At 42.6% G+C, this 114,008-nt stretch overlaps 4 protein-coding genes and 1 pseudogene across 10 annotated transcripts; 3 read left to right on the top strand and 2 right to left on the bottom strand.

Moving 5' to 3' along the window:
- Window positions 1-27,186: 27,186 nt before the first annotated feature.
- kif20bb (kinesin family member 20Bb) lies at window positions 27,187-52,119 on the bottom strand. 3 transcript variants are annotated; one of them, XM_029764491.1, is made up of 27 exons: window positions 52,031-52,119; window positions 51,702-51,816; window positions 51,424-51,510; window positions 51,004-51,141; window positions 50,753-50,891; window positions 50,329-50,513; window positions 50,165-50,219; window positions 49,822-50,031; window positions 49,541-49,724; window positions 49,303-49,449; window positions 49,033-49,195; window positions 48,661-48,936; window positions 43,890-44,029; window positions 43,665-43,794; window positions 41,857-42,061; window positions 40,185-40,246; window positions 39,965-40,084; window positions 39,682-39,832; window positions 38,422-39,579; window positions 38,200-38,324; window positions 37,893-38,057; window positions 37,367-37,513; window positions 36,344-36,526; window positions 31,593-31,658; window positions 31,378-31,513; window positions 31,057-31,190; window positions 27,187-27,808 (listed from the first exon to the last, which is right to left on the bottom strand). In XM_029764491.1, exons 2-27 carry the CDS (start codon window positions 51,810-51,812, stop codon window positions 27,725-27,727), a joined length of 4,701 nt encoding a protein of 1,566 aa, XP_029620351.1. In that variant the 5' UTR covers window positions 51,813-51,816; window positions 52,031-52,119; the 3' UTR covers window positions 27,187-27,724. The 3 variants fall into 3 exon arrangements, with proteins under 3 accessions (XP_029620351.1, XP_029620352.1, XP_029620353.1); XM_029764492.1 differs by having other exon boundaries at window positions 52,023-52,116; XM_029764493.1 differs by lacking the exon at window positions 52,031-52,119 and adding an exon at window positions 51,916-51,996.
- Window positions 52,120-52,186: 67 nt separating this feature from the next.
- On the top strand, window positions 52,187-54,813 carry rpp30 (ribonuclease P/MRP 30 subunit). Of its 2 annotated transcripts, none has more exons than XM_029764497.1 (11): window positions 52,187-52,328; window positions 52,626-52,681; window positions 52,773-52,829; window positions 52,951-53,016; window positions 53,107-53,175; window positions 53,291-53,380; window positions 53,519-53,635; window positions 53,730-53,759; window positions 53,863-53,900; window positions 54,021-54,100; window positions 54,532-54,813. In XM_029764497.1, exons 1-11 carry the CDS (start codon window positions 52,247-52,249, stop codon window positions 54,654-54,656), a joined length of 810 nt encoding a protein of 269 aa, XP_029620357.1. In that variant the 5' UTR covers window positions 52,187-52,246; the 3' UTR covers window positions 54,657-54,813. The 2 variants fall into 2 exon arrangements, with proteins under 2 accessions (XP_029620357.1, XP_029620358.1); XM_029764498.1 differs by lacking the exon at window positions 52,187-52,328 and adding an exon at window positions 52,371-52,436.
- Window positions 54,814-54,960: 147 nt separating this feature from the next.
- On the top strand, window positions 54,961-58,972 carry LOC115201154 (ribonuclease P protein subunit p30-like; annotated as a pseudogene).
- LOC115201152 (ankyrin repeat domain-containing protein 1) lies at window positions 58,764-64,578 on the bottom strand. Of its 2 annotated transcripts, none has more exons than XM_029764496.1 (9): window positions 64,474-64,578; window positions 61,708-61,857; window positions 61,285-61,413; window positions 61,026-61,133; window positions 60,814-60,912; window positions 60,556-60,654; window positions 60,364-60,462; window positions 60,077-60,175; window positions 58,764-59,516 (listed from the first exon to the last, which is right to left on the bottom strand). In XM_029764496.1, exons 1-9 carry the CDS (start codon window positions 64,495-64,497, stop codon window positions 59,418-59,420), a joined length of 906 nt encoding a protein of 301 aa, XP_029620356.1. In that variant the 5' UTR covers window positions 64,498-64,578; the 3' UTR covers window positions 58,764-59,417. The 2 variants fall into 2 exon arrangements, with proteins under 2 accessions (XP_029620356.1, XP_029620354.1); XM_029764494.1 differs by lacking the exon at window positions 64,474-64,578 and adding an exon at window positions 62,400-62,662.
- Window positions 64,579-74,530: 9,952 nt separating this feature from the next.
- Window positions 74,531-92,277, top strand: pcgf5b (polycomb group ring finger 5b). Of its 3 annotated transcripts, none has more exons than XM_029764490.1 (9): window positions 74,531-74,739; window positions 75,892-76,219; window positions 80,052-80,148; window positions 80,641-80,696; window positions 82,074-82,133; window positions 82,767-82,909; window positions 84,128-84,226; window positions 86,330-86,419; window positions 91,475-92,277. In XM_029764490.1, exons 2-9 carry the CDS (start codon window positions 76,108-76,110, stop codon window positions 91,520-91,522), a joined length of 705 nt encoding a protein of 234 aa, XP_029620350.1. In that variant the 5' UTR covers window positions 74,531-74,739; window positions 75,892-76,107; the 3' UTR covers window positions 91,523-92,277. The 3 variants fall into 3 exon arrangements, with proteins under 3 accessions (XP_029620350.1, XP_029620348.1, XP_029620349.1); XM_029764488.1 differs by having other exon boundaries at window positions 74,533-74,739; window positions 82,764-82,909; XM_029764489.1 differs by having other exon boundaries at window positions 74,533-74,790; window positions 82,764-82,909.
- Window positions 92,278-114,008: the final 21,731 nt, after the last annotated feature.

Here is a 114,008-nt window from a genome sequence, read left to right as displayed (position 1 = left end):
AAGGAAAACAAACCATCTGGAGTGACAAAAGCAGACAACGTTTTGGCACGCTCACATTAGAGGGGCCTGCCAATATCCCTTCAGCAGTTCAAACTTGCTAAGGTACTTAGCAGCGCCAACACGGTCCACACAATCGTTGACGCTGGGCAAAGGGTATGTGTCCGACTTAGTTACGGCATTGAGTTCCAAAAATCAGCAAAAATCAGAACAAAACCACAGAGACCAACTCGCTTTAGGCATTAATATACCGGACGAACTCCACGGATTGTTACCATGTTGTGCTCAAGAATGAAATCTACCTCCCTGCGGAGATTCTCTCTCTTTTCAGGGTTCATGCGATAGGCATGATGTTGTTTGATTGGGGTTGAGTCCCCAACGTCAATGCTTTTGTATGCTCTTGTACATTTGTCTGGGTTGGCACATCTGAGAATAAACCCTGATATAATTTTTTAAAATAATTATTATTTTACCCCCTTTTTCTCCCCAATTTCGTGATATTACGATCTTGTCTCATCGCTGCAAGTCCCCAACAGGCTCGGGAGAGGCGAAGGTCGAGTCATGCGTCCTCCAAAACATGGCCCGCCAAACTGCGCTTCACACCCGCTCGCTTAACCCGGAAGCCAGACGCACCAATGTGTTGGAGGAAACACCATTCAACTGAGGACCGAAGACAGCCTGTAGGTGCCCGGCCCGCCCAAGGAGTCGCTAGAGCGCAATGAGCCAAGTAAAGCCCCCCCCGGCCAAACCCTCCTCTAACTCGGATGACGCTGGGCCAATTGTGCTCCGCCCTATCGGACTCCCAGTCACGGCCGGTTGTGACACAGCCTGGGATCGAACCCCAGGCTGTAGTGACGCCGCAACACTGCGATGTAGTGCCGTAGACCGCTGCACCATCGGTCTGGACCTAAACCCTGATATTCTAAAAGCAGAGCAACAATGTCGCTTTTTCCCTCCAGAGACAACTGTGCTAAAAATACATCAAGGGTTTTCCAGAATCTCTGAGTAACTCAACCGTCCAACCAGCACAGCACATCTCGTCCAAGATGGCGTAGCAGTGGGATGTCTGTTTTGATTGTCTTGTCAAATCAAATCAAATCAAATCTATTTATATAGCCCTTCGTACATCAACTGAAATCTCAAAGTGCTGTACAGAAACCCAGCCTAAAACCCCAAACAGCAAGCAATGCATGTGAAAGAAGCACGGTGGCTAGGAAAAACTCCCTAGGAAAAACTCCCTAGAAAGGCCAAAAACCTAGGAAGAAACCTAGAGAGGAACCAGGCTATGAGGGGTGGCCAGTCCTCTTCTGGCTGTGCCGGGTGGATATTATAACAGAACATGGTCAAGATGTTAAAATGTTCATAAATGACCAGCATGGTCAAATAATAATAATCATAGTAGTTGTCGAGGGTGCAACAAGCACGTCCGGTGAACAGGTCAGGGTTCCGTAGCCGCAGGCAGAACAGTTGAAACTGGAGCAGCAGCACGGCCAGGTGGACTGGGGACAGCAAGGAGTCATCATGCCAGGTAGTCCTGAGGCATGGTCCTAGGGCTCAGGTCCTCCGAGAGAAAGAAAGAAAGAGAGAAAGAGAGAATTAGAGCGAGCATATTTAAATTCACACAGGACACTGGATAAGACAAGAGAATACTCCAGATGTAACAGACTGACCCTAGCCCCCCGACACATAAACTACTGCAGCATAAATACTGGAGGCTGAGACAGGAGGGATCAGAAGACACTGTGGCCCCATCCGATGATACCCCCGGACAGAGCCAAACAGGCAGGATATAACCCCACCCACTTTGCCAAAGCACAGCCCCCACACCACTAGAGGGATGTCTACAACCACCAACTGTCCCGTCCCTTATATATATATCGTTTTTTTCATTGTATATATTTAGTATATATTTTTTATCTAATTTTCCATCTACGGACTGAACATAGTCTACTGCAACCCGCCTCACCCAATGTGGTATGGATCTGCTATTTTTATACTTTAGAACCGGAACCCCCATCAGGAGCTAGCCAGCTAACTAGCTACTAGTCAGTTAGCCACTGCTAGCAGTCATCACCGTTAACTCGGACATCTGCCAGCCTCAGCCAGGTCAACTCCTGCCAGCCTGCACAGAGCGATATCAACCCAGAGCATATCGGACTGCTTTTCTCTACCACATCTCCGGATTCCTACCGCAAGCTCTGAACCTTTACTCCGGATCATCGCAGCTAGCTAGCTGCTATCCGTGTGGTTACTCCTGGCTAACGTCTCTGTCCCGAAGCAAGCACCAGTTAGCCTGGAGCTAGCCTCGAACTAGGCCAATCTCCCGGCTAGCCGAAGAGATCCATCAAGCAATTCCTGGGCTTCAATTACCTCTTTTGCCAATTGGCCTGGACCCTTTGCTGCCGACACGGAGCCCCGCTGATCCATCACGATTGGTCTGCCGACGTAACTGTCCGAGGGGGTTTCAACAGGCTCTCCCATTGCGACATCCCCGTGAGGCCCATCTGCTAGCCCCAGCCTGCTAGCTGTCTGAATTGCCGTGCCTCCAGCTCGCCTAGCTACTCACTGGACCCTATGATCACTCGGATACAAATGGCTCTCCCTAATGTCAATATGCCTTGTCTACTGCTGTTTTGGTTAGCAATTTTTGTCTTATTTCACTGTAGAGCCTCCAGCCCTGCTCAACATGCCATAGCTAGCCCTTATGTTCCACACCCCACACATGCGGTGACTGCACCCAGAGACAAAACCTCTCTCATTGTCACTCAATGCCTAGGTTTACCTCCACTGTACTCACATCCTACCATACCCTTGTCTGGTCATTATGTCTTGAATCTATTCTTCCGCGCCCAGAAACCTGCTCCTTTTACTCTCTGTTCCGAACGCACTAGACGACCCGTTCTTTTAGCCTTTAGCCGTACTCTTATCCTACGCCTCCTTTGTTCCTCTGGTAATGTAGAGGTTAACCCTGCAGCCCCCAGTATCATTCCCATTCCCCAGGTGCTCAATTGTTAACTTCTGTAACCGTAAAATCATTGGTTTCATGCATATTAACATTAGAAGCCTCCTCCCTAAGTTTGTTTTATTCACTGCTTTAGCACACTCCACCAACCCGGATGTCCTAGCCGGGTCTGAATCCTGGTTTAGGAAGGCCACCAAAAATCCTGAAATTTCCATCCCTAACTTCAACATTTTCTGACAAGATAGAACTGCCAAAGGGGGCGGAGTTTCAATCTACTGCAGAGATGGCCTGCAGAGTTCTGTCATACTATCCAGGTCTGTGCCCAAACAATTTGATCTTCTACTTTTAAAAATCCACCTTTCCAGAAACAAGTCTCTCACCGTTGCCACTTGTTATAGACCCCCTTCAGCCCCCAACTGTGCCCTGGACACCATATGTGAATTGATCGCCCCCCATCTATCTTCAGAGTTCGCATTGTTAGGTGACCTAAACTGGGACATGCTAAACACCCCGGCCATCCTACAATCTAAGCTAGATACCCTCAATCTCACACAAATTATCAAGGAACCTACCAGGTACAACCCTAAATACACCTCTGCTGTCTTCAACCAGAATCTCAGTGATCACTGCCTCATTGCCTGCATGCGTAATGGGTCCGTGGTCAAACAACCACCCCTCATCACTGTCAAATACTCCCTAAAACACTTCAGCAAGCAGGCCTTTCAATTCGACCTGGCCCAGGTATCCTGGAAGGATATTGACCTCATCCTGTCAGTAGAGGATGCCTGGTTGCTCTTCAAAAGGTCTTTCTTCTCAATCTTAAATAAGCATGCCCCATTCAAAAAATTTAGAACTAAGAACAGATGGTTCACCCCAGACTTGACTGCCCTTGACCAGCACAAAAACATCCTGTGGCGTTCTGTATTAGCATCGAATAGCCTCCGCGATATGCAACTTTTCAGGGAAGTCAGGAACCAATATACAAGGTCAGCAAGGACAGCTAAGGCTAGCTTTTTCAAACAGAAATTTGCTTCCTGTAGCACTAATTCCAAAAGGTTTTGGACACTGTAAAGTTCATGGAGAATAAGAGCACCTCCTCTCAGCTGCCCACTGCACTGAGGATAGGAAACACTGTCACCACTGATAAATCTACAATAATTGATCATTTCAATAAGCATTTTTCCACAACTGGCCATGCTTTCTACCTGGCTACCCCTACCCCGGCCAACATCTCAGCACCCCCTGCAGCAACTTGCCCAACCCCCCCCCCCCCCCCCCCCCACTTCTCCTCCTCCCAAATCCAGACAGCTGGTGTTCTGAAAGAACTGCAAAATCTTGATCCCTACAAATCATCAGGGCCTGACAATCTGGACCCTCTCTTTCTAAAATGATCTGCCGAAATTGTTGCAACCCCAATTACTAGCCTATTCAACCTCTCTTTCTATTTCGTCTGAGATCCCCAAAGATTGGAAATCTGCTGCAGTCATCCTCCTCTTCAAAGGTGGAGACACTCTAGAAACAAACTGTTATGGACCGATATCCATCGTAGCCCTGCCTTTCTAAAATCTTCGAAAGCCAAGTTAATAAACAGATTACTGACCATTTCGAATCCCAACGAATCTCAACTATGGAATCTGGTTTCCGAACTGGTCATGGGTGCACCTCATGGGTGCACCTCAGCCACGCTCAAGGTCCTAAACGATATCATAACCGCCATCGATAGAAGACAGTACTGTGCAGCCGTCTTCATCGACCTGGCCAAGGCTTTCGACTCTGTCAATCACTGCATTCTTATCGGCAGACTCAATAGCCTCAGCTTCTGAAATGACTGCCTCGCCTGGTTCACCAACTACTTCTCAGATAGAGTTCAGTGTGTCAAATCGGAGGGCCTGTTGTACGGACCTCTGGCAGTCTCTATGGGGGTGCCACAGGGTTCCATTCTCGGGCCGACTCTTTTCTCTGTATATATCAATGATGTTGCTCTTGCTGCTGGTGATTCTCTGATCCACCTCTACGCAGACGACACCATTCTGTATACATCTGGCCCTTCTTTGGACACAGTGCTAACTAACCTCCAAATGAGCTTCAATGCCATACAACACTCCTTCCGTGGCCTCCAACTGCTTTTAAATGCTAGTAAAACATAGTGCATGCTCTTCAACTGATTGTTGCCCGCACCCTCCCGCCCGACTACATCACTACTCTGGACGGTTCTGACCTAGAATATGTGGACAACTACAAATACCATAGTGTCTGGTTAGACTGTAAACTCTTCTTCTAGACTCACATTAAGCATTTCCAATCCAAAATGTAATCTAGAATTGGCTTCCTATTTCGCAACAAAGCCTCCTTCACTCATGCCGCCAAACATACCCTCGGAAAACTGACTATCCTACCGATCCTTGACTTCGGCGATACAAAATAGCCCCCAACACTCTACTCAGCAAACTGGATGTAGTCTATCACAGTGCCATCAGTTTTATCACCAAAGCCCCATATACAACCCACCACTGCAACCTGTATGCTCTCGTTGGCTGGCCCTCACTACATATCCGTCGCCAAACCCACTGGCTCCAGTTCGTCTATAAGTCTTTGCTAGGTAAGGCCCCACCTTATCTCAGCTCACTGGTCATCATAGCAACATCCACCCGTAGCACGCGCTCCAGTGGGTATATTGAACTGGTCATCCCCAAAGACAACACTTCCTTTGGCCACCTTTTCTTCCAGTTCTCTGCTGCCAATGACTGGAACGAATTTCAAAAATCTCTGAAGCTGGAGTCTTATATCTCCCTCTCTATCTTTAAGCATCAGCTGTCAGAGCAGCTTACCAATCACTGTACCTGTACACAGCCAATCTGTACATAGCACACCCGACTACCTCATCCCATTATTTTTACTTACCCTCTTGCTCTTTTGTACCCCAGTATCTCTATTTGCACATCATCATCTGCACATCTAATAACTCCAGTATTATTGCTAAATTGTAATTATTTTCACGTCAATGGCCTATTTAATGCCTACCTCCCTGCTCTTCTACATTTGCACACACTGTACATAGATTTTTCTATTTTTCTTTTCTTTTGTGTTAATGACTGTACGTTTGTTTATGTGTAGCTCTGGGTTGTTGTTTTTGTCGCACTGCTTTGCTTTATCTTGGCCAGGTCGCAGTTGTAAATGAGAACTTGTTCTCAACTGGCCTACCTTGTTAAATAAAGGTGAAATAAAAAATGAAAAAACATTAAATTTAGCTTTCCTCATAGTCTCGAGGAAGACCATAGTCAACGGTGAGAGCAGCGGCCACAGGCAGAACATCACTACCAGTTTACACTGACTTCTCCGCCCAATCATAGCGGGTTAAGTATGGTTTCAACATGTTGACATGACACAGGCTGGTTTTCTTCCTGCGCTCCGGTGTGGCAATGATGTAATCCAGGTTACCAATTTTTTATACTATGGGGTAAGGGCCTGAAAAGCGAGCCTGCAGTGGTGACCCCAGAACAGACAAAGAAACCAGGACTTGGTCACCCACATCGAAATTGTCTCGGGGTCTCGGGCCTTTCGATCGTACCAAACTTACATTTTCAGTTGCGTCTTCTCCAGCTTATCACTGGCAAACTCACAGGCGTGGTGTAATCTGTATCGAAAAGGGCTAATGTTCTCCAACGGATTAGTTTTTGTGTTTAAGGTGTCATTCTGCAACAAGCTCTCTCTCAGCAAACTCAAAGGACCTCTGACATGATGTCCAGACACGAGTTCATTTGGACAAACACCGAGAGATTCCTGAATAACCTCCTGCGCTGTAAACAACACAAGAGGAACCTCTTCATCCCAATCTTTCTCACTCAAAGCAGTAAACTCTCAACATAGACTTCAAAGTCTGATGAAATCTCTCAAGAGCACCTTGAGAGTCAAGGTGGTAGGCAATCGAGGGTCAATAGGTTACATTCAACTGTTGTAGCACTTGCTGGAAGACCTTTGACATTAAATTATATCCTTGGTCTGACTGCACTAGCTGCAGAAGTCCAAATGTTGAAAATTATTTCACCATGGCCTTACCAATACTGGGAGCCGTGATTTTCCTCTGTGGAATGGCCTCAGGAAAACAAGCGGGAGCACACATTATGGTTAAGAGAAACTGGTTACCACTCTTGGCTTTGGACAAAGGACCAATACAATCCACCAGAACCCTGCTGAAAGGTTAGTCAAAAGCAGGAATAGGCTGCAAAGGTGCAACTGGTTCAGCTTGGTTTGGTTTACTCATCCACTGACAAACGTGACACGATTTACAGTAAGCCACAACATCCTGTTTCAGACCAGGCCAGAAGAAGTTATGCAACATACGGTCATACGTTTTGTTAACCCCAAGATGGCCTGCCATACTACCATCGTGAGCCAACCTCAGTATCTCTTGTCAAAGTGTAACTGGAAAGACAATTTGAGATACACTTGGCCAAATGTCTTGCCCAGAAGTAGCGCGAGAACGCAATTTCCTCATTCGAACCCCATCTCTGTCAAAGTAACCCTCACAAACTTCATCAAACTCCTCCTCCGGACACATTTCAGCAAAAAGAGGGTAGAGGGAAAAATCTTTACTCTGTTCCACAATCAGCTGCTTCCTAGAGATCGAAGTGTCAACTGTAGGGACCCTCTCTTCCTTTGTGGTTTTCAAAGGAGAAGTCAACTCAGGAGGTTTAGCAAAATCAGGATCACCCATAAACATGTCGGACAGATCCACCATGGTGGAATCGCTGACATCCTCCAGAACATTAGACCTTCTTGGACATACCGCGTATAACAGCACATGCTGTCAACAATCTAGGGTACTTTTCTGATAACCCATCAGGTTTCTCTACTCTTGGTTCCTTACAAATGGCAGGATTTGGCACAACCTTCCCTCCAGCCAAATCATTTCCCAAAAAGAATGATACTCACTTCACTGGTAGGCTAGGCCTCACTCCAACAACAACGGAAACAAGAATTAAGATCAGACTTGAGTTCCACATTATACAAAGGAACTTCCATGCAACCCATCCCCACACCTTGTACCAAGACACTATAAACAGTTGCTGAAGTGTCAGACAAAGGCAAAACACCCCCCACCCCCCTCTGCCAGATCAGAAGCAGTAGGGATGACCAAGGATGTTCTCTTGATAAGTGTGTGAATTAGACCATTTTCCTGTCCTGCTAAGCACTTAAAATGTAACTAGTACTTTTGGGTGTTATGGAAAATTTAAGGAGTAAAAAGTACATTATTTTCTTTAGGAATGTAGTGAAGTAAAAGTAGTCAAAAATATAAATAGTAAAGTACAGATACCTAAGTAGTACCTCAAAGTATTTTTACTTAAGTACTTTACATCACTGGTTAAAAGGTCCCCTAACAACCGTCTGAAATGCCATAGAGGCACCAATTCTGATCATTCTATATGTAAGGTGAAAGGAAATGAAAGGCCGATTTTCCTAACTCTCTAGACACCAAAAGAGTCTCCAGAGTTAACCAACCCTGTGAACGGGTTTGATAACTTGTAATTTTTAATCTTAACAGTGATGTTAGGTAAGTCGGAAGTTTGTGGAGCAGGGCTTTGTAAACAAAAAGAGCACAATGATGTGGGTTTGTGCCGTGGCGGAGATCTTCGTGGGTGTAACGCCTGTCGTTAGAATTAGACCAAGGTGCAGCGGAGGATGTGTATTCATTATTAAAGATTTTAATGACGGGCGGCTCTGGCGGCTCCGGCGGGCGACTCTGGCGGCTCCGGGCCGGCGGGCGACTCTGGCGGCTCTGGGCCGGCGGGCGACCCTGGCGGCTCCGGGCTGGTGGGCGGCTCCGGGCTGGCGGGCGGATCTGGCCCAGGATTCACCAGGCTGGGGAGACATGAAGGAGGCCTGGCCCTGGGCGCAGGCACAGGACTCACCAGGCTGGGGAGACATGAAGGAGGCCTGGCCCTAGGCGCAGGCACAGGACTCACCAGGCCGGTGGGCGGCTCTGGCGGCTCCGGGCCGGCGGGCGGCTCTGGCGGCTCCGGGCCGGCGGGCGACCCTGGCGGCTCCGGGCTGGTGGGCGGCTCCGGGCTGGCGGGCGGATCTGGCCCAGGATTCACCAGGCTGGGGAGACATGAAGGAGGCCTGGCCCTGGGCGCAGGCACAGGACTCACCAGGCTGGGGAGACATGAAGGAGGCCTGGCCCTAGGCGCAGGCACAGGACTCACCAGGCCGGTGGGCGGCTCTGGCGGCTCCGGGCCGGCGGGCGGCTCCGGGCCGGCGGGCGGCTCCGGGCCGGCGGGCGGCTCTGGCGGCTCCGGGCCGGCGGGTGACTCTGGCGGCTCCGGACAGGCGGGCGGCTCTGGCGGCTCCGGACAGGCGGGCGGCTCTGGCGGCTCCGGACAGGCGGGCGGCTCTGGCGGCTCCGGACAGGCGGGCGGCTCTGGCGGCTCCGAACAGGCGGGCGGCTCTGGCGGCTCCGGACTGGCGGGCGGCTCTGGCGGCTCTGGCCCAGGATTCACCAGGCTGGGGAGACATGAAGGAGGCCTGGCTCTGGGCACGGGCACAGGACTCACCAGACTGGGGAGACCCACTGGAGGCCTGGTCCGAGGAGGAGGCACAGGATAAACTGGGCTGTGGGGGAGCACTGGAGTTCTGGTCCGTAGCCTAGCCACTCATACTCCAGGCTGAATACCCACTTTGGCCCGGCACGGGCGGAGCGCAGGCATTGGGCGAACTGAGCCCTCCCAGCGCCCTGGAGACACAGTGCACAGAGCTGGCGCAGGATAGCCTGGACCGAAACGGCGCACTGGAGACCAGACACGCTGAGCTGGCACAATCCGTCCTGGCTCGATGCCCGCTCTCGCATGGCACTTGCGGGGGGCTGGCATGTAGCGCTCCGGGCTATCAACGCGTACTGGGGACACCGTGCGCTTTACCGCATAACACGGTACCTGACCAGTACTGCGCTGTCTCCTGTAAGCACGGGGAGTTGGCCCAGAATTAAATCCTGGCTCTGCCACACTCCCCGTGTGCCCCCCCCCAAAACAATTTTTTGGGCTGCCTCTCGTGTCCGTCGCGCTCCCTTGCCTCATACCAGCGCCTCTCCGCTCTCGCAGCCTCGATCTCCCACTGCGGGCGGCGATACTCCCCCGCTTGAGCCCATGGTCCTTTACCGTCCAATATCTCCTCCCATGTCCACGACTCCCGATAGCTCTTCTCCTGGTTCCTCTCCTTCCTCCGCTGCTTGGTCCGTTTTTTGGTGGGTGATTCTGTAACGCCTGTCATTAGAATTAGACCAAGGTGCAGCGGAGGATGTGTATTCATTATTAAAGATTTTAATGAACATAAACACTCTATACAAAACACGAAAAGAAACGACAGCAAACAGTCCTGTCTGGTCCCAAATAAACACAACAGAAAACAATCACCCACAAAACCCAAAGGAAAAACAGGCTACTTATGTGTGACTCCCAATCAGCAACAACGAACTACAGCTGTGCCTGATTGGGAGCCACACACGGCCAAACCAACGAAACCAGCCAACATAGAAAAATGAACATAGAACGCCCACCCAATGTAACACCCTGGCCTAACCAAAATAAAGAACAAAAAAAAACTCTCTATGGCCAGGGCGTTACAGTGGGCTATACTCAGGATAGTAAGTTGGTGTTTGAGGATATCCCTTTAGTGGTGTGGGGGCTGTGCTTTGGTAAAGTGGGTGGGGTTATATCCTGCCTGTTTGGCCCTGTCCAGGGGTATCGTCGGACGGGGCCACAGTGTCTCCCGGCCCCTCCTGTGTCAGCCTCCAGTATTTATGCTGCAATAGTTTGTGTCGGGGGACTAGGGCCAGTCTGTTATATCTGGAGTATTTCTCCTGTCTTATCTGGTGTCCTGTGTAAATTTAAGTATGCTGTCTCTAATTCGCTCTCTCAACTGTTCTGCCTGCAGCTATGGAACCCTGACCTGTTCACCGGACGCGCTACCTTGTCCCGCACCTGCTGTTTTCAACTCTCTAGAGACAGCAAGAGAGGAGATACTCTGAATGATCGGCTATGACAAGCCAACTGACATTTACTCCTGAGGTGCTGACCTGCTGCACCCTCTACAACCACTGTGATTATTATTATGAACATTTGAACATCTTGGTCATGTTCTGTTATAATCTCCACCCGGCACAGCCAGAAGAGGACTGGCCACCCCTCAAAGCCTGGTTCCTCTCTAGGTGCCGGCCTTTCTATGGAGTTTTTCCTAGCCACCGTGCTTCTACACCCGCATTGCTTGCTGTATGGGGTTTTAGGCTGGGTTTCTATAAAGCACTTTGTGACATCAGCTGATGTAAGAAGGGCTTTATAAATAAATTTGATTGATCTGGCCAGGTCACAGTTGTAAATGAGAACTTGTTCTCAACTGGCCTACCTGGTTAAATAAAGGTGAAATAAAATAAATGTAAAAAATCTACATGAGTTAAAAGATGTCTAGCCAACCTTTAGGTAAATAATACAGTGATGAGTCTTCTGTTATAAAGCGAAGGGCGCTATGAAAAATGGCATCCAAGGGTTAAAGAGTAGAGGCATCTGCATTTTGATAAATAGTGTTGTGGAATTTCTTATAATGGACACTCAAAGTCAATATTAAATTAATTACTCTTTATTGTCAGCAAGCTGGAGCGGTCAGAGTCAAACTTAGATGTATAAAGTACCAGTCTGAAGTGAGATCTAAAAGGGCGTTCCTTAAATAGAGCTTTTATACGGCTACATAAAAACACACATAAACATGATTCATTGGATTGGTTCCTACATGTGACTGGCTCAGTCTCCTACCTTAACTTAAAGAACATATTCTGGGTGTTCTGCCAGATGATCCTACGGAGGGAAGTCATGACGGCCCTCCCTCGTATCTTTACCAGACACAGGCAGGAACCAAGAATTGTTTATTACACCAAAGATAAGATGCACAAAGTAACATTTTCTTCCCAATAGTATCACCATAATCAAGAACAGGTAGAAAGGTTGACTGCACAATCTGCTTCCTGCTGACTAGAGAGAGACAAGATCTGTTTCTGTAAAAAAAAATCCACGTGCCATTGGAACACAGGAGTGATGGTTGCTGATAATGGGCCTCTGTACGCCTATGTAGATATTCCATAAAAAATCAGCCGTTTCCAGCTACAATAGTAATTTACAACATTAACAATGTCTATACTGTATTGCTGATCAATTTGATGTTATTTTAATGGACAAAAAAAATGCGTTTCTTTCAAAAACAAGGACATTTCTAGGTGACCCCAAACTTTTGAACAGTAGTGTACAGTACAAGAAAACTTTTATAAAGTCTTCCAAGTGACTTTAAATCAAGGTCAATTGGGAAATGGAATTAGGGTGAAGTAATTCAGTCTCAGATGGCCATCATGTTAATGACAAGGTCAGCACATCCTTAATGCCATAAGCAATCTTAATGTTTCAATTTAGCTGTCCATAAACTAAAACTTGTCTCCAAAGCTTCCTCAACCCAACTTCAAATGCATCAGCAAACATTTCCTCTGTATGTTGAAATAAGCAAAGTCATTTTTTTTCAAGTGTCAGGGAGTTACATGGTAATAGAAATCAGAAACATTTTCAATTACAAAATGGAATGACTGGGCAAATAAGATGAGAGAATCAAACTGCATCCCAGAACTCAGGATGAGGATATGACTCAACTCCAAATGCATGCTTTCCCTGGATGAATGTGAAAGGCCAATTTAATACCTTATTTATTTATTGGATGGAAGACAGAATATACTGTTTGCAGCTATTGCAATCCAATATTCAGAGTAAACCAGGCCTTCTACACTACCAGTCAAAAGTTTTTAGAACACCTACTCCTACAAGGGTTTTTCTTTATTTTTACTATTTTCTACATTGTAGAATAATAGTGAAGACATCACAACTATGAAATAACACATATAGAATCATGAAGTAACCAAAAAAAGTGTTAAACTAATCAAAATATATTTTATATTTGAGATTCTTCAAATAGCCTTGATGACAGGTTTGCACACTCTTGGCATTCTCTCAACCAGCTTCACCTGGAATGCTTTTCCAGCAGTCTTGAAGGAGTTCCCACATATGCTGAGCATTTGTTGGCTGCTTTTCCTTCACTCTGCGGTCCGACTCATCCCAAACCATCTCAATTTGGTTGAGGTCGGGGGATTGTGGAGGCCAGGTCATCTGATGCAGCACTCCATCACTCGCCTTCATGGTAAAATAGTCCATACACCACCACACCATAACTCCTCCTCCTCCATGCTTTACAGTGGAAATACACATGCGGCGATAACCCGTTCACCCACACCGCGTCTCACAAAGACACGGTGGTTGGAACCAAAAATGTCTAATTTGGACTCCAGACCAAAGGACAAATTTCCACCGGTCTAATGTCCATTGCTCGTGATTCTTGGCCCAAGCAAATCTCTTCTTCTTATTGGTGTCCTTTAGTAGTGGTTTCTTTGCAGCAATTAGACCATGAAGGCCTGATTCACACAGTCTCCTCTGAACAGTTGATATTGTGATATGCTGTTACTTGAACTCTGTGAAGCATTTATTTGGGCTGCGATTTCTGAGGCTGGTAATTCTAATGAACTTATCCTCTGCCACAGAGGTAACTCTGGTTCTTCCATTCCTGTGGCAGTCCTCATGAGAGCCAGTTTCATCATAGCACTTGATGGTTTTTGCGACTGCACTTGAAGAAACTTTCAAAGTTCTTGACATTTTTCAGATTGACTGACCTTCATGTCATAAAGTAATGATGGACTGTCATTTCTCTTTGCTTATTTGAGCTGTTCTTGCCATAATATGGACTTGGTCTTTTACCAAATAGGGCTATCATCTGTATACCCCCCCTACCTTGTCACAACACAACTGATTGGCTAAAAACGCATTAAGAAGGAAAGAAATTCCACAAATGATCTTTTAAGAAGGCACACGTGCTAATTTAAATGTATTCCAGGTGACTACCTCGTTAAGCTGGTTGAGAGAATGCCAAGAATGTGCAAAGCTGTCATCAAGGCAAAGGGTGGCTATTTGAAGAATCTCAAATATAAAATATATTTTGATTTGTTTAACAGTATTTTGGTTACTACATGATTCAATGTGTTATTTCATAGTTTTTATACCTTCACTATTATTCTACAATGTAGAAAATAGTAAAAATAAAGAAAAAACCTTCAATGAGTAGGTGTTCTAAAACTTTTGACCGGTAGTGTATGTATTTACCCTGGGATGCTCATCAAGGGACTGAAATTGTGACTGAAATTTCACTCATGTTTGAAGTTCCCTCAAATTTCAGATTGTCAGGGAATAAAAAAATACATATACCCACAGTCCAAAAGTATTCACACCCCTTGGATTTCTTCACATTTTATTGTGTTACAGTGGGATTAAAATGTGCCATTTTTTTTGTTGACAATCTACACTAAATACTCTGTCAAAGTGGAAGAATAATTATTTTAATATATATACAAAATGAATACCTAAAATAGTATTTGCATAAGTATTCAGCCCCTTTGTTTAGGCAAGCCTAAATTAGTTCAAGAGTAAAATTTGGCTGTATCAATCACATGGACTCACTCTGTGTAAAATAATAGGGGTTGACATGATTTTTGAATGACTAACCCTTCCTCTGTCCCCCATACATACAACATCTGTTTGGTCCTACAGTCAAGTACTGAATTGCAAGCACATATTCAACTACAAAGACCTGGGAGCTTTTCGATAGCCTCAAAGAAGGGCAGTGATTGGTAGATGGGTAACAATAACAAATCAGATATTGAATATCTCTTTAAGCATGGTCAAGTTAATAGTTATGCTGTGGATGATGTATTAAACCACCCTGACACATCAAAGATAGTGTTCCTTCTGAACTGAGCTGCAGGACAGGAATGAAACTGCTCAAGGATGTTACCATGAGGCCACTGGTGATTTTAAAACAGCTACAGAGCTCAATGGCTGTGATGGGAGAAAACTGAGGATGGATCAACAGCATTGTAGTGACTCCACAATAATGACCTAAATGACAGAGTGAAATGAAGAATATAAGTATATACAATACAAATATTCCAAATTATACAACAGGTGGGTCTAATCCTGAATGCTGATTGGTTAAAACCGCATTCCAGCCGGTGTCTATTCCACAAGTTACCCCTGGCTAAGTCGATGACGTTAAAATGCCGATTTACTCTGTCCCATCTGACTGCGCATTCCACTGTCTCATCAGCCCAGCCAGGCAATTTATAAACTTGATCTCCACTATAAAAAGCAGCTAGACATTACGAATCCCTGAGGTGACAAGGTAAAAATCTGTCGTTCTGCCCTTGAACAAGGCAGTTAACCCACTGTTCCCCGGGAGGCCGTCATTGTAAATAAGAATTTGTTCTTAACTGACTTGACTAGATAAATAAAGGTTAAATAAATTAAAAAAAGAAATACATACTTTAATTTAGTTTTCAACAGCGGAGATTTGTATAAACCTTACAGTCTGTCTCTCTGACATTTGCAACATTGTTTCAATATTCAAATTCGATCCCCAGCTGTCACATAGTAATGAACGTGTCGGGAGTCGGGATGAGACAAACAGGCAGGCAGTTTTTCTCAGCCAGACAAAATCACGAATCAGTCAAATTTTTATGGATATGTATACTAAGAAATATCAATACAAAACAGGTCAAACGAAACAAAGTGCATCTAGTTTGCAGTCTTTCCATATTCAGTTTGAAGTGATTGTGTTAGCTGTGTTATTGGCTAGCTCCTCTGAACAACAATGTCTTGACGAGAGACCACATTTTCTATGCCAGGTAAAATCTCGCCTCATTAGCTCATTGTTATGGATTTATAAATGTCACTGGAAATCAGCTTAAACAAATGCAAATGCAGCTACTATGAGGTTGGATTAATACTGGGAAATTATGATAATGCCCTTTAAGTGTAAGAGCTTTTTGAAAAGACTGAAATTCAGCCTGTTTTGGTGGGATTGGGTTTTGGCCTGTCACTATGCGATTAACTAGTTAATGGACCAATAAGAAAGCGAGTTCAAAACCTCTCTGCCAATAACAGCTAGTTTTCAGTTTGCCCCTCCCCACTCAGACCACTCCCAGAAAGTCAGAGCAAAATTCTTGCTGGAGAAATGGCTCTTGCACCATAGTCTCCTTCAAGCTCAGGACCCTGGTACTGAACACCTCCCTCTGCAACTGGATCCTGGACTTCCTGACAGGCAGTCCCCAGACGGTGAAGAATGTAAGAATGCTGTTCATTGACTACAGCTCATCATTCAACACCATAGTACCCTCCAAGCTCATCATCAAGCTGGAGGCCCTGGGACTCAACCCCGCCCTGTGCAATTGGCTCCTGGACTTTCTGACGGGCCGCCCCCAGGTGGTGAAGGTAGGAAACAACATCTCCACTTCGCTGACCCTCAACACTGGGGCCCCACAAGGGTGCGTTCTCAGCCCCCTCCTGTACTCCCTGTTCACCCACGACTGCGTGGCCATGCACGCCTCCAACTCAATCATCAAGTTTGCAGATGACAACAGTAGTGAGCTTGATTACCAACTATGACGAGACAGCCTACAGGGAGGAGGTGAGGGCACTCGGAGTGTGGTGTCAGGAAAACAACCTCTCACTCAACGTCAACAAAACAAAGGAGATGATCGTGGACTTCAGGAAAGAGCACCCCCCTATCCACATCAAAGGGACAGCAGTGGAGAAGGGCTCTCAAGAGGGTGATGCGGTCTGCACATCGCATCACTGGGGGCAAACTACCTACTCTCCAGGACACCTACAGCACCCAATGTCACAGGAAGGCCAAAAAGATAACCAAGGACAACAACCACCCGAGCCACTGCCTGTTCACCCCGCTACCATCCAGAAGGCGAGGTCAGTACAGGTGCATCAAAGCTGGGACCGAGAGACTGAAAAATAGCTTCTATCTCAAGGCCATCAGACTGTTAAACAGCCTAACTCAGAGGCTGCTGCCTACATACAGACTTTAAATCATTGGCCATTTTAATAAATGGATCACTGGTCACTTTAATAATGCCACTTTAATAATAATGTTTACATATCTTGCATTACTCATCCCATATGTAATATACTATATTTTATACCATCTATTGCATCTTGCCTATGCCGCTCGGTCATTGCTCATCCATATATTTATATGTACATATTCTTATTCCATCCCTTTACTTAGATTTGTGTGTATTAGGTAGTTGTTGTGGAATTGTTAGATTACTTGTTAGATATTGCTGCACTGTTGGAACTAGAAGCACAAGCAGTAACATCTGCTAACCATGTGTTTGTGACCAATAAAATGTATTTGATTTATTATAGAAGATCTAGAGTTGACTTTACCTTTTGAGCATACCCTCTTCTATTTTTGTACATACACTGAACAAAAAGTTAGAAGGAAATCAGTCAATTGAAATAAATTAATTAGCCCGTAATATATTGATTTCACATGACTGGGAATACAGATATGCATCTATTGGTCACAGGTACCTTAAATAAAAGCTAGAGGAGTTGATCAGAAAGCCAGTCAGTATCAGGTGTGACCACCATTTGCCTCATATAGCACGACACATCTCCTTTACATAGAGTTGATCATGCTGTTGATAGTGGCCTGTGGAATGTTGTCCCACTCCTCTTCAATGGCTGTGCGAAGTTGCTGAATATTGGCGGGAACTGGAACATGCTGTCGTACACATCGATCCAGAGCATCCAAAACATGCTCAATGGGTGACATCTCTGGTGAGTATGCAGGTCATGGAAAAACTGAGACATTGTCAGCTTCCAGGAATTGTGTACAGTTCTTTGCGACATGGGGCCGTGCATCATCATGCTGAAACATGATGTGATGGCAGCAGATGAATGGCACAACAAAGGACCTCAGGATCTTGTCACAATATCTATGTGCATTCAAATTGCCATTGATTTTACAGTAATTGTGTTCGTTGTCCGTAGCTTATTCCTGCCCATACCATAACCCCACCTCCACCATAGGGCACTCTGTTCACAATGTTGACATCAGAAAACCGCTAGCCCACATGACGCCATCCCAGGCAGATGCTGTCTGCCATCTGCCTGGTACAGTTGAATCTGGGATTCCTCTGTGAAGAGCATATTTTTAGAGCGAGCCAGAAGCCATCGAAAGAGAGCATTTGCCGACTGAAGAAGGTTACGATACTGAACTGCAGTCAGGTCAAGGCTCTGCTGAGGATGACAAGCACGCAGATGAGCTTCCCTGAGATGGTTTCTGACAGTTTGTTCAGCAGTTCTTAGGTTGTGCAAACCCACAGTTTCATCAGCTGTCTTAGTGGCTGGTCTCAGACGATCCCGTAGGGGAAAAAGCCAGATGTGGAGGTCCTGGGCTTGCGTGGTTACACGTGGTCTGCGGTTGTAAGGCCGGTTGGACACACTGCCAAATTCACTCAAATTACGTTGGAGGTGGCTTATGGTAGAGAAATTAACATTACATTATATGCCAACAGCTCTGGTGGATAGTCCCGCAGTCAGCATGCCAACTGCACACTCCCTCAAAACTTGAGACATCTGTGGCATTGTGTTGTGTGACAAAACTGCACATTTTAGAGTGGCCTTTAATTGTCCCCAGCACAAGGTGCACCTGTGTAATGATCATGCTGTTTAATCAGCTTCTTGATATGCCACACCTGTCAGGTGGAGGGATTATCATGGCAAAGGAAAAATGCTCACTAACAGGGATGTAAACAAATTTGTGCACAAAATTGGAGAATCTTTTATTTCAGCTCATGAAATATGGGACCAACACTGTGTTTACATTTTTGTTCAGTGTAAATTAATTGGAATGACTGGAAATCTGACAGACCTTGGTTTTTAATGTAAATATATATCCTAATCATATTATTATCTGTAGTAGATAACAATGGGTTAGAATAAACCCATAAAGTAAAATGCAACATCCATTTATAGCCAGCTACGTAAACTCTAATATTGATTTACCCTACAATAGAGGTTGTTTAATTGGTAATTTTCATTTTGTCTTCCAATGCCTCTTAAGGTGAAAGTAACGTAAAAGTAAATTAAAGTAATCAGATTACGATACAGAGTTTGGTTAATCCAAAAGTTACGTTGATGAGTACAATTTTGTACATGTAACTAACATTACATTTAGAAAGTAACCTACCCAACCCTGTCTACCTACACTAAGTGTACAAAACATTAGGAACACCTATTGAGTTGCACCCTCTTTTGCCCTCAGAACAGCCTCAATTTGTCAGGGCATGGCCTCTTTAAGGTGTCAAAAGCGGTCCACAGGGATGCTGGCCCAGAGTTAGGGTTAGGGTAACCCTGACCCAGTTGTGTCAATTTGGCTGGATGTCCTTTGGGTGGTGGACCATTCTTGATACACATGGGAAACCCAGCAGCGTTGCAGTTCATGACACACTCAAACTGGTGCGCCTGGCACATACTACCATACCCCATTCAAAGGAATTTAAATCTTTTGACTTTCCCATTCACCCTCTGGATGGCGCACATACACAATCCGTCTCAAGGCTTACAAATCCTTCTTTAACATGTCTCCTCCCGTTCATCTACACTGATTGAAGTGGATTTAATAGGTGGCATTAATAAGGGATCATAGCTTTCACCTGGATTCACTGTCATGGAAAGAGCAGGTGTTACTAATGTTTTGTACACTCAGTGTATATGTGCACAGCTAACTCAATTACATCATACCCCTGCACATCGACTCAGTACTGGTACTCCCTGTGTATAGCCATGTTATTTTTACTAATTATTTTTATTACTTATTCACCGTGAATTTATTCCTCGTGTTACTGTTTCTATTTTTTAACTCTGCATTGTTGGAAAATAAACTGTAAGTAAGCATTTCACTGTTAGAATACACCTGCTGTTAACGAAGCATGTGACAAATAACATGTATAAGGTATTTGTTTTCAATCAAAATGGTAAAAAATTAACAATCACAGTAAGGTACTTAATTGTTACCCAGAAATGATTGAAAAATGGCTGCTTTGGGCCTTTAAAACTGGAAACAAAAGATATCCAATAACAAATCACATCCTCTGCCAAGGCTCCATACCAATGACACCTCTCTGTAGGTCATTTCTCACACCTATTGGCCAGAGTGGAAACACTCAGGACTTTAATCAGAAACAATAGGCTGCTGTAGCTGGAAGAGGTAAAAATCAATGTTGAGACAGATTGGGGGGGTGTATGTTCCCCTGCTTGGTTAGATCTGATTATTGATTTCAATTGAGAGCCATACAGTAGTCATGAAGCAATGCGGGACATTTACATCAAGAGCACTCAACAGAGAAACTGGTCCTTGATAAGAATCCACATACCATCACTAATCACCATGGTGAGCTACAGAGCTTTTCCATTATCTCCCTTGTCCTCAGAGCTGACCACTGATTGGCCACAAGCACTAGCTGTCTTCAACGTGGTGACTGTTGAAAAGATTTTCTTCTGGGTGACTGCCTACACGCATGAAAGTGATGATCAGTCATTCCCAACACAGTGCCGATGTGCTGTGCTGTGACCGCTTCAAACCCCCCCAGGACTGCTAACTTAAGTACATATATTCAAGTAATGATTTTATACTGGGGAGTGTTGCAGTCCATATTTTCAGATTTTGCACAATGCAGCCAAGACATTGACAGTTCAAGTTGAGCTATGTTCATGAATAAATGATGTGGCAGAGTGTGTGGGACTTGCCATCGTAAGGAAACCATTATCTTGTCTACTGTTAGGCTGGTAAGCCAAATCCTTCTCTGCCTGTATGTTAAGTTCAGTGAAGAGTTATCGGTGAGCAGTAGCACATTGGGAAGATGGATTTAGACAAAATGCCTGATAAGGATGAAGTGACAGATTGCCAAAAGGAGAAAACCTCAGCACACTCCCAGACTATATGAATAAATGTGTCAGGCATACCCTGGGGGCAGAGCATACAGACAGGGATTGAGTTTATGTTTATCCCTTTTTTTGGAGTCGCATCTCATATGGGCAAAATTGTAGTGGGTCATTTGGTGATTTAGGTTTCTTGATGAGAATGTGATATTGGACCAGACAGTACTCCAGTTAATTCAGTATCTACTGCTGGTATATCTCTGTTCCATTTTGAATAGATTGGTAGTACTGTATGTTGATTTGAGTAGCAGTATACAGTATATAATTTGGAGACTATGCCCTTACCCTTGCTGTCATTATTTTATGGATAGGATGAGACACTAGATCTGAACCCCAGTGTACTCCATAAGCACATAGAGCAGAACGAAGCTGCAAATAAAAGAAAAATTAAGAACCAGGTTGATTGTGTTGCTTTTTCCAAGTCTTGGAACTACAACTGTCCACAATGTCAGCGAGATTATGAATTCCCCTCCAAGCTGGAAAATATATTGTCTGGCCATCCAAGAGGAGACTAAATATTAAACAATTGCATATGGGGGTGATGATTCATAATATATTTGCAACGCCTCCTCATTGAACGCCATATTATAAGCATTTGCGTGATGATAGGGCCAAAGGTGAGTTTGCCTTTTTGATAGAGATGTTGGAATATGCCAGATTGTGGACCCTGTAAGGTTTTGCTAAATTCTCCTTCAGGGTGCACCAGGCCACTGGGACATTGGGGTTCAGCCACATGTAGTGGGCCTAGAATAAAGGCCAATAAAGATAATTTAAATTCAGGGAGGTCTTGGTCTCCAGAACACTTTTTGATCCGAGGGCGCTTTCCCCTCCATATAAAGTTGGAAATCAAAGTGTGCTGTTTCTTCCAATATACCAGCAGCGGAGAAAGGGGAATCATAGAGCTGTAAAAGTTTATCAGAGGAAGTATTGTCATCTTAATGATTGAAATACATGTCTGAAAAGAGTTTGAATTTGTGCATTGAGACCAACTTTGTAGATCTGACTCTTCTTAATTATAAACACTAGTTAAATTGGTGGTGATGATCACCAATTTAACCCTCGCATGGCTGCTGGGCCAAATGGTATCCCAAGCCGCGTCCGCCCTGTGCAATTGGCTCCTAGACTTTGACGGGCTGCCCCCAGGTGGTGAAGGTAGGAAACAACATCTCCACTTCGCTGACCCTCAACACAGGGGCCCCACAAGGGTGCGTTCTCAGCCCCCTCTTGTACTCCATGTTCACCCATGACTGCGTGGCCATGCACGCCTCCAACTCAATCATCAAGTTTGCAGATGACAACAGTAGTGGGCTTGATTACCAACTATGATGAGACAGCCTACAGGGAGGAGGTGAGGGCACTCGGAGTGTGGTGTCAGGAAAACAACCTCTCACTCAACGTAAAAAAAACAAAGGAGATGATCGTAGACTTCAGGAAAGAGCAGAGGGAGCACCCCCCTATCCACATCAAAGGGACAGCAGTGGAGAAGGTGGAAAGTTAAGTCCCTCGGCGTACACATCACAGACAAACTGAAATAGTCCACCCACACAGACAGTGTGGTGAAGAAGGCGCAACAGCAGGAGGCTGAAGAAATTTGGCTTGTCACCTAAAACCCTGACAAACGTTTTCAGGTGCACAATCGAGAGCATCCTGTCGGGCTGTATCACAGCCTGGTACGGCAACTGCACCGCCCTCAACCACAAGGCTCTCCAAAGGGTGGTGCGATCTGCACAATGCATCACCGGGGGCAAACTACCTGCCCTCCATGACACCTACAGCACCCGATGTCACAGGAAGGCCAAAAAGATCATCAAGGAGAACAACCACTTGAGCCACTGCCTGTTTACACAGCTACCACCCAGAAGGCGAGGTCAGTACAGGTGCATCAAAGCTGGGACCAAAAGACTGAAAAAGCTTCTATCTCAAGGCCATCAGACTCCTAAACAGCAATCACTAACTCAGAGAGGCTGCTGCCTACAGTGAGACCCAGTCACTGCCCACTTTAATAAATGGATCACTAGTCACTTTAAACAATGGCACTTTAAATAATGCCACTTTAATAATGTTTACATATCTTACATTACTCATATCATATGTATATAAAGTACTTTATACCATCTATTGCACCTTGCCTATGCCGCTCGGCCATCGCTCATCCATATATTTACAGTTGAAGTTGGAAGTTGACATAAACTAGTTTTAATGACTCCAACCTAAGTGTTTCAACCACTCCATAAATTTCTTGTCAACAAACTATAGTTTTGGCATGTCGGTTAGGACATCTACTTTGTGCATGACACAAGTAATTTTTCCAACAATTGTTTAGACAGATTATTTCACTTATAGTTCACTGTATCACAATTCCAGTGGTTCAGAAGTTTACATACACTAAGTTGACTGCCTTTAAACAGCTTGGAAAATTCCAGAAACTCCAGATCGTATTTTTTGGAGAAATGTCCTCTGTTCTGTTGAAACAAAAAAAGAACTGTTTGGCCATAATGACGGGGGAAGGGGGACGCTTGCAAGCCGAAGAACACCATCCCAACCGTGCACGGTGGTGGCAGAATCATGTTGTGGGGGTGCTTTGCTGCAGGAGGAACTGGTGCACTTCACAAAATAGATGGCATCATGAGGCTAGAAAATAATGGGAATATATTGAAGCAACATCTCAAGACATCAGTCAGGAAGTTAAAGCTTGGTCGCAAATGGGTCTTCCAAACGGACAATGACCCCAATCATACTTCCAAAGTTGTGCCAAAATGGTTTAAGGACAACAAAGTCAAGGTATTGGAGTGGCCATCACAAAGCCCTGACCTCAATCCCATAGAAAAATTGTGGGCAGAACTGAAAAGCATGTGTGAGCAAGGAGGCCTACAAACCTGACTCAGTTACAGTGGGGGAAAAAAGTATTTGATCCCCTGATGATTTTGTACGTTTGCCCACTTACAAAGAAATTATCAGTCTATAATTTTAATAGGTTTATTTGAACAGTGAGAGACAGAATAACAAAAAAAAATCCAGAACGCATGTCAAAAATGTTAGAAAATGATTTGCATTTTAATGAGAGAAATAAGTATTTTGACCCCTCTGCAAAACATGACTTAGTACTTGGTGGCAAAACCCTTGTTGGCAATCACAGAGATCAGACGTTTCTTGTAGTTGGCCACCAGGTTTGAACACATCTCAGGAGGGATTTTGTCCCACTCCTCTTTGCAGATCTTCTCCAAGTCATTAAGGTTTTGAGGCTGACGTTTGGCAACTCGAACCTTCAGCTCCCTCCACAGATTTTCTATGGGATTAAGGTCTGGAGACTGGCTAGGCCACTCCAGGACCTTAATGTGCTTCTTCTTGAGCCACTCCTTTGTTGCCTTGGCCGTGTGTTTTGGGTCATTGTCATGCTGGAATACCCATCCACGACCCATTTTCAATGACCTGGCTGAGGGAAGGAGGTTCTCACCCAAGATTTGACGGTCCCCGTCCATCGTCCCTTTGATGCGGTGAAGTTGTCCTATCCCCTTAGCAGAAAAACACCCCCAAAGCATAATGTTTCCACCTCCATGTTTGACAGTAGGGATGGTGTTCTTGGGGTCATATGCAGCATTCCTGCACCTCCAAACACGGCGAGTTGAGTTAATGTCAAAGTACTCCATTTTGGTCTCATCTGACCACAACACTTTCACCAGTTGTCCTCTAAATCATTCAGATGTTCATTGGCAGACTTCAGACGGGCCTGTATATGTATTCTTGAGCAGGGGGACCTTGCGGGCGCTGCAGGATTTCAGTCCTTCACGGCGTAGTGTGTTACCAATTGTTTTCTTGTTGACTATGGTCCCAGCTGCCTTGAGATCATTGAGAAGATCCTCCCGTGTAGTCCTGGGCTGATTCCTCACCGTTCTCATGATCATTGCAACTCCACAAGCTGAGATCTTGGATGGAGCCCCAGGCCGAGGGATATTGACAGTTCTTTTGTGTTTCTTCCATTTGCGAATAATCGCACCAAATGTTGTCACCAAGCTGCTTGGCGATGGTCTTGTAGCCCATTCCAGCCTTGTGTATGTTTACAATCTTGTCCCTGACATCCTTGGAGAGATCTTTGGTCTTGGCCATGGTGGAGAGTTTGGAATCTGATTGATTGCTTCTGTGGACAGGTGTCTTTTTTACAGGTAACAAGCTGCGGTTTGGAGCACTCCCTTTAAGAGTGCGCTCCTAATCTCAGCTCGTTACCTATATAAAAGACACCTGGGAGCCAGAAGTCTTTCTGATTGAGAGGGGGTCAAATACTTATTTCCCTCATTAAAATGCAAATCAATTTATAACATTTTTGACATGTTTTTTTCTGGATATTGTTGTTATTCTGTCTCTCACTGTTCAAATAAACCTACTATTAAAATTATAGACCGATCCTTTCTTTGTCAGTGGGCAAACGTACAAAATCAGCAGGGGATCAAATACTTTTTCCCCCCACTGTACACCAGCTCTGTCAGGAGGAATGGGCCAAAATTCACACAACTTTTTGTACAAAGCTTGTGGAAGGCTACCTGAAACGTTTAACCCAAGTTAAACAATTTAAAGACAATGCTACTAAATACTAATTGAGTGTATGTAAACTTCTGACCCACTGGGGATGTGATGAAATAAAAAAAAGCTGAAATAAATCACTCTATTATTCTGGCATTTCACATTCTTAAAATAAAGTGGTGATCCTAACTGACCTAAGACAGGAAATGTTTTCTAGGATTAAAATGTCAGGAATTGTGAAAAACTGAGTTTAAATGTATTTGGCTAAGGTGTATGTAAACTTCCGACTTCAACTGTATATGTACATATTCTCACTCACCCCTTTAGATGTGTGTATTAGGTAGTTGTTGGGGAATTGTTAGATTACTTGTTAGATATTACTGTACTGTCGGAACTAGAAACACAAGCATTTCGCTACACTCGCATTAACATCTGCTAACCATGTGTATGTGACCAATAACATCTGATTTGATTAGGACAGGACAACAACCTGTCCAGCAATATTGGCAAGACAAAGGAGACGAGCGCATCGAGAGATTCAAGTTCCTCGGAGTCCACTTCACTAAGGACTTATCATGGTCCAAACACAAACATAGTCGGGCACTACATCACCTCTTCCCCCTCAGTAGACTGAAAAGATTTGGCATGGACTCTCAGATCCTCAAAAGGTTCTACAGCTGCACCATTGAAAGCATCTTGACAGGCTGCATCACCGCTTGGTATGGCAACTGCTGGGCATTCAACCGCAAGGCGCTACAGAGGGTAGTGCATATGGCCAAGTTCATCACTGGGGCCAAGCTTCCTCACATCCAGGACATATATGCTAGGCGGTGTCAGAGGAAGGCCCTAAAAATTGTCAAAGACCCCAGCCAGACTGTTCCCTCTGCTACCGCATGGCAAGTGGTAGCGGAGCGCCAAGTCTAGGACCAAAAAGCTTCTCAACAGCTTTTACCCCCATGCCATAAGACTCCTGAACAGGTAATCAAATGGCTACCCAGACTATTTGCATTTCACTGTAAGGTCTAAACCTGTTGTATTCGGTGCACATGACAAAGAAACTTTGATTTGATTGTTGTTATCCAACTGTTTCTAAAGTACTGATAGTAGTAAACTAGATAAATCAATGGCCTTGCTAACGTTTACTGCTGAGCAGTTGGGGAACACTAAAGGAACACTGTCTTAAGGTTCACATCCTTTTTGCCTATCAGACTTAGTGGGGTCTGTTTCTTCTTTGTGGTCTCCCTTTACATTGACAACTGTCAGGAGCTGTTGACATGGGACAAGATAAAGTAAAAGTTTAACAAGCAAAGTTCAGAGATTAGATGCATCAATTTGTAGCATAGTGAAATAGTTGAGTAGATTCCATATTATCTTCTCACCTGCACATTTACCGTCTCTCCCCACGGGATCCTGAGACACAGATTGCTATCCAACTGTTTTTTTAAAAAAAGTGTTGACGGGAGTAAACAAGATAAATCAACGGTCTCTTGATACCCTGCTAAACAGATGGTCCAAATCTTATTGGTCGCTTACACATATTTAGCAGATGTTATTGCGGGTATAGGGAAACACTTGTGTTCCTAGCGCCAACAGTGCAGTAATATGTGAGAAATAAAAAAATAAAATACTGCAAAGTTGCTTAGGAGCCAGAAACAGAGAGGACATGTTGATCTGCACCATCTTGCCCCCCATTTTCTATTAAAGTGGCTCTAACCAGACTTCAATTCCTGTAGGCTATTATGAATTCAATGCATTGTCTATTGTTTACCAAAAAAAACAGCCAGGCAATGCAGAAAACAAAATGCATTTAATCAGAGACATGTTATCAATGACGTAGACAAACACGGGCAATTGTTCCATTAATTGCCCACTTGAGACTGAACCTGACTGGCTGTGAGAGTGGGACCTGTCAGGGGCCCATCACAGAGAGAAGGGGTGAGAAATGAGCTGTATTATTTACTCTCTTCAGATGACAACCACCCCTGACGGCTGCCACTAAAATAAATGACCATGACATTCTACACTTTTGGCCCCATTCGAGCAGGACAAAACAATACTCTATTCTCCAATGTGCCCCTTGTCTACTGCTCTCCAATCACAGGCTGCGTCTCCAATGTACATTTACAAAACTGTTTGGTACTTGCCACGTTCCCTATAAATGTGTATACTATTTTCAATTTAAAAAAAAAATATGAAAAATAATCTGAGAAAGTTTAAAACATAATGTAAAAGAATGAGAAACAAAATACAAAAATATTCACATATGTACATGGCTAGTTTTTTAACAATAGGTTTTTAAATCAAGTAAGCAATATCAATGACTAAGTCATTTCCTTGCTGTTCTTGATCTAAGCTGCCTCCTGATAATGAGATGGTCGCTTTCTTTCTCATCTTGATCAAGACCAATGATCTGCAACATAAGAACAAAACAATATTAGCTTGCACCAGTTGTTTGTTAATACCACCTAAATAGACAGATTGTGTCATCTTTGTCTCTTTTTAAAGAGAGAAATCATCAAAGTCCCACCACCTGATGAGACGTCGGGCCATCCTTCCAAATCTTGTTAATGCAAGTATGGAAAACTTCAGTATTGGATTTTTTGGTTTGTTTCATTGGAAACGCTCACTGGCTGTTAACGCTCATATTTGATTAGCTCTAATTAGAAATGACATTTCTCCCCAGGAGGGAGAATATCGTTATTTTGTGTTAAATTTGCAGTAACTACAAAGTAAAAAGCAAGGCAAACCCTTTGGCTTTGGTCCACCGTGTTCTGAATGCAGCTACCAGCTCTGCCATACAAAGGCAAAGAACAGTAACTACACAGTGAAACTATGAAAAATGGCTTTACACTTCATTTGCTGTCCAGACAAATACAGGTGAAGTCGGAAGATTACATACACTTAGGTTGGAGTGATTAAAACACATTTTTCAACCACTCCACAAATTTCTTGTTAACAAACTATTGTTTTGGCTAGTCGGTTAAGACATCTACTTTGTGCATGACACGTAATTTTACCAACAATTGTTTACAGACATTACTTCACTGTATCACAATTCCAGTGGTTCAGAAGTTTACATACACTAAGTTGACTGCCTTTAAACAGCTTGGAAAATTCCAGAAAATTATGTCACATTTTAGAAGTTTCTGACAGGCTAATTGACCTCATTTGAGTCAATTGGAGGTGTACCTGTGGATGTATTTCAAGGCCTACCTTTAAACTCAGTGCCTCTTTGCTTGACATCATGTGGAAAAAGTCAAAAGAAAAATCAGCCAAGAACTCAAGTCTGGTTCATCCTTGGGAGCAATTTCCAAATGCCTGAAGGTACCACGTTAATCTGTACAAACAATAGTACTGTGGCAGACCCAGGGGTTTGGGCAAGACTTTTACCCATATCAGACACGGACAGAGAAGGATTAGCTCAGTTACAAGGGTGTTTATTTAAATAATAGATCAAAAAGAAAAGGATAGGTCTCCCCTATGAAACCCTCTCCGGGATGCCGTCTTCAGGTATTCCGGGTCTGGCTGTATCCCGTCCGGCACAAAACTGAACTCCCTTCTTTACCTCTGCAACCGTCAACAATACCACGGGAGTCCTTTCTTCCCCCGTTCCCTCCTGTGTGCTGGGCCTTGCGCAGCTGGTGAGCAATCCACCCTTGATTACTCACCAGCTCCCAATCAGCCCCAATTAGTCCTGGCTGGAGAGCCCGTCGAGACCTGGCACGTCCAGTAGATGGAGCCATTGACTCGATGTATACGCCATCTGTTACCTGGCCTCGACGAGTCTCCCCTAGTGGCTGACCTGCTGTACGCCACAGTACACAAGCATAAACACCATGGGACCACGCAGCCGTCATACCGCTCAGGAAGGAGACGCGTTCTGTCTCCTAGAGATGAACATACTGTGGTACGAAAAGTGCAAATCAATCCCAGAACAACAGCAAAGGACCTTGTGAAGATGCTGGAGGAAACAGGTACAAAAGTATCTATATCCACAGTAAAACGAGTCCTATATCAACATAACCTGAAAGGCCGCTCAGCAAGGAAGAAGCCACTGCTCCAAAACCACCATGAAAAAGCCAGACTACGGATTGCAACTGCACATGGGGACAAAGATTGTAATTTTTGGAGAAATGTCCTCTGGTCTGATGAAACAAAAATAGAACTGTTTGGCCATAATGACCATCGTTATGTTTGGAGGAAAAAGGGGGACGCTTGCAAGCCGAAGAACACCATCCCAACTGTGAAGCACGGGGGTGGCAGCATCATGTTGCGGGGGTGCTTTGCTGCAGGAGGGACTGGTGCACTTCACAAAATAGATGGCATGAGGCAGGAAAACGATGTGGCTATATTGAAGCAACATCTCGACATCAGTCAGGAAGTTAAAGCTTGGTCGCAAATGGGTCTTCCAAATGGACAATGACCCCAAGCATACTTCCAAAGTTGTGGCAAAATGGCTTAAGGACAACAAAGTCAAGGTATTGGAGTGGCCATCACAAAGCCCTGACCTCAATCCTATAGAAAATGTGTGGGCAGAACTGAAAAAGCGTGTGCGAGCAAGGAGGCATACAAATCTGACTCAGTTACACCAGCTCTGTCAGGAGAAATGGGCCAAAATTCACCCAACTTATTGTGGGAAGCTTGTGGAAGGCTACCCGAAACATTTGACCCAAGTTAAACAATTTAAAAAGGCAAGGCTACCAAATACTAATTGAGTGTATGTAAACTTCTGACCCACTGGGAATGTGATGAAAGAAATAAAAGCTGAAATAAATAACTATTATTCTGATATTTCACATTCTTAAAATAAAAGTGGTGATCCTAACTGACCAAAGACAGGGAGTTTTTTTTACAGGGATTAATAAATGTCAGGAATTGTGAAAAAGTGAGTTTAAATGTATTTGGGTAAAGTCTATGTAAACTTCCGACTTCAACTGTATGTTGTAGGTAGACAAGTGATAAAGCACTGATGCATTATGAAGTAATTTTTTATGCATATCAACCATGACCACTAAGTCAAATAAATGACCATACAAGTCAAAACAAAAAAAACAATTAAGTCAGATGAACACATTTAGATTGTAGATACTGCAGTCAAATATATATATTTTTTAAGTATAAACATTCTGCGTGATGAAATAGTCCTTACCTTATGGCGGAAAAATGTTGAGGGTTACTAGAATACAACATTCAAAACATGAAGACATAACTACATTAAACCATTAAATGCAGTTGGAACTCAAAATGGTTTCCATCTAACAGAAACATTTCCACGAAAGTTGGATAAACACATTTAGAGATTGTTGATAGCTCACTTTGCCTTACCCATATAGTCGTTTAAGGTCATACAAAGGCAGAGTGCAGTGTCTGCATTTTAGGGGTCATACGTTAAAATCTGTGGTCATGGTTGATATGCATAAAATATTACTTCATAATAAGATACATCACTTATCAACCTACAACATAATAGCTGGCAAAAAAATAAAAATTTAAACTGAGAAATGGCTTTACTGTTGGAACAGTTACTGCTTTTGCCATTATAGGGCAGCAAACTCTACCCCTTTTTATTGGCTTCCTGGGGAGAATTTTCCCAGGCTTTCAAACAGAACATAAGAAGCCTGGGCTTCTGAGGCCAAGTTCCACCCAGTTGCCACTCACCGGATGAGATGGGATGTCCAGAGGAGAGGAGATCTCTGTCTTGTACAGTTTCCTCTTGGTCCTCTTCGGTTTCACTGATGTGGCTTTCTCTCGCTTGGTTGATCTTCCATTTACAATCCCCATAATTGTCTTAGCTATGGATAGAGACAGACATGTAGTATATATATATATATATATATATATATATATATATATATATATATATATATATATATATATATATATATATATATATATATATATATAAATAAAAAGACTGAATGTCTGATGTGTGTGCAGAACATTGACATCAGTAAAGGACAACAGCCAAGTCTTGCTAACCTTCACCCCCGAGCAGAGTTGGGGAACTCTGGATGAAGTCTCCAATCTTCTGGAGGGTTCCATCCTTTTTGGCTTTCAGACTTGCTGGTGTCTGTTGCTTGTTCTGGTCTGTTTTTACACCGAGCACTGTCGGCGACTGTTGACATGACATGTATACAGGATAAGCTTTACTAGTGACAGTCAAATAGGATTATAACGCTAGATTCTCTTCTCACCTGCATGTTCACTCTGTTGTTCACCCTCAACTTGATATTCTTTTTGTTCTCACTTTCCACAGGGTCCTAAGGGACAGAGAACATTTTAGGATTAGTCACACACACACACACACACCAAATTGTATTGATCACAAACACATATTTAGCAGATATTACTGCGGGTGTAGCGAAATGCTTGTGTTCCTTGCGCCAACAATGCAGTCATATCTAAAAACGATTCACAACAATACACAAATCTAAAAGTAAAAGAATGGAATTAAGAAATATTAGATTGAGCAATGTCAGAGCGGCATACTAAAATACAGTAGAATAGAGCACAGTATATACACATTTGAGATGAGAAAAGCAGAATCTAAACATTAAAGTGACTCGAGATTCCAAGTCTATGTATATAGGGCAGCAGCCTCTAAGGTGCAGGTTTGAGTAACTGGCTGGTAGCCTGCTAGTGATGGCTATTTAACAGTCCGATGGCCTTGAGATAACTGTTTTTTTAGTCTCTCGGTCCCAGCTTTGATGCACCTGTACTGACCTCCCCTTCTAGACGATTACGGGGTGAACAGGCTGTGGCTCGGGAGGTTGAGGTCCTTGATGATCTGTTTGGCCTTCCTGTGACAACGAGTGATGTAGGTGTCCTGGAGGGCAGGTAGTTTGCCTCTGGTGATGCGTTGGGCAGACCACACCACCACCTGGAGAGCCTTGCGGTTGCGGACGAAGTTGCTGTACCAGTCGGTGATACAGCCCGACAGGATGCTCTCAATTGTGTATCTGTAAACATTTCAGTGTTTTAAGGGACAAAGTCAAATTTCTTCAGCCTGCTGAGGTTGAAGAGGTGCAGTTGCACCTTCTTCACCACACTGTCTGTGTGGTTGGACCATTTCAGATCGTCAGTGATGTGTACACCGAGGAACTTGAAGCTTTCCACCTTCTCCACCGCAGTTCCGTCTGTGTGGATAGGGGCGTGCTCCCGCTGCGGTTTCCTGAAGTCCACGATCAGCACCTTTGTTTTGTTGACATGGAGTGGGAGGTTATTTTCCGGGCACCACTCTCCCAGGGCCCTCACCTCCTCCCAGTAGGCTGTGTCGCAATGTGGGTAATCAGGCCTACTACTGTTGTGTCGTCTGCAAACTTGATGATTGAGTTAGAGGCGTCCGTGGCCAGTCATGTTTGAACAGGGAGTACAGGAGGGGGCTGAGCACACACCCCTGTGGGGCCCCTGTTGAGGATCAGCGAAGTGGAGGTGTTGTTTCCTACCTTCACCACCTAGGGGCGGCCCGTCAGGAAGTCCAGGACCCAGTTGCACAGGGCGGGGTTCAGACCCAGGGTCCCAAGCTTAATGATGAGCTTGGAGGGTACTATGGTGTTGAATGCTGAGCTATAATTATCGAACAGCATTCTTACATAGGTATTCCTCTTGTCCAGATGGGATAGGGCAGTGTGCAATGCGATGGCAATTGCATAGCCTGGATCTATTGGGGCGGTAAGCAAATTGAAGTGGCTAGGGTGTCAGGTAAGTTAGGGGTGATATGATCCTTAACTAGCCTCTCAACGCACTTCATGATGACAGAAGTGAGTGCTACAGAGCGATAGTCATTTAGTTCAGTTACCTTTGCTTACTTGGGTACAGGAACAATGATGGACATCTTGAAGCAGGTGGGAACCTCTGCGCATGCTCCGAGGACACGGCTAAGGATGCCGTCTGGGCCGGCAATGCTGTAAGGGTTAACACTCTTAAAATGTCTTACGTCGGCCACGGAGGAGGAGCCCACAGTCCTTGGTAATTGTGCCGCCAGCGCGGCCCACGTTATCATCAGTGGGCGAAGAAGGTGTTTAGCTTGTCCGGGAGCAAGACGTCAGTGTCCGCGACATGGCTGGTTTTCCCTTTGTAGTTGGTGATTGTCTATAGACCCTGCCACATACGTCTCGTGTCTGAGCCATTGAATTGAGACTCCACTTTGTTCTGATGTTTTGCCTGTTTGATTGCCGCGGAGGGAATAACTACACTGTTTGAATTCGGCCATATTCCCAGTCACCTTGCCATGGTTAAATGCGGTGGTTCGCGCTTTCAGTTTTGCGAACGCTGCCACCTATCCACGGTTTGGGTAGGTTTTTATAGTCGGTAATCTCCTATACACTTTTTGATGAACTCAGTCACCGTATCCGTGGATGTCATTCTCAGAGGCTACCCGGAACATATCCCTGTCCATGTGATCAAAACAATCTTGAAACATTGATTCGGATTGGTCAGACCAGCGTTGAATAAACCTTAGGCAGAAACTCAAACAGGAAGTACCCGTGCTATAGGAAGGGAGGAGCAAAATGGAGGCGTGATCAGATTTACTGAAGGGAGGGAGGGGGAGGGCCTTGTATGCATTTCGAAAAGTTGAGTAGCAGTGGTCCAATGCTTTACCAGAGCGAGTACTACAGTCAATGTGATGATAGAACTTCGGAAGCGTTTCCCTCAAAATCCCCATCTACAATAAATGCGGTCTTAAGCTATGTGGTTTCCAGTTTGCATAAAGTCCAGTGTAGTTCTTTGAGGACCGACATGGTATCGACTTGAGGGGGAATATACATGGCTGTGACTATAACCGAGAGACTTATCTTGGGAGGTAATACGGTCGGCCTTTGATTGTGAGGTATTCTAGGTTGGGTGAACCAAAGGACCTGAGTTTCTGTATGTTATCACAATCACACCATGAGTAGTTAATCATGAAACATACACCACAGCCTTTCTTCTTCCCGGAGAGTTCTTTATTCCTGTCGGCACGATGTACTGAGAGCTCAGATGGATGGGGACAGTATATCTCGAAAGACCCATGATTCCGTGAAACAGAGTATGTCTCTTTGGAAGGAGTCCTCGCCCCGAGCTAGTCTACTTTATTATCCAGAGACTGAACATTAGCGAGTAATATATACTCAGAAGCGGTGGATGGCGTGTACGCCTCCAGAGTCGAATACCTCTTCTCCGCCGGTGGTGTTTTGGAGCAGCCTCTGGAATAAGTTCAATTTCCCTTGGGGGGTACGAACAAAGCATCCAATTCGGGAAAGTTGTATTTCTTAATGCTGGGGAGTTACCGCTGCTCTGATATCCAAAAAGTTATTTCCGGCTGGATGTAATAACACAAAAAATTTGGGATCTAATTTCAAAAGGGATCTGGTTAAATCTGTTATCACTTTTTCCAAAGTAACTAATAAGAGGAAAAGCAACCAGGACCTTTACTGTCCAATCTGGCCTGAGACTGAAATGTGAAGGGACTGAAGGGATTGTGCTTGTAGTTCCAGGTTCCCACAACTGTTTATAAGCCTCATCTGTTGACGTTGCTCTTGTTCCTTTGGCATAGATCTGTTAGTGAAAGCCATACGGGGGGGGGATAATTTAGCAGGATAATAAAATAAGAATGTTTGGAATTGTCCTCTGGACTGAACGTTAACTCAAAGGGGTAATACCCAGTCTGTTTGTTAAGATGTTCTTATCCTCTCCACCTCTTACTCAAATCTCTCACACAAGCACAAACAAAATCAAATGCAAGGCAACCCAGTGTGACAGAACCGGCTCTCCATGTCTACATTTTGGAGGAAGTGTAATGAGATTGAATAGATATGTAGTTATATTTCATGGTAAAGTCCACACCTGTTGTATTCGCCGCATGTGACAAATACATTTGATATGCCATGTTAGCCTAGTGGTTAGAGCGTTGGACCAGTAACCAAAGAGTCGCTGGTTCAAATACCCAAGCCGACAAGGTGAATAATCTGTTGATGTGCCCTTGAGCAAGACACTTAAACCTAATTTGCTCCAGGGGCGCCATATTACTATGGCTGACCCAGTAAAACACCACATTTCACTGCACCTATTAGTGTTGCACGGTATACCAAAACTTCTGTACTTTTTCTTAATAGAACCTGAAAAACAGTTCGGTACTAGAATTTGTTCCTACCGGCAGTTCTGTCAAAAGTGTTTCACGTTGTCTACTGATTGAGAGAGGATCAAGTCTCTCCATCAGCGCAGCCGATGTCCCCTTATAGTGCTAGAGCACAGTGCCTGCTCCACTTACTCATTGCCAGCTCAAGCCGGTCCCAAGGAACCACTGCCCTCACTGAGTCTTGGCTGCATCACCGCTCATGCAGCAGAGGAGTTAACATACTTGAACAAGGCAACACGGCATGTAGAAATGTTGAAAACGTTAATTACTGTTCGCAAAACAATGTCCATTACAGGCTAGAACACTTCACATTGCAAGAAAATACCGGTAGCTTCCAGCGTTGTAGGCCAACTTTCCTTGCTAGCTTACAGCTGAAGGTAACATTTCACTACCCTAGTACCTTGTTTGTGATATGCAAAATATTGCTCATTTCAAAGCTGATTGTCACCAAAAACGTTATTAATTCACATCATCTCCCCCCACCTGCTTTACGTCTCTCCCAGTCAAGACTATCTTTGCTCGAGCCTCAAACTAAGTGCTTGTGTGAGAGAATGAAGGAATGGGTCTTACAGAGCGCACACTTTTATAAAAGAAGATTGTTTCTTCTGTGCAAATGTTGATCAGTACAATAGAAAAAAGCCCAAATGGAAGGGAAATATATTTTTCATCGGTTGCCACATGAAATCAGCCAAAACAAGCTCAATAACTCAATGCATGCATGTGACAATAAAACATTTAAAAAATGTTATGGTTCTCAGTCAAATGTCTTCTGGACCTTCTTTCCGAGACATATCCGTTATCCTATCACACACACACTTTGAAATGTACCTTCTCCATCTCTTTGCTTTCCCTCTTCCTGGCTGAGCGGGTGATTTTGATGTTCACAGACTTGTTCTCTCCCTGCCTCCGGACGTTCAGCTTGTTGGGGTAGAGAGGGGTGAACTGGCTCTCCAGCTTGGGGAAGCAAAGCTCTCGCCTGCCATCTGTGGACACCTGCGGGGAGTCCAGTACCTGCCCAGACAGACAGGCCAACATCACACACACACACCACTATTTATTATCTGATTAATCAAATATGAATGTTTCTTTACACCCCTACTGGGATGAGTTCATCCCTGATTTAGTGGCTGAAATTGCAAAAAATTACAAGAAAATAGTCAAACATGAGAAGCCGCTATACTGAACAAAAATATAAAACGCAACATGTAAAGTGTTGGTCCCATGTTTCATGAGAGGAAATAAAAGAGCTCCGAAATTTTCCATACACGTATTTCTCTCAAATGTTGCTAATTTGCTAACATTCCTGTTAGTAAGTATTTCTCCTTTGCCAAGATAATTCAAGTTGAGGGAGCGTGCAATTGGCATGCTGACTGCAGGAATGTCCACCAGAGCTGTTGCCAGAGAATTTAATGTTCCTTTCTCTACCATAAGCCGCTTCGCCTCCAATGTCGTTTCAGAGAATAAGTAAGTCCAACCGGCCTCAACCGCAGACCAAGTGTAACCACGCCAGCCCAAGACCTCCACATCCTGCTTCTTTACCTGCAGGATCGTCTGAGACCAGCCACCCGGACAGCTGATGAAACTGAGAAGTATTTCGGTCTGTAATAAAGCCCTTTTGTGAGGAAAAACTCATTCTGACTGGCTGGGCCTGGCTCCCTAGTGGGTGGCCCTCCCAGGCCCAACCATGGCTGCGCCCCTACCCAGTCATGTGAAATCCATAGATTAGGGCCTAATGAATTTATTTCAATTGAATGATTTCCTTATATGAACTGTAACTCAGTAAAATCGTTTAAAAATGTTGCATGTTGCTTTTATACTTTCAGTATAAATTATTCTCTGATGTATACTGACCTCTTGTGTTTGGAAATTGGAGTGGTCTTGGAGCTCCCTGAGCTTGCGCTCTTTCTCTGCGTTTCTCTCCTGCATCTCTAATTTGAGGGCCTCAACTACAGAGCCACTCTCCTCTTCTTTCTCTGAAGGTTGTTTTGACAATTTCACCTGGAAAACAGACAATAGCTTAAGGCAGACAATACTTATGGTGAGAAATACTGTCAATTGCTGTGTGAAGTGCACCCGCTTTCCCTGCAACTACATACATAATTTAGAGGGAAAGAAGTGATAAGACACAGGCCGGTAACTTCTCGTCAATGATATGTGGAGCAACGTTAATGCTATTAGAATTTATATGATCCTCAGAGATTAGAAGGGTAAAAAGTTAGCAATGTCCCACTAAATTATGCAGAAATTAGGTCACAGAAACCCCTATTCTGAACGTCATTCATCAACTTCCTACACACTCTGAAACTCCATTGAGTACTTCCTCTCGCTCAGCAGTTCTAATGTGTTTATTAAATCAGAGTCAGGATGATCCCATTACCTCTTTAGTCTGCAGCGTGCTACAGCAGAGCTCCTTTTGACACTCCCTCATCAAATCTGGAGCCGGGCACTGACTCTCCTGCTCTGGCCCGTCGGCTCCCTCCATCAGAATGGCCCTCTCTTCAAGGCACTTCTGGTTCTCCGCTGCATGCTGCTCATTAACCAGCTAGGAGGACATCAAAAGGAATGATTACTTCCCTCACCACGTATGCATACAGGGTCCAGCTTCAAACAGAAACGTAAATTGCTAGAACTTCAGAGAGACTGAGAATGAGTGTGAGCATCTGTGATCAAATGACAGCTCTTACCTTCAAGCGCTCTTCAGTCCGCTGACGTTCCTGCTTCACGTTCTCGCCAGGACAGTTGATCACATGAGAAAACTTGGCACTGTTCACGTTTTTTGGAAGGCAGCTGTCCTTCAAACTCATCAGCTCTGAAATGCAAAATTTAGACATTGGTCCAAATTCCCCATGAAGACATGCTTAAATAAGTTTTTTTTTTTTTTTCTTTTTAATCCTGTGACCACTCACCTTGACTTAAAGCCTCAATCTCTTTCACCTTAGCCTCCAGAATCTGCTCTTGTTCTGTTTGTGTCCTCTCCTGCTCTGTCAGTGCAAGACGCATGTCTTCAATCAACTTCTCCTTGGACTTATTTATACGACTTTCCTCCACCTGGGCCAGATTCCGTTGAGCCTCCTCTTGTCTCGCTTGCAGAGCTCCGCACTGGGCCTCCCTCTCAGCCAGCTGCTTCTCCAACTCCACAACCCTCTCAGAGCTGCCTCCAGAGGCCTGCACCTGAACCTCCAGGCCCACGATTCGCTCCTTCAGGTGGCCTGCCATTTGTTCGAGATCAGAGTAACTCTTCGTAATTTCATTGTAAGCCCCCTTCTCTAATTCGTAGTCCTGCAGGTTGAATTGTGCCTCTGACCGCAGTGTCTCTAGCTCATGTCTCAGCTGGCTGCAGAGTTCTTCCTGTCCAGAGAGCTGCTCTCTGACCTGGTTGAGCTCCTGCTCCAGGTCAGCTATCCACTGGCTCTTCTGGAGCAACTGTTCCACCATGCTCTCACACTCCCTTTTCATGGCATCTATGGTATCATGGAACTTGGAGTTGTTCCTCTGCACAGAAGAGACCTTCAGTTCCTCCACTTCCTTCCGGAGTCGTTCAGTTTCCAAAGTCAAGGATTCAATGGTTTGGGATTTTTCGTTGGATTTGTCTTCGAGCACCTTCAAGAGTGCTCTGGCTGTTTCTAGCTCCTCTAAAAGATTGGCGGACCTCTCAGTCTGTTCGATAAGTTCTGTTTGGAGAGTTTTCACTGAAGACTCCGCTTTCTGTGATGTCTGCTGGAGTTGGAAGATGCCATTGACCAGTGCTTTGTTGTCTTTAGAGAGCCTGGCCGTCTCTTTCCTCTCCTTCTCCAGCGAAGCCATCACAGCTTCACAGTCACCCGTCTGCTCCTCCAAATCATCAGTGAGCTTCTGTAAGGTCTGTTCGAACGAAACCTTCTCGCGTTTGAGCTCATCGGAATCTTCGTTCTTTCTTTCCATCTCTCCTTTGACCGTCTCCAAATTCTGAACCGTCGCCTCATGTTCTTCTTTTAACTGTGAAATGGTCATGTCTTTTTGACGACATTCCGCCTGGAGTTTCTCCAACTCGCCTGCTAGAATAACACGCTCATCCTCAAGACTCCCTGGAGAGAGAGGGGCTGGTCAGACAGATATAGAACTCTAAAAGTAAATAAGGAGCATTAGCCCCGATACAAGATGTAACTCCTTTCATCTTTTATGACTACCTTTCTTCAGGGCAGGCTGATCATCAAGGTTTTCCAGGACATCAGCATGGCGGTTCCTGCCCTCCTCAGCACTGGAACCGTCCCGGCTCATACACTTACAATTCCGTTTCAAGCTCAGAATCTCCTCCTTGATGGAGTCAACCAAGGCCGTCTGTGGACAAAAACAGTAAAAGGGAATGCATATTAACATATAGATGTTCTGTGATTCACATATTACAAAGCACCCCCATATCACCATTAATGTAAGTATGAAATCATTAGTTCAAGTAAGTAATTTACTTACATCCCTAGTTGCAGCCTCACTATTCTGGTCTATTGCTTCCTGCAGCTTGGTTATCACGTCATCTTTCTCATGGCAGATTTCCATTAAGGCCTCAAACGTCCGTGTCTTCGATTCCAAATTCTGCATAAAACCAAAATATGGAGAACCATTAACTTTAACCCAACCTTTCATTCAGTATTCACATGGAACAAAACACATCTCAATATCAAGCCAGGCTTACCTCCTTCACATCCTCTAGCTGCCCACACAATTGTTTCAATTCCATGCTCATTTTGTCCATTTCTGTAAACAGAGAGAAAACACACTGAAAGGGATACTTGGGAATTTTGGCAATAAGGCCCTTTATCTACAGAGCATCCACATTTTGTTACATTACAACCTTATTCTAAAATGTATTAACATGTTTTCCCCTTTATCTAAATCATATTTACATAAGTATTCAGACCATTTACTCAGTACTTTGTTGAAGCACCTTTGGCAGCGATTACAGCCTCGAGTCTTCTTGGGTATGACGCTACAAGCGTGACACATCTGTATTTGGGGAGTCGCTCTCATTCCTCTCTGCAGATTCTCTCAACTGTCAGGTTGGATGGGGAGATTCGCTGCACAGCTATTTTCAGGTCTCTCCAGAGCTGTTTGATCGGGTTAAAGTCCGGAATCTGTCTGGGCCACTCAAGGACATTCAGAGACTTGTCCCAAACCCACTCCCGCGTTGTCTTGGCTGTGCACATAGGGTCGTTGTCCTGAGCGCTCTGGAGCAAGTTTTCATCAAGGACCTCTGTATTTTGCGCCGTTAATCTTTGCCTCGATCCTGACTTGTCTCCTAGTCCCTGAAAAACATACCCACAGCATGATGCTGCCACCACCACGCTTCACCATATGGATGTACCTGGTTTCCTCCAGGAGTGACACTTTACATTCAGGCCAAAGAGTTCAATCTTGGTTTCATAAGACTAGAGTCTTAAGGTTCCTTTTGGCAAACTCCAAGCGGTCTGACATGTGCCTTTTACTGAGGAGTGGCTTCCGTCTGGCCACTCTACCATAAAGGCCTGATTGGTGGAGTGCTGCAGAGATGGTTATCCATCTGGAAGGTTCTCCCATCTCCACAGAGGAACTCCGGAGCTTTGTCAGAGTGACCATCAGGTTCTTGGTCACCTCCCTGAACAAGGCCCTTCTCCCCCGATAGCTCAGTTTGGCCGGGCAGCCAGCGCTAGGAAGAGTCTTGGTGGTTCCAAACTACTTCCATTGAAGAATGATGGAGGCCACTGTGTTCTTGGGGACCTTCAATACGGCAAAAAAATGTTGGTACCCTTCCCCAGATCTGTGCCTCGACACAATCCTGTCTCAGAGATCTACGGACAATTCCTTCGACCTCATGGCTTGGTTTTTGCTCTAACAACTGTGGGACCTTCTATAGACAGGTGTGTGCCCTTCCAAATCATGTCCAAACAATTGAATTTACCACAGGTGGACTCCAATCAAGTTGCAGAAACATCTCAAGGATGATCAATGGAAACAGGATGCACCTGATCTCAATTTCAAGTCTAATAGCAAAGGGTCTGAATACTAATGTAAATAAGGTATCTATTTTTAATACATTTGCAAAGATTTCTAAAAACCTGATTTCAGTTTGTCATTATGGGGCATGTGTGGGTCTGAATACTTTCCGAAGGCACTCTACTTCCCCAGAGTCAGAGCTGTCCAGTATGAAAGAAGCATGCTTGCAGATACCCATAGACTTCCAGTCATTGCACTAACGCTAGTTAGTTTTGCAAGTTTTGCAAGAAGTAGATAAAGGGCCTCATTGCCAAAATCCCAAAGCACCCCTTTAAGCTAAATCCTGAATATTTATCAGACATGGACAAATCACAGTTGAAACATACTATACACACCATTTGTTTTGAGGTTGAGTTGCTGCTGGGTCTTGAGGAGCTCCTCTGATAAGTCATCCACTTGCTTCCTCAGGCTGGCTACAGTGCCAGGAGACTCAGGCAGGTCCACCAGACAGGTCTGTGCAGCCTCCGCATCCCTCCTGATTCTAGCCAGGTCATCTCGCATTGCATCAATGATCCCCTCCAAGAGCTCTACCTTATCTTCCTGCGACGGAAAAGTCAACTCATTAAACAAGGACAGGTAAAGATGTTAGTGGTGAAGTTGTATTTTCTGCATGATCTGATATTATAACCTGTGTCATGACGCTAGCCATTTCAGTCAATTGGCTAGCCGAGAAGTGAACAACCCCCCCGTCTCTTGTTAGGGGGCAGTTATGACTATACAATCACGTTGAACATTTCTTGCAGAGAATCTTGTCTCCCTGACCATGCCATAAAGGAGAGAGAGGGTCACAGTAGAACAAATTCTACTACATCCCAGAATTTGAGAATTGACCAATATTCCTATTTTGGAGAACGTGTAAACGGTCAGTGGAGAAGCCAGCTATGACCCGGTCCGGTTTGTTTCATGATTGTGACCTCATGAATGACAATACAGCCACATTAATCTAACTCTGTTATACAGGTTCCTCAGTTGAGGCTTGCATCTAATTCTTGTATAAAATGAATGAGTAAAGATGAAACTATATGCAAAATTATGTAATGTCATGTTAACCTTTAAAATTAGAGAATTGGCTTCCCATGTAAAGTTAAACTAAGTCAGTAGCCACTCCCAAGCGAATAGACATTGGTTGGAAATGAACCAACCCCTTTTCCACTCTTGAATAAAAGCCTCCGTGACGAAAAGTCAACTCGGTTCCAAATACCGTGAGGACTTGTCCTCACGTTTAAAAGGTCTTATTATAATTTCAACTCCACAGACCAGGAAATGAGAGAGCTTGCTCCACACGTGAAATGGTATGAGCTCTGAACTATTGATTCCTTAAAGAAGAAGTGCATACTAATCTAGCATATCAGACTGCAGCTGAACATATGCGCAAATTTAGTATGAGAACACTGACCGACGTAGAAGCATCTCCAGAGTGAGATGAACCTCTTAGACCACGTGAACCTCTCACACGATGACCCGGAAGACTCTACAAAGGACAATGGCAACATCGACTGGGCAAACCAGAGCCTCACATCACCAGCTCAACTATCGAAGCAAGCTTCACATAAATACACTGCATTGCTTTTCCGAATGAGCTATCGTTAGTGGCATATGCATTTGTGAGAATAGCTTCCCAGGTCCGATAGACCCATGTTCCTTAGTCTCTTTCTTCCAAAACCCTTTTCTCTTCTCTCTGAATCTATCGTGTTATAATCAAACTGTTTCTGTTTAGTCCACTAGGGACGGTATTAACTGTATAATGTTATTATGGATTGTATATTCTGTAATTGTTTAATTAGTTAGTAAATAAATTGAGCCAATTTGTGCATGGATGATTCATAAGTAAAGGCTGGGTTCGTGCAGATAACCAAGAATTTTACGAGGTTCAGATGACACTGACGGAAGGTAATAATAATACCAATAATTCATTAATAGAAGACTAATTGATCAGATATTAAAATATCTGAAGTGTTAGTCGGCAAATTATGACTCTGTAAACCAACATTTTCCATGGTACCCTGACTTCCTAGTTAATTAAATTAACATGATTAGTTTAATCACGTAATAATAATTACAGAGAATGGATTTGATAAAATAACAGTCTTCACATTTAATGATAAGTCAGAGACATGACACCTGTGATGTGAATATGACTTACCTTTGTCATTTCCTCGTCACCAGTGACACTTGCGCACTTGCTGACACTTTTGCTGACTAAATTCTTCAGGATCTCCAACCTCTTGTCCGCTCTGTCCTCGATGATCTCCCTCTCTTTGGCAAGACGCTCACTGCATGACAAAAACATTGTTCAGTCAATGCATCTACAGACAATGGCCAAGATTGACAGATCTTTCAAAGAGAGGGAAATACGACGACTACTTACTTGTAATCACTTTCCATTTTGGAGAATAGCTCCATGAACTCGATGGTGACCTCTTCACGGATATGAGACTCCAAAGCCAATTTCTCAGCTTCCTCCTTCAGAAGTTTCTCCCTCAGTTCCTCCACCAGAGCAAACTGGCCCTAAAATACACAATCAAATCCATCTTTTGTATTTGTACTTAAGGATCCCCATTAGCTGCTGCCAAGGCAGCTACTCTTCCAGGGGTCAAACAACATTAGGGCAGTTATGTAATATTTTAATTTGGGAATGTAACTAAAACTTTTCACAACATATTAAGTGTGTTCCCTCAGGCCACTAAACTACCACCACATCTCTACAATACAAAATCTCTGTGTGTCTCGTCACAGTCCCTGCCATTCCATAAAGGTGTATTTTAATATTTTATCTGATTCTACTGCTTGCATCAGTTACCTGATGTGGAATAGAGTTCCATGTTGCCATGGATCTATGTAGTACTGTGCACCTCCCATAGTCTGGAGATTGTGACGAGACCTCTGATGGCATGGCTTGTGGGGTATGCATGGGTGTCAGAGCTGTGTGCTAGTCGTTTAAACAGACAGCTCGGTGCATTCAACATGTCAACACTTCTTACAAATAATGAAGTCAATCTCTCCTCCACTTTGAACCGTGAGAGACTTACATGCATATTAATGTTAGCTCTCCGTGTACATTTAAGTGCCAGCCACGCTGCTCTATTCTGAGCCAATTATAATTTTCAGAGGCCCCTCTTTGTGGCACCTGACCACATGACTGAACAGTAGTCCAGGTGCGACAAAACTAGGCCATGTAGGACCCGTCTAGTTGATAGGGTTTTTAAAAAGGCAGAGGAGCGCTTTATTATTGACAGACTTCTGCCCGTATTCGCTACTGTTGTATCAACATGTTTTGACCATGACAGTTTACAATCCAAGGTAACTCCAAGCAGTTGTCACCTCAACTTGCACATTATTTATTACAATATTTAGTTGAGGTTTAGGGTTTAGTGAATGATTTGTCCCAAATACCATGCTTTTACTTTTTGAAATATTTAGGACTAACTTATTCTTTGCCACCCATTCTGAAACTGCAGCTCTTTGTTAAGTGTTGCAGTGATTTCACTCGCTGTAGTAGGTGACGTGTATAGTGTTGGGTCATACGCATACATAGACACACTGGCTTTACTCAAAGCAAGTAAAGATTGAAAAATGTAAGGGGCCTAAACAGCTGCCCTGGGGAATTCCTGATTCTACCTGGATTATGTTGGAGAGGCTTCCATTAAAGAACACCCTCTGTGTTCTGTTAGACAGGTAGCTCTTTATCCACAATATAACAGGGGGTGTAAAGCCATAACACATACGTTTTTCCAGCAGCAGACTATGATCGATAATGTCAAAAGCCGCACTGAAGTCTAACAAAACAGCTCCCAAAATCTTTGTCTATTTCTCTCAGCCAGTCAGTCCTGTAAATGCAGTGCATGTTGAATGTCCTTCCCTATAAGCGTGCTGAAAGTCTTGTCAATTTGTTTTCAGTAAAATAGGATTATTTTTTTAAATATTTTTTTTAACTAGGCAAGCCAATTAAGAACAAATTCTTATTTACAATAACGGCCTACCCAGGCCAATTGGGCGTTGCCCTATGGGACTCCCAATCACGGTCAGATGTGATACAGCCTAGATTCAAACCAGGGACTGTAGTGACGCCTCTTGCACTGAGATGCTGTGCCTTAGACCGCTGCGCCACTCGGGAGCATCTGGTCAAACACAATTTTCTCAAAAAATGTACTAAGGGTTGGTAAAAGGCTGATTGGTTGACTATTTGAGCCAGTAAAGGGCTTTACTATTCTTAGGTAATGGAATTACTTTTGCTTCCCTCCAGGTCTGAGGGCACACACTTTCTAGTAGGCTTAGATTGAGTTCTACTTGGATGTGTAGGGTCAGTGTTTGTTGCTGGCATGTCATGTAAGTTTGCTAATCTTGCCAATAAAAAAATAATCAACAAGTTATGTGATGAATGAGTCATCTGATTCAATGAATGATGGAGCTGAGTTTGCCTTTTTACCCTACATTTAAGGTGCTCCAAAACTTTATTATCCTTCATCTTTGTTTCATAGTATAGTTTCTTCTTTTTATTCAGTTTAATCATATGATTTCTCAATTTGCAGTACTTTGCCAATCAGTTGTGCAGCCAGACTCATTTGCCATTACTTTTGCCTTATCCCTCTCAACCACACACATTTTCAATTCCTCTTCAATCTACAGGGATTTAACAGTTAACAAATGTTTTCTTAATGGGTGCATGTGTATTAGTAACTGGAATAAGCTATTTCATAAATGTGTCAAGTGCAGCATCTGGTTGCTCCTCATTACACACCACAGACCCCAAAAATATTCTTTACATCAACAACATAGGACTCACTACAAAACGTATTGCATGACCTCATACTCTATTAGGCCCAGCCTTTGGAATTTTGGTTTTCCTATATATGGCTACTATATTGTGATCACTACTGTACATCCGATGGATTTGGATGCTGCTTTAAAGCACATTTTTGCAGCATTAGTAAAGATGTGATAATTCCTGTGCTGTTTGTAACCACCCTGGTAGGTTGACTGATAATCTGAATCAGGTTGCAGGCACTGGTTCGATTTTGAAGCTGGGCAGCTTGAAAGCCAGTCAATATTTAGGTCACCCAGAAAATCTCTGTTGATATCACATATTTCATACGTTATCCAGATTAGAGGTCGACCGATTAATCGGAATGGCCGATTAATTATGGCCGATTTCACGTTTTCATAACAATCGGTAATCGGAATTTTTGGACACTGATTATGGCCAATTACATTGTACTCCACGAGGAGACTGCGTGGCAGGCTGACTACCTGTTACACCAGTGCAGCAAGGAGCCAAGGTAAGTTGCTAGCTAGCATTAAACTTATCTTATAAAAAAGCAATCAATCTTAACATAATCACTAGTTAACTACACATGGTTGATGATATTACTAGTTTATGTAGCTTGTCCTGCGTTGCATATAATTGATGCGGTGCCTGTTAAGTTATCGAATCACAGCCTACTTCGCCAAACGGGTGATGATTTAACAAGCACAAGCGCGAAAAAAAGCACTGTCGTTTCACCAATGTGTACCTAACCATAAACATCAATGCCTTTCTTAAAATCAATACACAAGCATATATTTTTAAACCTGCATATTTAGTTAAAATTACCTGCTAACATGAATTTCTTTTAACTAGGGAAATTGTGTCACTTCCCTTGCGTTCTGTGCAAGCAGAGTCAGGGTATATGCAGCAATTTGGGCCGCCTGGCTCGTTGTGAACTGTGTGAAGACCATTTCTTCCTAACAAAGACCGTAATTAATTTGCCAGAATTGTACATAATTATGACATAACATTGAAGGTTGTGCAATGTAACAGCAATATTTAGACTTAGGGATGCCATCCGTTAGATAAAATACGGAATGGTTCCGTATTTTTACTGAAAGAATAAACGTTTTGTTTTCGAAATTATATTTCCGGCTTTGACCATATTAATTACCTAAAGCTCATATTTCTGTGTTATTATATTATAATTAAGTCTATGATTTGATATTTGATAGAGCAGTCTGACTGAGCGGTGGTAGGCAGCAGCAGGCTCGTAAGCATTCATTCAAACAGCACTTTCCTGCATTTGCCAGCAGCTCTTCGCTGTGCTTCAAGCATTGCGCTGTTTATGACTTCAAGCCTATCAACTCCAGAGATTAGGCTGTCAATACTATAGTGCCTATAAGAACATCCAATAGTCAAAGGTATATGAAATACAAATGGTATAGAGAGAAATAGTCCTATAATAACTACAACCTAAAACTTCTTACCTGGGAATATTGAAGACTCATGTTAAAAGGAACCACCAGCTTTCATATGTTCTCATGTTCTGGGCAAGGAACTTAAACATTAGCTTTTTTACATGGCAAATATTGCACTTTTACTTTCTTCTCCAACACGTTTTAAACCAAATTGAACGTTTCATTATTTATTTGAGACTAAATTGATTTTATTGATGTATTATATTAAGTTAAAAAATAAAATAAAAAAAGTGTTCATTCAGTATTGTTGTAATTGTCATTATTACAAATATCTATATAAAAAGAATTCGGCCGAATAATCGGTATCGTCTTTTTTGGTCATCCAATAATCGGTATCGGCATTGAAAAATCATAATCAGTCGACCTCTAATCCAGATACTAACTGTTAGCACTAGGTGGTCTATAGCAGCTTCCCGCAAGAATAGGCTTCAGGTGAGGCAGATAAACCTGTAGCCATATTACTTGAACAGTATTTAACATGAGATCTTCTAAGCTACAGGAATGTGGTTCTGAAAATAAAACAGCAACACCTCCAACATTGGCATTTCTGTATTGTCTGTAGATGTTATAACCATGAACTGCTACCAAAATCAAAAGGTATCATCTAAGTGAGTTTCAGAGAATCAGAATATTAATGTCATGTTACTAGCAAGTTATTGATTTCATGAACCTTGTTTCTTAAGCTACATAAATTAGGTTACTTACATTGTGTCTACCAAAGCCCCTGGGATAATGTAGATTTGCTAAAGCAGTACGACAACTCAGCGACACAATGGTAGGGATTAATTGAGCTGGGCCATTGATTGTCTGAATGCAGCTTATAACGCTGTGAAAGGATCCAGATTTTTCAAAGTCATGTGAAGTCAGTGAAAAAGAACCAGCATATCAACATACTGAATATGAACCAAACCTACATTGAAGTCCTCAAGCACCGTCTTGTCCTCTTCTCCCGCCTCCAGAATGGTCTCCTCTGCCATGCTCTCATCGCAACTTTCCTCTTCTTCATAATCATCCTCCTCTTCATCCCCATCTTCCTGCACATCTTCTAGAGTTGTTTCCCAAGCCACCATGGAGCTCTCCCTCCTACTCCACAGGTTCTTGCGGCCAGCATTGTTGATGATGAGGGACACGTCTCTGGCAGATCTCTTTGGAGCAATGGCAGGGACTGGTTTGATGTTGAGGACCACCACCTGAGAAGTCATGAAGAAATTAAACAAATGAGCAATTTGGCCACCTATATTACCAACCACAAGCTTACTTTTCCTTATAAAGCTCCACTGACTGACCTTTTGGGCGATGGCGGAGAATTTGAGGACGTTGTGCGTCTCGTCGTACATGGAGGCACACTGGTTGATGTTGACGATCATGCAGGCTTTCCCTCTACCACAGAAAAAGCCCTGGAGGTAGTGTGTGAGCTTGCTCTCTCTGAAGGGCACATGTTGTTGGAACCTGGACAATATTTACATAGGATAAAAGGAGCATTATATTGGTTTATTAGAAACAAACATGCAGTTAGTGTTTGTAAAAGACAATTTGTATACAGGTCAAATACTCACTTTGCTTGTTGGTTGAGCCTCAGAGCATTGATGCATTTGCCCAGAGTGAGCAATGAGGTGTTGATATTGCCCGCTTCTTTTAGCTGCACTCCTTTATTCTGAGTCTTTGCACATCTCTCAGATCCAGCCAGATCACACAACGACAACCTTAGACATAACACGCAACTATGAATTAAAACAAGACAATCTTGAGAAAAGCAGGAGAGGGAAAAAAAATGTGAATAACTTGGTCACTTACTCGCTAATTGTGTGCACTCTGGGTATGCCAACATCTTCAATCCGCAAAATACGAATGGAAAATATGCTATGGCTTCTGCTTGAGACGTTGTTGAGCTTTGTGCAGGAGAAACTCTGGTTCTTCTTTCCAATCTTCAGGACTTTGTAAGCCTCCTCTGAATTATTTACTTGAACCCACTTTAAATCTACAAGAGAAACCATGTGTATGTGAATGTTCTGTATCAACTGAAATCCCATAGCTTCTAGGCTAATTCATCACATATTCAATCAAATTGACACTACCTTTCACAAAGGTGTTTCCCTTGATGTCTTGGGACAGCCGAAGGACGGTTCTCCTATGTGAGCCATTAGGAATGGGCTCCAGTAGGTCATAGATATTCTCGTTGTAGATTTCACAAAAGGAAACCCACACAGAGTATTTAGTGTGAGAGTCCACATCCAGACAGAAACTGTCTTCTTCCCCCTGATCACTGATGTCGCTCAAGGAGGAACCTGTCAATCAAACAACAAATCTTACTTTTTTTTAGTGTAACAAAGAAAAATGTGCCACATATGGTATCATGAAACTCAAAAAATACATAGCTACTGTACTTTGCATACTCTAGGCCAGCAACAAGTTTCTTACCCTCCAGTATTGTTGACCTGCAACTGGAGCTCATTGTGCTTTTCAGAAAATCACTCTGAAGAAAAGAAACAGTGGGAAAGAAAGTAGGATGAGACTAATTTACATTTCATTAAGAAAGCAAAGCAGGGGGAAATTGTGCGAGAGGTTTTACTGTTAAACCTCACCTCCTTTGACAGTCTCATGAGGTTTCGCTTATTAGTAGAATCTTCATCCTGCTGGTCCTTTGTGAGCCTAGTGAAGTCTCTGCATCGATGTGGTTTGATGTTGTTCTGTGCATAGACCCTACCCTCGATGCTGTTGAAGATCACGTTCAAAGACCTTGGAAGAATTCCACCATCACTCTCAGGGCCTGGAAGTAAAAATAGACAATGGGTTAAAAAGGCATGAAGCCAAAAGTTTATCATGAACCCGTAGCAGTCACTTTTTTTATTTTTTATTGTGGTGAGCATCTGTTATGAAACCGAGAGGTCAAAGGGCAAATTTGTCTGCATATAAAACGTAAGACAGTTTATGAAAAATTACTTCATAACCCAACAATAAAATGTCAAATGTTAAATGCAAATTATAACATGCTAAAAGAATTCTGACCAAGGAATGTGAATGTCTTCCCGGCATTGGTGACTCCATATGTGAAGACAATAGAATTCCCTCCTTCTAGAACATCTCTGACCAGACGTTTCACTGTGCCATCAAATATTTGCCTCTGTGTAGTGTCAGGGCCATATACCTGGAGGGGGGGGTTAAACAGTTTAGGAAAAATGGCCACACTCCACACACATTTTTTTGAAAAGCCAATATTTACAGATAGCTACTAATTAAACAGCTGGAAAAGGCCTTACCTGAGAAAACTGAAATCTTTGGGTGGTCTGAGTGACTGGTTTGTCACCATCTGAGTGACTGGTTTGTCGTCTGGTTGATAAAGAGCTCCTAGGAGCCCTGAGTAAAACAGTGTCTGGTGGCTCCATGGACACACATTCCTGGATTTAAATCGTGGAAAAGGAGCTTGTCAACAAATGCACTCTGATCAGCAAAGGACCACTGACTGACCATCCTGCCCCTTGCTACTGCAGGAAGTGTCTGGACACAGGTGCAATCCAATTGAGGATTTTCTAAGTCATATTCATCCAATCCAAGGGTACCTTTCATTGGTTGTAATAACTGGAAATAAAGAATGTGACTTTACAGTATATCAAGGTCCTTTTGCGGCAGATCAATCATGATCCTCATCTCAGTGTACTGTATGTGTCATGGGACAATACCTGAGATTCCCCACTTTCATTCTCCACTGTGGTAAAGGGACGTATCCTGAGGTAGACCCGCAGATGCTCTTTCTCAAATACAGAATCCTGTAAGGAGAGATTAATATACCAAGAATTTCTTGGGGATTGTGTTTTTTTTAATGAAAGTAATTACCAAAAATGTTGCTAGCTATATAGATAACATTAAAACATCTGATAACATAAGCCCCTAGTTAGCTAACGTTAGCTTGTCACATCAACACAAATCCCAATACAGTACACGGTTCACAAAATCAAACCTGTGGCAGAGCAGATGCAATTGCAGAAAAATCAGCAAACAAGTCCTTTCTCAAATCCTCAACAACTATAGGCCCCACTCTCTCTGGTTTCTTGTCCAAACACGTATCCATCGTTCTATAAAAGACAGACATTTCACATTGTTTATGATGATGTCCTTTACTGTTTAGCTAGCCTACAATAAATTAGCCAAGAAAAGGCTAGCCGTTATGTTACCGTTGTGTCTTGCTGGGAAGAGAGAAGAGCAAACACGTTGGCACAGACAGAGTAAAACAAGTTATGTATCTATCTTTCGTAATCTGATAAAAAAAATCTTAACCTACTGTAATACCTCACGTCTGTGTGTTTTTATTCATCGACACATTGATGTAGCTAGCTTCAGTACTCTCCAATCGTTTTTGAACAAGCTGGCCGCGGTCTAATTTTCAAACTGGACCAATCAGAGAACTTGTAGTCCGCATACGGTTGTTGACTACAACATGTCCCATAAGGCATTCTGTTAACGCACACCGTCCACATGCAAGTTTAACATTTTACACATGGAAACATGGCTGTGTTCATGGACTTGAATATTAGCTACACAACCGACAAGAAACGACTTCGGAGTGTTATTGAGACAGCAGCACACCGTAACTATGTTTATCTTGTTCACATTCGCAAAACTGTTTAGCTAGCTTCCACTAACCTCATAAAGAGGACCATGGCTCTCAACTTGGCTAACTGGCTAGCAGCTCAACGTAAATAGCTGTTTAATCTGGTTTATATTTGCAAACTGTTTAGCTACTGTAGCACTAACTTCAGATTCGCTGAATCGTCTTTGCTAACTTGTAGCCTAGGCAGCCATATATGTAGCAGGACCAGAGCAAGCTACAATATACCTTGATTGATTTGCTTATCGAGTAATAGCTAATGTTTTCATGTTTCAGTTGGATACTCTACAATTGCCATCAATTATGTGGTTGATTTGCAACAAAAGAAACAGGTAGGCTCCTCAGTGTTCCCAGTTTATGACCCATGGAGTCAAGAGAACTATTCCTCACCCTTGTTTAACGTTTGTTTGCATATGTTTACAGGAAATTGGCAAACCAAAATGTGTCTTAGAGCTGTTTGATACATTTCCCATAGTGCAGGTAACGTGGCATAAAAATAATGTTGATGCATAATGTAATACTTTTTCATGATGCTACCTATCCCATTTCTCCATGCATTGGGAATCGGAATAATAGGTCATATCCCCTTCCTTTTGCACAGGGTAAATCCAGACCAATCAAGGTGTTGAACCGTTTGACAGTTGTGGCCTCTGACCCATCACACTTTGTGAGTCCGATATACTGTAGAAGTTTGAGCATTTGCTGACAGTGTTCATATTGCATAATTTCTCAAATAACTACATCTATCCCTTTCCAGAGACCAAATGCAGAGTACAAAGCCTATGACCTTGTGGCTGTCTATCCTAAAACAGAGAAGTTGTTTCATGTAAGTACTTTTGTTCAGGATCAGTATCACTGTGTTATTACCATCCGCTACTGACAATGTATGTTGAGAATAGGATGACCTTCTGCTAATTTTGGCCTTCTACATGTTTCAATAGGCAGCCTGCATGACATTTGATGTTGACATCATCTGTGTAGCAGTGACAGAAAAACAACCCTTCTTTTTCAAGCGATCTCCAGTAAATGGGGTAAGTGTCAATACTTCTCAGTATTTGAATGAACAACTTACGTTGTAGTGATTTGGAGACTTGCCTACGACCTGTTTCTTTTGGTTGGACTGAATGCTTTTTATGTAGTAAAAGTGATATTACTTGTGCTTGTGTCAGGCAATTGAAAGGGGTGTGTTCTTTGAGATAAGTTACACACCTGCTATTCGAGACTCCACCATGAGAAGATACACCATCGCAAATGCCATCAGTCTCACGGAGACGTGCAAAGGGAAGGTATATCAACTCCTCGTGGTTTATTGTTCACCTGTTAATCCACCTACCATTTTCAAACAGTGCGTGTAACAGCAGTTAATTTTTTTTCAAACAGAATCTAATTGTGACCAGTGGGGCAGAAAAGGTAAGCTAGAAATGAGATATTGTCTTACCCTCTTAGATACCAATCATGTTAATATCTTTCTGCAATGAACCTTACCAATGTAAATGTTTTTTCTCTCATTCAGCCCCTTGAGTTGAGAGGACCCTACGACATTGCCAACTTGTATCCTTTCATAAAACATTACCTACCTACTTGATGTAGACTGCTAGAATATGGTACATACTATACACAGGTGTGATGAGGCCAACCTGTGTCACTGCTATTATCCTGAATGGTGTCCAGAGGCCTACTGTTTGGCCTGTCAGAAGAAGATGGCAAAGCTGCGATCTCAACCAACTGCCGAGCCGTCCACTTACATGGAGGTAAATAGGCCGCGTTTTTTTACGCATTTGTCGATCAATTGAATACATTGTGTTATGCCAAGTATCTTTTTTATTTAACTAGGCAAGTCAGTTAAGAACAAATTCTTATTTACAATGACTGCCTACCTGGGAAACAATGGGTTAACTGCCTTGTTCAGTGGCAGAACTACAGATTTTTACCTTATCAGCTCGGGGAGTCGATCCAGCAACCTTTCGGTTACTGGCCCACCGCTCTAACCACTAGGCTACCTGCCGCCCTATCTTCACTTGGTTTAAAGGGCAAGATAGTAGCCCATCCATGGAATGTGAATGTTGTGATTATAACACAATTGTAACACAATGTGTCATTTAACTACATTTGTTACTTGGGTATCAGTCTCAAATCAATATTTTGTGGGCGGCACAAGAGTAATGTAATGTTGTCATTACAGAAACAAGAAAGACTGCCTTGGGTATCGTACACACTATGAAGAAAGACCAGCCGTTGACTGAGAGACAGGAGGAAGAGCAAGTTCCAGCGTCAAAGAGGGCTAAGATTGCGACTGTAGATTCGTAATACTGTGTAAAGTGGTGGCTTGTTTTGATTTTGAAACTGTTTATTTATGGGAAGAGAATGTGTTTATGTAATTAGCCTTTTGTGGATACATACTCCTTATTTGTAGACGATTGTTTTGTGACATTTTATTTTATATTAAAGAGAATGTTGAAATGTGTTGGATTCAAAGTCAATTTGTTCATGTTAATTTAAACTATAATCTGATACATAACTGAGCCAATCAGAGAGCTTGCCTTGTTGTATCCAGATGCGAGAGAGAAACTTGTTGGTCCATAAGGTATTTCGGGTCAACTCACATGGAAACATGGCTGTGTTCATGGACTTCAATATTAGCTACACAACCGACAAGAAACGACTTCAGAGTGTTATTGAAACAGCAGCTCATCGTAGCTATGTTTTTATCTTGTTACATTTGCAAAACTTTTTAGCTAGCACAAACTTCAAAAGATATTTAAATCGTATTTCGTTGCTAACTTCGAGGGCGGGTCAATGGAATTAGTGACGAGCTGTTGCGCGATGGACAGGAGTTAGCTGAACTACGTCTCGATTGATTTGTACTAATCCATTGATATTTTCATGTCTCAGTTGGGTACTTCACAGTTGCCATCACTTATGTGGTTGATTTGGAACAAAATAAGCAGGTAGGCTACTGATTGTAGCCTGTTATGGGCTCATCATGAAGTTGAGGGCTTTCCTTGTCCATATCCCATTGAGTGAAATGTCACCCTGTTTGTTTGCGTATGTTTACAGGAAATTGGCAAACCGAAGTGTGTTTCCGAGCTGTTTGATACATTTCCCATAGTGCAGGTTATGTGTAGTAATAATGTTGCTACATTATGTAATATTCTTGAAGCTAGCTATCCCATTTCTCCATGCCTTGGGATAATTGCAGTGCGTTCAGAAAGTATTCACACCCGTTGACTTTTTACACATTTTGTTGTTTTGCTGCTTGAATTTAAAATGGATTAAAAAGAGATGTATGTCACTGGCCTACACACAATACCCCATAATGTCAAAGTGAATTTGTTTTTCAAAATGTGTACAAAAAGAACATGAAAAGTGGAAATGCCTTGAGTATTCAACCCTTTTGTTATGGCAAGCCTAAATAAGTTCAGGAGTAAACATTTGCTTAACAATTCACAAGTTGCAATAATATCGTTTAACATGATTTTTGAATGACTACCCCATCTCTGTACCCCACACATGTATCTGTAAAGTTCCTCAGTCGAGCAGGCAATTTAAAACACAGATTCAAGCACAAAGATGAGGGAGGCTTTTCGAATGCCTTGCAAAGAAAGGCACCTATTGGTAGAATGGTCAAAAAAAAAGATATTTAATATCCTGTTGAGCACGGTGAAGTTACTATTACATTTTGGCTGGTGTATCAATCACCCAGTCACTACAAAGATACAGGCGTCCTTCCTAACTCAGTTGTCGGAGAGGAAGCAACCTCTCAGAGATTTCACCATGAGGCTAATGGTGACTTTAACACTGTTTGAGTTTAATGGCTGTGATCGGAGAAAGCTGAGGATGGATCAACATTGTAGTGACTCCACAATACTAACCTAAATGACAGAGTGAAAAGAAGGAATACAAATATTACAAACAAGCATCCTATTTGCAATAAGGCACTAAAGTAAAACGGCAAGAAATGTACTTTATGTCTTGAATACAATGCGTTATGTTTGGTGCAAACAACACACCACTGAGTACCACTCTTCATATTTTCAAGCATGACGGTGGCTGCATCATGGTATGGGTATGCTTGTCATCGGCAAGGACTAGGGAGTGTTTCGCGATTAAAAATAAATGGAATATAGCTAAGCACATGCAAAATCTTAAAGGATAACCTAATTGTCTGCTTTCCAACAGACTCTGGGAGACAAATTCACCTTTCAGCAGGACAATAACCTGAAACACAAGGCCAAATACACTGGAGTTGCTTATCAAGACGACTTTGAATGTTCCTGAGTGGCCTAGTTGCAGTTTTGACCTAGATCGTCTTGAAAATCTATGACAAGACTTGAAAATGGCTATCTAGCAATGATCAACAACCAACTTGACAGAGCTTGAAGAATTTTTAAAAGAATAATGTGCAAATATTGTACAATCCAGGTGTGCAAAGCTCTCAGACTTACGCAGAAAGACTCACAGCTGTAATCGCTGCCAAATGAGCGTCTACAAAGTTTTGAGGGGGGGTGTGAATACTTTTTGTAAATGAGATATTTCATTTTCAATACGTTTGCACAAATTTCGATAGACATGTTTTCACCTTGTCATTGTGGGCTGCTATTGTGTGTAGATGGAAGAGAGAAAAAAAATATATTTAATCAATTATGATTTCAGGCTATAACACACTGGAATAAGTCAAGGGGTATGAGTACTTTCCTGAAGGCACTGATGTCCCCCTGATTTTGTACAGGGTAAATCCAGACCAATCAAGGTGTTGAACCGACTGACAGTTGTGGCCTCAAGGGCAGCACACTTTGTAAGTTCAATATACAGTAGAAGTTTGAACATTTGCTGACAGTATTCATATTGCATAATTTGTCAAATGGGACTAATGTAATTTATCCTTTCCCAGAAACCATTAAGAGAGTACAAAGCCTATGACTTAGTGGCTGCCTATCCTAAAACGGATAAGTTGTTTCATGTAAGTACTTTTGTTCACCACCGTCAACAATATGTACTGTATTATTGTTGACTACACTGGCAATGTATGGATGACATTCTGCTAGTGTTGGTCTTCTCTTTGTTTCAATAGGCAGCCTGCATGGAATTTACTATTGACATCATCTGTGTAGCAGCGACAGAAAAACAGCCCTTTTTTTCAAAAGATCTTCAGTCAATGGGGTGAGACCATTGCTCTCTGTGTATTTCAATGAAGAGATTGCTTGGTTATTTCCAAGTAATATACAGATGGTAATGCAAGTTGTGCTTGTTTCAGGCAATTGAAAGGGGTGTGTTTTTTGAGGTAAGTTACACACCTGCAATCCGAGACTCCACCATGAGAAGACACACCATCGCAAATGCTCTAAATCTCATGGAGGCGTGCAAAGGCAAGGTAAATAGACCCAACATGGTTCAACTTCACTTCACCTTTCAATCAACCTGCCATTTTCACTCAGTCCGTGTAACAGCAATGTTTTTTTTAAAAACAGAACGTAATTGTGACCAGTGGGGCAGAAAAGGTATATTACCCACTTAGATACCATTCATACGATGAGCATTGAACATACTGGTATTAACATCTTGCTGAAATTAACCATACCACTGTAAATGTGTGTTTTGTTCAGTCAGCCCCTTGAGTTGAGAGGAATTTGTATCCTTTCTTAAAACATTACCTACCTAGTACAGTACTTGATGTATGCAACTAGAATATGGTACAGTATTACAGACAGACTATATGCAGGTGTGATGAGGCCAACCTGTGTCACTGCTATTATCCTGAATGGTGTCCAGAGGCCTACTGTTTGGCCTGTCAGAAGAAGATGGCAAAGCTGCTATCTCAACCAACTGTCGAGCCGTCCACTTACATGGAGGTAAATAAGCTGCTGTTTACACATTGCTCGAGCAATTGAATACATTGTTTAAAATGTTATATGCCAGGCAGGTATGTACACTTGGTTAAAAGGCCAAGTGAGAGTAGCCCATCAATGGAATGTGAGTGTTAATATCATGTAACGCAATGTGTCATTGAACTACATTTATTACTTGTCTATCATTCTCAAAGCAGTGTTTGTGGCACAAGAAAATCAATTAATATACAGTGTTGTCATTACAGAAATGAGAAAGACTGCATTGGGGATAGTACACTCTGTGAAGAATGAGCAGCCGTTGACTGAGAGACAGGAGAAAGAGGATGTTCCAGCATCAAAGAGGGCTAAGATTGAGATGGCGCAGTAGAAAGTAATCACTTGTTTCAATTGTAATACTTTTTCTTTATGGATAGATGAATGTGTTTATGTAAATGCACTTTTATGAATGTCCTTATTTGTGGAAATGTGACTGTTTTCTAATAACTGGTCAGTGGTCGTATAGTTTGTCATGTATTAGCAACAATGATGATGCTTGTTCCTTTTAGACAAAGCAAACAAATTCGGATGACAACGGCAATACTGTTTATTTCATAACGTAATGTAAAATAACGAGCAAAATGTTAAAGGTAAACATGTAGCAGAACAATTAAAATTACTTCAGGAAGTGTATTAGAATCACACAAGCATTTTAAAATCCTGTGTTCTCACTGACTAGCACAAAATCAGTTTGAAGCCACCAGCTCACTGTCATTTTATATTAAAGAGAAATTAAGAATGTATTGATTCAAAATATTTTTTCCAACAATTACACTACAATTTAGTACTTAACTGAATGCATATTATAGTCATGCTGAAGTCAAGTCACATCTACAATTTCCAAACTTTCAACTTTCTCTTTCCCCATATAGTTATTTGTCAACCTTTTCAACCTTCTTGAGCATCTTAGACCTCCAATAAGCTCCCTATAAAGAAACAAACATCCTTAGAAGCAAATGCAAAGTTACTTCAATTTTTCAGCCCAAAACTTCTGCTAGTTCGCAAGAAATGACTTTCGGTCTTGAAGTCAGCCTCCGGTTAATGAAACCTTGGAAGCTGTATCGCAATAATCAACAGAGTGGTTGTAAAAGTTAGTCTCTCCACAAAGGAACTGGATAGCATTTGCTTTTATCTACTTATTCTGAGTTTGAGACCTGTGTAAAATGCAATTGAACTGAACTGGACTTTACTTGACTGGAGTTTTTGCATCATCCTTGAAGTTGCTGAGAATGGATTTAGCCCCACTCTGCCACTCCAGAGTGCTATCCAATGGTGACTTCCCCTCCTGTGTTAGAGAAAAACAAAGATATATTAAATATTTCAATAGTATGTTTTCCTAAATTGCTCTAGGTATGGGCTTCTGCTAGATGACTAAAATGTGAAGGGCCTTATTTCTTCTGCTCCCGAGTGGCACAGCGGTCTAAGGCACTGCATCTCAGTGCGAGAGGCGTCACTGCAGTCCCTGGTTTGAATCCAGGCTGCATCACATCCGGCCGTGATTGGGAGTCCCGTAGGGCTGCGCACAATTGGCCCAGCGTTGGCTGGGATAGGCCTTCATTGTAAATAAGAATTTGTACCTAACTGACTTGCATAGATAAATAAAGGTTAAATCAAATCTGAACTCAGATGCAATCTTATGTATCACCACAAGATGGCACTGTGGTTATGTATCAATCCTGTCACCTTTGCTATCACTAGTTTGATTCTCTGAATACATGATACATGTAAACCTTACGAGCAAATAAGTCGTTTTTAAATCATTGTGTTATTCAAACAAAATACCACATTCTATACTATGATAGATTGAGGTAACAAGGTTGCTGGCCATGTTAGTCAAGAACTTACGCAATTCTTGAGTTTTGGATTGGCTCCATGAAGCAGAAGTAGTTGGATGATTTTGAATCTGTTTAGTCTTACTGCATCGTGCATGGGGGTATCTCCTTCCTGTGTGAAAATAAAACCTCTCATAGTTAAAGACCCATTGGTGTTTCATATTTCTGATTCGATTTTAAGGTGTTTATACTGTATTTCAGAGCAAAGGTTTAAAATAAAAATGTGTTCTTAACTGAATTGCCTAGTTAAATAAAGGTAAAATATAAAATTAATTCCTATGCTGAATGAGAATAGCTCACTCTGTCTTTGGCATTGATGTCCGCTCCACAGTGGACGAGATGTTCAGCGCATTCATAGTGTCCGGTTCTCACTGCAACATGAAGGGGAGTGCTGCGTAGCTTAGGGACACAGAAACATTTTAAGGATAAATCACATTGAACATATTCTCAGATCCGAGTCCGGATTGCTAGCTGAGTGTTCTGTAGGCTTACCTTATCCCTGGCAGAGAAGCTGCCATCGTGGTTGAGCAGCAGTTCTAACACAATCATGCTTCCTCCTCGGCAGGCACAGTGGACAGCAGTGGTATCCAGCTAAAGATAGACAAGCAATCCCCCTTGTTTTCATCTGTTCCTTTCTCATCAACACTCCAAATGATTTTACAGTGAAGGATCAAAGACTGTGCAATATATTGCCAAGATCTTGGCTCCCGTGGACCTGCAGTTTTTTTTGGAGTTCTTCTATTCAAGTACCTTATCTTTGTTCTCAATTAAAGCTCCAGCCTCCAGTAGCCTCTTCACAACATCCACATGTCCCTGTGTGCAAGCTCTGTGCAGGCCTGTACGTCTGAACTGTAAAGGCATAGGAAGCAGGACACATTGCATTACAACACACACTACACGTGATGACACGGCTGAGGTGCATTGGCAAACTTCAGGTCGGTTGGTATTATCTAAACACTCACGCTGTCACAAGCATTGACATCTCCTGATTTTTCCAGATACCTCTCGATCAATGGCAGTTTGTTCTCTTCGCAGGCCTTGAAAAAGTCCACCTCGTCCACATAGTAAGGCTGGAAAGAGAGACGGTGATTTAGCTGAACGTAGCAGTTACTTAGTAATTATTTGCCTTATGAAGGGTCAAATCTTGAAATAAATTGCCTCTATTCCTATGTCTCAAATTAGATACCTTATCACCCTACTCAGCTAGTAGGCCTGTCTTACCACAGTCTCGGGCGCGGGTGGCGGCTTGCGAACTTGTACTCTTTTCGCTCTCTTTCTCGACTTCCTCAGTTGCAGCATAATCTGGAGGTCATCAATTGTCTCTAACCGCAGATGGCCAGATTTGTCTACCTGCCAACCAAACATTTCAAATAGAGAGATATTATACATCTTGCACTTCTATAAAGCGGCTTCCCAATTGAGGATTCAACACTTGGTGCCATGATCTCTGTGATTACACTTTTTGATTTCAGATTTATTTGAAGTTAGTGTCATAGCTACTACAGCAAATTCAGACAGTTGCCCAACCAAGATTCAAACTGCAAAACCTTATGTCTGTCTATTCAGCACCTAATCATTAGGTCTGAACCGCTTAACAGGGTTGCTGCCATTGTACTAACGACGCTAAGAGAGTATTTGACTTACATTTAAATTCATGGGGGCATCGGTGTCAGCCAGGCTGTCCTTGTGAGATCTCAGGTCCTCTTGTTTCTCCTGGTTGATGGATGTCTCGTATTCTCCCTCTGAAGACTGCACATCTTCGGATTCTTTGCCCTCACATTTCATGCCGGAAACCTGGAATAAGAAAAACAAGACTATTAGGAATATGTGAGCAACCGAGACAATTCTGTTTGTCCTGTGCCCCCATGCCCATTGGCGTCTGTGATAGAAGGGCGGCAGGTAGCCTAGTGGTTAGAGCGTTGGGCCAGTAACCGAAAGGTTGCTAGAAAAATCAGTAATTCCAAAGTCAGTAATTCTGAACAAGGCAGTTAACCCACTGTTCCTAGGCCGTCATTGTAAATAAGAATTTGTTCTTAACTGACTTGCCTAGTGAAATAAATTAATAAAAAGAGGAGTAAGTGGAAGACAAGCAGCAGCGGGTGTAAGAAGAACTTCAGTCTTAGTGTGATAATCATTCTCAAACGGTTGCTGTAGAAATTCATATTCATCTCAAAGGTTTGTTGAGGTTGCAGCTAAGCATCATGAAAGCTGTGAACATAGTCCAACACCTGAAATCCTCATTTCAACCCTATATTCTTTGCATCTGTGGTTATTCTGTGGAGTCCACAATGAAAGCCTCTGGATTTTGAAAAAGAGATAAAGACATAAAGACCTACCAGCTCTTGTACTCGTAGAATACCCATCATCATTTGTCAAGTATATGTGGTAGCTCAAATCTCCAGTCAATGACCAGTGTCAACTGTCTGTGCTCTACGGTTGCAGGCCTCAGTTCAACATTTTATATGTGTTTGGAGCCGGCAAGGAATGAGGTCATGTTCTAGCCTGGGTGGCTCGCCTGCCCCCGCCACAGGGCAAGGTTTCCTGTCACGGCCCGGCTGGCAAGATTGGGAGAAGGAAGGGGTGAGCTGAGAAATCCATGGGAGCGAGTGACATGCATTTGGCTGCCATCGCCTCCAGTCAGTCAGTAGGTGAAATCTGAGTGGCACTAACTCTATGACTCCATGCCGCCATGCACGATGACCAAAGGCTCCAGCCATCTAATGGCCCTCCACTCCCCTCTCCTACACTTCTCACCAACAGCTGGCCCCGGGCCCTGTAGCCTCTGCCACATAGAACAAAACTACATTCCTCAACTGCGACACAGACAGGACAGGACAGGAAGAGATGACTTAGTAGGCTTACAGCATCCAAATGTCTATTTATACAAATCATTGACTTGTGTTCTGTATTCTACTACCCGTGACAAATGATGTACCGTCTGATATAAGTGGTTGTTTGTTCCTCGGTGGGGGTACTGACTGATTGCATTTTCTTGTTTTTCTTGTCTTGTTTTCATCTTCTTCGGTTTCTGTCTCAGCATTACTTACGTTGGGCAATAAAACCATTACGATCTGACACTATTTTTAATGGAGCCGGTGATAAATAATCTTTCTAACGATTCACATGTTTGACAGCTGTTGTTTTTTTATAGAGTACACACTAAGCTGTAGAGCTCAAAATGAACAAACGAAACCGCACATTTTTTATAGTTACAAAGGACAAATCACCTTATTTCCATGTCCAATTGGTAAATAACACCATAAATGCTATCTTTAGCAATGTGGGTGGCGCAGTATTCGGGCATGTCTTGATTATTATAAGTAATATTTCAATGACACAGGACATTAAGATGTAACCATTACACCTATATTGATATGTTGTCTCTCACCCTGACATCGAAGAGCTTACTTTATTAGGACCTTGACGATGTCTGGAAAAGCCATACAATTCCACTTACGTATCACATTCATTTAAAAGGACGGACAGATCTTTATCACTTTTTTATTTTTATTTGCCTGCTCCCAAAAATACACTACATTTTATTCCCTTAAACTTGGTGCAGTAGGCGTATAATTATTTCACTTTTCACAGAAGTGAGATTCCATGATTGGGAACATTTTTATTATAAAAATCATAGTGAATCATAATCATAGTGAAAATGACGAGGGGGAAAAAAATGGCTGTTGATTCACATTGATTGGAAATTGAGTAGCCTATCCTGTTGATATAATAGCATTATTTAACTACATGTGTTTACACAGTATCCATGGTTGCACCTCAAATGGTCTCTGATCATTAAACATACCATACTTCCCAATGCAAAAATGTAATATACTGTAGAAGACGAACCAATTGGATTACTATTATAATAATCATGATAATGGTTTCAATGAATAAATAAAACATTAATTCCATAAATGTTCAGAGAGTGGAAATATAGATTTTTTTCAAACTCCTCCTTGTTTCACAAAGCACATTATTTCAAAACAAATGGAACTTGAGAAATATCTGCACTATTTTTTGTAGTTTAATTGCACACATGATGATGAAAAACTAGCCTGGTGGAACCAGCCTGATTGCTGCTTTTACCATAATATTTCACCAAGCTAGAAAAAAACAAAGACCAACAAACACTAAAAAGCAAATATTAAAACATCCAAAAGGTTCAATTTCAACATGCTTTCAATGAGTACCATGGATATTATCAGTGTCAATCTTTGATTACAGTTGGAATACAGTAGATGTTCTTAAGTGGCCAAATACATGTGCATACCAAACCCTGCATAGCCACTGTTGAGCACCTTTACATAATTTATCATTGCATCATCACCGACATTGCACATCATTATTGTCAAAGTTGTTTGATTATTCAACAGCGTATATGAAGATATATGAATACAGTATATTTACATTGTCTGCAGTGGCAGGATCCATAGCCTCCAGTCGTCCCTACCAGGGTCTCTACCTGATGGTAGTTTCTCAGTTCATCCCAATATTGACAGGTGAGGGGGGTATGATCTCTTGTGCTCAGGTCAATAGCTTACTCCTGCAGGGAGGTTGGCCCTCTTTAAAACACTGCTTTACAACTTGTCTGCTACCTCCACCCAATCACATCCCTCCCTCATCACTGTATCTCTAACGCTAGAACAACCGTGATATACGTCACTCCTGTTTACCTCCATCCTCAGCTTAGTTCATACCGTGGTCCATCATAGGGTAACATTTTATGAGGCATGTTGTTCTATATTTAGCATTTCTCACACTACCTTCAGTCTTTTTTATTTTTAATTTTTTTATTCACTTTTTAAATACGGTGACATACTGTTTTTGTTACAGCAAAAAAGGACTTGAAGAAACGTATTTTTGAGGAATTGAATCTGAAGGTAGCTGAAGAAATTAACAGGGCGGGAGTGAGCTATCAACATAAAAGGACGACAGGACATCTATGTACACAAGGACTGAGATACAGTTTCAGAACAACATACAAGGGAATAACATATTTTCATGTTGTCAAGTTGTAATATTCATGAGCCACAGCATGAATAGAATACAAGCAAGCAGCCGAACAGAAACAAAACCCCCGATCCAGCCTCTCATGATGACATAAAGGTAAGAAAGCTGTAAAAAAAAAAAAAGTTCTTTATTCAACTTTTATTTATCCAGGTTAGTTAGATCTCTTGCTCTGAGACTGCAGCAAAAATAATTTATAGTAAATTTAATCATTCTAAAGGTTTCGTTGTTTTTAAATAAAAGATAACAGTGCTCTGTCTTCCAGCTTAAATGGGTACATCATAGTGATAGAAAAATGTGTAAGTCGCTCTGGATAAGAGCGTCTGCTAAATGACTTAAATGTAAATGTAAATAATGGGATTTAGAATGTACAGGCCTTGTTTCCTAGACCTAGATGAAGCCTACTCGACGTGGACTAACAAGCACTTTAAATAGAGAATCTCCATTGAAAAAGATTTTTAGTAAGTTTAATCTGGTTTTCAGAAATGAAAAGTCCAGACATTGTCCAGACATTTATCATGAGGTAACGTTCTTTCAAATCTAGGTGAAGTGGCAATCCTATCTCTGGCATGGTTGGCATACTTTTGGATCAGGAGTGTTGTATAGTACAATAGAACCATAAATAAAACAGTGGACATAAAAAGTCAAAGGTCAGAGACCAGTACTACTGAATGATGTGCTGGTCAGGGGTCAAGTTCTACCTCCTTGCACATCTTTCCTCCTCTCAGACTATCACGAGGACTCATGAAAAAATGATTTTTAAAACAAAATCTGTAGGTGGTAGGCCTGATTACCGACAACGATGAGACAGGCAGTAGGGAGGAGGTCAGAGACCTGACCGTGTGGTGCAAGGACAACAACCTCTCCCTCAACGTAATCAAGACAAATGAGATGATTGTGGACTATTTATTTTATTTATTTTTTATTTCACCTTTATTTAACCAGGTAGGCAAGTTGAGAACAAGTTTTCATTTACAATTGCGACCTGGCCAAGATAAAGCAAAGCAGTTCGACACATACAACAACACAGAGTTACACATGGAGTAAAACAAACATAGTCAATAATACAGTAGAAAAAATAAGTCTATATACAATGTGAGCAAATGAGGTGAGATAAGGGAAGTAAAGGCAAAAAAGGCCATGGTGGCAAAGTAAATACAATATAGCAAGTAAAACACTGGAATGGAAGATTTGTAGTGGAAGAAAGTGCAAAGTAGAAATAGAAATAATGGGGTGCAAAGGAGCAAAATAAATAAATACAGTAGGGGAGGAGGTAGTTGTTTGGGCTAAATTATAGATGGGCTATGTACAGGTGCAGTGATCTGTGAGCTGCTCTGACAGCTGGTGCTTAAAGCTAGTGAGGGAGATAAGTGTTTCCTGTTTCAGAGATTTTTGTAGTTCGTTCCAGTCATTGGCAGCAGAGAACTGGAAGGAGAGACGGGAAAAGGAGGACCGAGCACGTCCCCATTCTCATCGATGGGGCTGTAGTGGAGCAGGTTGAAAGCTTCAAGTTCCTTGGGGTCCACATCACCAACAAACTAACATGGTCCAAGCACACCAAGACAGTCGTGAAGAGGGCACGACAAAACCTATTCCCCCTCAGGAGACTGAAAAGATTTGGCATAGGTCCTCAGATCCTCAAAAGGTTCTACAGCTGCACCATCAAGAGCATCATGGTGGGTTGCATCACTGCCTGGTTTGGCAACTGCTTGGCCTCCGACCGCAAGGCACTAGAGAGGGTAGTGCGTACGGCCCAGTACATCACCGGCGCCAAGCTTCCTGCCATCCAGGACCAGCTTCTACCCCCAAGCCATAAGACTCCTGAACAGCTAATCAAACGACTTCCCAGACTACTTGCATTGCTCCCCCCCACCCCCACCCCCAACGCTGCTGCTACTCTCTGTTATTATCTATGTCACTTTAATAACTCTACCTACAGTTGAAGTTGGAAGTTTACATACAGTTGAAGTCAGAAGTTTACATACACCTTTGCCAAATACATTTCAACTCAGTTTTTCACAATTCCTGACATTTAATCCTAATAAACATTCCCTATCTTAGGTCAGTTAGTATTACCACTTCATTTTAAGAATGTGAAATGTCAGAATAATAGTAGAGAGAATGATATATTTCAGCTTGTATTTCTTTCATCACATTCCCAGTGGGTCAGAAGTTTACATACACTCAATTAGTATTTGGTAGCATTGCCTTTAAATTGTTTAACTTGGGTCAAACGTTTCGGGTAGCCTTCCACAAGCTTCCCACAATAAGTTGGGTGAATTTTGGCCCATTCCTCCTGGCAGAACTGGTGTAACTGAGTCAGGTTTGTAGGCCTCCTTGGTCGCACACACTTTTTCAGTTCTGCCAACAAATTTTCGAAAGGATTGAAGTCAGGGCTTTGTGATGGCCACTCCAATACCTTGACTTTGTTGTCCTTAAGCCATTTTGCCACAACTTTGGAAGTATGCTTGGGGTCATTGTCCATTTGGAAGATCCATTTGCGACCAAGCTTTAAATTCCTGACTGATGTCTTGAGATGTTGCTTCAATATATCCACATCATTTTCCTACCTCATGATGCCATCTATTTTGTGAAGTGCACCAGTTCCTCCTGCAGCAAAGCACCCCCACAACATGATACATAATCTCTAGGAGACAGAACGCGTCTCCTTCCTGAGCGGTATGACGGCTGCGTGGTCCCATGGTGTTTATACGTGCGTACTATTGTTTGTACAGATGAATGTGGTACCTTCAGGCGTTTGGAAATTGCTCCCAAGGATGAACCAGACTTGTGGAGGTCTACAATGTTTTTTCTGAGGTCTTGGCTGATTTCTTTTGATTTTCCCATGATGTCAAGCAAAGAGGCACTGAGTTTGAAGGTAGACCTTGAAATACATCCACAGGTACACCTCCAAATGACTCAAATGATGCCAATTAGCCAGGAGTAATGGGCCAAAATTCACCCAACTTATTGTGGGAAGCTTGTGGAAGGCTACCCGAAACGTTTGACCCAAGTTAAAAAATGTAAAGGCAATGCTACCAAATTCTAATTGAGCGTATGTAAACTTCTGACCCACTGGGAATGTGATGAAAGAAATAAAAGCTGAAAGAAATAATTCTCTCTACTATTATTTAGACATTTCACATTCTTAAAATAAAGTGGTGATCCTAACTGACCTAAGACAGGGAATTTTTACTAGGATTAAATGTCAGGAATTGTGAAAAACTGAGTTTAAATGTATTTGGCTAAGGTGTATGTAAACTTCCGACTTCAACTGTACATGTACATAATTACCTCAATTACCTCGACACCGGTGCCACCCACATTGACACATTGACTCTTTACCGGTACCCCCTGTATATAGCCCCGCTTTTGTTATTTACTGCTGCTCTTTAATTATTTGTTAATCTTATCTCTTACTTTTTGGTGGATTTTCATAAAACTGCATTGTTGGTTAAGGGCTTGTAAGTAAGCATTTCACTGTAAGGTGAACACCTGTTGTATTTGGCGAATGTGACAAATAACATTTGATTTGATTGTATTTGATTTGACAGTGCCCTTCACACTAAAGCAAGATTTTGATAAAACTCAATCAGCTAGATTGTTTCTTACCTTTGTCAGAAGAGCCACATTTAGCCGTGTCCTTTAAAACAGCCTATAACTAATTACAAAAACACTATTCCTTGTGTTTTGATCTGTAGCGTATGCACAACTTCATAGCCTATTGTTTTATTGGTTTTTACTTTCCTAAAACAATAATTGTCCACCTCACGGTTCAGCTGTCAGAGATTTGAGCACTAAATGCATCAGGGCATTTCATGCTTAGGCTGGCTTAAGCTTCTACTGTATTAATATGTTGTTTAATAAAATAAAGGAAGAGAAGTTAAGGCCTTGCCGCAGAGAGAGAGAGATAGAGATATGCCGGCGGCATGCTACGACACCAACATTAATTTATTTATACTTGTCAGAGAGGCTACTGCGTCTGCCTTCTGTAGCTCAGTTGGTAGAGCATGGTGTTTGCAACGCCAGGGTTGTGGGTTCGATTCCCACGGGGTTCGATTCCCACGGGGGGCCAGCACAGAAAAAAAAATGTATGAAATGAATGTATGCATTCACTACTGTAAGTCGCTCTGGATAAGAGCGTCTGCTAAATGACTAAAATTTAAAAATGTCTGCTATACAGATATAGGCGTACAGAAAGAGGCTAATTTGTTAATTTTCTATTAGAATAATTTTTACAAAGATAAGCATTATATTATTAGATTATAGGAGTAACTCTGGTAGGCCTAAAACATTCTTCCACACCTCAAGTTCAACTGTCAGAGTCATTTGGAGGGTGCACTGCCTTCATACCATAGGCCTGAAGTATAATAGGCTACTAACCACACCACACCAAACCTTCACAAAAGTTTCTAAACTTTATTAAGGAAAATACGGGTAGGATATTATATTGCAACAAACACAACATTACAGTTGGAACATAATTTGGCCAACGAAAATGTCTCAACTGAATGAAACAAGGTATGCCTACAGAAAGCTACTTATAACCTATCTTAAACTAAATACAGAGCACACAATTGAAAAGACAGATCAAACTTAATTTAGCCAATGAAAATGTCTCACAGAATGAAACAAGGTATACCTACAGAAAGCTGAGAACATCTTCTCTCCATCTGTGACAACAGGATAGCTGTGTTTTCCCAGCAATTGGATTATAAAATGTTATACAATCAGAACACTTTTATTTCTCCCCCCGGGAAAGGAGAGAGAGAGTGGCTCGCTGGACACAGCAGCAGGCCCCAGCGAAACCACCCAATGAAAGGATCAGAGTACTGAAATCATAAGCTATAGCTAGCTAGCACTGCAGTGTATAACATTTGGTGAGTAATTGACTCAAAGAGAGATAAAGACAATAGTTGATCAGTTTTGAACAAATTAATTTCTTCCAAAATGAAAGAGAAGCAAGAGAGTGATAGAGAGATTTCCAACATTTTTTCACTTTCAATTTCACTTACTTAGCTAGCAAATGCAGCTAGCTAGTTTAGCCTACTCAAACACCCTGCTCAAACAGAGGGATGATTTGTTAGCTAGCTGGCTATGACTATCCAACACAACACTGGAACTCTTCCAAGTCAAGGTAAGCTTTTGGTTTTACAAATGTATTGCCACTTGGGCTTGCCGGTGTAAGTGCTAAACTGCTTATTGAATGTACACTGTAACGTTACTACATGATTCTAGTGGGTTTTCTAACGAGTTAGTTATATTAGCTATGTTGACTATGATGTTACTTTAGCTAATATGGTGACAACGATGTAGGCTGTGTGTAGCGGTTATGATATGGTTTGGCTTGGAAAGGTTGTTTCGACCTGGTCATATACAGCTGATGTGTTGTGCATTGCAGTCCACATGCGAAGGGAAAAGTTGAGAGGAGAGCGCATAAATGCGAGAAGGAATACAATGTGGCTGCTATGAAAGTGAACTGTGTTTACGTGTGATCATGGCTGTATTTATTCCGCCGATTTTGTTGAAAAACGTAAGCAAACTGAACGAAACGGGGATAAACATGCCTGAATTTGTCCAATAGAAACTCTTGTTTGCAACTGTTGGACTAATGATTACACTCTAGATCAGCTAGATGCATGCAAGAGTGTGCAAGGTGGTATGGAAAGTGTCACTGTCTGTCCATGTGTCACTGACTGTCACCTCAAATTTTTCTCTTCGACCTGTGTTGTAAACTTCCGATCATAGCCTAGGTTGTAGCAACCTCATGATGGGTAAAGGGAAAATTAGAGTATCATGTAGTAGCCTAAACCTATCTCTGTTATATTGAGCTGGGGGAATGGAATATGAATGCCAGTCATCCAATATGCTGTAATAGAAATAAGGCCATGCTCATGAAAAAAAGTAATCATCCTCCCTCTTAAACGGCACCGGCCGCCACTGCCTTACACACCCGCAGCGCCCCAGTGGCTTTCCATAGACACCCTACACATTAAAATGTCAGTCACTTAGCAGACACTCTTATCCAGAGTGACTTACAGGAGCAAATAGGGTTAAGTACTCAAGGGCACATCGACAGATTTTTCACCTAGTCGGCTCTGGGATTCGAACCAGAAACTTTTCCGATAACACGTTTATAAATTGCATGTCTGGGCAGTGGATCTGTGAAAGTAGTTGCCTAGTAGTAGTAGGGCGTTGCAAGTTAACGGTGTAAATAATGCCGCTTTCTATGAATGTACTGGCCATATGTAGGCCTATGTTGTCTAGTATAATATTGGTAGGATAGGCTATAACAATGGGAATTCCAAACCACCTGTTGTATAATTTATAGCATTTTACTTATTTCAACAATATTAGAAAAATTACTTTAGGTCTTCTTCAATGGCTTTTACAGGTTAGCATTGTTAAATGAGGACTAATGTCAAACGTTAACAAATGAATGGTAATATTCAATTAAATTGAAACTAATGCATTTTCAGGTGGTGTATAGTGCGATGTCCCTCAAAATGGTTTTCTTACATTTCAAATGATCCAAGTTCTTCCACCACTACATGTTCAGACTACATTCTGAGATAATGTACTGCTCAAAAAAATAAAGGGAACACTTAAACAACACAATGTAACTCCAAGTCAATCACACTTCTGTGAAATCAAACTGTCCACTTAGGAAGCAACACTGATTGACAATAAATTTCACATGCTGTTGTGCAAATGGAAATTATAGGCAATAAGCAAGACACCCCCAATAAAGGAGTGGTACTGCAGGTGGAGACCACAGACCACTTCTCAGTTCCTATGCTTCCTGGCTGATGTTTTGGTCACTTTTGAATGCTGGCGGTGCTTTCACTCTAGTGGTAGCATGAGACGGAGTCTACAACCCACACAAGTGGCTCAGGTAGTGCAGCTCATCCAGGATGGCACATCAATGCGAGCTGTGGCAAGAAGGTTTGCTGTGTCTGTCAGCGTAGTGTCCAGAGCATGGAGGCGCTACCAGAAGACAGGCCAGTACATCAGGAGACATGCAGGAGGCCGTAGGAAGGAAACAACCCAGCAGCAGTACCGCTACCTCCACCTTTGTGCAAGGAGAAGCAGGAGGAGCACTGCCAGAGCCCTGCAAAATAACCTCCAGCAGGCCACAAATGTGCATGTGTCTGCTCAAACGGTCAGAAACAGACTCCATGAGGGTGGTATGGGGGCCGACGTCCACAGGTGGGGGTTGTGCTTACAGCCCAACACCGTGCAGGACGTTTGGCATTTGCCAGAGAACACCAAGATTGCCAAATTCGCCACTGGCGCCCTGTGCTCTTCACAGATGAAAGCAGGTTCACACTGAGCACGTGACAGACGTGACAGAGTCTGGAGACGCCGTGGAGAACGTTCTGCTGCCTGCAACATCCTCCAGCATGACCAGTTTGGCGGTGGGTCAGTCATGGTGTGGGGTGGCATTTCTTTGGGGGGCCGCACAGCCCTCCATGTGCTCGCCAGAGGTAGCCTCACTGCCATTAGGTACCGAGATGAGATCCTCAGACCCCTTGTGAGGCCATATGCTGGTGCGGTTGGCCCTGGGTTCCTCCTAATGCAAGACAATGCTAAACCTCATGTGGCTGGAGTGTGTCAGCAGTTCCTGCAAGAGGAAGGCATTGATGCTATGGACTAGCCCGCCCATTCCCCAGACCTGAATCCAATTGAGCACATTTGGGACATCATGTCTCGCTCCATCCACCAACGCCACGTTGCACCACAGACTGTCCAGGAGTTGGCGGATGCTTTAGTCCAGGTCTGGAAGGAGATCCCTCAGGAGACCATCCGCCACCTCATCAGGAGCATGCTCAGGCATTGTAGGGAGGTCATACAGGCACATGGAGGCCACACACACTACTGAGCCTCAATTTGACTTGTTTTAAGGACATTACATCAAAGTTGGATCAGCCTGTAGTGTGGTTTTCCACTTTAATTTTGAGTGTGACTCCAAATCCAGACCTCCATGGGTTGATAAATTGGATTTCCATTGATTATTTTTGTGTGATTTTGTTGTCAGCACATTCAACTATGTAAAGAAAAAAGTATTTAATAAGATTATTTCTTTCATTCAGATCTAGGATGTGTTGTTTAAGTGTTCCCTTTATTTTTTTGAGCAGTGTATATGACAGTGCAGTTTTTAGTACTATTATAGGCACTGTTTTATAGGCAACCTTAAGTCTGAATATTGATTAATTGAGCCTGTGGTTCATGAAATATAGTTTAACCAATGTATGTTGCCCAATAAAGTGGGTTGTCAACAATTCAATAAAAATAACTATTTTTAATAAAAAACTAATTTACCCTATTCTTAGTCCACCATACTTTTTGCTGACATATCAACCGCCTGGTGGAGCACATCTTTCCAAAATTGTTGCTGTTTCATCTGTTTACATTTCCGCTATTTATTTTCATATTCCTACTATTCAAGGTCTCTACCAACAGGAATGGTGTCATATTAATCCCTCACCAACTGCATTCCTGCCTTTTATCCCATATCTTTGGTGACTAATTTTGAGTTTTCTTACAGCCCTCTTGAGTGGGCAAAGTTAGAGTCCCACAACACTGAACTGCAGCAACCCAAAAGGATACAAATTATGTTAATTGATGCAGGAAGGCTGGGGAGTTGACCAAGTTCAAGTGAAGATTTTTTTTCATATCCACTTCTAAGTCCATTGTTAAAACATGCACTATCAGCCGGTTGAGAATAGGGTTAAAGGGATAAAGAAATGCGAGTTCTAGTATATCAAATGTGCCCTTAGCACAGCTGCTAGAGAGTAATTATATACGTTTCCAACCTCAGCAGTTGTTTTGGGTTCCTTATGAAGGCATGATCCGCCCACATGTAGCCTAACACCCCTAGACAGAATGGCGGGCATGTACTTTCAATTAAGACGTTTTTTAAAATTGTACCTTTATTTAACTAGGCAAGTCAGTTAAGAACAAATTCTTATTTCCATAAAGAGCTGAAAGGTGGCTGACACATATCAACCTGTTTATTGATACCTACAAAAATGAATTCACTAGGAACAAGAGTTACTCCTGAAATATAGCAAACTATATGTTATTTTTACATATGTTGAATAACTGGATACTGGCCAGTCCTATTTTAAATATATTGGACTAAAACGATGTAATAAATATGGTAATATCAGGCTACTTATCACACTAACACTATATGAAGATATGAAGACAAATGGATATGTAGGCTAAATCTGTTTTATATGTTGGTGAATTCTGTTTTAACGTTTATAGGCTAGGTAGCCCAGGCTACTTCAGAGCTATAGGTCCACAGGTCCATCAATCAATACCATGCCTCTGCTCGGGTTGATGAACAGGTTTCAGGAGCCTTGTGTTTATCATATTATATAGACTACCCGTTACTGGACTACAGTAGTTGGTAATTGAAGGCTGCGCCCTAGTTTGTGTCCAATCAGAGTGTATCTGCCGTGGAATGAATAAAGCAGCAATGCGTAAACAAGCGCTGGATCCTCCTCCGCTCCTTTCCTATCATCTATTCTGAAACCAGTTCCGTATTCAGTGCTAGCCTACATTAATGTAACATCGGCGCCCACATCATACAGCGTATATAGATAGAATTGTCGGATACGATCACACCATCTCGACCATGGAGCCTTGAAGCGGAATGTAAGAGATGCGTTTACTACTCGCTACTCAGAAGCCGAGAAAACGATGCTTGTGCGTATCTTTTTTTTCCCCCGTAGGTGCTGTGATAGTAAAGTTTGGGGTGGGTTGGGAATGCGATCATGTGTCATACGGGCTATCAAGTTCTAGACATGTGCTTTTTGGTCATAGTCAAATGTGTGCCGTGGCGCTGGTTTATGTATTATCTTAGTGATTGAATTATCTATGTACGGTCCCCACAGTTAGGCTGAATCTTAAGTCAGTTTTTCAGGGTATGATAAACTCACCATAATGTAATTCGCGCAATACCGTGGTTGACAGAATGACGCGTATGGTTTCCTGGTGATGATGAGGGACGTAAAAGCCCCAATTTTGTCACTGTAAAGGGCACCATCCTCGATTTATTTCCTTACTGCCGATTGAGGATTTTTCAGCAATCAAATTTGTGACCATTATATCATATGACATTTCTTCTCAGAACATACTAGTCATAGGTTTACCTAAGCTAGTCCGTGTCAATGCTGGTATTGAACTCTGGGATCATGCATTGAGCATAATGACCATAGCTAGCTAATAGCGAAAGCATAGATCTCGATGTTCTGTGTCGTTCCGCTTGAGTGGGCTAACCAAAGTAGCCTTTCTCCAAACTTTGGATTTGAAAATACTATTTCAAACATATTACTGCGACAGTGAAGGGGTTATACACTTATGTCATAACAATCTTTGGAAGGAACTAAAGTTGCTTTCGATTTGAAGAAAGCATAAAGGGGGCGGGGCATAAAGGTGAAACGTTACATGCACCTGTAGCCAGTGCTTGACTTGTAATGAAATAGGTGTCCGGTACTCATTTGGGGTGCCGGTACTGTTCATATTTAGGTGCAGGAGCTCCACAATACTTTTGAGATAATATTCTATAAGAGGAACATGAGCTCAAGCAGTAGAACATTTTGAGGTGCCGGTACTTAGCTCAGGTTAGCTCCTGTCCAAGTCAAGCACTGCCTGTAGCTTATCCATGATATTTGTTTTGCTCAAATCTATTCTATTTCATGAAGTAATACAACTTTGCAATTTGAATTTGTGGTAACACATTTTCAAATATCAAGCATGTAACCTGGGAAATACCCAAATGACGCTGATTTCTACTTTCGTTCACAGACACCCACAGCACCACAGAGATGGAAATGCAGCACACTTGAAATCTCCCTGGAGGGGAAGCCTGAATTAAGATGAAGCGACTGAAGGGGAAAACCCAGAAGTGTGGAGCATTTCAGAAAGTCCTGTGAACTCTGACTTCCAGCCCCCATCTGCCATCATTCCTTTCCCCAAAATACACAACACTCTCATCCATCAACACTCCTGCTCTGGTCCAAGATGACCTCGCCGAGAAAGCACCTGGTCAAGGATTTCAACCACTTTATCACATGCTACGTGTGTAAAGGATACCTGATCAAGCCCACCACGGTGACAGAGTGCCTGCACACCTGTAAGCCCCCCCCTTGTTCTCTCTCTCTCTCTCTCTCTCTCTCTCTCTCTCTCTCTCTCTCTCTCTCTCTCTCTCTCTCTCTCAGGTGCCTCATTCATGATGACATCATGTAATGTGACATCATGTAATGTAGGCCTGTGGGAAATGGGAGCTGGCTATACCAGAAAAACACAAACACATTTTCACTATGCATAGGCTACACTATCTCCGGGCATATTTTTATGATTTCAATTTAGTTCTGCCTAATATATATGCATTATACCTAACTTCCCTTACTAGAAATGATATCTAACAATGATTTTATGCAGAAATGTCCTCAGGCTTTTTTTTGGGGTGTAGTGTGACTTAAAAAAACCTAATCTTTACGGCATCTATTGCACCACTAGAAAGTGCTAGAGTAGGAATCAACTGGCTGTCTTACTTGTTGTTTTATACCACAGCCTTGCACAGTCACAGCGATGAATTTTTAAAAAAGCCCTCTGTTGATCTCATCGATGTCATATCCTGCATGATTTACAGATCGTATTACATGGCATCTTTCTCTATTTCTGCCCTCTCCATCTGAACTGGATGTTTTATTGGAGGAGAACGGCAGATCTCGCTCCCGTGAATGACACATCTCAAGTGATCAGGGTAAAACACAGTCATCTGTGGGTTCAGTCACCATGACAACAAATATCCTCCACACAGAATAAGCTGTTTGTGTCCAATTTATTTGTTTGTTTGAGGGCAAAGTCACTTCTTTACTGTCATATTGACCCCTAGCCACAATCTCAATAATGAAAAATATCAGCAGCTGCCTAGTACAGTATGTTTTTGCTGTTGTATGATTTCTTTCAGTGTGTATGCCAGTATATTTCAGAGATCTCCAGCAAAATATATATATATATGACATTAGTCCAGACTGTTTTTGTTGTAACATCTACTATAAATCAAATCAAATTGTATTGTTCACATACACATATTTAGCAGATGTTATTGTGGGTGTAGCGAAATGCTTGTGTTCCTAGCTCCAACAGTGCAGTAATATCTAACAGTGCAGTAGTATCTAAAAACGATTCACAACAATCCACACAAATTTAAAAGTAAAATAATGGAATTAAGAAATGTATAAATATTAGATAGAGCAATGTCGGAGTGGCATTGACTAAAATACAGTAGAATAGAATACAGTATATACAGTTGAAGTTGGAAGTTTCCATACACCTTAGCCAAATACATTTAAACTCAGTTTTTAACAATTCCTGACATTTAATCAGAGTAAAAATTCGCTGTCTTAGGTCAGTTAGGATCACCACTTTATTTTAAGAATGTGAAATGTCAGAATAATAGTAGAGAGAATTATTCATTTCAGCTTTTATTTCTTTCATCACATTCCCAGTGGGTCAGAAGTTTACATACACTCAATTAGTATTTGGTAGTATTGCCTTTAAATTGTTTAACTTGGGTCAAACGTTTCGGGTAGCCTTCCACAAGCTTCCCACAATAAGTTGGGTGAATTTTGGCCCATTCCTCCTGACAGAGCTGAGTCAGGTTTGGTGTAACTGAGTCAGGTTTGTAGGCCTCCTTGCTCGCACATGCTTTTTCAGTTCTGCCCACATATTTTCTATAGGATTGAGGTCAGGGCTTTGTGACGGCCACTCCAATACCTTGACTTTGTTGTCCTTAAGCCATTTTCCACAACTTTGGAAGACCCATTTGCGACCAAGCTTTAAATTCCTGACTGATGTCTTGAGATGTTGCTTCACTATATCCACATAACTTTCCTGCTTCATAATGCCATCTATTTTGTGAAGTGCACCAGTCCCTCCTGCAGCAAAGCACCCCACAACATGATGCTGCCACCCCCGTGCTTCACGGTTGGGATGGTGTTCTTTGGCTTGCAAGCCTCCCCCCTTTTTCTCCAAACATAATGATGGTCATTATGGCCAAACAGTTCTATTTTTGTTTCATCAGACCAGAGGACATTTCTCCAAAAAGTATGATCTTTGTCCCCATGTGCAGTTGCAAACCGTAGTCTGGCTTTTTTATGGCGATTTTGGAGCAGTAGCTTCTTCCTTGCTGAGCGGCCTTTCAGGTTATGTTGATATAGGACTCGTTTTACTGTGGATATAGATACTTTTGTACCTGTTTCCTCCAGCATCTTCACAAGGTACTTTGCTGTTGTTCTGGGATTGATTTGCACCTTTCTCACCAAAGTACGCTCATCTCTAGGAGACAGAACGCGTCTCCTTCCTGAGCGGTATGACGGCTGCGTGGTCCCATGGTGTTTATACTTGCGTACTATTGTTTGTACAGATGAACGTGGTACCTTCAGGCATTTGGAAATTGCTCCCAAGGATGAACCAGACTTGTGGAGGTCTTGACTGATTTCTTTTGATTTTCCCATGATGTCAAGCAATGAGGCACTGAGTTTGAAGGTAGGCCTTGAAATACTTCCACAGGTACACCTCCAATTGTCTCAAATGATGTCAATTAGCCTATCAGAAGCTTCTAAAGCCATGACATAATTTTCTGGAATTTTCCAAGCTGTTTAAAGGCACAGTCAATTTAGTGTATGTAAACTTCTGACCCACTGAAATTGTGATACAGTGAATTATAAGTGAAATAATCTGCCTTTAAACAATTGTTGGAAAAATGATTTGTGTCATGCACACAGTAGGTGTCCTAACCGACTTACCAAAACTATAGTTTGTTAACAAGAAATTTGTGGAGTGGTTGAAAAACGAGTTTTAATGACTCCAACCTAAGTGTATGTAAACTTCCGACTTCAACTGTACATGATTTCATGAGTAAAGCAGCATGTAAACATTATTTAAACATGATCAAAGTCACTAGTGTTCCATTATTGACGTGGCCAGTGGTTCCAAGTCTATGTATATAGTACAGTATTCAGAATGCAATTACATGCGAATTACATGCAATTACACATATGTATAGGAAACGTCTGAAGATAACATCTGCCACTATTATACACTACTGTGCACAGTGAGGTCTGTCTCATATGTGTCATGCGCAGTAGGTGGTGCTGGCTATTGAAAGAACATGCGAGATGTGGTCCTGACATATTGTTTCCCTTGGCAGTTATGGTTGATTGAGTATGACAGCAGTTCATGTTTGTGAGTATTGTTATGTAGGCTATAGGTCGGTGCATAAGTACATCGAGTATGCGTTGTGTTCACGTGGCAATTGCTAGAGGGGAGACTGTGCCCTGTATTCCTGCAGATATTGTTGATCTGTGTTTTTGTCTGACGATTTGATGACATCACGTCGTAGGATATAGGCTTAATCCGCAGGTCGGTATTGTATGGAATCGGTTTGTGTTCTTAAAAGAACGATAAGACTGTACATTATATACCACCTCATAGATGGTATATGTGTGCCTTATTGCACATACAGTACGTGTACATGCACGTGTGTGTGTGTGCTCTGTGGTATTGGCTGCAGCTGTCCTTGGCTGTGTGATAGATGTGTGATAGAACTGGCCTGGCTATACCCACTATTTTTTTTATCTCCCTTCCAGTCCACAGTTTAAATTTCAACTGCAAGCCTGAGCTTCAAGGCTCAATAGACACTCTGATGTTTATCCAGTTGAAACTGTAGAAATTAGATATTAGAATGATATTCCTTTTGGTTTTAAACTTCACTTTCAAATCAGAATCATTTTATTGTGGAGGTTATCTGAGAGAAAGGGATAAGAAAAGAGAAAATGCCGTCCTCTTGGCATTTATTTAACACCGGAATGGTGTGATAAAAATCCATATTTACTTTAGGTCTGTATTTCGAGATGGTAAACTTGTCTTTGTCTCGATCTCCTTTATTCTGTCAACAGTTTGTAAAAGCTGCATCGTCCAACACTTTGAAGACAGCAACGACTGCCCCAAATGTGGCATCCAAGTCCATGAAACCAACCCTCTAGAGATGTTAAGGTAATACACCTAATTTGACATCTTTGACAGAATCTTATCTGCGTTTATATTTTCCTTTTGAGAATCACAGGGTTGTAATGAATACTACTGAATAGATGAATATATCAAAACCATCAGTAAAGTAAAAACATGCTGGCCTTTGCACTACTGAACTGGCCCTAGCTGGATTTTGGCAGTTTTTCTTCAGTTGTCTACTTGACTTGTGAGATTGTAAGGCTGGTGTGGGCTGGGCTGGGCTGGGCTGGGCTGGGGGAGGATAGAGTGAACTTGAGCTTGGCTGCGGTAAGATCCAGGCAACAGCTGGACACCATTCTGGAGCCAAGGTCTCAGCTGAAGACCTCACCCAGTGCTCAGCCACCCAGCTACCCAGCCCACAGATGTAATGTCTGGGAATGTGTGTGTGGGTGTGTGGGGTTTGTGGTTGTGTGTGTGTGTGTGTGTGTGTAAGTGTACTTACTTTTATTCTTCCTTGACGTCTCATTCGATCGCCAGGTTGGACAACACTTTAGAGGAAATCATTTTCAAACTCGTGCCTGGGCTAAGAGAAAGTGAGTGATGTCATTTTAGTATCCACCAACATCAGATATACATCTTGCCTTTGATAGTAGGTCTAAGAGTTACTCAAGCTGTTTTCCATTTGACTTGAATGATATAACTCCTGCCCTGCAGGACTCTACAGTGCTACCATTGTGGGGGAATAGAAATACTTTGCTGTGCTACCTGGGAATTCTTATTTGGGAGCACTAGTGTCCCTAGAAAATAAATGATTGTAATGGTTTCTTCGCTGTCCCGCAGCCTCAGCAGTATGCAAACACGTGGTGGCACAGAAAGAAAGTAAAAGGGAGAGCTTTTTCGGGAGATGAGCTTCAAAAGTAGCTAGGATTCATATAGGCCCAATGTAGGCTTTATCGCAATCTGAAAAATCTATTGTTCTGGTGCTCCTAAACCCTGTATTTTGTAATTGCTGGCAATTCGTATCATTAAAGGGGCAATCTGCAGTTAGTACATCCATATTTGGACTCATAAATGAATTATATAAATCCATTGATTCTTGAAGAGTATAACTTCTAAATGCCACATGAGCTTAGTTCAACTGTCGTATCCCATCAGATGCCAGAATATAAGCTGTTTTTTCCATTGTTTGTCAACAAAGTCAATGTAAACAAAGTAACACTGTATAGCCTCAAAACATGGTTAAAACTATAACCCTTGCATCCATAGCTCTGTCTATGAATTTGTTACATTTCTCTAGCCCAGGGGAGAACGACTGCCCCCTCTCATTGAAGCCACGGTAGTTCAAGTCCAACCGTGGTATTGCAGGCATTGTTAGCAGAAAACAGGATCCCCATTATGGTGAATGGAAAAGACGTTAATATTCGTGGTCAATCTTCGTGTAAATATATATATATATCTATTTTTAAAGACAATCATGGTACCAATAATTGCTACTAATACACCAGATGTACAGTATGTCCTTGAACCGATTATTGAAAAATCTCACAAAGAAGAAGTATCCCGAGAGGGTGCAGAACTGAGCTAGCCTACAACCTCACTTCCTGGAGTAGTTCAAACTCCTCGAGACGCCATCTTAACCAACTTCATTTGGCTTCAATGCGCTACTGATTCTTCAAATAGGAATGAAAATGGTGTCATGTGGATCAATGGTTTTGTCCATTTATATATACAGTCATTGCTCCAGCCCCATCCCTCAACTTTTTACTGAAACAGTGGCGTGGACAGCTTTGTTATCATTCAGCTGCAGATTGCCGCTTTAATACCCAAAATATTTTTCATTGTGCTCCTAAATTTCTTTGTGTGCTCATATATTTTTCAACTTAGGAGCACACATTCTCCTTGTAATTGTTTTGTATCATAGAGCCCTGCCCTGTGTATTCATATCTTCTCTGTTTTTGCTTATTGACTAGAGGAACAACAGAAGGAGATTGAGTTCTGGAGGAGTCGAAAGTCGAAGGAGAACGGAGAAGGTAAAAGATCTGTATTAGTGCCCATGAAGACCAAGACCCTCAGGGGGGGACCAGAATGAACCTTGGGCTTGGGTGTGCAGAAGTGGGCTGTGATTGGTTATTGAGGTGAAAGGTTAAGAGGCTCTATGTGGGAGACAGATCAGCAAGGCGACAAAGAGAGAAGGAGTTATAGTACGACTTAGGTTCCATTGTTGCAGTGGCGCACGACCGTAGGTGGCTGTGAGTCATATGAGGCTGAGAGGGAGAGAAGGAAGAAGAGGAGGAGGGACAGCACACTCTACAAGGCATCGACAAGATTAGCCTGTTGATGAGGTATAATACAGGTGGGGAATAAATCAGATGGAAACCACAGGACGACTAAAGGGGGATGGATTCAGTCCGCCAGACTTAAATGCCATCTCCATGACAATGTGATGATAGACAATTTGTCCCAAAGGTCTTACCTTATGATTTTGCATTTCTAAGTGAAAAGCGAAAGACATCAGTATCAATCAAACCCATGCTTATTGTGAAGTGTCTTTTCACAGTTTTAAACCAATTCAAGGAAAGCAAGCTGAACTTGTGTCCGCACAGTGCGTGCTCTTGTTCACACACCTCAGTATAACATGCTTATCCATTTCTTTGTCATAGAAGATGGCCCCCGATCAAAGAGGTCTAGGCTGGATGCCGATAATGATGATGGTGGAGATGGAGACTACCACAGGAGTGACCCTCAGATAGCCATCTGTCTGGATTGTCTACGCAACAACAGCCTGGTGGAAGAGAACATTGTTAGGGTAAGTTGTGGTGGAGAGCTCTATCTGTAGCGCCTCTCTGCTGCTCTTTCCTTCACGTTCACCCTCTTCCCTGTCTCCCTAACCTCTTTTAGGCTGATTGGGTTAGGTACTGTGTTATGAAGCTAACTCCGTTACGTCCCTCTAACCGTCTAACACCTCAGAATGTGAGTTTAGTAGAATATAGACAGGCGATGACGCTGTGGATTTTCCTTTATTTCCTGGGCTGCCGTTGAAAGCAGGTCACTCAGTCAGACACACTCCTCTATCAGCAGGTGTTAATCCAGTCCATCACTAATTAGGCAGTTGTTTTCATTAAAATAGTGCTCCTCGTTATAACAGTGGTGTTGCTGTTCGTAACTGGTTGGCAGAACAGTGAATATGTGGAGAGAGGAGAGGCTCATCATGGTTTCAAATCGAGGCATACTACATACAAAAAAAAGGAGGGTTCCTCAAGGGTTCTTTGGGAAGGGTGGTGGTTCTATGTGGAACCATACTGAACCAAATAACCCTTTGAACCCTTCAATGGTTCTTTGCACTTTTAAAAAGGGTTATTTCCTCTTTTTGTGATAATTAAGATGTAGGGGCAGTGGCTCATCATATTATTTTTGGCCGTGGTTTGTGCAGAGCTCTTTTTGTGCAACCGTGAGTGAGTGTCATTCCACTTGATCAAATCTGTTGTGTTATTCTATTACATGTTATATATGCCTATGGCTTGTGACCGTGTCTTGTGAAACACTCGCATATGGCCGTGTGTCAATTGAGAACGGTTGACTAAGTCAGTAGTTCTCAATTCTCTCCTCAGGGACCCCCAGCAGTTCCAGAGCTAGCACACCTGATTCATAAACACAATGATAAAACCTATGGAATTTTAGCAATATAATATGGCTATTAAACCAGAATATAAAACCATATATGGTTTTACGAAGAACCTTTGAGATTGAGAAAGGTTATTTATAGAACCATTCTCCATAAAGGTTATATATAGGACCATAGGAAAGGTCCTATATATTGTTTTTAGTGTGTATAGAAGGAGTTTCTCTGTACCAAAAGGTTGCTATCAAATGCACTACCTATTCCTAATTACACATTCGTTTACCATTTTTTATTTTACCATAAAATGGCTGTTTCAATGTTTGTATTTGTATGCTCTTCACATAAGTAAAAGAAATGGGAGATGTACCTGAATCATTAAAGTAATCTTCTGAACCTCCTCTCTAGGGCTTAATGAAGAAATTTATACGCTGCTCGACTCGAGTGACAGTCGGAACAATCAAGAAGTTTCTCAGCTTGAAGTTAAAGCTTCCAAGTTCTTATGAGGTAACAAATTAAGCTTGTGTATGCGCTCTATACCCTTTCGTATGTATCTACTGTACTACAGATATTAAGCAATATATTCTATTGAATATTTATCCCTTTATGTCAGTTTTGTTTGGGCCTCACATACAGTAGCTGTTCGTGCAGAGTCTCTCCTGTGTGTTTAGTGCTGTGGGTAAAAGTTCTGGCATTGTTATCAGGCCCCCTGCTGTACTGAGTGTCCTTAAGGCTTCAGCATGCTTCGGTTCGGCTGGCGCCTAGCCGAACGAGTGTGCTTGCATACTCCTTTAAAATACCTGTGCTTGAAAACGAGAAAAAGCGGCAATAGTGACGTTTTTGCCGAGGAGAACTTAGTCACGCAATTTTACATCTGAGATTTTTAGTGCAGTATTTCTCAAGTGAAAAAATGTGCATGAAAAGGAGTCATCTCTCGTTGAATGACAACACACACAACACAAACATGCAAGAATCCCTATTCTTGACCAATGATCAACAAGGGGGCGTAGACTTCGGCTCCGAACTTCGGCTTGCCTCAATATTTTTTTTTTGTGTGTGCAGCATACTGTAAATATTGGTGCATTGTGGGAAAATGTTGGCGGGGAAAGAATTTCTGTATTTCGAATGGTACTGTTATTCCACCCCACAAAATACAGTACCGTACCGTATTTTTGGAGCGCCAAAAACCTTTTGACCACTAGTGGGTGCATGGTATTGTTGTTTCTAACTTATTAAAGGGATACTTTGAGATTTTGGCAATGAGGCCCTTTATTTTGGGGCGGCAGGTACCCTAGTGGTTAGAGTGTTGGACTAGTAACCAAAAGGTTGTAAGATCGAATCCTCCAAGCTGACAATGTAAAAATCTGTAGTTCTGCCCCTGAACAAGGCAGTTAACCCATTGTTTCCCAGGTAGGCAGTCATTGTAAATAAGAATTTGTTCTTAACTGACTTGCCTAGTTAAATAAAGGTAAAATAAAGAAAATGATCTTCTTCCCCAGTGTCAGATGAACTCCTGGATTTCATTTTTAGTCTCTCTGTCCAGTATGAAGGACGTTAGAGGTTGTTTCACGCGCCAATGATAACTAGCGTTAGCGCAATGACTGGAAGTCCATGGGTATCTACTAGCACTTGCAGTGGCGCCCATTCTTTTACAGATCTCCCCTTACTTTCAATCAGTAAAACATTTTTTCAAGGCCTAAGGCACTTCTTCAGTCACATTCCTGAAACCAAAGAAACAAACACTTAGCTTCCTAGTACATATGGAAATTTAAAAAGGTTTAGGAATGACTTTTTTTGAAGGTTACTGTAAAAATTATTTATTCAATAAAATCTTTTTGACATTGATGACAGGCACATGGGCCACCAGAGCTTGTGCCCCCCCCCCCCCCCCCAATACGCCAGTGGCACACACCAGATATTTAAAATAGGCTACTAAAATCATTCCAATCCTGATTAAAAGGCAAATGCAGTTTAGCGAGATTAGCGGGCTGGCTTTAAGACCATGTGGATGGTTCAGAGCTGACGGGCAGGCTTTATTTTGGACCGATTTTGGAGAGAGTGAAACCTCTCGCTTCGCATCTTCCTCTCTGGCTGAGAGCACTGAGGTACAGTATGGCTGAGAGCGCATCGACGCAGATTTTCTCTCAAAACAGTGCAGGGGTGGAAGATGGCTCTAGTAGATGGCTTATGGGTAGATAACTGCTGTTTGACTTGACCTGAAACTAAACTAGAGTTTTTAATCCCGTTGCTGAGCTAATGCATAGCAGCTAATTGCTGTATGACATGTGTTTGTAGAATTTGAAGCCCTATTGACTGAGATGAATGAAGCTACAGCAGCCAAGTGATAATAGATGGAGTTAATTTTGCTTGTTTTTACTGATCCTCAAATGTTATTTTTTAAATATTTTTTTGTAGAAAGGCAGTAAATGATCAGTTTTATAAAACATTCCTAGGTTTAGCTGAAATGACGGCCCCTATTTGAGTCCTGGGTCCTTTTGTTTTCTGCTTGTTGGAGATTTGTCTAGCTCTAGTCTTCCTCTCAAGCAGCGTATACTCTCACTATGTCCCGCCGTCTACCTCTTAGTCACCAGCCTCTGTGTCCCCTCACAGCTAGACGTCCTATGCAACGGGGAGATCATGGGAAAAGACCACACCATGGAGTTCATCTACATGACGCGGTGGAGACTTCGCGGTGAAACCGTAAGTAAGCCCCAAATGATATCAATGCCGACCCTCCTGTTCCCCTCATTTTGAAAGACGCTAAGCCCTGTACCTTTCTAGCCATGGCGATAAACTGTGGCTGCTGAATGATGGTCCTGGAGTCTAGTCTCCATGTGAGTCACTGCTTGCTTGGCTTTAAAGCTGATTAGACGTCTGAAGTCCACCGCCACTCGTGTGCCACTCTACTGTATAATCTGCCACAGCAAGCAGGAATTCTTTTGATTTAACCTTTATTTAACTGGGCAAGTCAGTTAAGAACAAATTCTTATTTACAATGACGGCCTACACTGGCCAAACCCGGACGACACTGGGCCAATTTTGCTCCGCCCTATGGGACTCCCAATCACAGCCGGTTGTAATACAGCCTGGATTCGAACCAGGGTGTCTGTAGTGACGCCTCTAGCACTGAGATGCTGCGCCACTCGGGTGCCCCATTCGGGAGGGTGTACCAGTGGCACGGTTAATAGAGCTGATTATAGGCATAAACGTAACCAAGCAACCCAAGTCCTTTGCACAGTATGCTAGGCTAACTAACACACTTCAGCTTGACCTCAAAAGCACTTTTGCTGGCCAGGCGTCTTGGCTGCTAATTTCATTGCTGATGATTGTCACTTTTGGATGGGCTGGTCGGGGCTCCGGCAGCACGGGGTCAGGTCTTGAATCGCTGTATTGGTCCAGGGAGACAGGTGAGGAAAGCAGTGAAGGCCCCTGACAGCTGCCCCAGCAGGATGCCTGTTCCTGGGCTCATTGCCTGACACTCTCCTCTTCCACAGCCATAGCTCATCACCACTGGCTCAATAGAGGGGCCTTTTAATGAAGGCGTCCTGTTAGCAGCAGCAAAGACCATTTCTGTGGATAGTGGATAGCAGAGAACATGTCTACCGTTTACCCTCACTTCTTGGACAGCCTTAGATATGCAGTTAGAAACAGTTTTTCATCCTGTAAGCGTTACATGGCAACATGGGAATTTTGATAGCACACAGGGCTGCGGGCCAGAAGGTTGTGGGATTGCAGAGCACCGTGGACAAGAGTAGGGGTGGAGATATCTATTTTATAGTAAAGGATTCCATGAATCTATCATCTGTTTTACAGGTCTGAGAAAAAATTGCCTTTTTATAAACATTTCATGCAATTCTACGTCATTTTACATGTTAGCGGAATATTTTTTTAATACCACACAAATGAACTAAGAATGGACGGAGAGATAGGCCTATGTGATCATCTTATCATATTTCTCCAATGCCAAATCAGTGTAACGAAACTGTCCCTGTTTGCAAATTAGGAATCTGAGCATGGTACTTTCAAAAGTTAGGCCTACCCCAGACAGAGTAGGCCTACCGATGCAGAAAAATGAAAGCTTTAACTGCTAAGCTACTCTTCTACCGTGGCTTAACCCAACGACAGGTCACAAGTGTTTGTGTAAGAGCTGTCTGGGTTTAAACGTATTTTATTGTACAGAACGTGAATAGCTTACATTTATATTTTAGTCATTTAGCAGACGCTCTTATCCAGAGCGACTTACAGTAGTGAATGCATACATTTGTTATTTTTTTCCCCCTGTACTGGTCCGCCTTGGGAATCGAACTCACAACCCTGGCGTTGCAAACACCATGCTCTACCAACTGAGCCACACGGGACCAGCTTAATCAGTTGATAGTGACAAAAATGGATTACTTTTCAAGCAAAGTCAGCCTCTGAATGTCAAAGAAATGAAACAATGATATCCCTATATGCGTCGGAGTCATGGTTTTCCCAGGTATTTTAAAGTTTGTTTCTAGCATAAAGCATCACGGACCAAAGGGCTGATATAGATCGTTTTATATAATCGGATCTGTAAAAACAAATACAAATCTTAAGCTAGCAAGGTAGGCCTGTGCTTTTTGACATTTTCTTTCATAAAAGGTGGGCCTATGGCATACCCTCTCATACCCCCTCAATTAGAGATTTGGTTTTAACTTCACTGATACGGAAGGAGGCTATTTAAAGAGTGCATAGTGGGTGGATGAATTGACTGATAAATCTATGGAAATAGCAGCCTATAGCCTAATTTAATCTGTCTAACAGGTAGGCCTACCTCTTATTTCTAAAATAGGAAGAAATAGGCTCCAACACAAAGCTGTTGTTAGTAAAGTCGAATTAAAATGAATACGGTTTAAATGAATTATACCTACTCGAATTTGCCTACTTTCAGCACCATGAGCTGTCCATTTCCGATAGATTGTGCTGCGGCTGCTGCTTCAAGTTTCAGCACCACAATGTAAGTTACTCGAATCTGATTGATTGAACTCGATCTCTGATAAATACATCATGGGCAAGAAACATATTGTTTTGAATAAAAATCAATTATAGTAATAGCAAGCTACAAAGTTCGATCAGCAAGAGCAGAGCAGGGTTAGAATATCCCAGCAGCTATCTTAGAAATATACGTTTGTTCTGGGCTTCTCAGAGCATGCACTTCATAGCCTATAGCCTAAAGACAATGGATAATTTGATTGAGACGTCACTAAATAGCCTATAGACGCAGTTGATATTGTGTGCCCAGCAGAGAATCAGAGATGAGGGGCGGAATCAGGCACACATCGACATACAGTGCATTTGGAAAGTATTCACACCCCTTGACTTTTTCCACATTTTGTTACGTTACAGCCTTATTCTAAAATGGATTAAATAAAAAAATGTCCTCATCGATCTACAAACAATACCCCATAATGACAAAGCGAAAACAGGTTTTTAGAAATGTTTGCAAATCTATTAAAATTAAAAACAGAAATACCTTGTTTATTCAGACCCTTTGCTATGAAACTCGAAATTGAGCTCAGGTGCATCCTGTTTCCATTGATCATCCTGTTTCTACAACTTGATTGGAGTCCACCTGTGGTAAATTCAATTGATTGGACATGATTTGGAAAGGCACACACCTGTCTATATAAGTTGACAGTGTATGGCAAAAACCAAGCCTTGAGGTCAAAGGAATTGTCCTTAGAGCTCCAAGACAGAATTGTGTCGAGGCACAGATCTGTGGAAGAACACAGTGGCCTCAATCATTCTTAAATGGAAGAAGTGTGGAACCACCAAGACTCTTCCTAGAGCTGGCTGCCCGGCCAAACTGAGAAATCGGGGGTTGAGGGCCTTGGTAAGGGAGGTGACCAAGAACCCGATGGTCACCCTGACAGAGCTCCAGAGTTCCTCTGTGGAGGTGGGAGAACCTTCCAGAAAGATAACCATCTCTGTAGCACTTTACCAATCAGGCCTTTATGGTAGAATGGCCAAAAGGCACCTAAAGGACTCTCAGACCATGAGAAACAAGATTCTCTGGTCTGATAAAACCAAGATTATACTCTTTGGCCTGAATGTCAAGCGTCATCTGGAGGAAACCTGGCATCATCCCTACGGTGAAGCATGGTGGTGGCAGCATCATGCTGTGGGGATGTTTTTCAGGGGCAGGGACTGGGAGACTAGTCAGGATCGAGGGCAAGATGAACGGAGAAAGGTACAGAGAGATCCTTGATGAAAACCTGCTCCAGAGTGCTCAGGACCTCAGACTGGGGTGAAGGTGCACCTTCCAACAGGACAATGACCCTAAGCTCACAGCCAGTGGCTTCGGGACAAGTCTCTGAATGTCCTTGAGTGGCCCAGCCAGAGCCCGGACTTGAACCCAATTGAACATCTCTGGAGAGACCTGAAAATAGCTGTGCAGCGACGCTCCCCATCCAACCTGACAGAGCTTGAGAGGATCTGCAGAGAAGAATGGGAGAAACTCCCCAAATACAGGTGTGCCAAGCTTGTATTGTCATACCCAAGAAGACTTGAGGCTGTAATCACTGACAAAGGTGCTTCAACAAAGTACAGAGTAAAGGTTCTGAATACTTATGTAAATGTAATATTTCCAATATTTTTTTTTATACATTTGCAATTTCTTACATTGCCTCGTCATTATGGGGTATTGTGTGAAGATTGATGAGGAAAAAACGATTTATTCAATTTTAGATTAAGGCTGTAACGTAACAAAATGTGGAAAAAGTCAAGGGGTCTGAATACTTTCCAAATGCACTGAATAGCCTAATAAGCAAGTAATTCTAAAACACTGAGAAATATTGGAATTTCATCAATTACAAATTACATGACCCTCCCCTGGACTAGATTAAAAAAATTCAAAAAACTCCCCTTGACTGTAATTGAAAAAGCATGACCCTCCCCCTATTTTCCTCCAGTTAACCATTCTGTAAATGTCGATCCATCCCTAATTTAGGCTTGCATTAAATACAGATTTTGGCAAGCTTAAAATAACCTTGTCCTCAGGCCTTATGCAGAACATTCTGATGCCAAGAACAGAGTCCCAGGAAGGAATCAGTAAAGCGCTTTTAGCTTAGAAGAACTATATCCAGTGAAGAGATCCATGTTAAACAAATCAAAAAATCAGATGACAGTATTACTGATCTCACATGACCAAATTTGTCATCAGGGCCAGATCGTCCCACTTTGATTGTACCAGACAGGGATAATCTGATTGGTCTCTTAGGAATTCTCTATCTGTGCAGAATATGTGACAGCTCTGTGATGCCAAGAATGAATTCCTGTCCTCCCCTGGACCAAATGACCAGGAACTGGGTCAGTGTGGGCCGACTCATTTCCGTTCTCTTTGGGATTGTACATAAGTGTCTCCTGCCTACCGCTGCTGTCTGCCTGCCTGCCTGTCTAAAAATAGGGCTGCTGCATGTGATGTCTGTGGAGTGTGTCTTTCACTTTCACCTGCTCTGGCATCAGACTCGTTCTCTCCTCATCACACTCCCACCGCTCTGCACTCACCTGCATTAGTGCTCTTCTCTCACTGCAGAACATCTTACTGTAGCTACGAAGCTACAATCTGTAGAGATTGTGTTGTTTTTGTGTTCTAACTAGCAAGTTCCCCTGTAAGTGTACTGTATATATAGTATTCTTACAATGCTAGAACATCTACGTTCCTTACTCTCTGATTACTGTCTCCATTGTAATGGATTCTGTCCAAGGGTGATCAGTGTCATCTCTCTCTTTCAGGACTACCCAATGGTACTAGAATATCGGCCACGGATAGACTTTGGTTGACGGAGGGAGACGTGGGACTACTCCTGCACTAACAGCCCATTGACAGACTACACAATGAATGGATGTGCCTGGCACAAGAGACAAGGACCACACATCTTCTTATCATCTGCATGCAGTAATCCGTGATTGCCTCTAATCTCATTCTGTTCTCTTACGTGATCCTTCAGTTTCACTGTCTGCGTTTCATTTTTCAAAAAACGCATCAAGGGTTTGAGAACATGCCTGCGTATCATGACGTATTGATTCTTCAAAAAAGTACCGAAATGTAATTGACTGAAGAGTGAAGACATGCCCTTTAATTCTACAGCACATTGAAGTGTCCCTAATAATACAAGGTGAAATTACTAGTAGTCTGTTGTTACGCAAAAACAACAGAGATATTGCAAGACAGGTGTGCACTGGCAAACGGCTCATAATATTCCACCTTATCTATGCTGGATTTAGTGTCTTACATGGATCCCTCCCTTACTCCTGTTTTTAACTACGGTAGTGCCTTTCCCCACATGCCTCTTTCAGTGCAGTGCCCTTCGAAATTCAAACTGCTTTTCATATGAAATCCCTAATGGTGAATTCAACAGCCCCAATATATAGCCTACATACAACTACAAGGAAGCTATGGATACCATACCTACCATATCCCTATCTCAATAAGCTATATTCTTCCATTCCATGCCATTTTGATGTTATTACCGCATATAAAGCAATACAAGTACTGTAAGACTAGATTTGGTGGAAGAAGGTTAGAAGAAGCTGAATATCACCTACACTGTCTGAAATGTGTAGCTGTGTGTTTGTGCACTATGTAACCGTATTGGGCATTATTGTTGACTTGTACATAGCAGAGATTTGTATAGACTGTTTACTACTATGCTGTATGTCCTACTGGATGGCTTAACATTAATTTATTGTTGTTGCCGTATAGAAACTGTCCAGACTGTCGTTACAGGGTCCCATAACCCTTGCCATTTGTATCTAATGGTGGATCAGTACACAAGTGCTTTAAATGCTTTTTCCCTCTTCGCATACAGTGCCTTCAGAAAGTATTCACAACCCTTGACTTTTTCCAAATGTTTTTGTGTTACAGCCTGAATTTAAAATAGATTACATTGAGATTTTGTGTCACTGGCCTACACACAATACCACATAATGTCAAAGTGGATTTATGTTTTCCCGAGAAAAAAAAATCTGATTAATAAAAAATGAAAAGCTGAAATGTCTTGAGTCCATAAGTATTCAACCCCTTTGTTATGGCAAGCCTAAATAAATGATGGATTAACAAGACAGATAATAAGTTGCATGGACTTTGCATAGTGTTTAACATGATTTTTGAATGACTACCTCACCTCTGTACCTCACACATACAATTATCTGTAAGGTCCCTCGGTCAAGCAGTGAATTTCAAACACAGATTTAACCACAAAGACCAGGGAGGTTTTCCAAAGAAGGGCACCTATTTGCAGATGCGGGAAAAAAAACAGACATGAATTTCCCTTTGAGAATGGTGAAGTTATTAATTATACTTTGGATGGTGTATCGATACACCCATTCACTACAAAGATCCAGGCATCCGTCCTAACTCAGTTGCCAAAGAGGAAGGAAATCGCTCAGGGATTTTACCATAAGACCAATGGTGACTTTTAAACAGTCACAGAGTTCAATGGCTGAAAACATTGTAGTTACTCGACAATACTACCCTTAATGACAGAGTGAAGAGAAGGAAGCCTTTACAGAATAAAAATATTCTAAAACCTGCATCCTGTTTGCAATAAGGCACTAAAGTAAAACTGTAAAAAATGGGGCAAAGAAATTAACTTTACGTCCTAAATACAGGGCATTATGTTTGGGGTAAATCCAACACAACACATCACTGAGTACCACTCTTCATATTTTCAAGCATTATGGTGGATGCATCATGTTATAGGTATGCTTGTCATTTGCAAGGACTAGGGAGTAAAATAAGTGGAATAGAGCTAAGCACAGACAAAATCCTAGAGGATAACATCGTACAGTTTGCTTTCCAACAGACAGTGGGAGACAAATGCACGTTTCAGCAGGACAATAACCTAAAACACAAGGCCAAATACACTGGAGTTGCTTACCAAGATGACATTGAATGTTCCTGAGTAGCCTAGTTTCAGTGTTGACTTAAATCGGCTTGAAAATGGCAAGACATGAAAATGGCTGTCTAGGATAGATCAACAACCAACTTGGCAGAGCTTGAAGAATTTAGAAAAGAATCATGTGCAAATTGTACAATCCAGGTGTGAAAAGCTCTTAGAGACTCACTCACAGTTGTAATCGCTGCCAATGGTGATTCTAACATGTAGTGACTCAGGGGTTTAAATATATTTCTGTATTTCATTTTCAGTACATTTGCTAAAATGTAAAAATATATGTTTTCACTTTGTCATTATGGGGTATTGTGTTTAGATGGGTGAGAAAAAATATCAATTTTGAATTCAGGCTGTAACCCAACATTTGGAATAAGTCAAGGGGTATGAATACTTTCTGAAGGCACTGTATACCATTCATCTTTTTCTCACTCTCATCAAAACACCAAAGAATAAGAGCAGAGACAAACAGCAGTGGTTGTATTTTATCTGTTACATTTTAACAGAGACATAATAATTATAACATATTGTAGGCAAACGTTGAGAGTACTGAAGTCTTCTTGGTAGGAAACAAAACGTGTGCAATTTGCCACTGTAATTGTTACAGTTGTCGTTAGAAGGAGTGGACCAAAGCGCTGCGTGGTACGTGTTCATGATTATTTATTAAACAATGAAACACTAGAACCAAAGAAACAAAACGAAAAGCCAACAGTTCCGTCAGGTAACGAACACAAAACAGAAAACAACTACCCACAACACACATGTGGGAAAAGGCTGCCTAAGTATGGTTCCCAATCAGAGACAATGATAGACAGCTGCCTCTGATTGGAAACCATACCTGGCCAAAACATAGACTCCATATCACACCCCGACCTAACCAAAAAGAGAAAAACGGCTCTCTCAGGTCAGGGCGTGACAGTATCCCCCCCCAAAGGTGCGGACTCCCGGCCGCAAACCTGAACCTATAGGGGAGGGTCCAGGTGGGCATCTATAGTTGGCGGCGGCTCTGGTTTGGGGCGTAGCCCCCACTCCGCCCGCTGATCCCCACGCTTCTGTGTCGCCGGAGGAACCAGACCGTGGATCATCGCCGGAGGCTCAGGCTTTGTGCCATGGATCATCACTGGAGGCTCCGGGCCATGGATTATCACTGGAGGCTTTGTGCCATGGATCATCTCTACAGGCTCCGGGCCATGGAACATCCCTACAGGCTTCTTGCCATGGATTATCCCTACAGGCTCCGGGCCATGGATTATCACTGGAGGCTTCATGCCATGGATCATCCCTACAGGTTCCGGGCCATGGATCATCACTGGAGGCTTCATGTCATGGATTATCACTGGAGGCTTCGGACCATAGATCATCACTGGAGGCTTCCTACGTGGAGCTGGAACCGGTCTCACCGGACTGGGGAGACGCGCAGGAGACTGGGTGCGCAGAGCAGGCACAGGGTATACTGGGCCGTGGGCGCGCACTGGAGGTCTGGAGCTTAGGGCTGGCACACCCCGTCCTGGATGGATGTTTACTTTAGCCCAGCAAGGGCGGATCGCTGGCACAGGAACTGGTTTGTGCTGGTGAACGGGGGGTACCGTGCGTAGAGCTGGCGCTGGATAACCTGGGCCGAAGAGACGCACTGGAGACCAGGAACGCTGAGCCGGTACAATTCTTCCTGGCTCACTGCCAACTCTAGCACGGCAACTGTGGGAAGCTTGCACCGAGCGCACCGGGCTGTAGCTGTGCACTGGCGACACCGTGCGCATCCCTGCATAACACGGTGCTTGCTCGGTCACTCGCTCCCTACGGTAAGCACGGGGAGTTGGCTCAGGTCTCAGCCCCGACTTCGCCAATTTCCCTGTGTGCCCCCCCCCCCCCCCCCCCCCCCCCCAAAAAAAAATGTTTGGGGGGGGAACTGCCTCTCGGGCTTCCATCGTTGGGCTAGCTCCTCATAATGTCGCCGTTCCGCTTTCGCTGCCTCCATTTCCTCCTTTGGACGGCGATACTCCCCGTCCTGCCTCCAGGGTCCCTTCCCGTCTAGGATTTCCTCCCAGGTCCATTCATCCTGACCACGCTGCTTGGTCCTTTGGTGGTGGGTAGTTCTGTTACGGCTGTCGTTAGAAGGAGTGGACCAAAGCGCAGTGTGGTACGTGTTCATGATTATTTATTAAACAATGAAACACTAGAACCAAATAAACAAAACGAAAAGCCAACAGTTCCGTCAGGTAACGAATACAAAACAGAAAAGAACTACCCACAACACACAGGTGGGAAAAGGCTGCCTAAGTATGGTTCCCAATCAGAGACAACGATAGACAGCTGCCTCTGATTGGAAACCATACCTGGCCAAAACATAGAAATATAAATACATAGAATGCCCACCCCATATCACACCCCGACCTAACCAAACAGAGAAAAATGGTTCTCTCAGGTCAGGGCGTGACAGTAATAGGACTTTCCATACAGAAGATGTCTGTCAATAGTAAGTTGATGTTCATTTGCAGTTATGTGCGAACCAATCAATGGACAGATTGGACACCACTTTCTGGAAGGGCCTAAAAGTTCAAGTCTTTACAAATCTCCACAAGTAAAACTGAAGCATACTTAGCGTTCTTGTGTACTTTCCTGTTTCACACATGTGCTTTTTCCTGTTTGAAATGGTATCTCTTATTTTCCCTAAAAACCCAGCTCTAGTGGTTTTAAATGTTAGCAAAGTAAATGTTTAGACCGAATAATCCTTGAAACGTCTCTGTGCTGCAATGAACAATATGTATTTTTGTAACAAGAAGCACTTGTAGATATTTTATCTTTAAAAATGACATTGTTTGTTGTACATTTAACAAACTTAAAATGCTGCCTGGAATAATCTATTATATTTTTCAATGTCAATGCACCTACAAGGACTCATAGAAAGATTAGAACTGTATATATGCAAGAGCTGCTCTATATGTGACATAATAACAAAAATACAAAAATCCAGAACTCATTGAATAAACTTGGTGTCATTTCATAATTGACAAGTTACTTATTGTTATCTGTCACAAGTGTGATTTTTTAAAAAGTTTTTTTAAGTTTCAAACATTTGGTTTCAGGACTACTTTTCTTAATAATATGAATGGTCTGCATTTTGTGATTGTCATTGACTCCCTCTAAATGTCTTTCTTTCTTATGGAGGCAAAGTTGATCTTTCTGATTCACTCCCAAATCCAAGGATCCCAAACGGTATCCCAGTTCCTTTCAGTTCCATCTTTCATCCTGACAAAGAGCGACCTAAGCCTTCTGCTTCTCCTGGACAAACATGGCTCCTCAGTGCTCTACCTAGAGTTGCAAAGCTACCGGTAATTTACCAAAGTTACCAGAATCTTCAATCATTTTGGTAATTAACACAAAATCTATGTCAATCTAACTTTGGTCATTTATACTTTATTAACTTAAAAAATATATATTAATACATAGTATTCCTTTGTTATATCTGTGTACATATTGTCCATGAGTTTCTAGTAGATAGACCATATGGTTCAAGAAAAAATAGACTAATTAATGAAAAAAGTATCTAATCACCAATGGCATTATTTTCAATTAACTCTTCCAACTATTTACTTTGTTTCACGACTGCCACCAGTTTGACGCCAAAACATTGACAACAAATACATATTGACATAGTAAAATAAATAAAAGTGTGTAAAAAAATGTAAGGATATTTCATGCTGAAACCCTCATATTAAACACCAATGGTATTCACTAAGCTTATTGTTTATATTTCGGATAATGTTTTACAGCTTTCATGAAATGTTTCTATTTTCAAATCATCTTAATTATTTAGTTTATACATTTTGCATGTGATAAGGCCACACAAAGGTCCAGAGATAATTAGACAACTGTGATAATCGGAAGTACCTAAAAGGGAAACTAGATGTCTTGTGATAGACTACATAAAATCCTTGAAAGATACAAAAATGATGGCAGTTTACTGCTAAACTTTGAAAGCTTCCAGTAATACAGCCTCCCTTTGCAACCCCAGAGGGGCCCTCAGACAGAGTCTCATACTTTCACCATGATTTCATCAGTGCTTTATCTGCCAATGAAAATGTTTCTCCTATATTAAAACCAATCAACATTTTGACTACTTGAATACTTGGACACTGCTTTTGGCAGGAAAAAACCCATGTGCTGAAGAAGTGCCATGCTGTTTTGGAGTGGGACGAGGAGGGCGAGGAGACAGCCACAGATGTCCAGGCCAGCTTTTGCATTTGCTTGAAGAAAGTAAAGGTTGGTTACATACACACACAGAAACACACAGAAACACACAGCACAAAAGCTGTTGGCTGCCAGACAGAGGCACGCTAACTTTGGGGTCAGTGTTGCTATTTGAATGATCCCCTGAAAGGACCATCCCTCTGGTGACCAACACTGTCTGATTCCTGATCCCTACGAAAAAAACGGTTGCTTTCCTTGGATTGGCCCAAAATATTGTCTCTGGATTTCCATTCAGCCCGTCAGCCAAACTGTCACATTTTCCACAGACCCCCTTCCTTTCTTCTCTCTGTCTGGAGACTTCCACTACTAAATGGTCGTGATTCTGAGGCCGAAAAAAAACTTGGCTGACCTGAGTTAAGTTTATCCTCCTTGTGGACAATAGGGAGCTGCTGTAACCCAGCTTAAGTTCTGCAAGCTGTGGCATTCTTATCTGTGCTGAGAGGAGCAGTAGCTCTGATGCACCAGCTGGGTTTAAATTAAGCTCAATGCTCTTCGGGTCCATTTTTACACTTTTGTCTCCTTCTGCAAGCGACTGGCTCCTCCACTGACTGGCTATAATTGGAGGAGTATTTACTCAGCTGCAAACATTTACATGTCTATGCAAAGTCCCCCTAATGTTTTCACATTATACAGGTCACATTTACTACTGGTGTTGTGCTTGCATACAGACACACACTATGAAATCATGTTTTTAGCCAGGAGGGGTTGCGGGAGGAAGGACTTTGATATCACTGTCTCATATTGCCATTAGAAATACTTAAAAACAACAGTCTGTGGCTAATTCTGGAAAAAAATAGCTCCAGTGCCACTAAACCTTTAGATTCTACTTAACATGATGTGGCCTATATGGTTTCCGACTGTTTAAAAATAGTGCTTGTTTGTGTGAATAATCTTGCCTTGCAACAGTGCCTTGCAAAAGTATTCACCCCCCTTTGCGTTTTTCCTATTTTGTTGCATTACAACTGTAACGATCATCTGAAAGAGGGGACCAAGATGCAGCGTGGTGAGTGTTCATATTGAATTTGAATAATACAAAACACTTGAACATAAAAAACAAACGAACGCCAACAGTTCTGTCAGGTGCAAACCACACAACAGAAACAACTACCCACAAAACCCCAAAGGAAAACAGACTGCCTAAGTATGGCTCCCAATCAGCAACAACGAAGTACAGCTGTCCCTGATTGAGAGCCATACCAGGCCAAAACAAAGAAATACAAAAACATAGAAAAAAGATATAGAATGCCCACCCAAATCACACCCTGACCAAACCTAAATAGAGACATAAAAAGTCTCTTTCAGGTCAGGGCGTGACAGTACCCCCCCCCAAAGGTGCGGACTCCGGCCACAAAACCTGAACCTATAGGGGAGGGTCTGGGTTGGCATTTCTCCGCGGTGGCGGCTCTGGAGCGGGACGCAGACCCCGCTCCACCACTGGCTCACCCCAATTTGGTGGCGCCTCTAGAGCGGGGTCCCTCGCCGCGGGCCCCGGACTTGAGGGCGACTCTGGCTGCGCCGGACAGGCGGGTGGCTCTGGCAGCGGCTCTGGGCGCAGGCACAGGATTCACCAGGCTAGGGAGACATGCAGGAAGCCTGGCTCTGGGAGCAGGCACAGGACTCAACAGGCTGGGGAGACCTACTGGAGGTCTGGTCCGTGGAGGAGGCACAGGATAGACCGGGCTGTGGGGGAGCACTGGAGGCTCCGGGCTGAGGAGCGTCGCTGGAGGCTCAGGGCTGTAGGCCGTCTCTGCAGGCTCCGGACTGGGAACTGTCGCCGGAAGCTCCGGACGGGGAACTGTCGCCCGAAGCTCTGGACGGGGAACTGTTGCCGGAAGCTCTGGACGGGGAACTGTCGCCGGAAGTTCTGGACGGGGAACTGTGGCCGCAAGCTCTGGATGGGGAACTGTCGCCGGAGGCTCTGGACGGGGAACTGTCGCCGGAGGCTCTGGATGGGGAACTGTCGCCGGAAGCTCTGGACGGGGAACAGTCACCGGAGGCTCTGGACGGGGAACTGTCGCCGGAGGCTCTGGACTGGGAGTGCGCACTACATGGCTAGTGCGAGGAGCAGGAACAGGACGTACTGGGCTGGGCAGGCGCACTGGAGAGAGAGTGCGAGAGGCAGGCACATGCTTACCACAAAAAGCACGGGTAGTTGACTCAGGCCTCACCCCTGGTCCAGCCAAACTACCCGTGTGCCCCCCCCAAAACATTTTTTGGGGCTGCCTCTCGTTCTTCCCGGGTAGGCTCCGATATCTGTCGATCACCTGGCCCCAAGTCCAGTCTCTCCTCCCAATCCACTTCTGATGAGACCAGGTGTCCATCTCCTCCCGTGCACGCTGCTTGATCCAGTTGTGGTGGGTAGTTCAATAACGATCATCTGAAAGAGGGGACCAAGATGCAGCGTGGTGAGTGTTCATATTGAATTTGAATAATACAAAACACTTGAACATAAGAAAGAAACGAACGCCAACAGTTTTGTCAGGTGCAAACCACACAACAGAAACAACTACCCATAAAACCCCAAAGGAAAACAGGCTGCCTAAGTATGGCTCCCAATCAGCGACAACGAAGTACAGCTGTCCCTGATTGAGAGCCATACCAGGCCAAAACAAAGAAATAAAAAAAACATATAAAAAAGGACATAGAATGCCCACCCAAATCACACCCTGACCAAACCTAAATAGAGACATAAAAAGGCTCTCTCAGGTCAGGGCGTGACTGCAACCTATAACTTAAATGGATTTTTATTTGGATTTCATGTAATGGACATACACAAAATAGTCCAAATTGGTGAAGTGAAATGAAAAAAATAACTTCTTTACAAAAATTCGAAAAAATAAAAAACGGAAAGTGGTTGCTGCATACTGCATACAGAAGTCGGAAGTTTACATACATCTCAGCCAAATACATTTAAACTCAGTTTTTCACAATTCCTGACATTTAATCCAAATAAAAATTCCCTGTCTTAGGTCAGTTAGGATCACCACTTTATTTTAAGAATGTGAAATATCTGAATAATAGTAGAGAGAATGATTTATTTCAGCATTTATTTCTTTCATCACATTCCCAGTGGGTCAGAAGTTTACATACACTCAATTAGAATTTGGTAGCATTGCCTTTAAATTGTTTAACTTGGGTCAAACGTTTCAGGTAGCTTTCCACAAGCTTCGTACAATAAGTTGGGGGAATTTTGGCCCATTCCTCCTGACAGAGCTGGTGGAACTGAGTCTGGTTTGTAGGCCTTCTTGCTTGCACACACCTTTTCAGTTCTGCCCACAAATTTTCTATAGGATTGAGGTCAGGGCTTTGTGATGGCCACTCCAATACCTTGACTTTGTTGTCCTTAAGCCATTTTGCCACAACTTTGGAAATATGATTGGGGTCATTGTCCATTTGGAAGACCCATTGCAACCAAGCTTTAACTTCCTGACTAATGTCTTGAAATGTGGCTTCAATATATCCAAATAATTTACCTCCTCATGATGCCATCTATTTTGTGAAGTGCACCAGTCCCTCCTGCAGCAAAGCACCCCCACAACATGATGCTGCTTCCCCCATCCTTCACGGTTGGGATGGTGTTCTTCGGCTTGCAAGCCTCCCCCTTTTTTCTCCCAAACATAACGATGGTCATTTTGGCCAAACAGTTCTATTTTTGTTTCATCAGACCAGAGGACATTTCCCCAAAATGTACAATCTTTGTCCCCATGTGCAGTTGCAAACAGTAGTCTGGCTTTTTTTATGGTGGTTTTGGAGCAGTGGCTTCTTCCTTGCTGAGCGATCTTTCTGGTTATGTTGATATAAGACTCGTTTTACTGTGGATATAGATACTTTTGTACCTGTTTCCTCCAGCATCTTCACAAGTTCCTTTGCTGTTGTTCTGGGATTGATTTGAACTTTTTGCACCAAAGTACGTTCATCTCTAGGAGACAGAACGCGTCTCCTTCCTGAGCGGTATGACGGCTACGTGGTCCCATGGTTTTTATACTTGCGAACTTGTCACGATTGTCGTAAGGAGTGGACCAAAACGCAGCGGGAAAATGTATACTCATCTTCTTTTTTATTTGAAGAAGGAAAAACAAAATAAACACGTATTCAAAACAAACGACTCTAAACAGTCCCGTCAGGTGCAACAAACACTAAACCAGGAAATAACTACCCACAAACCCCCATAGAACAAACACCCCTATAAATAGGACCTTCAATCGGAGGCAACGAGAAGCAGCTGCCTCCAATTGAAGGCCAACCCAATAAACACCACATAGAAATAGACCAACTAGAAATAACATAGAAATACAATAACATAGAACATAACCCAAACAACCCCGAAACACCCTAAACAAACACCCGCTGCCACGCCCTGACCAAACTACAATAACTAACAGCCCCTTTACTGGTCAGGACGTGACAGTACTATTGTTTGTACAGATGAACGTGGTACCTTCAGGCATTTGGAATTTGCTCCCAAGGATGAACCAGACTTGTGGAGGTCTACAATTTTTCTTCTGAGGTCTTGGCTGATTTCTTTTGATTTTCCCATGATGTCAAGCAAAGAGGTACACAGGTACACCTCCAATTGACTCAAATTATGTCAATTAGCCTATCAAAAGCTTCTAAAGCCATGACCTCATTTTCTGGAATTTTCCAAGCTGTTAAAGGCACAGTCAACTTAGTGTATGTAAACTTCTGACCCACTGGAATTGTGATACAGTGAATTATAAGTGAAATGATCTGTCTGTAAACAATTGCTGGAAAAATTACTTGTGTCATGCACAAAGTAGATGTCCTAACCGACTTGCCAAAACTTTAACAAGAAATTAGTGGAGTGGTTGAAAAATGAGTTTTAATGACTCCAACCTAAGTGTATGTAAACTTCCGACTTCAACTGAAGCATGGTGGTGGCAGTATCATGCTGTGGGGATGTTTTTCATCGGCAGGGACTGGGAAACTAGTCAGAATTGAAGGAATGATGGATGGCGCTAAATACAGGAAAATTCTTGAGGGAAACCTGTTTCAGTCTTCCAGAGATTTGAGACTGTGACGGAGGTTCACCTTCCAGCAGGACAATGACCCTAAGCATACTGCTGAAGCAACACTCAAGTGGTTTAAGGGGAAACATTTAAATGTCTTGGAATGGCCTAGTCAAAGCCCAGACCTCAATCGAATTGAGAATCTGTGGTATGACTTAAAGATTGCTGTAAACCAGCAGAACCCATCCAACTTGAAGGAGCTGGAGCAGTTTTGCCTTGAAGAATTGGCAAAAATCCCAGTGACTAGATGTGCCAAGCTGATAGAGACATACCCCAAGAAACTTGCAGCTGTAATTGCTGCAAAAGGTGGCTCTACAAAGTATTGACTTTAGGGGGGTGAATAGTTATTCACACTCACGTTTTCAGTTTTTTTGTCTTATTTCTTGTTTGTTTCACAAGAAAAAATATTTTGCATCTTCAAAGTGGTAGGCATGTTGTGTAAATCAAATGATACAAACCCCCAAAAAATCCATTTTAATTCCAGGTTGTAAGTCAACAAAATAGGAAAAATGCCAAGGGGGTTGAATACTTTCGCAAGCCGCTGTGTATCTCTGAGATATGTTCTGTGATATTATTCAATCATTGCCTTAGGGTGAGACCCAAGCCCACTTATGTCAGTGATCATAGTGCTAGCATTTAGCATATTATTGCCTTGTTGTGAATACAGATTAGAGTATCAGGCCTGCCAGCCAAAGGTTAGGACATTTGCAATTCAACAGGAGGACATAGACAAACATACAGCCTACAACATGGCCTGAGAAATGATCGATGAGTATGTCCACGCCCAGTTTGAAATATGAGATAAGAACATAATCTTTGCTCCATTTGACCATGACTACAGTACCTGTGTTGCCTGGTTGGGTTGTCATCGATAGGCAGGCACTCATAGCATGTCTTTCTGCCATCAATTGTTTCATTTAATCTGGGAATGCTGTGAGGCTTGAGCCCCAGAGGTTACAACTAAACTGTCCGTACAGTAGCCCATAACTACTGAATACAGTGTAATCTTTAAGATAAGGACCGTTTGCAGTTAGTCATCCATTAATAACACTTAATAACATCTTAGTAACACTTTAATAAGACTGTCTTGTGATAAAAAAAGGGTCTTGCCCTTTTCCTAGATGTGATCTGAGTAATGATTTAAATGTTTTGTCATTCTGTTTCTTTCTTTATGAAGTCTCACTTTCATAACATTTTCCCATGACCTGAATGCATGTTATCTTGTAAATCCAGCTTGTGCATCTCTGTCCCTGTCCACATAGAGTACAGGGAAGGCAAAGTCCAGTGAGAATCTTTGTAGCCTATATTGAGATCATATTGCTTAGCTCCCTCATTAACTCTGTGCTGTTAGACAGTAAATGCTGCCAAGGCCCCACGATACAGCTGCCCCTTCTCTTCAATGGGTAATTAGTGATAGAATTTATGAGCAGTAATATTGTGTGGGAGCTGGGAAATGTAGAATTGTTTATGGTTCTGAGAAACGAGACTGTGACGAATAGACGATTGGGAAACTTTTAAACAGAGTGGGGAGGTGAGAAAGGTGTCGTGTTATAATAGTTATAACAGAGGCCTCTATCCTATTTAAGTAATAAAACTATCAGCTGTTTAATATCTCAGGATTTAATGTAATCTCAAGTTAACAGTTTCGTTCTTCAAATTGGTCCCATGGGATCGTCTTCAGGAAATGTCACCATGGTGAAATGCCAACTAGGATTCAGACCAGGTGACTTGAGGTGAAAGCTATGATCCCTTATTGATGTCACTTGTTAAATCCAATTCAATCAGATGAAGGGGATGAGACAGGTTAAAGAAGGATTTTTAAGCCTCGAGATAATTGAGACATGGATTGTGTATGTGTGCCATTCAGATGGTGAATTGGCAAGACAAAAGATGAAGTGCCTTTGAACGGGGTATGGTAGTAGGTACCAGGCGCACCGGTTTGAGTGTGTCAAGATGTAAGGGGTGTTTAACTGGCGGCAGAGAAGTCAGATGCAGGAGAGAAATAACTGTGTTTCCAACGGCGCAGTTTATTACAAAAAACCCACCGGAAAACATAATAATAAAAATCAATGGGTAACATAACTTGACGCACACCAGTACAGACGTACACAAACACTTACAATAAACAATCACCGACAAGGACATGAGGGGAAACAGAGGGTTAAATACACAACATGTAATTGATGGGATTGGAACCAGGTGTGAAGGAAGACAAGACAAAACCAATGGAAAATGAAAAATGGATCAGTGATGGCTAGAAGGTCGGTGACGTCGACCGCCGAACACCCCCCGAACAAGGAGAGGAACCGACTTCGGCGGAAGTCGTGACACAAGAACTGCAACGCTGCTGGGTTTTTCATGCTCAACAGTTTTCCGTGTGTACAAAGAATGGTCCACTACCTAAAGGACATCCAGACAACTTGACACAACTGTGGAAAGCATTGGAGTCAACATGGGCCAGCATCCCTGTGGAACACTTTCGACACCTTGTAGAATCGAATTGAAGCTGTTCTGATGGCAAAAGGGGGTGGAACTCAATATTAGGAAGGTGTTTCTAATGATTTATACACTCAGTGTTGATGGATGCATTGCAGGTTGACAAGAACATAACGTTCTGTCCTGCACAGGTATTTTGTCTGTTTGGGGGTTAAGTCCCCTCTCGACAATTTACTGCAATGGCGCGTTTCAGCAGCAACTCAAGATGTAACTCAAGCTAGGACTCCCTCTAAAGTTAACAGATCTTTATATAGTATTCCGCTGAAACATAGAGTGTGTGTGTTTGTGTGTGTGTGTGTGTGTGTGTGTGTGTGTGTGTGTGTGTGTGTGTGTGTGTGTGTGTGTGTGTGTGTGTATTGTCATATACACCGGACAGCACGGAGAACAGATTGATATCATGGGGTGTAAGACTGTATATGCCTTCCAGAGACTGAGAGGTGGAGAAGTCTTGAGTACTTGTTATAGATCATGATGTAGGTTATGATGCCTACACTCAAAAAAATGCTGGGTTGTTTGGTTGACCCATCTTCTGGGTTGCAGGTGTTGGGTCACTTAGTTGGGTTGTTTTCTTTGAAAACTGCTGGGTTAATGATGCTGGGTTATTGAGATATGACCCAGCGGGTCATGTCAGAAGACTGGAGATGTGGCTTAGTAGGGGCATGGCTTGCAGATAGTTATTTTTGGCCACCCGTGAGAGTAAATGTCATTCTGGTTCATCTGTTCTGTTGTATTGTATTGTTATCACATGTTAACATTGAATACTGACACTATTGAAGCTTTGATGAGGCTTACCCAAGAGTATGAGTTCCTCAAGAGCCTATGCATATCCCAATGTTGGGATATGTAAATAATACATATCCCAACATGGTATCTCGATTTTGGGACATGTAAATGATTATGTTATCAATTTTATATTAGAAAGTGTATTGTGCAAAAATATTCAAGGAAAATTGAAATCTGCAGTGTACATTCTTAACGTGATGAACAAAAATTATATTTATTGTTACGGGTGGCCAGAAATTATGATATGAAAGCCACGCCCCTAATAGGCCACACCTCCTGAAAATAACCAATGGATTACATTAATTAAGACCCAGCTGCTGTGTTAATCCAACTGATCGTTAAAAAAACACATGCAGGTTAAATTAATCCATGTTTGGGTAATCCAAACAACCCAACATGTTGGGTTATTCACCCAATCCAACTGGCTGGGTCAAAATAACCCAGCGTGTGTTCTGTCCAATATTTACCTGGCGCTGGGTTACCAAAGTACCCAAATTGTGTTGTTTTTAGCCCAGAATTATTTTGTGTGTAGCATTAATTGCGAGTGGAGGCTGTGCATTGTAGTCCCCAACTGTTCCCACAGTGCTGAAGACAACAGTTCAATTGTGATGATACTTTTTTCAATTATAATGTAGGGGTCATCATTTGTCCTTCACTTTAATGCGCTGGGCTGTAATATTAGTGGGAAGTCCAAGTAAAATCCATTATAGAATAAAAAATGTGCTTGTGCCCTTTCACTCTTCATACTATTGTAACTAACAGGATTGAAGCCAGTCTGTGAAACTTTGTCTCAATCACCCTTTGTTCAGGAACAAGGCAGAAAAACGGAAAGGGCATAAATGAAGGCATTGGGTCCGGGCCATACCACTGGTCAAAGAGTTCTGTTCTGCCTCCCTTTCAGCTGCTCTCAGTGGTGTGAGAGCCAGCCAAGGAAAATAAAAGCTTTGTGCCTGGGCCCTCACCACACACACACACACACACACACACACACACACACACACACACACACACACACACACACACACACACACTCTCTTTAATTTCACAAATTTATGTGTGGTTTCCCATCCTAAGTCAGACCTAGTAAAAGCCTTAGAAAGTAAGCCATCCACACGAGGGTGTGTAAGGGTGTGCTGAAATCAAAAAGTAATTGATTACGTCAAATAGCTGATAATCAGATAGCCTTGTAGTTAAGGCTGTAGGCAATCACTCTTTCCAATTATGAGCTGAACCTTTGAAAATATTATCATTAGCCTAAGAATCCGGTGCTAAGTCACCTGACTACTGCAACTGTAAATCAGCAAAACCTTCAGGGCGAATTCAGACGAATAGATCTCATTACGAAACCATGATGGCATCCCAGCCGGGAGGGCTAAAATTAGCATTCAGCCAGCATCGCTTAGTCTCAGAAGGTCATTTCTTTCAAAGCCATCCACGCTCAGCCATGACATCACTCACTGTTTGGGAACAACTCCCAAAATGTAGCCTATTGAAAAGGGCGGTACTTTAAAACTTGGTTAGACCTGCTATACTTCAGCCTGGAAGACCTGGTACAACAAGCCAAAGGGCATGACCACCACCGGAGAGGATGCTAGTGACAGATATACATGTACCGTCCGATATGGTGACAATATTCCCCGCCGGGTCAGCCTGTAAAGTTGATCCATCCCATTATTAACACTGGTGGCGTGTGAGTGACACTGACTCTTATGTGTCATGTTAATGGTATGTGAAATCAGGTGATTTGGATCAATGTGCCCCATGCACAGGTTCAGTAGACATGTTCCCATATTATTTTGCTTTAAGTAATGGATACAGTACAGATACAACTACATGCTGGCAAAAGCTAGACCATATTGATCAAATGTACCAGAAGTACAGTAGTTAGAGTGGTACCTCTCTGTACTGTTAGGGAAACAGCACAGAGAGTACAGCACAGAGTTAAAATAAAACAGACAATTATGTTGAAACATAGAGCTGCCAAATGCAGGTGGAGATTACCACACACCTCTTGGAGGCGAAGAGAATGATTCATACATCATGTGATGTTCCACAGCCGTTGCTAAGCATCAAGGATGTGAGTAGGGATAGAAAGCAGGATAGAGAGGCACTCAAACCAAGCCGAAGAAGTGATACCTTTCAATTACTTTCTGGTATCCCTATAATAACTAATCATAGACAGCTCACCTATCAGAATTGAACTTGATATGCATATCCATATCCTGTATTGTGTTTTACAGTAGCTATGGTTATGTAACGTCAGGTCAGGTCCTAACCCTACAGGAAAAACTCTGTTTCTAAAACTATGACCCAGAGTTTTTCCTGGTGCCATAGTTACAGTAAACACTGTTCAAATCAATTTTGCCTTCAAGACTTTCATGCACTATTCAAATCACAGACTCATATTAACACAGGAAATTATAATCTGCGATAAACAGACTTCCTGTTGCTATGAGACTACACATCCAGCTTCAGTTCCCCATTTTTGGACATGATAAGTTATTTATAAACTCAAATCAAATCAAATTGTATTGGTCACATACACATGTTTATCAGATGTTATTGTGGGTGTAGCGAAATGCTTGTGTTTCTAGCTCCAACAGTGCAGTAATATCTAACAAGTAATATCTAACAATTTCACAACAATACACACAATACACACAAATCTAAAGTAAAGGAATGGAATTAAGAATATATAAATATTTGAACGAGCAATGTCAAAGCGGCATAGACTAAAATACAGTAGAATATAATAGAATACAGTATATACATATGAGATGAGTAATGCAAAATATGTAAACATTATTAAAGTGACTAGTGTTCCATTATTAAAGTGGCCAGTGATTTCAAGTCTATGTACAGTATACAGGGCAGCAGCCAATAAAATGGCGCCAGAGAAAAAGGCAGATATTTTACGTGTCCCCAACCGATTGTGTTTTTCTGTTTGTTTATTTGCGTTGTTTGTAACTTATTTTTTACTTATTTTGTACATAATGTTGCCGCTACCGTCTCTTATGACCGAAAAAAACTTCTGGACATCAGAACTGCGATTACTTACCACGAACTGGCAGAATCCTTTTTTTCCTTTAACTAGTCTGATGAGCCCGACGCAAACGATATACTGCTTTCACGGGAACAGGTCCAGATCCCTGTGATTTGCGTGAAGAGGAGGCGGAGAAAAGGGGGTCAGAGGGCGGGCTGCCTTCTGAGAATTCGTAGGTGATCGAATAAACCCCACTTCCTTCCATTCTGCTAGCAAACGTGCAATCTTTGGAGAATAAAATCGATGACCTACGTGCAAGATTAAACTACCAACGGGACAAAACTGTAATATCTTATGCTTCACGAAGTCGTGGCTGAACGATGACACTATCAACATACAGCTGTCTGGTTATACGCTGTACCAGCAGGAAAGAACAGCGGCGTCTGGTAAGACAAGGGGCGGCAGACTATGTATTTTTGTAAATAACAGCTGGTGCACACTATCTGTTTTGCTAGCACAGACTGGAATATGTTCCGGGATTCCACATGCCACATCAGTCATTGGCTTCATCAATAAGTGCATCGATAACGTTGTCTCCACAGTGACTGTACTTACATACCCCAACCAGAAGCCATGGATCGCAGGCAACATCTGCACTGAGCTAAAGGCCAGAGCTGCCGCTTTCAAGGAGCGGGACTCTAACCCGGAAGCTTATAAGAAATCCTGCTATGCCCTCCGACGAACCATCAAACAGGCAAAGCATCAATACAGGACTAAAATTGAATCATACTACACTGGCTCTGATGCTCGTCGGATGTGGCAGGGCTTGCAAACCATTACAGACTACAAAGGGAAGTACAGCCGAGAGCTGCCCAGTGACAGGAGCCTACCAGACAAGCTAAACTACTTCTATGCTTGCTTCAAGGCAAATAACACTGAAACACCTCCCTCTGCAACTGAATCCTGGATTTTCTGACGGGCTGCCCACAAGTGGTAAGGGTAGGTAACAACACATCCGCCACACTGATCCTCAACACAGGGGCCCCTCAGGGGTGCGTGCTCAGTCCACTCTTGTACTCCCTGTTCACTCATGACTGCACATCCAGGCCCGATTCCAACACCATCATTAAGTTTGCCAATGACACAACAGTGGTTGGCCTGATCACCGACAATGACGAGACAGCCTATAGGGAGGAGGTTAGTGACCTGGCCGTGTGTTGCCAGGACAACAACCTCTCCCTCAACGTGATCAAGACAAAGGAGATGATTGTGGACTACAGGAAAAGAGGACTGAGCTCGCCCCCATTCTCATCGATGGGGTTGCAGTGGAGCAGGTTGAGAGCTTCAAGTTCCTTGGTGTCCACATCACCAACAAACTAACATGGTCCAAGCACACCAAGATAGTCGTGAAGAGGGCACGACAACACCTTTTCCCCTTCAGGAGACTGAAAACATTTGGCATGGGTCCTCAGATGCTCAAAAGGTTCTACAGCTGCACCATCGAGAGCATCCAGACTGGTTGCATCGCTGCCTGGTATGGCAACTGCTCGGCCTCCGACCGCAGGCACTACAGAGGGTAGTGCGAACGGCCCAGTACATCACTGGGTCCAAGCTTCCTGCCATCCAGGACATTTATACCAGGCGGTGTCAGAGGAAGGCCCAAAAAATTGTCAAAGACTCCAGCCTTGCTCGTCATAGACTGTTCTCTCTGCTACCATATGGCAAGTGGTACCGGAGTGCCAGGTCTAGGTCCAAGAGGCTTCTAAACAGCTTCTACCCCCAAGCCATTAGACTCCTGAACACCTAATCAAATGACTACCCAGACGTCAACTAACCGGTGCCCCCGCACTTTGACTCTGTACTGGTACCCCCCTGTATATAGTCTCACTATTTTTATTTTACTGCTGCTCTTAATTACTTGTTACTTTTATTTGTTATTCTTATCCATAGTTATTGTTGGTTAGGGGCTCGTGAGTAAGCATTTCACTGTAAGGTCTACACCTGTTGTATTCGGCACATGTGACTAATACAATTCGATTTGATTGCTATTTAACAGTCTGATGGCCTTGAGATAGAAGCTGTTTTTCAGTCTCTCGGTCCCAGCTTTGATGCACCTGTACTGACCTCGCCTTCTGGATGATAGCGGGGTGAACAGGCAGTGGCTCGGGTGGTTGTTGTCCTTGATGATCTTTTTAGCCAATCTCTTGGCTGGACAAGAATTGCATTTCCCTGCCTATGGAGCTCTTTCAATGAGAAGATACATCTGCAGGAGTCAGTTCTGTGAATAGGGGGGTGCTCCCTCTGCTGTTTCCTGAAACTATAAGGGCCTTGGTGGGAGTGAGAGAGGAGGCTTGAAAATGCTTATTTGGAATGTGGAGAACAAAAGCTATGTTGACATTTGAACATGCTCTATTTTCTTTGTCCTGGAAATTGGTTTGACTTTTGTGCATTGATAGCACATTCCTTCCCCGATGTGGATTTCAGTCCAGTCTCAGGCCAACTCAACGACTCAGGGCAGAAGTAATGGTAAAACCATTCCACCACATTGAAGTTTCTTTGGTGTTGTCACTAATATGAGTTGTCATATTTCCTGTACACCTCGTAAAGTGTGTACAGTATGCAGAAGTTTAGGGAATACAGATTGACAGTGCTTCAGATGACCAGTCTCAGTGTGGCTTGTGTTGAGCTGCAGGCGTCTATCCCACATTGACTCTGAATAGTCAGCGCCTCACAAAAGCCAACCTCGTCAATGCTGCTGCTAAGACTTCATTAAAATTCCAGCTCTGCCAAGAAAATCGCAGGACATGCTGACTTAGTCCATAGTCAATGGCGGCATGTGCATTTAGCCTCATTAAAACAGGCTCTAAACAAAAGTATGCTCCCTAACATGGCCCTCCAGTCACCACCTCTCGGGTGTCTCTGTGGAAAGCACCAGTAAAGCCTGTCTTGTTAATTAAAACGTAATGATCCAGTTTCAGGGTCTGACTACCTAAGAGCCAAGGTTTTAAAACATGGTAATCTGAGGCCATAAACATATCAAACCGTAAAGTACCGTGTTAGAACCCTACAGATAGGCTTTAAGTCATGGTGACAGTCAAGTGTCATTCCACAGGGATTTGTATTCCGCTGAGAAAAGGGTGACAGTGTCATCCGAGCCATGTTCCTCTGCATGGGGCCAGAGCAGCAGCGCCAGCGAGCACCAAGGGTCTTGGCTGTGTACACGCACGGTCATGTTACGGTTGGAAATGTCTGTCTGACTTACTCGATACCGACAGGTGGGCAGTAATGTGTATTGGTCGGGGTGGAACGGGGATAGGTGCACACATGGAGCACTCTGTACAGTTTACAGAAGCCGCCTGAACATCACTTAGGTATGTTTACGTATAAGTCGAGGCATGCGGGAACACCATGTGTGATTCACATCTTTACGAGGAACATGCAATATGTTATCACCTCTTTATTACTGATGTGTGAGTCTGCCTCGGTGTAGGTTTGCTTGAATAAATATGCAAAAACCATTATAAGCTTAAAATATTAGATGTGATTGTAATGATTATATAACAGTTACTGTAACCTGAAGCATGTGTGTTATTCACCGCAAATGATGACATTTGACAACAATTGGATAAGATGGATAAAGTGAGCTTATGTCTTTTACCTAGTATTCAAACAATGACTCCTTTGTTTGTAATGGCTGAGTGACATCATAGATTTCCTAGATTTATTTCCTAGATTTCACAGATGGACATCTGGTCTTGCAGTTCCATGTGTAATGTTATGGAAGAACAGCCAGATGTTCCCTTCTGTATTTCAGCAGGGGGGGTCAACTGAGAGTGAATTATCAATCTCTTTGCTGGACAATGATTGCATTTCCCTGCCTATGGAGCTCTTACAGTGAGAAGGTACATCTGGAGGAGTCAGATCTAAATGCAATGCCATCCATGAAACCAAATACAGTGAGAGGAGAAACAAGATGTGACGGTTCTGCTGACCTTGTCGTCCTTACAGAAGAACTGTTCAATGAATAGAATGAGGTAATGTATAGCACTGCAACATAGAAAAATACCCTAGTTCAAACACAATAGGCCTGGAACGATTTGAAAACAGATCGCTTCTACCACCTACTGGCTGAGTCAGACACTTACACCATAGCATGTGTGGCATGTGGCACTACTGTGCGATTGTATTCTGCACATTTGTGATATGTTATTTGGCTGATCAACTATCTTCATTAGGAATTATAAACACATTTCTGTCTCTTCCACTATTTTGTCATTTGGCATCCCGAAGAGAAAAATAAACGATAGCCCCCAAAAATCATATAGTAAATCAAATTGGCCTCTGTGTGGAGAATCTAGTGCAATTTGCACAAGTAATGTAATCAATATTCTTCTGGCATAGTCCTCGTCAGATAGCAGCAGTTGATTGCTTTGTCCAGTGTCCATGATCTTCACCACCGAGTGGTGCTGATCACTAAGTCCAGTGGTTGTATTCAGGCTCTGGCCCCACTCTGGCTGTGTTGGAAAACACTCCACAATCATCTCAAACTTGTGGCTTGAACATGTGGATAGGGGAATAGCTATAGCATACAGGACTCTGACTCGGTGCCCGGTGATGAAGCTGTGAGGATCCCACTCTGTCAGCGAGAGGTTCCATAACATAACAGCAATTTGTTTGCTTCAGCAACAATCACCCCAATCTACAGTGATGAAGAGGCTGTAATTATCCTCCTCATTACTCATCTGCCAGATTATTTAAAGCTTAGTTCATGCTCATGATGTGCCTGGCACTCATCTGAAGTTTGCGTTGGCACTAATGACAGAGTTGTGGTAAAGGGT

This window comes from Salmo trutta, chromosome 10 (assembly GCF_901001165.1).
Source record: "Salmo trutta chromosome 10, fSalTru1.1, whole genome shotgun sequence".
NCBI lineage: Eukaryota > Metazoa > Chordata > Actinopteri > Salmoniformes > Salmonidae > Salmo > Salmo trutta.
This window is presented reverse-complemented; position numbering and strand designations above follow the sequence as displayed.

Excerpts from the sequence above, each read along its gene's own strand:
- kif20bb (XM_029764491.1), bottom strand. The coding sequence starts at position 51,812 with ATGGATACGTGTTTGGACAAGAAACCAGAGAGAGTGGGGCCTATAGTT. Across the intron at positions 43,795-43,889 it reads AAAATGGAAAGTGATTACAA|TGAGCGTCTTGCCAAAGAGA; the intron begins GTAAGTAGTCGT and ends TTTGTCATGCAG. Across the intron at positions 36,527-37,366 it reads CCAATTTCCAAACACAAGAG|GTACTGGACTCCCCGCAGGT; the intron begins GTCAGTATACAT and ends CTGTCTGGGCAG.
- rpp30 (XM_029764497.1), top strand. The coding sequence starts at position 52,247 with ATGGCTGTGTTCATGGACTTGAATATTAGCTACACAACCGACAAGAAA. Across the intron at positions 52,329-52,625 it reads TATTGAGACAGCAGCACACC|TTGGATACTCTACAATTGCC; the intron begins GTAACTATGTTT and ends TTCATGTTTCAG. Across the intron at positions 53,636-53,729 it reads CGGAGACGTGCAAAGGGAAG|AATCTAATTGTGACCAGTGG; the intron begins GTATATCAACTC and ends TTTTTCAAACAG.
- LOC115201152 (XM_029764494.1), bottom strand. The coding sequence starts at position 62,432 with ATGATGATGGGTATTCTACGAGTACAAGAGCTG. Across the intron at positions 61,858-62,399 it reads TTCTACGAGTACAAGAGCTG|GTTTCCGGCATGAAATGTGA; the intron begins GTAGGTCTTTAT and ends TTCTTATTCCAG. Across the intron at positions 59,517-60,076 it reads ATCCAAAACTCAAGAATTGC|GAGGGGAAGTCACCATTGGA; the intron begins GTAAGTTCTTGA and ends TCTCTAACACAG.
- pcgf5b (XM_029764488.1), top strand. The coding sequence starts at position 76,108 with ATGACCTCGCCGAGAAAGCACCTGGTCAAGGATTTCAACCACTTTATC. Across the intron at positions 84,227-86,329 it reads AGCTTCCAAGTTCTTATGAG|CTAGACGTCCTATGCAACGG; the intron begins GTAACAAATTAA and ends GTCCCCTCACAG. Across the intron at positions 86,420-91,474 it reads GGAGACTTCGCGGTGAAACC|GACTACCCAATGGTACTAGA; the intron begins GTAAGTAAGCCC and ends TCTCTCTTTCAG.